This window comes from Sus scrofa, chromosome 4 (assembly GCF_054392235.1).
Source record: "Sus scrofa isolate SSC_HxYL_T2T_F1_AM1 chromosome 4, Sscrofa_HxYL_maternal_Yorkshire_Landrace_v2.0, whole genome shotgun sequence".
NCBI lineage: Eukaryota > Metazoa > Chordata > Mammalia > Artiodactyla > Suidae > Sus > Sus scrofa.
This window is the reverse complement of record NC_139386.1, coordinates 94,994,804-95,136,901: the sequence shown is the minus strand read 5'-3', so window position 1 is coordinate 95,136,901 and position 142,098 is coordinate 94,994,804. Positions and strand designations below refer to the sequence as shown.

The window sequence follows — 142,098 nt, the reverse complement described above, 5'->3', positions numbered from 1 at the left end:
CGACTCCCCATCCACAGATGAGGGGGTTCTGAGAGCAATGACACACACAGGCTCTCCTTCATTCTGCTTGTAAATTCCCGGGGCATCTCCTCTCCCTCACGCTGCCTCCGATCTCCTGATTCCTGTCCCAGGGGCGCCTCCATGGACCCATGGCAGGGAGAGTTCCACCTGACATGTGGGGTGCCCTTACCACTGGCCTTGACCCAGTCGATTTCTGCAGCCCTGGGTGGACCATGTCCTGATCATGCTGTTCCACCCTGAGGCTTGCCCCCCTGCTTTTCTGCTTCTGGGCTTCCCCTGCCATGGGGGAAAGGCGTCAGTCCAGGCGCCGTGCAGACAGAAAGTACAGGGAGTGTATGGACAGACCCCAGAGGCGAGCCCAGCTAATGGAGCGAGGTGTTGGCAGATAAATGCCGCCATGGCCCCCTGCCACCCCACCATGCGACAATCCTGGGGCTTGTTCTCCAGGGTTCTTTAGCAAATTGAGCCCCAGTTACCAGTCACAAACAGCACAGCAGTTACCAATCACAAACCCACCTTTTAGGGCTTTTTTCTCTTCCCCATCTCAGGTTCCTCATTCTTTCATGTTGGCTTCCTGGCTCATCTCCCAGAAAGACCACCTCCCCACAAGTTCTTGTCAAAGGCCCTGCTTTGGGAGGAAATAGATTAAGATACTATTGCTGGTCCTCCTCTGATGAAAGGATGGGGGCATAGTAAGGGTCAGAAGTTTCATCAGACTTTCTCTTTCAGCTTCTTTTTTTTTTTTTCCTGTCTTTTTAGGGCTGCACGTGTGGCATATGGAGGTTCCCATGCTAGGGGTCGAATTGGAGCTGCAGCCACCAGCCAACATCACAGCCACAGCAACACAGGATCTGAGCCACGTCTGTAACCTACACCACAGCTCACGACAATGCTGGATGCTTAACCCACTGATCAAGGCCAGGGATCAAACCCACGTCCTCGTGGATACTAGTCAAGTTTGTTACTGCTGACCCACAATGGAAATTCCCCAACTTCTTAGATAAGTTCCAAATTAGTCACCTTCCTCCCACAGCAAAGCATGACAGCAAAGCACAATGAGACCTGCCTATGTCTTTTATTCCATCAAGAGGGCTGCGTGTGTGCTTGATAAATGGTTTGTCCTCATCTTGTCTTTTTCATTTATTTATTTATTTTGACCACACCCACAGTATGTGGAAGTTCCCAGGTCCAGGATCAAACCTGTGCCGCAGTTTCAACATGTGCCACAGCACAGCCACAGCTGCAGCAACGCTGGATCCCTAACCCTCTGTACCACAAGGGAACTTCCTTCTTTTTCTTTTTTAAATGTCAAGGTTAAAAGAGAAATCTCTATAAACTGGAAGAAAAGTTATTTGCTGAAACTGAAGGATTGTGTGTGTGTGTGTGTGTGTGTGTGTGTGTGTGTGTGTGTGTGCGCGCATCAAAGGCGATACTTCAGGGGAATGGACAACATTTAATACAGATGTAGTAACACATCGTCCAGGTTTCTAGGGACAGTCCAAGTTTAAGTCTGTTGTTGGCCTAATTATTAATTTTGCCCCTTTTCACTCTTAGAAGGTATCCTGGTTTGTAGGGTAAATTACGCGATTACCCTAGAACAGGAGCAAAAATCTCAGAAAAGGAATCACAGTGAGATAGCAAAGCTTGAAGAGTTCAAGGCTACCCTTAACGTCTCTGGTCAAGAAACTGCCCCAAAGATCTGAGGAAGGTATTGGGGTGGGCAGGGGAAATGAGCACCCATCTGGAACAAACTGCTCCGTTTGGAACCTTCACCTGCAGAATGGGATGATCACAACATCTGCTTTGCAGGGTGGTTGTGAAAAGGAAATGAGATGATGCCTCTAAGGCACTCAGCACAGAGCGTCACACAGCGAGGGCAGCAGGCATGTGGGTCATGGTTTTTACTGAAGGTTAGTTAAGCGTCGAGATCATGGGCGTGGGGGTCGTGAAGACCTGGGGCCCCTTCGTTCTTGGCCAGAGCCTGCAGTTATTGAAGAGAATGCGCAAGAAGTCTCCAACAGAGGACACGTGCGTCGGTTGAGTGGAGACAGTTCACTGGCAGCACCCATCAGCCCCTGGTCTGAGGACACAGTGAGCATTGTCGCTGGCACTCAGCCCAGCTCAGTGTTTTCCAGGCCACCTGCCTGCTCACCAGATTGGCCTGTTATATACGTAGCATGCTTGGCTGAGACCCTTGAGAACATATGGCCTGACAGCTCATTCCTTGCCTTCTGGGCCTCCAAATCCCAGAGGGCTTCCTCTACACACACACACACACACACACACACACACACACACACACACCCTTCCCTCAACTCTCCCTTTAAGTACAATTTGTCACAACTTCTTAGCTAAAACCGACTCACTGCCAGATGCTCTGCTTGCCCTCCTGCTTACTATTCTCAAAACGCAGGTTTTGTAACCTCAGCATTAGAATCACACGGAGGGCGGATTACAATGCTGAGTCCTTGGGCATTGTAAACCCAGGGGACCAGGATAGGGGAAGAGGGTGCCTACGAATCCCCCTGCTCATCCAGATCCCCCCAAGGGAGGGATTCCACTATACACTAAAGTTTGAGAATGGGAGTTCCCACTGTGGCTCAGTGGTATTGAATCCAGCAAGTGTCCATGAGGATGTGGGTTCAATCCCTGGCCTCACTCAGTGGGTTAGGGATCCAGCATTGCCGTGAGCTGTGGTGTAGGTCACAGATGTAGATGGGATCCCATGTTGCTGTGGCTGTGGTGTAGTCTGGCAGCAGAAGCTCCAATTTGACCCCTAGCCTGGGAACTTCCATATGACATAGGTGCAGCCCTAAAAATAAATAAATAAATAAATAAAGATTGAGATACTGGACACATACTTCCTGCTCTTTGTTCTGCTGAACCAGAGAGGAAGTTCCCCCGCTAGAGATGCCTTTGTCTCAGATCACAAAAGCTTTCTTTCCCCCTGAGTGGAGCTCTGAAACTCGGCCTTCTAGGGCTGGGCTTCCTAGGACAGGAGTGGGGCTCTGGGGGCTTTGCCTCTAGGGCTTGGAGAGCATTCTGTCCTGGACTATGGGCCAGAACTTCATCCCAAGACCTCCCCTCATGTTTATTCCTCAACAGGTGGGGTTGGTGATGCAGCACTTGTTTGCAAACAGGTTTCTGTCACTAAAAGAAAAAAAAAAGTTTAGCATCTACTAATCTTGTCCAACCCCTTATTTTACAAATTAAAAGCACAGGAGTTTCCCGTGTGGCTCAGCGGTAATGAACCCAACTAGTATCCATGAGGATGTGGGTTCGATCCCTGGCCTTGCTCAGTGGGTTAAGGATCCGGCGTTGCTGTGAGCTGTGGTGTAAGTCACAGACTCGGCTTGGATCTGGTGTTGCTATAGCAACTTCCCTAAGCTGTGGGTTCGGCCCTAAAAAGACAAAAAAAAAAAAAAAAATTACAAGCACAAAGAGCTGTGTAGCCCACAGCTGGACACTGCCTGGCCCTTCCCTGAGGTCCATTTAGTGAAGGGACTTCGAGACCGTAGGGTTGAGGCCCAAACCCAGGTCTCCTGGAGTCTTACAGGCAGAACTTTTGATGAACCTAATTTGGGATGTTAACAGAACTCTATCTGGCAATGTCCCAACACAGAAAGCCCTCAGTAAATATTAGTATTGTGGGTGTCACTATTAATTTGTATCTGTATTTGTTTTTATTGTTAATTTGTATTTGAGACCGGAGGCACTCAAAGAGAGCCTGAGGGGAACAGAGGGGGCAGCCTGAGGGAAGCCTGCTGGCCACCCAGACAGCTCCGAACAGAATAAGACTTTTCTCAGCACTTTCAGCACTGCTCAGGCTCTAGCCCACCACACCACAGACTCAAAACTCCAGCTCACTGGGAGTTCCCGTTGTGGTTCAGCGATAATGAACCTGACTAGTATCCATGAGGATGTGTGTTTAACCCCAGTCTTGCTCAGAGGGTCAAGGATCCAGCATTGCTGCGAGCTGTCGTGTAGGTCGCAGACGCGGCTCAGATCCTGCGTTGCTGTGGCTCTGGTGTAGGGGGGCAGCTGCAGCTCTTATTTGACCCCTAGCCTGGGAACCTCCCTATGAGGCCGGTGCAGCCCTCAAAAGACAAAGCAAACAAACAAACCACCAAACCCTCCAGCTCATTAATGTCAGAGGTGATCAGAGTTTGAGTGACTGATTCATCTGATCAGAGCTGTGGTTGACTGATGTATAGAATTAGCCACTCATCCTGCACATTTAGGAAGTTCCAGTGAAGGGCCAGGCAGCGTCCAGCTGTAGGAAACATGGTTTTTTTACATTCCAGTTAGGGTCAGGGCTGGGGGAGGTAAGCCGTGCACAACAAACAAATGAGCAGCATCAAGTGATAAAGTACCGAAAGGGGAAACAAAATGGGATGAAGGGGTGCAGAAGGAGGGAGGCAAGAAGCCTACCTTATTGAGAGTGTAAAGTACATGATCAGTCTGGGGAGGTGTCAACAGAAGCCTGCCCCGGAGCATGGTATTAGCGGAAGGGAAATGACCATGATGCAACCATCTGGTGACAAATGCATATGTCAAATGCATATGATACTAACTCATATGATGTTCGTATCATTTGTTAGCAGAAGCTGGATGAAACTCTACAAGCATTCTGTAACCCTGTAGCTCTAAAAGTATCTCAAAATAAGAAGGTTCTAAACATGGAAAAATAAAAATAAAATATCGGCATATGCACAATGTGGTAAATGGAATGACTGGCCAACAGGGACCTGCTGTATAGCACAGGGAACTTCACCAGCATTCTGTGATGGACAATGTGGGAAAAGAATCTGAAAAAGAGTGGATGTGTGTCCATGTATAATGGAATCACTTTGTTGTACTGCAGAAATTATCACAATATTATAAATCAACTATACTGCAATGAAACTTAAAGATGAAAATAAAATAAAAGGTCGGGTAACAATCTATTACATCCATCTCTGTCGTGCACTCCTTCCACCAGGATGCCAGGACACTGCGGTTTGGCTCACAGGCTCCTGGCAGAACCCAGGTGGCACCGTCAGGGTTTGCTTCCATGATTCTCCCTTCAATGAGTCTACACCACCCATCTCTTTTTTTCGCTTTTTTAGGGCTGCACCTGCAGCATATGGAGGTTCCCAAGCTAGGGGTCTGATTGGAGCTGCAGCCGCAGGCCTACACCACAGCCACAGCAACATCAGATCCAAGTAGTATCTGTGACCTACACCACCAGCTCATGGCAATGCTGGATCCTTAACCCACTGGTCGAGGCCAGGGATCAAACCTGCAACCTCATGGTTCCTAGTCGGATTCGTTTTTGCTGCACCGCAAAGGAAACTCCCGTCTCATTTTTCTAAGAAATTAAATACCTTCATTTGGGGAGTTCCCGTCGTGGCGCAGTGGTTAATGAATCTGACTAGGAACCATGAGGTTGCGGGTTCGGTCCCTGCCCTTGCTCAGTGGGTTAACGATCCGGCGTTGCCGTGAGCTGTGGTGTAGGTTGCAGACGCGGCTCGGATCCCGCGTTGCTGTGGCTCTGGCGTAGGCCGGTGGCTACAGCTCCGATTCGACCCCTAGCCTGGGAACCTCCATATGCCGCGGGAGCGGCCCAAGAAATAGCAACAACAACAACAACAACAACAAAAATTAAAAATTAAAAAAAAAAAATAAAAAAAAAATAAATACCTTCATTTGGTCATTTGTTTCTTTAAATAATTTGCATATCTCATCTCTGACCCACAAAGGACTGACTTATACTTTGGCACCAAAAGGCAGTCTCGTTTTCTCCTTTTCAAAGGCTACCAATGACCGCCCTCCCCTGCCACTCACATTTTAAATACTTTTCTTTCTTCGTTTTTTTTTTTTTTTTTTTTTTTGGTTTGGGGGGCAGAATTTTTTTGTTTTCTTTTTTTATCATCCAATTTTATTTATTTCTTATTCTTTTTATTTTATTTTATTTTATTGTCTTTTTGCCATTTCTTTGGCTGTTCCTGTGGCATATGGAGGTTTCCCAGGTTAGGAGTCCAATCGGAGCTGCAGCCGCCGGCCTACACCAGAGCCACAGCAACGCGGGATCCAAGCCTCGTCTGCAACCTACACCACAGCTCACGGGCAACGCCGGATCCTTAACCCACTGAGCAAGGCCAGGGATCAAACCCGCAACCTCATGGTTCCTAGTCGGATTCGTTAACCACTGAGCCACGATGGGAACTCCTTTATTTCCTATTCTTATACAGTTTGGGAAGGGGGGCATGCTTATAGCATGTGGAAGTTCCCAGGCCAGGGATCAAATCCACACCATGGGAGTGACCCGAGCAGGAGCAGTGACAATGGAAAAACCTTAACCTGCTGAGCTCTAGGGAACGCTTATTTTTATGCAGTTTTAAAAGGTTACCCTCCATTTATAGTTATTACAAAATACTGGCTATATCCCCATGTTATACAATACATCCTTGAGTCTACCTTACACAATTGTTTATACTTCCCACAACCCACCCCTATATCACTCCTCCCCCTCCCCACTGTGACCACTAGTTTGTTCTATCTGTGGGCCTGCTTCTTTTTTTATTGTTGTCCTTACATTCACCAGCTTATTATTTTTTTTTTTAATTGTCTTTTGTCTTTTTTACGGCCGTACCCAGGCACATGGAGGTTCCCAGGCTAGGGGTCAAAGCGGAGCTGTAGCCACCGGCCTACACCACAGCCACAGCAATGTGGGATCCAAGTCATGTCTGTGACCTACACCACAGTTGACGGCAACGCTGGATCCTTAACCCACTGATCGAGGCCAGGGATCAAACCTGCAACCTCATGGTTCCTAGTTGGATTTGTTTCTGTTGTGCCACAATGGGAACTCCTCTTATTTTTTTCTGATCCCACATATAAGTGATACTAAACAGTATTTGTCTTTGTCTGACTTGCTTCACTTAGCATAATGCCCTCCAAGTCTATCCATGTTGTTGCAAATGGCAAAATTTTGTGCTTTTTTATACCTGAGTAGTAAATAGCTTTCTTGACAAAGGCTGTGGCGCTTCCATTATCAGACTGAAAATGTTCTCAACAGAGAAAACTCCTTTTTGCTTGTCAAGTTCCCCTAGAGATCATCTTTCCTATAATGGTTTCCTGACACCCCCTGGCATTTATTTTTTCTTGGCCACCTCTCAACCTGGGTGGGAGTTCCTGGGCCAGGAATCAGACCTGAGCCACAGTTGCAACCTGTGTCTCAGTTGCGGCAACAGTAGATCCTTTAACCCACTGTGCTGAGCCGGGGATTGAACCTGCCTCCCAGGGCTCCAAAGACACTGTCAGTCCCATTGCGCCACAGTGGGAACTCCTGCCTGGAGTCTTGACCTCAGAGCACTGAAGGTGACTTGGATTTTGGCCATGGGATTGTGCAACAGGATCTCCTTGCTCCAGGAGGGTTCCCTTCTCTGAGGGGAGAGCAGCCTGGTGACAGAGCACCAACAATGGAGACATTTTCTTCCAATCTATGGAAATGGTTGAGGAGTGGGGGAAGGCCTCGGGACTCCCCTCATCTGCTGGAAGAGGAAATGGGAGCAGAGAAGGGGAAGTGGAGAACTAAGAGCAGTCATACAACCACCCCGGGTGAGGGGATTCTCCTAGGATTGACCGGCCCTGGCACTGGGATGGCTGGTCTGGCTGACAGTGAAATAGCTGCAGCAGGGGCGAGGCGGGGCGTGGCGGGGGGAGGCAGGAGGGGACAAGGGTTACTGCCCCTGCTCTTTATTTTTCAAAAGCTCATCTGATGAGGTGTCACCTAAAGGCTCGGCTGGCCAGCCCTTCTTTTGGAATCATGGTTTCTGAACTTTAGGAAATATCCACACAACCGTTTCCTCAAAGGAAATATTACAAGAAACCCAATATGTGAAACAAATAAAAGTGGACTATTCTGGTAGAAGCCCTGGAGCCCCTCTCAGTTTAAGCCCCAAGGCGTCTCCTTGGAACACTAAAGCTTCTGAGGTTTTCCTCTGCTCAGGGGTTGCAAATAGGCAAAGAAATGGACCAGTGCAAACAGGTGGAATTCCAGGAGTTCTACCCTGTTTCAAATCAGATGGTTTGCATTTCACCTACTTACATATTGAACTTATGAAAAGATATTCTGGGGGGCAACCCTTTCCTTAAAACCCTTTAAAATAGCACTTATCACCCATTTTGGAGCCTTCAAACCACAAATAATATTATATACTCCTATCCATAAGCATGGCTTGGAGTTCCCATTGTGGCTCAGCAGTAATGAACCTGACTAGGATCCATGAGGGTGTGGGTTTGATCCCTGGCTTCACTCAGTGGGTTAAGGATCCAGCATTGCTGTGAGCTGTGGTGTAGCTTGCAGATGCCGCTCAGATTGGACCTCTAGCCTGGGAACTTCCATGTGCCACGGGTGCAGCCCTCAAATGACGGCACAAAAAAAAAAAAAAAAAAAAAGCATGACTCCCTCTGGCAGAGGTCCTCAAAGTTAGGGTGAAGGGAGATTGCCACCAATGAGAATCAATAACCTCAGTTAGCAGGTTGATCAGAAAGCCGAAACCCAAGCCACACCATATAAGGACCACCGAAGTGCTTTACTGCTATGCCTGTAGCCTGCGTGGAAGGAAGTAAAGGAGGAGTATTCAGTGGGGTGATGGAAAACAGTAGCATCACACTGTATCTTCCCGAGAAAAAATGCCTCCCCGTGTGGAAAGCATCGGGACCGTCTCCCTGAGCGGTCCTGTGACTGCAGAGCTGACCTCACAGCCCCCTCAGAGTTGCTGCTGTTGAGTAGAGACCCACGTGGATGGCCACCCCTAGCCAGGATAGAACACTAAAGCATGCAATTTGGATACCGACCTTGTTCTTTGTTCCAGCTCATCTCCCTACCCTGCTTTCTTCTGATCTCATCTTCCCAGCTGATTGGTGTCTTATCTTGCCACTTTGTACACTTTTTGTAAAACACGCAGGAGAATTTAGCCAAGTACACTGTCAAAGAGAATACAGTCCACAGAGGACCACCCTTATTTTTGACACCAATTGCAAGTTGCAGGGGTTCCCCCAAACTACCCTCAGGTTCGATGATTTGCTAAAAGGAATCAGGACACACTGAAAGCTGTCATACTCGCGAGTTAAAATCAGCCCAGAGAAGAAGTGCAGAGGCCCAGGAAACATACCTAACACATCCCCTCCCTGTGGACTCCTGACACCAGATCCTCCTGGCATCAGTGTGTGACAGTACACACAGAGAAGCTCACCCAAGCCTTGGTGCCAATTTTGTTGAGCCTTGATGACATACGGCCCCCATGGCTCACCTTTAGTTTCTAACCCCTTCCAAAGGTAGGGCTGACACCTTTAGCCCCCCATCCCTCTGGGGGGAAGGGGGTGAAATGATACTGTACGGCCCAAAGCTCTCATCATAAATCACACTGTTAGATGGTCTTGCGGCCAAGGTCCCCATGTAAACGACAATACCCCATCAGACATGACATTCCAAAGGTCTAAAGATCACTTCCCAGTAGCCAATGACAAAAGCCAGACCTCACTTTGGGAAAGTTGTTTCTTTAACACAACATGTTAAATCCATTTTTTCCAGCAAGGTGAAAAGGAAAGAAGGAATGAACCAACCAATCAAATCTAATCAGTCCAGACATGAAACTCTTGACTCTAATGGGCAATAATGCCATGGGGGACAGATCAAGGTGAGGGACCCCAAGGGGGACACTCGGCGTCCAAAGCCTGAGCCCCACTATGGGCTGGTTGTGCCGCTCCTGGTACCCCGTGTTGGGTGTTGGGGGGCCAGGGGTACTGCTGGGCCCTGAGTGAGGAGAGGTGAGACATCTGGCAGTGCGTGCCTTCCAAGGCCGGGAAGGTTTGGACATGCTGATGAGATTGAGGTGGATTTGGACTCACTACATCTTCACACGTTACTAGGGAAGGGATTCCAGGCAGAGTAGGTTAAGATGGGCACATGCCCAGCAGAAGATGAGGGTCCTGGCAGCTTTGCAGAACTGTTTGGGAAGGATGTTGAGTCAAGGTCAGAGTGGGCACCCAGGGTCCAGAGCTTCGGAGCCTCTCTCACAAGCCTTCAGCTCACCCCTGGACAAAGCAGCTGCCATTTCTCCCCTGGTGCTCTGGGGAGTCCTGGGAAGAAGAGGCCTGCGGTTCCTGAAATACCTCCAGGCTGTGAGGTTGCAGAGCCCCCTCTGCAGAGAAGCCCGCAGACCCTGTGACAGCTCAATAAGGGAGGGGAAGGCGAAGCTCTGGGGAGAGGGCATTAGACCTCTCCCAGACCCAGGGGAGAAAGTGGAGGCTGTGGAGCTCCCCTCAAAGCCCACCTGCACCTAGAACTCCAGCTCCTGCCTCTCTGTTCTTGTCCTGTGTGTTGGGCTCTCCCCTTCTCTGCTCTCCCTCTAAAAAACACTGGCAGTTCAGGCTCCAGTAGCAAAATGCCACAGGCTGGAAGGCTTCAACAACAGAAATATAGGAGTTCTCACTGTGGCTCAGTGGTAACGAACCCAGCTATTATCCATGAGGATGCAGGTTTGATCCCAGGCCTCGCTCAGTGGGTTAAGGATCCGATGCTGCCGTGAGCTGTGGTGTAGGTCACAGACGCAGCTCGGATCCTGCATTGCTGTGGCTGTGGCTCTGGTTTGACCCCTAGCCTGGGAACCTCCATATGCCACAGGTGCAGCCCTAAAAAGCAAAAAAAAAAAAAAAAAAAAAAAATACAAAATGTAATTTCTCACTGTCCTGGAGACTAGAAGTCCAAGATCAGGGTGCCAGCAAGGTAGGTTTCATTCTGAGGCCTCTTCTCTTGGCTTGTAGGTGGCTGTGATCTACCTGTGTGTTCACAGGAAGTTTCCTTTTTGCAAGCCTGAAGGGGGAGGGAGAGAGAAAGGAGAGATGGAGGGAGGAGGCTCTCTGGCCTCTTTTCTTACAAAGGCATTGATCACATCATGATCTTATGATCTCATCTAACTCCAAATACCTTCCAAAGGCCCCATCTCCAAGTATCACCATATTAGGGATTAGGCCTCCAGCCTACCAAGGTGAGGGTTACACGAGCATTCAATCTATAACACACACGCCATGGCCTGTACACAGGAGACAAGTTGCCTGTGCCTCAGGCCAAAATCCAAATGGCTCTGGTTGAGGGACCTCCCAGGAAAGCGGTTCTCTAGAAGGTCCACAGCATCTGTGACTGTAAAAAGAGGGCCCATCTGGAGTTCCCGTTGTGGCTCAGCAGTTAGTGAAACCGACTGGCATCCATGGGGACTCGGCTTCCATCCCTGGCCTCACTCAATGGGTTAAGGATCCGGCATTGTCTTGAGCTGCAGTGTAGGTCACAGACATGGCTTGGATCCCATATGGCTGTGGCTGTGGTGTAGGCCAGTGGCTACAGCTCCGATTGGACCCCTAGCCTGGGAACCTCCATATGCTTCGAGTGCGGCCCTAAAAAGACAAAAAAAAGAGGGCCCGTCTACATGCTTATTTTCCTGTAACCTGTGATTCCTCTCCCTCTACCTCTCCCTCCTCCAAGTTCCTCAAGCTCTGTGTGTGCCCAGTGTGGCTGGAGGAACACAGAGGAGTGAGGTCTGGCCCCGGCAGCTTTGGGGCCCAGGGCCCGGTTGGGAACAAGACTTACCGTCCAAGGAGAGCCCCCCAGGTTTGCTTGTCTCTTTGGAGACACTGTTCTCAGCCTCACAGGAGTAGTTCCCAGCATCCCGCTCTGACGTCACCCGGAAGAGGAGGGAGGCGGCTCTTCCACAGGGAGCCACGCGGTTCCCCAGCTTCTTCCCGTTGAGGTAGAAGGAGTACAGGACCGGAGGGGAGCCGCTCTGGGCCTCACAGAGGAGCTCCGCCACGTCCCCCACAGCGAGGCCGGTGGGTCTCAGGGTGAGTAGCGGTTGGGACACGGGAGCTGCGGCAGCACTTGGTCCAGCTGGAGCACCCAGCTCCTCCCTTCGGGACCCCTCCCTGCACTCCCGGGGCCCACTGCCCTCTTTCCAGGCTCCTGGGGGGTGTCTCCTCAAGTATTAGGATTGGGAAACAATATTCACTGTCTCCATTCTTTTAAAGAAAATTTCCTTCTTTTATTTATTTATTTGTTTGTTTATTTATTTATTTATTTACTTTTTTTAGGGCTGCTCCTGAGGCATATGGAGGTTCCCAGGCTGGGGGTCTAATCAGAGCTACAGCTGTGGGCCTGCACCACAGCCACAGCAATGCAGGATCCCAGCCTTGTCTGCGACCTACACCACAGCTCACGGCAACGCCGGATTCTTAACCCACTGAGCGAGGTCAGGGATCAAACCTGCTTCCTCATGGATGCTAGTCGGGTTCATTAACTGCTGCACCACAACGGGAACTCCGGCTCTCTCTTCCTGTAGGAAGGGGCACCTCTCCCACTCCAAGCCATCTTTTCCCATTCTGACCCTGAAAAATACTTCATTTGACTCTGTGGAAACAGAGATTGCTTTTGGTTTTGAGGGACAGAACATTCACTCACGCTTATTTATCATGAGCCTTGTCACTAAATGCGTGTCATCATTGCTGTTGGTATGGTTTCCTTTTAACTTCTCTTTGATCGTGTTTGGTTTTCCAAGCTTGTGGCTCACTGAGTGTGGCTATGAGTAGAAATCCTTGCAAAATTGGGATGGGTAGGAGGACATTGTAATATTGGTTACAAATCGGAAGTAGAAAGCGACCTAGGTGATGAAGTTTGAGTTGTTACAAAGAAGCCCCTCTCAATCACATCTCCCTCAAGCCCCCAACCCCCACTGAAGCCCCACCCCAGCCCCTCCTCACAGTAACTCCACTGATCCCCATTTGATCGTCACCGCCTTCTCCAGTTCTTCTTTAATATGCAAATACTGCCAGGAAGATAAGAGGAAACCACAACATATCTCTGTTTTAAAACTCTCCTAATATGTTTGTAAATGTTCAGGAAAATAAAATGTAAATCTCCTTGGGTAAGCAGGCTTAGATGAAGCTATGAGCTCATTTTGGCAAATGTGCAAGCTTAAGCATTTAAAGCAAGGAGCTTGAAATCAATCTAAGCTTCCAGGGCCAGGAGTTAAGCGTCAAAGTAAGGTAGCCAAAAAATATGTTATTGACTGGAAGAGACTCTCGTGGGACTCTTTACCACGAATGACCTAGAGAAAATAACATAAGGCGATCTTTTTCTACTTCCATTTAACTCAACAAAGATCTTTTTTGGAGTTTTGTCGTGGCTCAGTGGTTAACGAACCTGACTAGCATCCATGAGGATGCAGGTTCGATTCCTGGCCTCACTCAGCAGGTTAAGGATTCAGCATTGCCATGAGCTGTGGTGTAGGTCGAAGATGTGGCTCAGATCCTGCGATGTTGTGGCTGTGATGTAGGCCGGTGGCTGCAGCTCCAACTCAGCTCCTAGCCTGGGACCTCCATATGCCATGGTCGCGGCCCTAAAAAAACAAAAGACAAACAAAACAAAAACAAAAAGAATAAATTGTATGTGAAGGAACTGGCATAAACAGGGCACAGGGAAGGGAAATCACAGCATATTTTAGGAAATACCAGTTGGACAGGTCTGGATGGAGCATGAGGTAGGAGAGGGAAGTTAGTGAAAAATGAAGATGGGAGAGATGATTACGAACCTTTTGAGCAAGACCAAGGCAAAGGAAGCTTAGGGCCAGACTGCAGTATGGGTCTTCTGTTCTTTCCCATTTCTTCTGCTTCTGAGGGCTCATCCCAAACCACCCACTAGCACTGTGATTCCCAGGCATACTTCCAGGATGGGCTTCTGGGGGACGGACATCATTCCACGATGAGCTGAGTCTTTGGTTCTATGCTTAGAAAGACTCACCTTCTCACATGTCTCAGTGGTCTTCCTCCGGCCACTCTTTCCAGCCTCTTCCTATTTGCCATATCCCTAACCCCTCCACCGGCCTTGGTATCGCTCATCCTCTAATCCTTTCAGCCACAGCTACCTTTGCTGTCTCTTGAAAGTGACTAGGAATGGAATGGTACCCAACCATATTGCCCAAGTGCCGCTTCCTCCTTAGATGGGCAACAGAGCCTCCTGGGGGTTAAGAGCTAATTGGAGAGCTCAGCTCTGTTTAATATGCTTACTGCTCACTCTCCAACTCTTCTCACTTTTTTCTCCAAAGCTCTGTCTGTGTCCATGTCTAACTGAATCCATCTGGTTTTCCTTTTCCTCATCAGATGGCAGAAGCAGGAATCACAAGAAGGAGCAGCAACACATACATCAAACAACTAGAGCCTTGTGATGTGTGAGAGGGTTACAGAGGTAGGATACTGCGTACCCTCTGCTGAATTGTGCCCATGTTTCCCCCCATTCATATGTTGAATGAATAACCCTAATCCTAACCCCCGGTACTTCAGAATGTGACTGTGTTTGGAGACAGGGACTTTAAAGGGGTGACTAAGTTAAAATGAGGTCATTAGGGTGGGCTTTAATCCAACAAGATAGATGTGCTTTTTTTTTTTTTGTCTTTTTTTTGTCTTTTTTGCCACCCTCGGCATATGGGGGTTCCCAGGCTAGGGGTCTAATCGGAGCTGTAGCCTCCGGCCTATGCCAGAGCCACAGCAATGCCAGATCAGAGCTATGTCTGCAACCTATACCACAGCTCACAGCAACGACAGATCCTTAACCCACATAGCAAGGCCAGGGATAGAACTCGCAACCTCATAGTTCCTAGTTGGATTGGTTTTCACTGCGCCACAACGGGAACTCCAAGATAGATGTTCTTATAAGAAGAGATTAGGACACAGGCACAGACATGGAGGAAAGACCCCGTGAGGATAGAATGAGAAGGCAGCTGTCCACAAGGCAAGGAGAGAGGCCTCAGAAGAAACCACCCTCCGACACTTTGATCTTGGTCTTCTACACTTCAGAACTTGAGAGAACACATTTCTGTTCTTTAAGCCCCTCGGTCTGGTGTTTGTCATGGCAGCTCGAGGTGGTACATCTACTGAGGCTGCAGTGCGCTCAGGAGGAAGAGGAAGCCTTCCAGCATGAACTGGAAAGGGGGAGGGGACAGCAAGCACACCTCCAGGAGAGAACAGCCTAAGCCCTGCCAGGAGGCTGGCAGAAAACAGCCTGCCCAGACCAGGGGTGCTAATCAAGTCGACTCCTCTTTCATGTCTCTTTCCCATCCTCCAAGACTGGGCTGCCAGTCTTCTCTCTACAGGGGGAAGTGGGCTCAAGTCTTCCTTCAAGAGAACCTGATGAAGGAGTTCCCATCTTGGCTCAGTGGTTAACAAACCCGACCAGTATCCACGAGGCTGCAGGTTCAATCCCTGGCCTTGCTCAGTGGATTAAGGATCCGGCGTTGCAGTGAGCTGTGGTGTAGGTCACAGATGCGGCTTGGATCCCCAGTTTCTGTGGCTGTGGTGTAGTCTGGCAGCTACAGCTCAGATTAGACCTCTAGCCTGGGAACCTCCATATGCTGCGGTTCGGCCCTGAAAAGACCAAAATAAATAAATAAATAAATAAGAGAGAGGGAGAGAGAGAGAGAACCTGATGGGAGGAGAAGAATAGATGGCCAGTAGCCTCAAGCTGCTGCATCTCAGGCATTCACACTGAGGCCACGCCCCTCCCCCTCCCAGGTAGCTCCCAGCCAGTGATGAGCACAGTAGGGTGCCAGAGACAGGCTACTTGTGCCTGGTGTAGGAATTATTAATGGGCATTCCATCAGCCTGGCTGAGATTTTCTCAGAGCAGCATTATGGACTGAAGCTTCCCCTACCCAATACTCCCCACTTCCCCCACCTCCTTTCACAGGTGTCACACCTGCAGTAGGATCTGAAGGCTTCCCCACCTTCTCTGCTCCTTCATCCTTATATCCATCAGAGGTGTGGTGTTTCTTCCAGCCACTCCCTTGCAGGTCGACTTTTGTCTTTCTCTGCTTCGCTTAACTGATCTCACTGTCCCCGGGTCTCCCTTCCTTCCATCCATCCTCCACACTGCTAGAGTCCTCCTTTTCAGATTCAACTCTTGCCACACTCTCAGTCTTTTCAAGATACCTGGACACGAACAAGATGAAATTAATAGATTTTAGTCTTTCCAGAGTCAGCCCTTGTTGGACTGTCCTTTCTCATACCCCAACCCCCCTCCTGACAGCCACATGGAACTACATGCACTTTTCTAAACGCCAGTGTCATTTCCTATCAAGGTCATTGGCCATATAATTCCTTCCTCCTGGAACATTCTTCTCCATTCCCAGCACACCACCACCACCACCACAGACACACACACACTCACCACCTAGTGATCTTTGAATTCCTATTAAGACCCATTTCAGGAGTTCCCTGGTGGCTCAGCAGGTTAAGGATACAGTGTTGTCACTGCTGTGGCCCAGGAACTTCTGCATGTCGTAGGCATGGCCAACAAAAAAAGATGTACTTCAAATGTCCTGGACACAGCCAAGCAGAGGAAATCATGCCTCTTCTACTATTCCTATACCCAAAACTAACACCACTTATGGCACTTATCAAACCGCCCTGCAATTCCTTGTCTCTTAGGGAAAACTTTAGGGTAGGAATAAAATCATCTCTGCGCTGTCAACACCAGCATAATACCTAACACAGAGTAGGTGCCCAAACTTGGTGCAATGTTGAGTATATTTGCGCATATACAGACATACACAAAATATTTACTGTAACACATGGAAGCAAAGGTCTTGGTCAGCCCTCAGCACACTGGCCAGGTTCCTCTCATCAAATCACCCTCCCACCCAGGGTCTGCTTTCCAGGCCATTGCAGGTCTGTGAGCCTTCATCTCTTGGATGGAGTGCGGTGCCTACGGGTGTTTGAGGAGCCATGGACTGAAGCACCACAATCACTGAATAAATGTTGGAGTCAGAGACAGAAGGGAAATTTTCCCTTTCCTAAGGAAGGAGTCCTCAGGTGGCCAAGCGGCAAGAGAGCAGATCTTCCCAAGGAGAGACTGTCCAGACACTTTTTCTTTTGTGCATAAGTTCATTCAAGTCAGTTTCTATTATTTGCAAATAAAGACCTTTAATGAATTCACTTGAGAGAGCATTGTTAGGAAGGAAATGACTTGCTTGAGAGGTTGAGTTTAGGTGGAGAGTCAAGCTCATGGAGCAAGCAGGGTGGTGGCAGGGCAGGGAGGGTGGCCAGGCTAGATGAGTTTCAGGTTCCTTGGAAGAGGACAGAAGCACCGCCTCTGTTAGTGATTCTGGCCCGTCTCCTCCTTCCTCTCACCCGAAATGGGAAGCAAAAGGCAGGAAGCTCACAGACGGATCGCCAGCTCCCTCAGAGGCAGAGACACATGTCAGTCCCAGCAGAGTTATTCACAACAGCAACTGACCAGGAGCAGGGCCAGGACAGGATGCCAGGAGAAGCACGGCCTCACTTCTCCCAGCAGCAGCCGGTGCCTCAGATCTGATGGAGCAAAGGAGATGGTCTCATCTAGGAGCCGGTGAGCTGACCACACAGATGCTGAGGAGGGGAAGTGGAAGGACTGTGGTCTCAGAGCAATGTTTTCCTTATATGATTATTATGAAAACAAAGTCCCCTCTCTGTGGGCTGCATACTGTTCCCCTAAGAGGTCCACACCCTAATCTTGGAGCCTGTGGGTATTATATAACATCACAAAAGAGACTCTGTAGATATAATTAAGTTAAGAATCTTCAGATGCCTGGCTGCCTGGGTGGGCCTGATGTAATCATGGGGATCCTTGGAAAAGGGACTCCGAAGTCAGCTACGGAAGACGGCCACAAGGTCACATGGGACCCAAGCCTCGTCTGTGAGCTACACTGAAGCTCACGGCAATCTGCATCCTTAATCAGGACAGGGATCGAACCCGTGTCCTGCTCTGATTGGATCTCTAGCCTGGGAACTTCTGTATGCTGCAGATTTGGCCCTAAAAAGCCAAAGAAAGAAGAAGAAGAAGATGGAGAAGGAGGAGAAGGAGAAGGAGAAGACAACAAGGGCCAAGTGGTGATGGAAGCAGAATCAGATGAAAGATGCTATAGCACCAGCTTTTTAAAGATGAAGGAAATGGGCCACCAACCAAGGAATACACCTGTATTCCTTGTAGATAGCAACTACCTCGGAATACTGCGATGAGGATTAAATGATTCAATACACATAATAGTAGTTGTAAAATACACGCTCAATATTATAAATATCCTTGGTTCTCTTGGAGCTGAACTATTCCAATATGGTAGTGGTAGGGATGGAGTAGGACAGTTACACAGGTAGCTGTAGAAGGTCCCAATAAGGGGCCATAGATAGAGAGGCAACCTAGGGAACTTTGGGAGACCCCTGTAAGTTAATAATTGCTCGAGAAAGCCATCAGAACGAAGCGGGCTTACTTAACTATAAAACCATAAACAGGAGCTCCTGCTGTGGCTCAAAATTAACAAACCCTACTAGTATCCACGTGGATACGGGTTTGATACCTGGCCTCGCTCAGTGGATTAAGGATCCGGCGTTGCTGTGAACTGTGGTGTAGGTTGCAGATGCGGCTCAGATCCCACGTCGCTGTGGCTGTGGGGTAGGCCGGCAGCTACAGCTCTGATTGGGAGACTCCATATGCCGCAGGTGAGGCCCTAAAAAGCAAATAAATAAAGCAATAAAAGTAAACGATGCCTCGGGTCATTAAGTGAAAGATAAAAGGAGACCTGTATTCAAGTTCAGCAAGATAATGATCCTTAGGCCCAAGGACAGGAATTTAAGGCAAACATGACATTCCAAAGTAGGAAAATATGAGATCTTCATTATCCAGAAACCTGAGATGGTTCAACATATTTTAGCCTCTGTTACCACCCTTCTGCTGATTTGAATAAGTGCCATGACAGTCCTGGTTTGACCTCATAGAGTCAAATACTCTCTCACTAGATACAAAGGAGGAGCTAATAAAGTAAGCCTGATGTCTGCTTGTCTACACAAAAAAGGGAAAGAGGGAGTCTTCTCCCATCCCCACTCCCCTTGGATTCTAAAACTGTAGCCCACCTCATTCTAGGGGCAAAGCCTCCTTGCCGGCCCGTTTGCATCTCTCACAAGCATCCTATCTTAATAAATCTATTTCTTGCCTGTCACTTTGTCTCTCGCTGAATTCCTTCTGTGCTGAGGGACAAAGAACCTGAACCTCGGTAAATCCAGACACCAGATGAGTGATTCTAATTAAAACAAACAAACAAACAAACAAACAAAAAAAAAAAAACCAAAAAAACCCACCATGGGTTTAAGTCCCAATCTGGCTTATGGCTGGGTTCAAGTCATAAATGTTGTTGGTTTCACTAGCCGCAAGCCACATGTGACAACTGAGCACTTGGCATGTGACCGGTCTGAACTGAGGTATGCCCCAAGGATAAAATACATTCAACTTTCAAAGACATAGAACCGGAAAAAAAAAAGTACTTAAAACATAATAATTTTGATATTGATTACAGGTAGAAATGATAATATTTTGGATATAGTGGATAACTGAAATGTATGATTAAAATTAATTTCACTTGCTTCCTTTCCCCTTTACATTACCTCTCTATCAAAGTGGCTCTTAGAAGATTTAAATTTCTCTGTGTGGCTCGCATTATGTTTCTACCAGACACAGCTATTTGAGTCTCTGAGCCTTAGTGAATGGAACACACAAAGGCAAGCCCTGAGCATTCAGGGGAAGCAGTAAGACATCCTGACCTCTTTACAAATGCCCCTGGCATTCATCTGCTTCCTCTTTTTTTTGTGTGTCTTTGTGATGCTGCCCAAGAGACAATCCTGGGTGCACTCTTTAATTCTCGAATGCCAGGTACGACGAAACCAAGAGAGTAAGTTCTGTTGGCCTCAGACCTGGTTCAGTCCCTGCCCTAGGGCAGAAGGAGGTAGCCGTCACTTTCTCTTTGAGACAACCTGAAGCTCAGAGTACCGCCCTCCCTCTTGGCTTAGCAGAAGCCTGTTCCCTCCATCCATACACTATTTTTTTTAGGGCCATACATGCGGCATATGGAGGTTCCCAGGCTTGGGCTGGAATTGGAGGTACAGCTGCCGGCCTACACCACAGTCGCAGCAACACCAGATCTGAGCCACTTCTGTGACTTACACCACAGCTCACGGCAACGCCTGATCCTTAACCCACTGAGCGGGGTCAGGGATTGAACCCGCATCCTCATGGATCCTACTCGGGTTTGTTTCCTGCTAAGCCACAAGGGGAACCTCCATACACTATTTTTTAATCCCTCCCCTTTGCTCCAAAATTTTTACCCAATAGTCTGCCCCTGTGGTTGACATGCCACCATTTGGGTGACTATTTTGAACAGAAAATTTAATTCTGTCCAGAAATTAAATTAATTTAATTCTGTGCATAGGTCTTAGAACTGTTAAACCTCAGCAACCACCAGGAATTCAGCTTGTTTTCTTTTCTTCTCCCCACTGCCCACCCTCCCTCACCCCAAGAGTAGCCCTAGCCCTCCCAGCTCCCTTCTCTAGTTGTCCCCAAAGACACATACCCTGCTGATCCCCACATTAAAGGCTCTACGGCCAATCATTACAGCGATACTGACAGCAAAGGACAGCAAAAACAACAAAGCGTGGCAAGCTGCAAGGGCTCCAGAACCTTACCCAGGTCCCAGGGCCAGTCCCCTGGTGATGGGAAGTGAAGTGAAGGGTGGCGCTCACCACCCCATGCCGAAGGAGCAGCAGGGGCAGACCTGCAGATCAAGTAGGCAGTTTGCACCCAAAAAGCCTCCAGACTGGGTGATGTGCCCTTCACATCTGCCTGTGCCCCTGAACACGCCTCACCATCTCTATCAGTTCAAATGACCATGGATCTAGCCATTCTATTTCTGGGTATATACCCAAAAGAACTGAGAGAAAGGATTCAAACAGATTTTTTTTTTTTTTTTTTAGGGCCATGCTCTCGGCATAAGGAGGTTCCCAGGCTATGGGTCCAAGTGGAGCTACAGCTGCCAGCCTATGCCAGAGCCACAGCAACGCCAGATCTGAGTCATGTCTGTGACCTACACCACAGTTCACAGCAACGCCAGATCCTTAACCGACTGATGGATGACAGGGATCGAATCCACAACCTCATGGTTCCTAGTCAGATTCATTTCTGCTGTGCCATGACGGGAACACCCTCCAACAGATATTTGTTAACTTATATTTAGGGCCTAAGCTATAATTCTGACACATGCCACAACATGAATGAACCTTGAGGATATTGTGCTAAGTGAAAAAAGCCAGTTGTAAAAGGACAGTGAGGAAGCACAAGCTGCAGCTGCAGTATGGGTTCAATCCCTGGCCTGGGAAGTTCCATATGCCACAGGGTGCAGCCACATAATAATAATAACAACTGTAAAAAAAAAAATCAAAGGATAGTGATTGCATGATTCCACTTACATGACTAGAGTAGTCAGTTTCAGAGACCGAGAATAGAATACAGGTTTCCAGGGGAAAGGGGAGGGGGTAATCAGAGCTTCCTGTTTAATGGGTACAGAATCTTTTTTTTTTTTTTTCTTTTCTCTTTTAGGCCTCACCCACGGCATATAGCTCGCAGACTAGGGATCCAATCTGAGCTACAGCTGCCAGCCTACACATCTGCAATCTACACCACAACTCATGGCAACACTGGATACTTAACGTACAAAGTGAGGCCAGGAATCAAACCTGTATCCTCATGGATGCTAGTTGGATTCATTTCCGCTGCGCCACAACAGGAGCTCCTAAGCTCCTAGAGTGAATTTGGGAAGGTGGAAGAGACCTGGAGATGGATGGTGGTGATGGCTGCACAACCATAGGAATGTCGTTAATGCCACCGAATTGTACGCAAAACATTTTACTACAAAAACATTTTGCTACAGTGTGTGCACCTGGCAATCTGTTATGTGGCCATAGAAAACTAATACCATGTCTGCAAACTTTGTATGAGGCGAATTAAACATAGTATTAAAATTACCCATGACAAGCCTTTAGGAAAGCTAAAATGGACAGCTAGGGTTTTTTTCTTCTACATTGGAACTTATGGTACCAGTTGAAGTAGGTGGCTTTCATTTAGGGGTCATGTGGTTCCAAAATATATGTGTTTTGTTAAACATTAGAATCACACTCAGCCTACTAAGACACTCATGTGAGAAAACTGAGACTTAGGAAAATGAAAGCCAGTTTGTGTCTCCCGCTCTTCCTCATTCTGTGGTATATAGTCATTGAATGAAATAGCAGGCGGAGGAGTTCCCACTGTGGCTCGGTGGGTTGAGAACCCAACATAGTGTCCGTGAGGATGCGGGTTTGATCCCTGGCCTGGCTCAGTGGGTTAAGGATCCAGCATTGGCACAAGGTGCTGCGTAGCTCCAAGATGAGGATCGGATCCAGCATTGCTGTGGCTGTGGTGTAGGCCAGCCCCTGCAACTCCATTGGACCCCTAGCCTGGGAGTTTCCATATGATGCAGGTGTGGCTGTAAAAAGAAAAAGAATTAAAATAAGAAATAAAGAAAGAAATAGCAGGGGGAAATCCCCTTACTAGGTAAAGGGTTCTCTTGCTCAGAATATAGTTGGATTTACTTCAGTTCCACGAGGACATATGGAATTCTCCTTTGAGTTTTTGTGCTGGCGTTTTTAAATTGATAAGACATTGTGTTACATTTTGGAGAAGCTTCTTTTATAATTTAAGGCCCCTAGTTTAGCCAAGACTATATTGAGTCTGCCAATAATCCATTAATATGAGAAATAAAGACCCTCTCCCAGGAGGTAGCTGCAATAGAACAAGAACTACTTCTTTTGATCGTCGGTGTAAGATGGCAACATAAGGACGGAGGACAGACCCTCCCCCTCTACCCGGTCCAGAAACAATGAGGCATAAAAGGTGAAAATCAGTGTGTCTGTCACAAAAATGATCTGTATCTTGGAACAAGGCAAAAGAGATTTTCTCTCTCTTTTTTTTTTTTTTTTTGTCATTTTAGGGCTGCACCTGTGACATATGGAAGTTCCCAGGGGTCGAATTGGAGTTGCAGGTGCCAAGCCGGGTCTGCAACCTACACCACACTGAGCAAGGCCAGGGATCGAACCCAAGTCCTCATGGAACCTAGTTAGGTTCATTACGACTAGCCACGACAGGAACTCCCGCAAAAGAGATTTTTAGGTGTTCTTTCAGTGCAGTGCTGGGGGGGGGGGTTGCATTAATTAGATTATTTTACAATACTAAAGTTAATTGTAGCTTTTTGTCCACTAAAAATGTGAATAATTTATTGTCAAATGGAACAGATAACCCCAAAGGTTATATAGTTTGTTGCCCTGCAACACTTTAAAAGATTTTGTTTTAACCAGTTTTAACAGCCCACTGGTTCCCACATTAATTCGTGAGTTAGTTGACTAAAGTTTTTGATACGATTCATTTCACATTTGCAAGAAAGTTAGGCTTTTTTTTTTTTTTTTTTTTTTTTTTTCCCCTCAGCCGAGCCCAAGGCACACAGAATTTCCCAGGCCAGGAACTGAACTGGTGCCACAGCAGTGACTTGAGCCACAGCAGTGACAATGCCAGATCCTCAACTGCTAGGCCACCAAGGAACTCCTGAGAATTAGGCTTTTATCATTTTGAAAATCACATTTTAACTGGTGTCCAAAGAAGAATGCCACCCACGTGCCAGAAACATCAGTGCATTTACAGCAGATGAAGTTCAGGTGGGACTAGGACTGAAGAAAAACTTCAGAGTGATTTTCACCTCTCTTCTCTAGAGAACTTCTACCATCTCCTAGCTCTGCAACAAGAGAAGAGAAAATCTTGAGACACCCCCAATTTGAAAGGCAAAGGCTAGAGACAAGGGCAGGTCCTGGGACAATCCAAAAGAAGCCAGATGGAGTCCCTTTGGGCTTTGTCACTTCCTGAGAAAACCAGGCAGAAAGGTCCAGGAATGAGCAGCTACTACGAACAAAAAGCAGCAATGGCAACAAAGAGCCTTGTGCCAAAGCAGCCTGAATTCTGCCCGATTTCCAGGTAGCATCGCCATCAGCAAGCGTGGTTGAAAGGGGCTCATTATGATAAAGGAAAGATGCTCTGATCAGTCCTATCCCTTGGGGAGTTCCGGGGGGATAGGATCACTGGGCCAGGAACCCGGGACCAAGATCAAGTAGGTTTTCTCATTATATCTCACCAAGGGATCCAGACAAATTCATCAGAAAGTCAGACATGTTAGTTGTGACATGATATATCTAAAGAAGTTACATTTCCCTTTGATGTGATACAGTTTCTTATATTTGATCCAAACATATACTGTCCACTAGAGGCACATCCAAAACAAAGTGGCTCGGTATGTTTAAAAATAAAAAGACGGGGAGCTCCTATCATGGCTCAGCAGTTAACAAATCCGACTAGTATCCACGAGGACATGGGTTTGATCCCTGGCCTCGCTCAGTGGGTTAAGGATACGGAGTTGCCATGAACTGTGATGTAGGTCACAGAAGCGGCGGCTCAGATCGCTTATTGCTGTGGCCAGGGCATAGGCCTGTGGCTACAACTCCGATGGGACCCCTAGCCTTGGAATCTCCATGCCGCTGGTGTGGCCCTAAAAAGACAAAAAATAAAAAGACAGGGGAAAGATATAGTTAGCAAAAGAAAAGCAAAGTTCCTAAACTATTAAACAAAATGAAGAATAATGAATGAAAATCAAAATCTGCAATGAAAATGTTTGTCATAAACCTTTCGTTTCTGAATAATAAGAGGAAAACGACCAGAAAACAACCGCTATGGAGACTTTGTCATTTCTTAACTGATCAAGTAAGCAAACACAAGATGTAGAACCTCTGGCAAATGTCATTGCTGGGATACATTTAGCAAATATGAAAATAAAAAGAATACACTTTTTCAGTGCCAACAGAATATTTTAAAAAACTGATTGCATATTAAGGCACCAAAAACCTCTACAAAATTCCAAACCCAGAAATTACACGATTACTTTCTCCATACATCAATAATACAATAAAACTAGAAATTGGAAAAACATATAAACCGAAAATGTCCAACTACTTGGCATGAAAACACTCTTCAAAATATTCCTTGAATCAAAGAGAAAACGCAAACCACAATTTAAAGAACACTTGGAAAATAATGATAGTGATAATATCACATATCAACACCAAGAGGCAATACCACCAAGACAGTATCACATATCAACCAAATCTATAATCAGAGGCAACGTCAAAGTGATCAATAAAAAGAGTAATTAACATTCACTGAGCACTTACTATGTGACAGACACAGCACCAAGCACTTTTACATGTAATTTCTCGATTATTCCCCATAACCAATCTGAAGCGCTTTTCTTATCAAATAAGACAGTAAATTGGGAGTTTCCGTCATGGCGCAGCGGAAATGAATCCAACTAGGAACCATGAGGTTGCAGGTTTGATCCCTGGCCTCGCTCAGTAGGTTAAGGATCTGGCGTTGCTGTGGCTGTGGCTGTGGCATAGGCCGGCAGCTGTCGCTCTGATTGGACCCCTAGCCTGGGAACTTCCATATGCCATGGGTGTGGCCCTAAAAAGCAAAAAAAAAAAAAGAAAAGTAAATTGACACAACACTGTAAATCAACTATACTCTAATTTTAAACAAAGAAAAAAGAGAAGTGATTTGCAAAGCCACACACACACACAAAAAAGAAAGTAAAAATATATGGGAGGTGGAGTTCCCCTTGTGGTTGCAAAAATTAATCTGACTAGCATCCATGAGGATGCAGGTTCAATCCCTGACCTTGCTCAGTGGGTTAAGGATCCGGCATTGCTGTGAGCTGCGGTGTAGGTCACAGACACGACTTGGATCTCGCATTGCTGTGGCTGTAGTGTAGGCCAGCAGCTGCAGCTCTGATTAGACCCCTAGCCTGGGAACCTCCACATGCCACAGGTGCAGCCCTAAAAAGGCAAAAGACAAATATATATATATATATATGGTGAGAATTCTACCATTGAACCACCAACACTTCAAAAATAAAAATATATGAAGTAAGCACATAGCAAGAAGTTAAATGGAGGAACATTAAAGTTTAAAAGACAGAAGAGGTAAATTAATAATGCCGAAAGATGAAATTCATTAGAAACCTATGAAAGAGCAGAACTGATAAATAAGCCCCAGACGTATAGAGCAGAACTGATAAATAAGCCCCAGATGATGCACTGCCTGTCCCAGTACCTGGGGCATCATCACCTGTGTGTCTTCCAAAGGAATTCCAGTGTCAGTATCTGCATCCCTTTGCCTGCCAGATTTTCTGAGACCATGGGAGACCTTTCTGCTTATGCTCAAGACAGGTTTAAGTGCCAAGAATGAACACCCTGATACCCACGACCCCACCTTTCTACACACACTATCCCTCGCCTGTAACCATCAGGAGTTGTAAGTAACTCCACTCTACCACCTCTCTGGTGGGAACCTCCGAGGCATGCCTTTCCTCCCCTGAGTTCCCCAGGACCACTTCCAGCCCCCAGAGGCATCTGGCTGAACAACTAATTCATCCTTTATTGGCTGCCTTCCTTCCCCTGGGTCAACCTGCGCCCCTCCAGTGCTTTCCTGCATCAACCAAGTAAACTACTTGAACTCAAATCCTTATCTCGGGGGAAACCCGAACTGTACATTGAATAAATAGCCAAAACATACAAAAGTCTTTTCCCCATAGAGGAAGGAAAAAAAACACACTAAATTAAAAATGATATTTCACAGCCACAGATTAAAACTAAAGATTATAATCACGCATACAGAGAGTAATTTTTTTGAAAAAAAAATCCATGTAGAACTTCATGTCAATTTATTTGAAAATCTTAGCAAAAAAGGTACATTTATGGGGAAAAGAAAAATTATCAAAATTGGCTCAAGGGAATGTAGATGGTCTGAAAAAACTAACAAACATCAAATAAATTGGAAATCATTGCCAAATCATTTAGACCTCCAAATATGGTAAGTCTAGGTGTAATCCCTTAATGTGACAAAAAAACATATATTTCAAACCAATAGCCAGTTGGTAATGCCAACAAAAAACTACAATATTAATAGTAGATGAAACAGATTTCAAGTCAAAAATCTGACTAAAATAGCACTAAAAAGAGAAAATTACAGGCTAACTTATGAATATAGATGCAAAAATCCTGAATAAAATATTAGCCAATTAAATGCAGCAGTGTGTTAAAAGAATAATGAACTGTGATCAAGAAGGTTTATTTTTAAAAGAATACAAGGGCTAAAATTAGAATATCTATTAATATGTTATTACCCATAGGAGAAAAATTAAAAGATTAACTCAATAGAAATCATTTTCTGATATTAAAAAGGAAAAACCTAAATAAACTGGAGATGAAAATATACTTATTTAGTAGGGGAAGGAATACCCATTTCAAACCATTAGGCAATATCGCATTTAAAGCCAAAACTTTAGAGACTGTCCCAATAAAGTAAGAAGTAAGATAACTATGGTTGCTATTGCCCATATTACGTAACTTCGTTGTCGTAGTTTCAATTCCGTGCAATAGGAGAGAAAAAAGACATAAATGGTTAGCTGTCAGAAAGGAGGAAGTCTTAGTTGCAGTTCTCATAGTTGCCTACCTGTAAAATCCAGGAATATTGTAGAAATAAACAAAGACCACTCAGATGAAAACAAATGGAGGCTATTTTTTCCCTAGCTTGCTGTAGGAAGGAAGACAGACACATCCACAGGGGTTTGGTGGAATTCAAACACAAGCAGGGAAGCTGTAAGTGAAGAAAAGGGAGGAGTTTTCAAGATGCTCTGATAGGAGGTTGTTGGGGGAACACTGGGGACAGTCTAACTAGAGGCATCCTCTGTAACTGGTTCGGGGAGCATATTTGGCTTCCTCTGGTTAGCCCTAAGGTGGAATCAAGTGCAAAAATTTAGGGAAGTGACCTCCACTGACCAAGTCCTGACTTTTCTGGTCTGATTGCTGCAAGGGTCTGGTTTGACTACCAAGGTTACAGGTCAGAGTGCTAATGATTATATATGGTCTGACCATTTTCCATTTGCATATTTAGTCTCTCTCTCTCACTCTTTTTTTTTTTTTTTTTTCCTTTTTAGGGCCACACCCTTTACATATGGAAATTCCCAGGCTGGGGTCCAATAGGAGCTGCAGCTGCTGGCCTATGCCACAGCCACAGCAACACCGGATCTGAGCTATGCATGAGACCCACATCACGGTTCATGGCAATGCCAGAGCCTTAACCCACTGAGCCAGGCCAGGGATTGAACCCACGTCCTCATGGATACTAGTCGGATTCTTTACTGCTGAGCCACAACGGGAACTCCTATTTAGTCTCTTAATATTGACCAAAAAATAAATGAAAACTAACCACAAAATAAAGTAATGTAGTGTAGTCGTAACATAGATTTCTGCCACCGGAGTATCTAAATCTCATTCAGGCTTCTTGGATTACCTTTCTCTACAATTCAAACAAAACATTTGATTTTCCATCTCATGTGGGAAACCCAGTGTCCTTCGAATTAAATAATCTTCTCAGGGGACTTTGTATTTCCCCTGGTTACCTCTTGCTATGACACCCAGACCTCACCCGGTTCTTAGCCTTTGCTCTTAACTCACCTCTCACAGCAATTTTATTCTTCCATCATCTCTTAGCCCCACACTGGACACTCCCACTCTTCCTTCACTCAGCCAAACACTGCTAAGGCAAGCCTGTTATATAGAGCAGGCTTTTTATTGAAGCAAGTGAGAAAATAAAGAAGTTGATTTATTGCAGAACAGCGTAGGCGACATATTGAATATCCCATCATTGTCCTGAAAATGCATTTTCCATTCAATATGGGGATGATCCCACTGGCCCTATTCCTCCTCAGGTGCTGGTCTACACCTGTGTTTCCACCTCTTTCTCTCCAATCCTTCTCCTACTCCCTCTCTAGACATTCCTTGCACTTCTCTCACCTTTCTATGCTTGGCCCCTCAACCCCTCTTCTAGTCTCCCCACAGACAACTGAAAATTCTTTTCACTTTATAATAATGTCATTCAAGCCTCTTTGAATCTCTCCAAATCAAATATCGGATTGTGACTTTCTCAACCAAAAATGCCCCTGGAGGCATTTCCTTAAGACCTACAACCGTGAACCCAAAATGTGTCATGACATTCCCTTGGGAAGCAGAAGTAGCAGAGGTTTTTTAAAATCTATTTTTTCTACTCTCTGAAAATATAAGTTTGCAAAAAATCAACTATTTTTTATTTTTTTGCTTTTTAGGGCTGCACCCATGGCATATGTAAGTTCCCAGGCTAAGGGTTGAATCGGAGTGTAGCTGCTGGCCTACACCACAGCCACAGCAATGTGGGATCCAAGCCATGTCTGCGACCCACACCACAGCTCATGGCAACACCAGATCCCTGACCCACTGAGCAAGGCCAGGGATTGAACCCGCATCCTCATGAATACTAGTCAGATTTGTTTCTGGGAACTCCCCCAACTATATTTTAGAATAATCATTCATGGGGAGAAATTCCATTTGCAGTATAAATAGTAAAAAAAAAAAAAAAGATGCTCAATGATAAGTATAAACTATATGGAACTGACATAAGGAAAAACTATAAACCTCTACTGAGGAATAAAAAAAAAGTTTTGAGAGACCTATCATATTCCTAGATAATAAAATTCAATATTGTAAAAACGTTAGTGATTTTATATTAACTCACAAATTTAATGCAATTTCAATAAAAATCCCAAAGGAGTATTTTGTTTGCAAATTGACTTTTATCATAAAATGTACCAAGAAGAATATCAGAGGAGAATAATTAACAAAGTGTTTAAAAAGAGGAGAGGTATCCGAATCGTCACACATTTGAATATGTTATGATGTTAACATCTAATTTCATAGCCTTGTTAGGTGAATTTGCAGATACTGGTGGAAGCTAATGGAAAATCCCATCAGTTAGAATTAGGTTCAACTGTAATGACCAATAAAACAATGTAACAATGATTTAAACAAGACAGGAGTTTATTTCTCTCATTTATAGAGGTCTAAAGGTAAGCAATCCACAGCTGATAGAAAGTCATCAAAAACTTCTTGGGCACTAAGATTTTTCTATTTTTCTATAATGCTCAACAAGTAACTTCTACTCATGGGCCTAAATGGCTGCCAGAGTGCTTGTCAGCACACTTACATTACAGTTGTCAGAAAGAAGGACATGACAAAAAAGAGCATGGGGAGTGCCCGTCGTGGCTCACCGGTTAACGAATCTGACTAGGAACCATGAGGTTGTGGGTTCGATCCCTGGCCTCTCTCAGTGGGTTAAGGATTCAGTGTTGCTGTGAGCTGTGGTATAAGTCGCAGACACGGCTTGGGTCCCACGTTGCTGTGGCTCCAGCATAGGCCAGCAGCTACAGCTCTGATTAAACCCCTAGCCTGGGAACCAACATATGCCACAGGAGCGGCCCTAGAAAAAGACAAAAAAAAAAGCGTGGCCATTCTAACTCAGGACATGTCCTGAATTTTATAAACAGCCTTCTTGTATCTCATTGGTCAGAACATAGCCATGTGACCATACTGTCAGCAAAGGAGACTGGGAAATGTAGTTTTAATTTGGGGGAATTGTGTGCCCTAGCAAAATGAGAAAGCTCTATTACTAAATATAAAGAGGTAAAGGGATATTGGGATGTCTCTGGCAGCAAAGCACAGACCAACATACCCACGAGAATTTAGAATAAACTAGTATGTATGTAGCAGTTACAACCAGTGGAGAAAGATAGATTATTCAATAAAGGGTGCTGAGATATTTGGCTAGCCTTTAGGAGAAAAGTTAAACTAAATGTCCACCTCATTCCATGTATCAAAATAAATTCGAAATGAAATAAAGAGTTAAACATTTTAAAAATGAAATCATGGAGTTCGTTCAAGGCTCACCAGTTAACAAACCCAACCAGGATCCATGAGGGAGGACGTGGGTTCTATCCCTGGTCTTGTTCAGTGGGTTAAGGATCCCGAGTTTCTGTGAGCTGTCGTGTAGGTCCCAGACGCAGCTTGTATCTGATGTTGCTGTGGCTGTGGTGTAGGCGGCAGCTGTGGCTCCAATTCAACCCCTAGCCTGGGAACCTCCATATGCCGTGCCTGAGGCCCTAAAAAAAGAAACCATAAAAGGATGAGACAAAAACCTATAATCTTGGGTTTGGAAAAGGCTTTTAAACTATAACACCAAATATAGAATCTATAAAAGAAAAGATGGACAAATTTGACTGCATGAAAATTTAAAATATCTCTTGGTCCCCAAACACCAAAGCTAAGTTAAGTGAAAGCAAGTGACAAATTAGGACAAAATGTCTGCAGTATATGAACCAACAAAGAATTAATATTCTTATTTTATGAGATCACAAAAATCCTTAAGAAGAAGATGTGCACCCTAATAGGAAAAACAGGCAAAGGATAGAAACATTAAAAAAGAAACATGCAGAGGGCAGAAAAATGTTCAACCTCACAAGTAGTGATTAAAGAATGAAAATGAAAAAAAAAAAAAAAAAAAAAAGGAGTTCCCATTGTAGCGCAGTGGAAATGAATCCGACTAGGAACCATGAGGTGGCAGGTTCGATCCCTGGCCTTGCTCAGTGGTTAAGGATCCAGCGTTGCCCTGAGCTGTGGTGTGGGTCGCAGACGTGGCTCAGAACCGGAGTTGCTCTGGCTGTGGCTGTGGTGTAGGCTGGCAGCTACCGCGCTGATTAGCCGCCTAGCCTGGGAACCTCCACCTGCCACTAGTTTTGTTTTTGTTTTTCGTTTTTGTTTTTTTTTTTGTCTTTTTGCCTTTTCTTGGGCCACTTCCATGGCATATGGAGGTTCCCAGGCTAGGGGTTGAATTGGAGCTGTAGCTGCCGATCTACACCAGAGCCACAGCAACATGGGGATCCGAGCTGAGTCTGCAACCTACACCACAGCTCACCTCAACACTGGATCCTTAACCCACTGAGCAAGGCCAGGGATCAAACCCACAACCTCGTGGTTCCTAGTCGGATTCGTTAACCACTGAGCCACGACGGGAACTCCTCAGTCCTCCTTGAAGTCTGCTTCTAGCCTCTGTTTCCAGCTCCTCTGTGCCCTTGCCACCCCCACTTTACTCCAGGCTTCATTTCAGCCAAAGCAACAAAACCCGAGAGTGTTGTTCATCGCATCTTTTTACTGAAGGGTTGAGTCACGGGGTACAATTACCACATAGGGCAAGAAACCACTTTGCTTCTAATATCAGACATTCCCTGACGCAGGGAATTCCTCGCTGGCTGTGTTCCTCCACAGAATCTACCCTTCTCTCTGCTTCCAGGTGTCCTCCTCAGCTCGCCTTCTCACATCCAACCCCTTCCCCGCCCCGTGTCTCTTGCGCTGCCAGCTGCAAATTTCCTCTTATTCTTGCGGGGAGGAATTTATTACACTCGCCCTGGAAGGGAGTAGGGTTGAGAGGTGTCCACCATGCACTCTTTATACAGACCATTAGGAAAGCTTCTAAATGAAAATAAATCTTCTTTGAGATGAATTCTACTATCCTCCTAAAAGCAGAAGCCCCTACAATCCTGGGAGTGTGTGTGTGTGTATAAATAACATCTCCTCTTCTAGACACATCATATTTACACGAGCATAGGGTTAGATGAAAAGTCTGAAGAGCATATACTCCAAAATGTTCACAATGGCTAATTCTGATTGTTGGGATTATAAGAGCATTTTTCTCTTCATATCGATATGTTTTTCCAAGTCTTCTGCCATGTATGTGTGTGTACATATATATATATATATATATATTATATTTATAAACCTTGTGTTTTTATGTGATCAAATGTAACAACAAAAATATTCCTTTATTACAAAATTTTGCTCTTCAAGTGTGACTACCTTCCACTTCGTCTTGGCTTCTTTTACCCCCAATGCTCACCAATACATTTAAGGGGAAAGCAGGTTTATAAACAGCTATCATCACTGTATAAAATATGTATTTCAAAGATGTAGACAGGCAAAGGTAAGATAAAAAGCAACCATTAACTAATGTGCAACATTGATCTCTAGGTTCAAACTGTGGATAAAGACTGTCCTGGATTTACACCTCGTATTTCCTGGATTTATACCATATGTCGCCTCTCAGCAGTATTCCATCAACTTGGAGACATTTGGCCAGATTCATGGCCCATGAATTTTAAGCAGAGGTAAAATTTGACAAAATCTATCAATCTTGATGTTTAGTTTTTCAAAAATATTTATGTCAGCCATTTGTCTACATAAAGTACAAGAGGAACAATAGACTATTAGGCTGAGATCAAATATGCAGATGATGTCATAGCCTGGTGGGGGGGAACAGTGGGTTGAATAATGTCCCCCCCCAATTCACACCAACCTGGAATCTCAAAATGTGCAGATGTAATTATTAAGTCCTCCACTTATTGTAAATTGAAAGGAGAACAAGTACAAGACAAAAGGAGCAGTTAATTAGCACGAAAGACTACACTAAGGGAGTTCCCGTCATGGTGCAGCAGAAACAATCCAACTAAGAACCGTGAGGTTGCGGGTTTGATCCCTGGCCTCGATCAGTGGGTTAAGGATCCTGCATTGCTGTGGCTGTGGTGTAGGCCAGCAGCTGCCCCTCTGACTGGACCCCTAGCCTGGCCCTTAAAAGCAAAAACAAAGAAAAAGCTACACACGAGTTCCCATCGTGGCGCAGCGGTTAACGAATCCGACTAGGAACCATGAGGTTGCGGGTTCGGTCCCTGCCCTTGCTCAGTGGGTTAATGATCCGGCGTTGCTGTGAGCTGTGGTGTAGGTTGCAGACGCGGCTCGGATCCCGCGTTGCTGTGGCTCTGGCGTAGGCCGGTGGCTACAGCTCCGATTCAACCCCTAGCCTGGGAACCTCCATGTGCCGCGGGAGTGGCCCAAGAAATAGCAACAACAACAACAACAACAACAGACAAAAGACAAAAGACAAAAAAAAAAAAAAAAAAAAAAAAAAGCTACACAGACACAGGAAGTCCTCACGGGGCTGTCCTCATCACTAAAGAGGGAGGTGCTGTGAATATCACTGAACTGGAGGAATTCACTCTTAGGCCTGGACCTGGGAGCCACTTAACCCCAAACAACACGACTTTTCCTTAAAGAAGTGAGCAAAAGGGTCCAACTGCCCTGCCTTGGCTACCCTGGCTGGCTGGATGCAATGGGTGGAAGCCTCAGGGATCAGGATGGTCAGGATGGGCAGCCACTGAAGATCCAGGCTCCCATCACAGAGGAGAGAGCCGAAGAACAGAAAGGAGGCTGGAAGGTGTGTGGGTGATGGGAGAGGTGTGTGGATACTGCACCAGTCTAAGCATTGGGCTCACCGGCTTCAGAGTCCAGCCACTGCACGATCGGCATGGTGTGCACCAACCTGAAACAAAGACCAAAGGTGCAGGAATCTGGCCCATCTGTCTCACCACCCACCTTGCCTGTCGCTGTAAAAAAAGATTGTGAATAAATCAGGGTCAGACACTGTTTTTATATTCAGTACCTGCTGCATGGAAAGTATTCTGTCCATAAAGGATAACAATGCAAAACTTTCCCATGGGGGAAGGGGAAGGGGAAGGAGTGGGATGGCCTGGGAATCTGGGGTTAATAGATGCAAACTATTGCCTTTGGAATGGATTAGCAATGAGATCCTGCTGTATAGCAATGGGAACTATATCTAGTCACTTATGATGGAGGATAATATGAGAAAAAGAATGTATATACATATGTGTGACTGGGTCACTTTGCTGTACAGTAGAAAATTGACATAACACTGTAAACCAACTATAATGAAAAAAATAAATATCATTAAAAAAAAAAAGTTCCCACCTTTATTGGAAGCCAAAGTCAGTGGCTGCAGGACTAGGCCAACTGGGTGCTCAAAATTGTTGATAACGCTCGGCCTGGAAGAGATTTTACACCAGGTTTCTAGATTCAGGGAAGTTACCTGATTAAGATGGTTCCAAGCAAGTCTCAATCAGTTCCAATTAATGATGTGAATTATTCCCTTTGCAGCTCATGAAAAGTTTTTTCCCCCTTTTTTAAATTCTAGGCAGGCTTTCCCCTATCATTCCAGCAGAACATTTGTGAAACAATGCTTGTGTTCAAGGAACCCAAAGGAATTTAATTAGTAGCTAAGGAAAAATATAATACAAGAAGGTAAAGAAAAAAATCTGCTAGGAAGAAAAGATCTATCTGCTAAGAAGAAGAAATGGAAATAGAGTGTAATAGTTAAAAATGATCATAAGATCACTTTGTTTTGTGTTTTTGTTTTTTTTTTGTCTTTTGGGGGCCACACCCATGGCATATGGAGGTTCCCAGGCTAGGGGTCCAATCAGAGCTGTAGCTGCCAGCCTACACCACAGCCATCGCAACTCAGAATCCAAGCCATGTCTGAGACTTACACCACAGTTCACGGCAACACTGGATCCTTAACCCACTGAGTGAGGCCAAACCTGCAAACTCATGGATACTAGTCAGGTTCATTACCTCTGAGCCTCAACAGAAACTCCCTCAATCTCTTCTTCTTATCAACCCCTGGGGGAGCAAATACAAACCCCCCAGAGCCCTCAAAAGTGCCAGGACAAACAGCCTCTTCATCACAATTGCCCACCTCACCAAGTATGAAAGAGGGGAAGAGAAAGTGGTTTCTGAGCCTGGAACCAAAGGGGTAGGAGAACACCCCTCACATAAGAAAACCTGGAGTTCCCAGTGTGGCTCGGTGGGTTAAGAACCTGACATAGTCTCCTTGAGGATGCAGGTTTGATCCCTGGCCTCGCTCAGTGGGTTAAGGATCCGGCCATTGCCACAAGCTGCAGCTGGTCACAGATGAAGCTTGATCCCTGTATGCCACGGGTGTAGCCTTACAAAGAAAACACATACATACATACATAAATACATACATAAAACTAAGTGCACCATGGACACAAAAGCGAGAGGGGCATGGCCAGAGCCTCAGAAATGATGATGGGGCTCACTCTGAAGACTACTTCACTGTTTCACAGAATACAGGTGCTTGAGGGGGGCCTTGGGGTTCCATTTCTTTTTCCAACTCCTTCACCATAGAGAGGAGAAAAGCAGTTCTTCAAGAAGTGAATGGATTCATCCAAGGCCACTCAGCAGAGAATAGAGGCAGGACCATCCCCAGACCCCTCGGCCCCTGGTTTGAGGTGCACCCCCGCCCACCACCAACTCCCCGAGAGATCGGAGTTAGGAGAACAAGGTCCCAGAGCTGACATTTACCGCCATCCTCTGGAGCCCTCCTGGGGGCCGAGGACCATTAGTGAGGGGCAGGCTAGTCCTCATCAGAAAAATCGAGAGACAGGCGCTGAGTGGCGATTCAGGTGATTAGCACTCTAACCAAATACAGGCCACACGGAACAAAGGACACAGGCACATGGGTGCCTGGCTGTGCCGACCACCCACCCATCACAGCCCCCAGCCCCTGAGCCTTGGCAGCCTCCATACAAGAGTGTCCCCGCCCTTCCTGGGAGCTTGCACACCTGAGTCCTGTCCCTTGGAGGTTTGCTGTTCTCTGCTGCTGGCCTCCAGAGCAAGCTGATGCCACACCCCTGCCCTCTTTAGCACCTTAGTCCATCCCTTGCTGGGGGCCAGGGAAGGGGGCCTGCGAGTGGCTCCATAGCCCCACCCCTCACCTGTCCCACCACCCACCTCACCTTCCCACCTTCCCAACCCCACTGGGAAGTCCGTTATTTGCATTTTCCTGGGAGAGGAACAGGAGCAATTTGAAGACGAGGTAGGGTCCCAGTGTGCTTGTAACCAGACTACAGATGATGGGCAATCAGAAAAAAGAGAGAAGGATGGGTGGGTGCAGAGGGGGCAGAGATTTCCTTCCAGAAAAGCTGGCCTTGGAGATCCCTTAGTGGCACAGTAGAATCGAATCCAATTAGGAACCATGAGGTTGTGGGTTCCATCCCTGGCCTTTCTCAGTGGGTTAAGGATCCAGCATTGCCATGAGTTGTGGTGTAGGTCCCAGACGCAGCTCAGACTGGCGTTGCTGTGGCTGTGGCTGTGTCTGTGGCCGGCAGCTAAGCTCTGATTAAACTCCTAGCCTGGGAACCTCCATATGCCACAGGTGTGGCCCTAAAAAGACAAAAGACAAAAGAAACAAACAGAAAAGCTGGCCTTGTGGAGAGGGTGTTGCGGGGGAGAGGCAAAGGATGACTTAAAGACATCAGCTGTGGTGAATTATGCGTGTCACTTAGTAACCCTCCAGGCCACTATTTCTTTTCATCTACAAATTCTCTAGTGGTCGCAGATGTGGCTCGGATCCAGCGCTGCTATGGCTGTGGTGTAAGCCAGCGGCTACAGCTCTCATTTGACCCCTAGTCTGGGAACTTCCATATGCCACGGGTGCAGCCCTAAAAAGACCAAAAAAAAATAAAAAATAAAAAATAAAAAAAATAAAAGAAAAACACAATTAACGTTAGTCTTTTGATTGACCTATAATAGAATAGCTTTGACTTCAACCTCAAGGAGAAGCTTGAGCCTCTTTTTTAACAAATCAAGAAAAATGGGGCATAGGATTTGAATGTTTCTTGCTCCTAAATGCCCTTCCTAAGGAGATAGAACAGGTTCTATAAAATGTATTAAACGAATGAGGCTGTGGGGAGGCTCACGCCTTCTCATCTCTACCTCAGGATTTAGTTTTTAGACTCAGAGCAAATCACACTTTCCAGGTTTCCAGCTCGCAGGCTTCTCAGAGCCAACTCCTATAATAAATATCTCCATGGCCATATAACAACTGTTGGTCCTGTTTCTCTGGAGAACACTGACTAACATGGATCAGTTTAACTGCTTCGGAGAGGAGGCCTGGAGTAGGATGAAGGAAAGGGCCTGCGGTCAAGGCAGCCAGGAAGTGATTTAATTTAATGTAACGTCACTGAAATGGCTTGAAACGAACCTGTATTTAAATGAACCTAGAATCTTCCCAATTGGTTCTGGCTCAGAAACAAGACAGTGATGCTGGAGCTGGGCCCTAGAAGCTGCAAGAGGAAGGCTAACTGCCTCCAGACACATGCTGCATGGGCCTGGGAGCCAAAGCACCCACCCTCCCAGAGAGCCGCCCTTGGCCAAGGGTGGCCCAAGCGTACAGGTTAGAAATGCAAATTCCTTACCCTGCTGAGTCAGAAACCCTGGGGAGTGACTGCTGAACAGCTTGGGCTCCTGCTGTGGTGCAATAGGATCCTCAGCATCTCTGGAGTGCTGGGACACAGGTTCAATCCCTCTCTTCCTACCCCCAACCCTGAGCAGTGGGTTAAGGCTCCGGCGTTGCTGCAACAGCAGCTGCAGCATAGGTTGCAACTGTGGCTTGATTCTGATCCCTGGCCCACCTGGGAACTCTTTATGCCCGGTGGGGGGGGGAGGCAAAAAAAGAAAAAGAAAAAGAAAAAAAAATAAGGAAACCACCCTCAGGTGACCTAATCACACCACAGTTGGAAAGGCAGTTGGTAAGTCTCTGCTGGGCATTGACCGACACCAGTGCCCTTGACAATGATGTCCTCATGTCCTCTCGGCCATGACAGACAGGTGCAATTTCCCAGATTTCTTCATAGCCCTATCACAGGGGTCAGAAGACACCCAGGGAAAGGTCTCGAAAAACTGTGGGAAGGACACCCTGGCAGGGAGACAGCTCCCCACCACTACCACCACGTTGACGGGCCCTGCATGAGAAGCATCTGGAACAACCAGGCCTCTGGTGCCCTATACACCGCAGGCTTGAGGGGATGTGGCCCTGGGGGGCAGGGAAGTACCCTCAGCCTCCATGTTTATGGCCTGAGGTGGTGAGTTGCTCCGCCTGGGGAGCCCCAGTGGCCTCAGCTAGCCCCTCAGGGAGCTGCCTTTCCCGGTTGCACAGCAGCAACTGCTGAGGCTGGACCCGGAGAACATCCAGCATTTCCAGGAAGAAGTGCTCTGCCCCCTCCCTCCAAAGCTCTGGTTTCCTAGGACGGCGTCCTTCCATTGACAAGAGAGTCAACAGCCTCCTCATTCCTCCCATTGGTGGCTGCTGAGACAACGGGAAGAGCACCCTGTCACTCCCGCAGCTCTATCAGCTTCCTCCGCCCGCTGTGTTCTCGTCTCTCTCAGGCCCCTGACTTGGGGAAGCACTGGGTCAACCCCCTTCCCTGCCTTCTGCTCTTCTTCTTCTGTTTCCTTAATGCCACTGCCCCCTCTTTATTCCCCCAGTTTATCAGTCTCTCTTAGGCCCTCTGCCCCATCCTCACCCACTGGCCCCAACCAGATCCCAACAGCAGTACCACCTAGAGCAAGATCTAGTCCAGCCCACTCAGCTCCTAGGGGCGGAGAAGGAGGAGGAGGGTTCGGGAAGCCCCGCCCACCCAGGAAGCCCCACCCACCCTCCCCTCTCCTCAGGGAAGCTGGGAGCTCCAAGCCTGGAACTGCACAGCCTCCAGGCCTCAGGTGCCTGGGAAGCAGAAAGCAGGGAGCTTCTAGTCTAATATCTCAGCTTATCATTTTCTACTTGTCATCTCCTCCTAACAGGCTTCCCTGCCTCCAGGGGCCGTCTCCTCACCTCTCCAGGACTCAGTGTTTGTATAATTCAAATCTGATTGTGTCTCTCCCTTGGGGAATCTTGGGTAACTCCCCCACCTGTTAGCAGGTGGGCACAACCCGAAGCCCCGCCTCTCTCCATGCTTATTTTTCCTCAATCTCCACCCTCTCCCCTAAGCTCAACCTCTCCAAACCCCTGGCAGGCCCCAGCACTTGGTTTTATGGCACCAGGGCCTCACAGGCCCTTCCCTGCCTCCTCACTCGACTGTCTCCTGCTCTGTGTGCCCTTCAAGTGTCACCTTCCCTGTGCACCTGCCTTGCTCTGCCCTGCACACCCTGCACAGTTACCACTGGCACGCTGGGCAGACTTCGAGCCCAGCATTTGTCAGTGTGCTAATGGTCTATTTGCTTTTTTCCCCCACCTTTGAGCTGCTTGAAGGCAGGGACCATATATTACTCATCTGTGTACCCAAGCCTGGCTCCATAAAGGCTGAAAGACAAAACCATAAATGAACATAGGAATGAACGTGGTAATGACACTTCCTCTGCCTCCCACCAGAGCCAGTCTATGAAGGGTCCACGGAGAGGACAGAGGGTGAGTGACCCCAGGGGTCAAATAACCATCACCTAATCCTGGGATCCCGATGTGATGAACGGAGCCTGTTCGTTCTCCACACCTCATGAGGCTCACAGTGTTTCCTGGGATGGGAGGGGCTTCAGGGCCTGCCCATGTCGCTTGGTGGGCAGAATCTCCACTGCCTTCCCCACCCTGCAGCCCAGCAAGCCTCCCCTCCCCTCTCCCACCTCCACCCCTGCCCCACTCCCCTCCTTCCTGGAGGAAGACCCTGAAAGGCTCCAGCTTCAAGTTGGCCCCGCAGAGGGTATAGGCGCTGTCCCCAGGAGGCCAGGCAATAATAGGGCCTTGGGGTGGGGGTGGAGGTGAGACCACAGCATCACTGTCTGGAGAGAGATCAGATGTCAGACTTTCCCCTCCTGCCTGATGCAAGAGTTCCTTTGAGTTAATGGGAGAGGGGGATAGGGGGAGAGGGGTTTCTGTGTCCCCTGAGGTCCAGGTAGAAACACCTGCTTGGGAACCCCTGAGCTCCTCCAACAGTAATTTCCCAGGGAGGAAAGTTGATCCAAGCAACTAGTTTGCCTGAAACACGGTTCTCCTCGCCCCCCATCACCTCCCCCCCAGAGGAAACATCCAGCTCCCCACCCTGTCCACCAGTGCAGGTGTGCCATGTTATTTAGATGGCAAGACATTTTGGAGGCAGAGCAAGGGAGTAAAATATCCATTTAGGAAGAGCTGGGAGGCAGGTCAGAGGCTAGCAGCTCGTGGCTGTGAGGTCAGGTCTTGGCCCCACTAGCTTTGTCGTTTAAAATAATACATAGATGCCCACATCACCTCCTTTATAGCCAGTCTGCTCCCAGATGGGCTATGACTTCTTCACCCAACGTCACTTTGGGCCCCAGGACAGCATTTGCCTTCAGGACAGGGAGTCTCTTCTCCCTCTTCCCCAGCAGTAAATTTAGGACTTGGAATTTTCAAGTATAGCTCAAGGTTGCCTTATGACTTTTATATTTTTTTGCTTTTTTGACTGCACCTGTGGCATATGGAAGATCCCAGGCTAGGGGTTGAATCAGAGCAGCAGCTGCCAGCCTGCAGCACACAGGATCCGAGCTGCATCTGTGACTTAAGCTGGATCCTTAACCCACTGAGCGAGGCCAGAGATAGAACCGGCGTCCTCATGGATACTAGCCTGATTGGTATCCGCTGCGCCACAACAGAAACTTCTGCATTACAACTTTCATGGGCCCTAGGCAATTGGCCTTCGTCAGCCTTTTCCTCCATAAAAAAATTTTAATTAAATTTCACCACCGTTAGTATAAAAACAAATGTAATCTAGACTGGATTCGTTATTATATATTCATTGTTGTATTTATTTTATACTTTGATTTCAAAAGAAATTTTTTTTCCTTTTTTTTGTCTTTTTGCCTTTTCTAGGGCTGCTCCCTCAGCATACGGAAGTTCCCAGGCTAGGGGTCTAATCGGAGCTGTAGCCACCATCCTACGCCAGAGCCACAGCAACGCGGTATCCGAGCTGCGTCTTCGACCTACACCACAGCTCATGGCAACACAGGATCCTTAACCCACTGAGCAAGGCTAGGAATCAAACCCCTAGCCTCGTGGCTCCTAGTCGGATTCGTTAACCACTGTGCCACGATGGGAACTCCTCAAAAGAAATTAAATCGAAAACATTTTCATGAGCCCCCCCCCAATATCATGGCCCCTAGACACTGATTCCCCAGCTTTGTGGGCAAGTCGCGCCTCCCACGACTGAAGCCTGCACCGCACAGGTGCGCAAACCGGCCTCTTCACCTGGGCGCCGACAGCAGCGCCCTCTGTTGGCAGCAACTGCTGCAGCGATCCCAGCAGACAACTGGGAAGCCCAAGTTGCCTTTTTTATCTTTTATTTTTTTTAAGGGACCAGTGACCATGATTCAAATGGCCTCTCTGCTTCAACCTGAGCACCACGGGGAATCTTCAAAGCAGTCATGAGTCTAATCAAACCAGTCCTTGAACTGTTGGTTCCTTGATCCAGAGGGTTCTCTGCCTCTAGGCATTGGAGCACATGGAGTGGCAATGGGATTCTATCATAATAAAATTGCATTTCCTTAAAAATAGCTACTTGAAATCTTAGGAATTCTGAAAAACAGAAGTTAAGTGTTGTATAAGGTGGATTTCCATAGCAAAGTGTAACACAATTTGCATTACGCATGAGGATAGAGCCACAACTTTTCGAATTAATAATTATCGAAGCTGGACTGGAGGCATGGCTCACAACATAACTACTCGGCGTTGCTTCTACAGTGGCTCGACCCCTGGCACAGGAACTTCCATATGCTGTGGGTGTGGCCGCTTGATTTTTTGTTAGTTTTTTTTTGTTTTGTTTTAAATAATAATTATCAAAGCAACCAATACCATAAGGCCATGGATCCATGAATTCCCATTTCACTAAAGCCTCCACTTGGCAGCCTATATAGCTATTCACTGAATATGAATGTTCCCAACCAAAATACTGCCAAAGCAATTAAATCAAAGCATTAAATCTGTGGCTGAAAACTTACGGGAAAGCATTTATATTTATTTATCAGATGATGTGTTCCTGCATTGACAGCATCATTAGTTAAGCACATCGTTTGTTGAAACCTGTTCTGGATTACTTTTGAAAGCAGAACAAATAAAATAAAAATAAATTTGAAAATAAACTGAACTATTTGGCATGTTCAATCATTAGGTGAAGAATTGTTTTGTAGTTTATCAGTTTTGTAAATTCACATGGTGACATATCAAGTTTCCCCAAGCAGGGAGGGATACACCTGTAAAAGATTAGAACCCACAGGTCTTGTTTTACATAAATAATTGTATTGTGTTATGACATTGTGAAACAATCAGAGAACTCCTTAGCCTCTTCCGACCTAGTTCCCACATTTTTAAAACAAAAACTTGGGCTTGTCTGTAGTTCTCAAATGATTTTAGCTATGAAAACACTTTTCATCAGGTGAAATAATCATAGCTAACAATGACAGTTAATCTTTGTGTTTTCACATTTCATCTTCACGGCAGCATATGATCAGTGTTGTTATACCGCAGTTGAAGAAACTGAGGGCAGAAGAAGTTAAGTAACATGCTCTAGATCACACAGCTAACCACAGAGCCAGAATTCAACCCCAGTCATGTCAACTTCAAGCCTCGTGCACTTTAATCATTTGAAACCCTCCCTGTGAAGCAAAGAGGAGGACTTTGCTGATTGAAGAGAAAGTGGGGGTTCCCCAGATGGGATGAGTTGGATTCTACTTCTCATCCTAGGAGTTCAGTTTAGGAAACGCCTGTTTTTTTCCTTAAAAAAATAAAATAAAAAATAAAAAGGGTTTCAACTAAGAGTTTTGCCCTTTATATCTAGTCAAATAACTTTTTAAAAAAATCATCATGATTAAAACAGATTTTAAAATTATCATAGCTCTCTCTTCGGTCATCCCATCTCATCTCATCCCCAAACCCCCTACCCCCCAACCCCCGCCCCCGAATCACTCCAACTCCCTGCGGCCTCCTTCAACCCTCCAACTCCCGGCGGCCTCCATCAAAAGATTCCCAGCAGTCTGCTGACCCGGAATTAAGAAAATCAAGTAAAATTCAGCTGAAGACCATATGCACAATAAAATGGCATATAGTGACATCTACTGGTACATTTTGGCATTGCAGCCAATTCCTTTTACAGGCAAAAAAGGGAACCGGTGGCTAAACCCTACGAAGTTGCAGGTATAAATTAAATAGGAGAAATTCCTGTCATATGGAAAAAGCAGTGAGGGAGTCCTTGGAATTTTCCAGTACAGTTAAAAGCCTGAATTATGGTTCTGTCTTTTCCATCATTAGCTGTGCAGATTTGGTGATGTCACTTGGTGTCTTCGCCTCAGGACTCTCACGCGGGCTTTATCATTGCGTCTTCAAATCACTAAGGGGCCACGTCAGAGAGGCAGGGCCAAGAGAGGGTGGCTCCTCTCCTCCCCTCTAATTCTGGCACTTTTTATCTCTTCATATGCTAATTTTTAAAAATCTTATTCTATTTTCAAAAAGAATTCCACAGCTCTTTTCAAAAGTTTCTCAAAATTCTCTTTCTACTGTAAAGACCTGGCCAACCTATGTCAGCATTTACTGTGCCTACCACATTTTAAGGTCCTGTACCAACTCTTTAGGAGCTACAGCAAGGGAGTCCCAGCCCCCTTCTCTTGAAGAACTTACAATGTGATCGTGGAATAAAACCAGCACGTCATCTACTCCTCCCTTAACTAAGCATTTTTGTCAAGCCAGCTGGGATGTTTTTTCTCTGTGATCATATCTCTGATTTTATAACACAAGTCAACGGGAGAGAGACTTCTTTTTATAGTCAATCTTGCTGGAAGGCATCTTTGCTATAAAAACGAGTGTTTCAGGAGACTCTTGGGAAGAAGTAGTGATGGAGTTGAGATCCACTGTCATCACTATGTAACAGTGTTCCTTCTCATGGGAAGTGTATTAGATTAAGAGACCTCATGAGCATTATCTGCGATTCTTTTTTTTTTTTTTTAATCTATCTTTTTTTTCAGTTGTTGTCTTTTTGCTATTTCTTGGGCCACTCCCGCGGCATAGGGAGGTTCCCAGGCTAGGGGTCGAATCGGAGCTGTAGCCACAGGCCTACGCCAGAGCCACAGCAACTCGGGATCGTTAACCCATTGAGCAAGGGCAGGGACCGAACCCGCAACCTCATGGTTCCTAGTCGGATTCGTTAACCACTGCGCCACGACGGGAACTCCTATCTGCGATTCTTGAGCAAAGTACATAAGGTTCTGAGGGGCTCGACCCAGAAAACCGGCTATATATCTGCAACAAGGGAAGACACATAAGAGAGCTTCAAATTTCCCATTAAAAGTTCATCTTCATTTAGAAATCAAGATGTTTGCGTTTTAAACATTTTTATTAAAGAATGGAGAGTTGGAGTTCCCTTACAGCCTAGCAGTTAAGGACTCCGCCATGTCACTGCTGTGGCTCGGGTTGCTGCAGCAGTGTAGGGTCACTCCCTGGCCCGGGAACTTCCGCATAGAGCAGGTGCCGCCAGAAAAGGTGGGTATTCAGACTAGCTCCATTGGTTATTCTCAGAGGCCTTGCTGTGGGCCCCCTGCTGCACTCAGCTCCAGTATTATTTAGACAAATGAAGAATCCTACCTTCCGCACAGGCCCAGCAGTGGCACAGGCAGTGCCTGAAAATTGCTTAGCATTGAGTTGCAAAAGGAAAAAGCCATTTAAAAAGAAAGAAATCAAGTTATTTGGGCACATCTCTGTCTCTTAGCATCCTGTACAAATCTAGGTTTGACAAATGTAATCCTCCTTTAGATTAGACAAAGGAGGATCACCTAATCATTCTTGGGTGGGGCTCCCTTGGATGGTGCTAAAGGCAAAGAGATGAGAGTTTCACAACTAACAGGTGTTTTTAAAAAAAGGGTTACTGGGGAGTTCCCATTATGGCACAGCAGAAACGAATCCGACTAGGAACCATGAGGTTGCAGGTTCGATCCCTGGCCTTGCTCAGTGGGTTAAGGATCTGGCGTTGCTGTGCACTGTGGTGTAGGTCACAGATGCGACTCAGATCCTGGGTTCCTGTGGCTCTGGCGTAGGCCTGCAGCTGTAGCTCTGATTGGACCCCTAGCCTGGGAACCTCCATATGCCGTAGGTGCAGCCCTAAAAAGCAAAAAAAAAAAAAAAAAAAAAGATTGCTTCACTCCCCTTTTTCCTCTATTCAAGAAAATCCAAGAAGCACTTGATTAGAATAGGTATCTTTTCCAGATCTGGGCTGAAGATGAAGCTTTCTTTTCACATATCTGAGAACTCTAAAATAAGGCCACCTTCTCTACGCTACCCTACCCCTGGCCCTGCAAGGAAGGAAACCCCAGACCACAGCCAAGCCCTGAGGGCACGAAGGAATAAGTCTCAAAGAGAAGTGTTCTCGCCTTTTCATTTTCTTCCCAACAGCAGAAACGATCCACCAAAGACTCCCAGTCATAACTCACTGACATCTTAGACCAGCTGAATAGACAGGTCTGCTCTGATAGATAGATTATGCACCAAGCAAAGAACAAAGACACCCTTCCCACGGTAATGTCATCATCACAATGGGTTTTCATCCCTTCTTGTAATATGTATAATTTATCTTCTCTTGGAAAGGCGCATATAAATTTTAATGCAACTTGCCGAAGAACAATAAACAAAGTCACAGTTGGCAACTCCTGTTTGTTTCCCAGGAGAAGGGGGGAAATCTGAACAGCATGCTGAGTATTAGGGGGACTTCAGGCCCATCCAGGGGAATTTAACTAGTGAGCCTCCCAAAGGGAAGGCATCTCCGATTAGTTCAGGCCTTAAGACAATAAAAAATATCTGTGTGATCACCAAACAGCCCCATCCTTCACACACAAGCCTTAGGGGACCTTGAATAAGGAGGCAGGTATCTCAGGATTTCAGGGTTAGGGAGATGGATCCCCTTTAATAGCAGAAGAAAACACAGACACAGAATTTCTGGAAACAAAGAGCATTCGGAACGTTGTCCAACCTCCCATCCAGTGAATTTCTCCTGTCTGCAACATCCTTGGCATATGGTCAGCGCCCTCTTTGGTGGTCCAGAAGCTAAGAGGAAAAGGCAATCTAATTCAACACTAGGGACAAATGCTTATCTCTCGGCTGACAGTAAATCCCAGGCAGCCTTCAGGCTGTGACCTGCTGAATAGGCTCTGATTTTCTCAAAGTGTGGACGGGAAAACAGAAGCTGGCCTATCCATCTCTGCCTCCGAGCCAGGTTCTGAGAGAGCTCCCAGACGCACAGCAGGCCCACTTTTCCCTCTGAGAGTCAATGCAAGTGAAACAGATTGTGTTTCCAGTCCAAAATGATAATCTGGGTCCCTATATCGACACCGTCCCTTCATCATTCCCAGATGAAGTCACCTCTGGGGCAGAAGAGGACAAACACCCCACACCTCTGGGTGACACGGACCAGAGATGAGTGAGCCTTGTAAGACTGGTATTTTGTGGAGGGTGGTGCCAGATTCGAACCCCACCACCGCCCTGAGGAGGGGACGGGCTGGAGTTCTCGGCTAAAGGCGCACCCAAGGCTTGTTCATGGCACAGAGAGTGTGAGAATGGGCTGAGGTGCTGAGGAGGTCCGCTCTTGGCCTGGGCCACCATGCTGGTTGGAGGGACATGGTGCCCCATCAGCTTCAGCAGCCACAGAGTCCTTGAGTAAGAGGTGAGATTGGCTGCACTGGGCTACCTCTCTCTCTTACCCTCAGACATCGTGAAATTTCTACGGTGATTAAAGTCAAGAAAATATAAACTTATTTCCTTTGCAGAGACTGAAAGACCTCAATAAGGGCACCTCATTTCTAACAAAACATCTATCATTTCTAGGCCGGACAAGCACAGATCTTCCTCTGTAAGGATGGGAACATGGAGAAAAATTAGAATAAAGGATGCTGTAGTGGCTCAGTGGTAATGAACCTGACTAGCATCCATGAGGACTGGAGTTTGATCCCCGGCCTCGCTCAGTGGGTTAAGTATCCAGCATTGCCATGAGCTGTGGTATAGGTCACAGACACAGCTTCTGGTTGGTGTTGCTGTGACCATGGTGTAGGCCGGCAGCTACAGCTCTGATTCGACCTCTAGCCTGGGAACCTCCATATGCTGCTGGTGCAGCCCTAAAAAGACAAATAAATAAATAAATAAATAAAGGGACCAAGTTGAGGTGCCAAGCAAATTCAATAAAAGAAGTTTCATGTAACAGAACAAAGGGTAGGGGAAAAAATGTAATTGTAATGTATACATGTAAGGATAACCTGACCCCCTTGCTGTACAGTGGGAAAATAAAAAAATTAAAAAAAAAAAAAGAAGTTTCATGTAGATATAATCTAGCAAAGATTGAATGTCAGAGATAAAGAAAAAAGGCTTATGAGGTTCCTATTGTGGCTCAGTGGTAACAAACAGACTAGAATCCATGAGGACGCAGGTTCGATCCCCGGCCTTGTTCAGTTGGTTAAGGATCCGGTGTTGCCATGAGCTACAGTGTAGGTCACAGATGTGGCTTGGATCCTCCATTGCTATGGCATTGCTGTCGCTGTGGCATAAGCTGACAGCTGCAGCTCTGATTCAACCCCTAGCCTGGGAACTTCCATATGCCATGGGTATGGCCCTAAAAAGACAAAAAAAAAAAAAAAAAAAAAAAAAGACTTGTAGCCATCCAGCTGAAAGCAAAACCAACAACCAACAGGCTGTTTGTACTGAGAAGCAGAAGATTTCTCCTTTGGAAACTTAAATGCAAAACTATCTTTTGATAACAGCAGCACAGATACTTCATTTGTGTAACAGAAAATGAAAGAGCAGGAAAAATGAGTGTTTCACTGATACCCTTCAGCACGGAGGAGTCGCACACTCATTATATGGGGCAAAGAAGTGTCATAAAAATACAGTACGATTCTGGAGTTCCCATCATGGCTCAGCGGAAACGAATCTGACTAGCATCCATGAGGATACAGGTTCGATCCCTGGCCTCGATCAGTGGGTTAAGGATCCAGCATTGCTGTGAGCTGTGGCGTAGGTAGCAGACGAGGCTCAGATCCTGCATTGCTGTGTCTGTGGTGTAGGCCAGCAGCTGCAGCTCCGACTCAACCCCTAACCTGGGAACCTCCGCATGCCTCAGGTATGGCCCTAAAAAGACAACAACCACAACAAAAATACAATACGATTCTGTATATGTGAAAAGACCAAAAACTTTCTAAGCCATGTATTATTCAAAGATACATATCTAAGAGGTAAAACTACAAACAAAAAAAGTGAGATGACATGAACTCAGAATTCAGGAGAGTGGTTTCATCTGGGACAGAAGTGGAGAGATGCCATTGGAAACTTCTGGGTGTTGGTGAGGCTCTATCTCTTAGGCCAGTGGTGGCTATGTGGGTGTCTGTTTTACTATTATCTTTTAAATTGTACAAACACATGTTATACGCTACTCTGTGTGTATAATATGTTTCGAATAAAAAGATAAAAAGGAGTTCCCATCGTGGTGCAGTGGTTAACGAATCCGACTAAGAACCATGAGGTTGTGGGTTCGATCCCTGTCCTTGGTCAGTGGGTTAAGGATCCTGCGTTGCCGTGAGCTGTGGTGTAGGTTGCAGACGTGGCTCGGATCCTGCATTGCTGTGGTTGTGTAGGCCAGCGGTTACAGCTCTGATTAGACCCCTAGCCTGGGAACCTCCATATGCTGTGGAAGCGGCCCTAGAAAAGACAAAAAGACAAAAAAAAAAAATAAATTAAATAAATAAATAAATAAATAAAAAGATAAAAGAAAAATAGACATCTCAAGTAGAAAATAAAGAAAATACGTAAACAAAAAAATTAACTTTTTAAAGATTTAAAGAATGTCGCAGTTAATACAATTTTAAAAAATTAAGCATGCCCAGCAGCAGGAATATTACATAAAGCATATTCTTAAAAATCTGACAAAGCACCAAAAAGAGAAAGGAAGATTATAATGGATGAATCTTATTTATGAAAACAGATGCAAAATTCCTAAACGTTCTTTAGGACATTAGACTAAGAGGAATATCATTAAGACTTATCAGGTATTGTTAAAAATTGATAAAATTTAAAATAAAAATATGCCTATGGCTTGACATTAGAAAATTTCTTATATTAAATTCAGAGAAAAGTCTCAAGATAATACCAGTAGATGCCAGGAAGTTCCCTGGTGGCCTAGCGGTTATGACCCAGCATTATCACTGCTGTGGCGTGCGTGGGTTCCGTCCCTGGCCTAGAAACTTCCACATGCCCCAGGCATGGCCAAAACCTCCCTCCAAAACAAAGACACTCATGAGTGGAAAGAAGTTACCTTAAAAATCTTAATACCAGAAGGTGCTGAAAAGTCATTCAATGAAATACATTTTACTTACAGTAATAAAAAATCAAAACATCAAGAACTATAGAAGTAAAATACCTCTTTGGCAGAATAAAAAATGTTTTCCCCCTACTTAAAAGTCAAACATGAAGGGCATTCTTATTAAAATCTGATATATTGTAAAGAAAATTAACTGAAAAAAAAATGGTACTAAAAAGAGAGTTCTTGTGTCCAATTGCAAGAAAAATATACAAAACTCTCGGTGATCACAGCCTCAGACACCTTCAGGGAGACAACAGAATGAACGATAGACTGGTGAGGACTTTCTGTAACTACAGGAGGCAACAGTTTCCCAGCTCCTGTACATTTTTGTCAAGAGAGAAAGTGAGCCCAGAGTTGCTAGGTATTCTGATTTTTTAAGAGAATTTGTAAAATTTTATTTTTGTATAAAATTTTCTGGATTTATATATAAATAACTAATCCAAAAATAGGTATTCCCATTGTGGCTCAGTGGTTAATGAATCCGACTAGGAACCAGGAGGTTGTGGGTTCAATTCCTGGCCTTGCTCAGTGGGTTAAGGATCCAGCATTGCTATAAGCTGTGGTGTAGGTTGCAGACGGAGCCCCGATCCAGCGTTGCTGTGGCTGTGGCGTAGGCAAGCCGCTACAGCTCTGTTTAGACCCCTAGCCTGGGAACTTCCCTATACAGGTACGGCCCTAAAAAGACAAAAGACAAAAACAACAACGAAAACAACAAAAAACCCACACACAAAAAAAGTAAAAAATAAAAAAAATAATAATAAAACACAAATGGATCAACATCCCTTATAAAGAGAGATGGGTCTTACACATGAATAACAAGCACCTTCAGAAAACATCAAGCACTAGATGTGGAAAAGCAAGTCGCAGAACAAGAAACGCCAGCAATATGTGGTAACCAATGAGTACATTGTAAACAGCCCACGTCACCGTTAATCAACGAAATGCAAGTAAAACCAATGACGCAAATAGAACCAATGACACCAATTTTCCCTATTGACTTGACAAAGATTTTTTCAGTTGTTTTTGAGGTCCAGGGTTGACAAAGATATTTATTGTTGGTATATGTCTCTTTGACTACAACTTGCAGAACGATTTGGCACTATGTGTCAGAATGCCTTAACACAGCAAAGTCCATAGTTGGAAGTTTATTTTTGTCTAAGGAAATAAGATTATACCCAAGGATTTAGTTGCAAGAATGTTTATTGATATAATAGAGAACACGAAAACAAAAAAGAACAATGCAAACACTAACTGAGAAATTAGCTCAGTGAGTACATTTACACTGTGAAATTCTCGGCAGTCAATTTAAAGTCTGAAAAAGTCTTGAAAAGTTTTTTGTTTGTTTGTTTGTTTTGTCTTTTTTAGGGCTGCATCCGTGGCATGTGAAGGTTTCCAGGCTAGGGGTGGAACAGGAGCTGTGGCCGCTGGCTTCTGCCACAGCCACAGCAATGCTGGATCCAAGCTATGTCTTCGACCTGTACCACAGCTCAGGGCAACGCCGGATCCCCAACCCACTGAGCAAGACCAGGGACTGAACCCACGTCCCCATGGATACTAGTCAGGTTCGTTAACTGCTGAGCTAAGACGGGAACCCCACAAGTTTACCTTGTGGTGTAGATTGCAGACATGGCTCAGCTGCTTATGTTTTGCTTGGATCACTTTTTAAAATAAAGTCATTTGCTAAATGGTGGTAAAGAGAGCCAGCAAAGAAATAAGCAAAACACCAGAAGGAAGGATTCGATTTCACACTCTGAAAAATTAAAATTTTACTGCAAATAATCCACAAAGTGGATTTTCTGCATGCGGTTTATTGGAGTTGCCTCTAAGTACCTGGTTTATCCACAGTTAACTTAACCGACCTTATACAAATATTTACAGGCCCAGAGAGAGCTTTATGGGCAGACTTGGCCTTCCTGCCAGGCCTAGTTAACAGCGAATTCCTGCCAGCACCTCAAACACACATGAAGAAGCTAGAAAGATTTTGCCAATGATTTAGGCAAGGAAATGTGTGGAGCTGTGACAGGTCTGACGTTTCCTAGAGGCATCTGGAGTGTGTTCATAAACAATGCTGGTGTCCAAAGTCAACCCAGCAGTGCAGGCAGAACCTGCAAATTAAAAGCCCACACTTCAACATCAAAATGGCATTTCTCTGACCTCACCGGCCACACCCTGTCTCCCTAGCCCCTTGCTGCCCAGCCAGACTTTTTGTTTGTTTGTTCTGGTTTTTTTTTTTTTTTTTTTTTTTTGCCATTTCTTGGGCCGCTCCCGTGGCATATGGAGGTTCCCAGACTAGGGGTTGAATCGGAGCTGTAGCCGCCAGCCAACACCACAGCCACAGCAAGGCGGGATCTGAGCTGCATCTGCAACTTACACCACAGCTCATGGCAACACCAGATCCTTAACCCACTGAGCAAGGCCAGGGATAGAACCTGCAACCTCATGGTTCCTAGTCGGATTCGTTAACCACTGAGCCACGACGGGAACTCCAGCCAGACTTTCTAATGTGACAGAACACACAGCCAGATCCTAGGCTCCTCCCAAGGGACCTCCCCCTGCCCCATGTTTTAAGTGACGTCTATAATCGGATGACTCCAGACATACATTCAGCAGCCCGTGTGCATCCCCACTAAGGCATGGGACACTTTATGTCAGGACTTAACACGAGATCGACTGGCCCCAAACTCCATCTTCCTCCCTGAATTTGCTTCTTCTCTTAGTCTCCAATGCTCCATAAAGAGCATTACTGTCCTCTCAGTGGCTCAAACCCAAAGCATAGGATTCCATTCAAATTTCCCTTTTCTTCTCCCTGACATCAATTCCATCAGCAAGTCCTGTTGATTTTCTGTCTGAAACGCAAAAATACCTGCTGAATCCATCTGCTTTGCACCATCTCCAGTACAACCTCTCCCTCCGTTTTTTTTTTTTTTTTTTTTTTGTTTTGTTTTTGTCTTTTGTCTTTTTTGTTGTTGTTGTTGCTATTTCTTGGGCCGCTCCCACGGCATATGGAGGTTCCCAGGCTAGGGGTTGAATCGGAGCTGTAGCCACCGGCCCACGCCAGAGCCACAGCAACTCGGGATCCCAGCCGCGTCTGCAACCTACACCACAGCTCACGGCAATGCCAGATCATTAACCCACTGAGCAGGGGCAGGGACCGAACCCACAACCTCATGGTTCCTAGTCGGATTCATTAACCACTGCGCCACGACGGGAACTCCTTTTTTTTTTTTTTTTTTTTTTTTTTTTTTTTTTTGCAGGCGTTCCCAGGGCCAGGGCTCAAGCTTGCTCCACAGCAGTGACAACACCAGATCCTTAAGTGCTCAGCCACCACGGAGCTCCCATCCAATTCAAGCCACCATCTCCTCTCATCTGGATTATGGCAATAACCTCCGAGTTGCTCTTCCTAGAAGCCATTCTCCATCACCAAACTGATTTTTTTTATTATTATTTTTTAATAGTTATCTCCCCCATACAATTTTTTTCTACTGTACAGCATGGTGACCCAGTTACACATACATGTACACATTCTATTTTCACACATTGTCATGCTCCATCATAAGTGACTAGACATAGTTCCCAGGGCTACACAGCACCAAACTGATTTTTAAATGTAATTTATATGCTTGTAAATCCCTCCAGTGACTTTCTGCTGCTCTAGGAAGAAAACACCCGAACTTCCCACCACAGCCCACGAGTTCTGCTGTCCTCACCACTTCTTGCAACTTATTCTCCAGCTGCAAGAGCCTTCTTTCTATTTCTAGGATTCCAAGTTCATGCTACCCGAGGGTCCCGGCATGTGTTGTCTCCTTTGCCTCAAAGTTCCAGAATTCTCCTACCCAACTCCGCCCTACTCCCATTAATTAGTTTTTTAGTTTTTTTGTTGTTGTTGTTGTCTTTTGTCTTTTTTTTTAGGGCCATACCCTTGGCATATGGAGGTTCCCAGGCTAGGGATCTAATCGGAGCTGTAGCCACTGGCCTACATCACAGCCACAGCAATGCCAGATCTGAGCCACGTCTGTGACCTACACCACAGCTCATGGCAATGCTGGATCCTTAACCCACTGATCGAGGTCAGGGATCGAACTCCCAACCTCATGGTTCCTAGTCAGATTTGTTTCCGCTGAGCCAGGACGGGAACTTCCCCATTAATTAGTTTTTAGAACAGTAAGAAACTAAGAATATGCACCGAGAGCACACAGTGTGTAAGCAGCAATCAGAAGACCTGGGTACTTGCGTCCCACTCTTTCTAAGATATGTCACCTGCTCCAAACCAAGAGCGATCATGACTACAGTCAGCAACCGCTGAGATGCCTTGGCTCATGGGTTCCTCTTCTCTAGGACCTGTCCCAGCAGTTAACTAATCTCTTGGAAATTAAAACCATGACACAGAGATTTGGAGATGGAGGTCACTGGCGCTGGTCACTGGCTGTGGAAATCCCCAAACTTCCCAATTTCTTATGTTCTTGGATTTCCCTGTTCAGCTCTTTCCTTGGAATTTATCAACCATCCAGTAGACTTCAAATAAGTCCCTTGCTAATGTTTTGTTTTTGTAACTTAGAACTGAAATGAACTTTGACTAAAGCAATGAAGGACTCCATCTTTTTTTTTTTTTTTTTTCTTTTTAGGGCCACACCCGCAGCATATGGAAGTCCCCAGGCTAGGGGTCGAATTGGAGCTGCAGCTACAAGCTTACACCACAGCCAGAGCAATGCCAGTTCCGAGCAGTGTCTGTGACCTACCCCACAGCTTACAGCAACTCTGAATTCTTAACCCACTGAGGGGGGCCAGGGATCGAACCCAAATCCTCATGGATACTAGTCAGATTTGTTACTGCTGAGCCATGATGGGAAGGAACTCCAGAAGGACTCCATCTTAATTGCCTCGTCGGGTGCCTAAAACTCAAAATCCTTCGTTTACAGGCGACTAGTGGCTAACCCAGTGCATCCTTGGAACCCCAAATCAGCACTGATGTTGGTATACTTGCAAAATTTAATATTCACCCTCTCCCCTCTGATACACACAAGCATGCCCATGCACTCCTGCGTGCGCACGCACGCGCACACACACACACACACACACACCCGAATTCTCTCCAAGTCCCCTCATCTTTGTGACCTTTCTCCAGCATCCTTGAGGATGGACCCTGTTCTGCCTGGATGTTGCTCGCTGCTCATCTCTCCGCTATGTGCTTGTGCATGTCCATGAAGGGGCCTCACGCAAGTACAGCCGCATATCTGAATTCTGAGAAGGAAAGCTCTCTCTTCTAGGAGGAACTCACTTCCTCTGCCTCCCCTGGGTTATCTTCTTTCTATTTCATTTCCCCCAGGAGTTCTATTTTCATTGCCAGGGCAGTGGGCTTCACTTTTTTGGAGATCAGATACCCCTTGGATGAAGGCTATAGACATTGTCCACAAATATAATGCATACCTCAGACACCTCCCCAAAACACACACACACAATTTTGTGCACAACAGAAGTTCTTGGATTCCTGATTAAGAGTTACTTCACTAAGGAATAGTACTTCCATGACCTCCCAGGACCACATACACACACATCGCCACTAATTCCCACCCTTCTCTGCCAGTGACTCATCTATGCCTCTGCTGCCAGAGAGACTGATAAATTAAACGTGGTTCCTCCTTTCTAGAGTTTATTCTGCGGGAAGGAAAAAAAAAAAAACATGCAAATCATCCTTAGCAATTATAGGCAGTTAAACTTATGAGTCATCAGAACTTCCTCTATTAGAACTCTTCCCCAGGACAAACATTTAAACATTTCCTAGATTACAGTTTATCTCACACAGAGTTATATTCTAAATACCTTCCTTCATGGGGAGTCACTCTTGGACCCTGACTGAGATTAGGGACAGCAAAATCTTATCAGCAGTACACTTATCAAGAATTTCTTAGGTGGGTTATTTCCTGGGAAGATTATCACAGTAATTAATCTCATCCACTTTTTTGGTTGTCAATTTCAGAAGGTGACATTTTTGGCCTTCTTCCCAGATGCTAGAGATGTTGTCAGTTTGAAACTTGTAGCTTCTTAAATACTGACTCTACCTTCTAATTAGAAAAGACATCTAAAAACATTGGAGTTTTCTGGGTTGCCTTCTCCAAACTAAATTAGAGTCTGCTGAGGAAAAGAAAAAGTGGAGAAGAGAAGAAAAATGGGCAGTTCCTGCTGTGGCACAGTGGGTTAAAAATCCAGCTGCAGTGGCTTAGGTCACCTTGGAGGCATGGGTTCAACCCCCAGCCAGTGCAGGGGGGTAAAGGATCTGGCATTGCTGGAACTGCAGCTTGGATTCCATCTCTGGCCCAGACACTTCCATATGTGGCCAAAGAAAGAAAGAAGGAAGGAAGGAGGAAAGAAAGGGAGAAGGAAAGAAAGGGTGAAGAAAGGAAAGAAGGAAAGACTGAGTGGATATAGTAGAGAAAGAGTCATAAAACTGGAGGCAGATCAGGGTCTGGGCAGAAGAGACTTTTTTTCCTTACCAAAGCAAGTGGTTCAAGACTGGCTTTAAACCCCCAAAGCATCTCTTCAGCCCAGTGAGTCTCTATTAAATGCATTTACTTTGTCTGATTACTTGCTTTTCAACAAAGTCAACATGCTCTAGAGTTTGGTTTCCCAGACTCAGCTCTATTGATATCTGGGGCCAGAAAAGTCTTTGTTGCTGGGCTGTCCTGTGCATTGGAGGATATTTAGCAACATTCCTGGCCTGTACCCACTAGATGCCAAAAACATCTCTAAATTGTGACCAGCAAAATTGTCCCCAGATTGGGAGGGGCGGGGCGTGCATAAAATTGCCCTTGGCTGAGAATCACTCAATAGAGGAAAGTTGGAGAGTCAGATTTAGGTTCTAATTCTAGCTCCATCCCTTACAAGCCTATGACACTTAAAAAATTATGTGTATATTTACTCATATATACCTGAGTCTTATCAGCAAATAATACTTATCTCAAAAAGTTGTTTTCAGAGTGAAATGAAGTGTGTGCAAAGCGTATGTGTTCCCAACAGGTGCTCAGTAAGCATTTGCTCCCTCCCCATTCCAGACTGATTTATTTAACAAATATTTATTGAGTCTTTATGCTGCATGCTAAGGGTACAAGCAGAAAACAATTCTTGTCCTCTGGGAGGTAACCAGCTCCAAGAGGAGACAGATATGCAAATAATGGTAATTAGACCCAGTGCATTAATAAAGTTTCCCCAATCTTACAAACCTGACCCTCTTTTTCATTCTTTTCTTAAGAGTTAATGACTCTCCACAAGCTCATCTGGCCTACCTCCTGAGAGAGGAAGGGGCCGGTGAATTGGGGCCTGAAAATGAGCGGCAGGTCATTTTGAGCCGAAAGGACAGGAGGACGCTCGGCTGAGAAACAGCACAGGCGAAGGCTTAACAGCGTGGTGATTGCAGGAAACCACGCGTTGCGGGAGGCTGTGCAGGAGAAACGGGCGAAAGATGGAGGATGCTAAGGAATTTAGACTTTCTCTTGCAGGTCACGGAGCCCACTAGGAGGCTTTTATCAGGCGGGTGACAGGATCAGTCTGCTTCGGAAAGCACACTGTGGCAGGAGTGGGGAGGATAAATGAGAGACGCAGTGAAGGGCAGGAGGGGTGGGGCACGGAGACCGGGCAGGAGCCATCGATTCCAGATAACAGATAATGAGGGCCTGAACCTCGGGAGGCGACAATGACAATGGCAAGATGCCAGGAGGCTCCTGGGACGTTAAAAGGGAGAGCTGACAGGATTTCGTGACTGATTCAGTGGCAGGGCAGGTAGTAAGTGAAGAAGAAGGAATAGGAGGTGATTATAACATTCTGGCTTAGAAAATTAGGTGGATATGGATGGCACTTAGAAATGACAGGCACCCAGAAACTGCTCCCTTTCTCTTTCACAGCTGCCACTGTTGACACTGTGCAAAGAAGCTCATTGTCCCCAGCTCTCACTTGACAGATTCGGGTACAACTCAATTCAACGAACCGAGGAAAGTATGTGGCACATCCAACAGCTCCATGATAGGGATTACTCCTGTTTTGTCTTTGCTTGGTTCTGGGAAAACCCAAGGAAAATAATATCAATGAGTAAGAAATAATAACTGTCCCTAGGGAGCGCACAGTCTAGATGGTGCAGACACACAAAGGAGGAATTACTCTACAATGCGATCTGCATTGTATAATAGAGGTGCTCAATCAGAGAATGTGTCATGAAGGTCATCATTAAGCTGAACAGGAGACAGGGAAAGAGACGAGAGGTTGAGAAGGAACATTTCAGCCAAGGAAACAGCAGGTGCAAGGGCATGAGAGGTGGTGTGATCCAGTATGACTGTAGGGTGGGGTGAGGTAGAGGATGACACTGGAGATGTAGGCCAGAGCCCCATTGTGAAAGATCTGCTGAGCTAAGCCAAGGATGATCAAAAGTGCAATTAATCACACAGTGATTTAAGCAAGGGTGTTTCCAAGAAAGTCCCCAATGGTTACCCAGTATTAAAGGACCACAGGTAAGGTAACAAACATCTCAATACCTGGTATTAAAAGATAAACTGAGGAGTTCCCATCGTGGCTCAGTGGAAACGAATCCAACTAGCATCCATGAGGTTGCAGGTTCGATTCCTGGCCTTGCTCAGTGGGTTAAGGATCCAGTGTTGCCATGAGCTGTGGTGTAGGTCACAGATGTGGCTCAGATCTGGCGTTGCTGGGGGCTGTGGTGTAGGCCAGTGGCTACAGCTCTGATTCAACCCCTAGCCTGGGAACCTCCATAGGCTGCAGGTGTGGCGCCCCCCCCCCAAAAAAAAGGAAAAATAAATAAATAAACTGAAGTATAGTCAACATTTTATTTGCACAAATACTGGTTGGAATTGGGCAGCATCAAACTGGAGCACTCTACTGACAGGAGCTAAGGGAAAAACTTTTCTAGAGAAGAGGTGGAAGCCAAGCAAGGAAATAATTTGACTGGCTATAGCTTAAGCTGTTGTATTATTTGAAAAAGGCTACTTAGTTGTGTGTGAGTAGCGGTCCTCAAGTTTTTATTTCTTTGAGGCATTTACGGGCTTAAGTTTTGGGCTTGCTTATGCAGGCTGCTGAGGTATTAGAACCAACTCAGTCTAAGGGCCTCCTTGTTTAACTAACTTAACACCATGTTCTGTGCTAGCTTTGTCCAACTGATGGATGGGTGAAGTGCTCCCAAGCACTTTATTTATTTAGCTTTTTTAGGGCCGCACTCGCTGCATATGGAAGTTCTCAGACTAGGGGTAGAATTGGAACGGCAGCTGCCAGCCTACACCACAGCCACAGCAACACCTATACCACAGCTCATGGCAACGCTGGATCCCTGACCCCCTGAGTGAGAGCAAGGAGGGTTGTGGCTTCGTTTCCACTGAGCCACAACGGGAACTCGTCCCAAGCACTTTGTATGTGTTTTGTGCTAGCAATTGTTAGACTGAATTCTAATCCCCTTCCCTCCGGTGTCCTCTACTAGGGCACTGTGAGTTCCTTAAAGCAAGCCTAGCCGAACGCCTAGGACAAGGCAAGCTCTCAGGAAGTGTTTACTAAACAAATGGGTGAATGAATGATCTGTTGGACCACTTTTCCCCGAAATTTTGTACCTTCTACCCTGGAGGGTCCATATTTAAAGGATAAGGGTAGTACAGAGAGAGGAGGAGTAAACGTGGCTCTGGAAGATAAGGGCTCTTGTCCTGTCTCATGTACTACTTCTGACCTTGGGCAGAATGCATATATATTCTGAGCCTTCTGGTCCTCATCTGTGAAAACAGATTTAAGACAATCTTCACATCTCGAGATAACATATGGAAATACTTTGTAACACTGCTCAAATTAGCTATTTATATATATATATATATTTCATCTTCCTTACAAATTAACATGTGCTCAAGTCAAGAAAAAGAGGTTGGGAGTTCCCATGTGGCGCAGTGGTTAATGAATCTGACTAGAAACCATGAGGTTGTGGGTTCGATCCCTGGCCTTTCTCAGTGGGTTGAGGATCTGGCGTTGCCGCGAGCTGTGGTGTAGGTTGCAGACGCGGCTTGGATTCCGTGTTGCTGTGGCTCTGGTATAGGCCGGTAGCTACAGCTCCGATTGGATCCCTAGCCTGGGAACCTTCATGTGCCGAGGGAGCAGCCCTAGAAAAAGCAAAAAGGCAAAAAGGCAAAAAAAAAAGAAAAAGAAAAAGAGGTTGAAGTCAAAGTTATTCCACTATAGGTCAATAAAAAGACTAATGTTAATTGCATTTTTCTCTCTCGGTCTTTTTTTTTTTTTTTTTTTTTTTTTTTTTTTTTGTCTTTTGGGCTGAACCCGCAGCATATGGAAGTTCCCAAGGTAGGGGTTGAATCAGAGCTGTAGGTGCCAGCCTATGTCACAGCCACAGCAATGCAGGATCTGAGCCGTGTCTTCGACCTACACCACAGCTCACGGCAATGCTGGATCCTTAACTCACTGAGCAAGGCCAGGGGTCGCACCTTCATCCTCATGGATACTAGTCAGATTCCTTACTGCTGAACCACAATGGGAACTCCAATTGTATTTTTCAACTAACATTCGTATTCTACTGGTTACTGTGAATTAGGTTCTGGTTGCTCCTTGCTCACCCCAATTGTTTATATCCCCCTTCCTGCCGAGCTCTTTCCTATCTCAGGCCCTTTGCACTGCTTTCCACTCAGCAAGATATGCTCTTCCCCAGAACATGAATGTCATGTCTTTGCTTCCTTCAGGTGTCTGCTCAAATGCCACCTCAACATGCTGTCCCCAACTGCTTTAGCTACAACGGCACCCACCCCTCTCCTCCTGCCATCACTCTCTACTTCCATAGTTTGCCTTATTTTTCTATGACAATTGCCACAATCATATACTTGGCTTATTCTTTGCCTCCCATGAAGATGTAAGCTCCATGAAGACAGTCTTTGCCACACTCAGAGCTGTATCCACAAGGCCTAGAACAGTGTCTGGCATATAGAAGATACTCAGGGCCTTTGGTTTAATGAATGACATTTGGTAAATAATTGAAGTTTTTCACTGTACTCCTCTGTCATCATATGCATGAAGGACCTGCAAAATATGCAATTTGAACCAGAAGACCTACTCTTTTTATTAACAAGCTCTTTGACCTTGGAAACTCACTTGCTTCTGAGCCTCTATTTTCTTATCTGTAAAATGGGAATAGTAATACTGTCTACTGCCTCATTTTACAAATCACAGAATTATTGTGGAACTTAACGGGGACTCATATAGCATTTTATTCTCAGGGCACATGTTTCTATCTTTACTGTTAACTCTTCAAGAGCATGGACCTTGTCTTATTCATCCATTATATGACTTGGCATAGGCCTAGATCTAAAAATAACCGCCAAAAGAATGGAAAGCAAAGACGGTTAAAAATTCCCTGTGTGAAATCATTGAGCTTCAAATATTCATGCTCCAAATTATCTTTAAATAGTCACTATATGTGTCATTTCACTTTATATAGCAGATGGGACAAGTAGAAAAGTGTCTGAGCAGCTAGAAATATTCTCATTTAGTCTGGTTTTTGTTTTGGATAATGAATAGGAAAGCTTGTTGTGGCTAAATGAATGGTCCTCCTGGATCGGTGCTGAATAAATGCTTGTGCTGTTTTGATGATTCCGATCCAGGCAGAGGACATGTGCTTCCATCAACAGAGCACCAACCCTTGAATGACCTCCTCAACACAATGGAGAAAAGAAGTGCTGTGTAACTTAGGGGCAAGAGCCAAAACTCCACAGCATAGAGTCAGCCAATGTACGTTAGGAATTCACAAATACAAAACTGTCAGGCCAGAATCAGACATCTGGAAAAATCCATGCATGCGGTTTACGTGTAACTTCTAACTACTACTAACTACTACTAACCAGCTCAAAATCAGAAGGAATAAAGTTTATATTAACAGGTCATTAAAACAATTATTTAGTTAAAAAAAAAAAAATCAGGTCCTTTTCCTATATCTTAGGAAATTGGGAAGAAAAGGCTTAAGTATAGATTCTAAAAGGAGCTTCTTCTTTAAAGGACTGTAGGAGTTAACATTGTGGCTCAGTAGTAACAAACCCGACTAGTATCCATGAGGACGAGGGTTTGATCCCTGGCCTTGCTCAGTGGGTGAAAGGATCCAGTGCTGCCATGAGCTGTGATGTAGGTTATAGAATTGGCTCAGATCCGGCATTGTTGTGGCTGTGACAGCTCCAATTCCACCCCTAGCCTGGGAATTTCCATGTGCTGCACCTGCAGCCCTAAAATAAATAAATAAATACATACATAAATAAATAACTGTAAACAGATGTTAAAGCTGGGGAGGCGATAGGAAATGGCTTGTCCTGTGCTGGTGTAAGCACTGGACACTCATTTGATTCTTACAATATTATCATATGATCCTCATTTCACAGGTGGAAAACTAATTTATCTACATAAAAGAATTTTGCCCAAGGTTACACACTGAGATTTGAACCTAAACTATATGAATCTGCGCTCTCTTAAGCTATTCTATCCATCTAGGACACAAATTTTAATGGTATGAATGCACACTGCAGAATGTACACTGTGGAGCAAGTGAAATTTAATCATCATTTACCATTTGGAAGTCATGGTCACGTAATTTCCAGAGCTTGATTTACAAATAGATGGGCTAGGGAGTTTCTATCACGGCTCAGTGGAAATGAATCTGACTAGCATCCATGAGGATACAGGTTCAATCCTGGCCTCAATCAGTGGGCTAAGGACCTGGTGTTGCCATGAGTTGTGGTGTAGGTCAAAGACGAAGCTCAGATCTGGTGTTGCTGTGGCTGTGGCATAGGCTGGTGACTGCGGTTATGATTCAACCCGTAGCCTGGGAACTTCCAGATGCCATGGGTGAGGCCCTAAAAAAGCCAAAACAAACAAACAAATGGGCTAAAGTGGTTTAGCAAATCAACCTCTTAGACCAGGCTATGGAAGGAAAGGGCATTATGAAGTCAGCAGTAGCAAAGAAATTATACAATTTGGTGAGAGGGTATGGTTACAGAAGGGGATAATTAAAGATCTGGAATTATTAAAAGTTTGTGGATGACAGAACTTTTGCACAACTGCAAAGGTAAGTGCCTACAAGATTAAGGACAAATTGACGGGTAAGATATTTGTCAGAGTCAGTGTTGAGTCCCATTTATTTGGCAGCAATCTTCATCTGCTGCATCTGGACACTGGAAAAATCCAAAACATAGTGGACATTTAGTCAGGCGAAATTCACTTCAAATTCTAGCCCTTACTCATAAGTCATTTAATCTTTGAGTCTCTTTGTTCACCTGAAAGATGAAAGTACCCATACAAATTCTCAAGTGTTGCTGTGAAAGTTAAAAGAAATGGCAGAAAGGGACTCCAAATCATTTAATCATGAAAAGCCAGAACTTATCCTCAAGATATAAAATCAGTCAATCATTTGTTATTGGGGAAAGGGGTAGATAGTGTATAATCTTTTATTTGGAAAACTTTTTTTTTTTTTTCTGTCTTTTTGCCATTTCTTGGGCAGCTCCGTGGCATATGGAGGTTCCCAGGCTAGGGGTAGAATCAGAGCTGTAGCCGCCAGCCTACAGCACAGCCACAGCAACGCTGGATCTGAGCCTCGTCTGCAACCTACACCACAGCTCACGGCAATGCCAGATCCTTAACCCACTGAGCAAGGCCAGGGATCGAACCCGAAACCTCATGGTTTCTAGTCAAATTCGTTAACCACCGAACCACCATGGGAACTCCTGGAAAACTTCTTAAGGATGATGACTACCCTGTTTTCTTAGAAAGAAGACAGATTTGCACAAAAGAATTGTTCATTCAACTTTGATGGCTAGTAAATCTCTTTAGCTCTCTGTTTAGAGGCTAGGGAAAGATCCAAACTCCTTCATTATGGATTATTTATCATCTCTCTCTTTCAGGGAATATTTGAGATCCATGAATGTCTGTTCTTCAAAACCAAACACAAAATAACTGGAGAAATCTGAAAATGGACAGGATGTTAAACTATATTAGGTAACAACATTATAGTTTTGTAAGAAAAGACTATCTTTAGGAGATGCATGCTGACCCATTTTGTGAAGTTCAGCAATGTTTGCAATTTTGAAGGGTTCAGAAAAAAAAAGTGTAAATAAAAATTATATAAATAAAGCAAACATAGCAAAATGTTAATTGTCGAATTCAGATGGTAGGTATATGGGTAATGTTTAAAACTGCTCATAATAAAGCACTGGGAAAACAAACAAGAGGTGGCATTTAGGGACTGTCCCACGTGAAATTTTCCATCTTTTCCTTTCCATTCCCTGTAGATGATTGAGGTGGGGGTGGAAGAACAGAAAACAGCCAGAGAGGAGTTCCCCTTGTGGCTAGGCAGAAACTAATCTAACTAGCATCCACGAAGACATCAGGTTTGATTCCTGGCTTCACTCAGTGGGCTAAGGATCCAGCACTGCCATGAGCTTCAGTGTAGGTCACAGATGTGGTTCGGATCCTGTGTGGCTGTGGCTGTGGCACAGGCCTGCAGCTACAGCTCCAATTCCACCCCTGGCCTGGGAACCTCCACATGCTATGGGTGCAGCCCCCCAAAGACACACACACACAAAACAGCTAGAGAAATAACTGTATACCCAGCCACAAGGTAACTAACTAAAAGACAAGTTCTATAAAACTTTTGAAACAATGTTATATCACTTACAGATTCATTCAACCAGATGGTGAGAAGTCAGTAACTGAAATACATAGTTTTAAGAAAGATACTCCTTTGTGTGGGGGACAAGGAGGCATATTAGCCTTTCCAGTGGACCTAACCAAGGGAATTTATCCTGGGATATTTAGGGACCCCAATTCAAGGACATTAAATCAACTACAGAAGAAAATAAGTTATACAGTCCCTCTGTTTAGAACACAAACCATCTTGAGGACTATCCTTCATATGCTACTAATTAATACTTATCTGTAAGTGGGTATATTGATCCTAAGAGGTGGCATAAGAACAAAAAGAACCATATAGGAAATAAGCCAAAATGCTATACAATTTTTAAAGTGTTATTAAAGGATTAATAAGCCAAAGGATTGCAAGTGAAAAGAAGACAAAAAGAGACTTTACAAAACTGGAAAACAAAAATGAATTAAAAAAACAAAACAAAAGAGACCAAATAAAATCGCTTCTTGAGTTAATTTACTAAATGTATTGCAGCATATAAGAGGCAAAATACACTCTGCATCTTTTAAGAAATGCCTGCAATTCTTTGGTAGAGATTTTCTTGCACAGCAGGATCTGGAATTGAAGTTCCCTCCAAAGATCCCAACAGAACTCCACTGACTTCTAAGACTGTTAAGAGAATGATCTAAAATGCGGAAAATGTTTAGTCTTATTTAGAATATTAAAAATTAGAAGCAGTATTGGAGTTTCTGTTATGGCGCAGCAGAAACAATCCAACTAGGAACTCTGAGGTTGCAGGTTCAATCCCTCGCTAAGTGGGTTGAGGATCCAGCCTTGCCATGAGCTGTGGTGTAAGTTGCAGACATGGCTCGGATCTGGTGTGGCTGTGACTGTAGCTGTGGCCAGCAGCTGTAGCTACAATTCAACCCCTAGCCTGGGAACCTCCTTATGCCACTGGGTGGCCCTAAAAAGACAAAAGACAAAAGACAAAAAAAAAAAAAAAAAAAAAATTACAAGTAGTCTTAAAGGTCTAAAAGAGGAAGAATGATGCATTTACAGTGTGAACTTCCATTGATGGAATATTACTCAGCAATTTCAGTGTAAGTAGGAAGAATAAGGCAAAGTTTTTAAAGAAAGAAATGAATAATAAATACACTTATGATTATTAAAAAATTAGGGAGTTCCTGTCATGTCTCAGTGGGTTACAAACCTAAATAATATCCATGAGAACACAGGTTCGATCCCTGGCCTCAATCAGTGGGTTATTAAAGGATCCAATGTTGCCATGAGCTATGGTGTAAGTTGCAGACACGGTTTGAATCTGGAGTTGCTGTGCTGTGGTGTAGGTTGGCAGCTACAGTTCCGAATCCACCTCTACCTGGGAACCTCCAAATGCGGCAAATGCCGCCCTAAAAAAGAAAAAAATTAGTGAGGAATGTCAAAAAGACAAGTATATTGGAATGTTGGAATTCTATTTGTTTCCTACCCCTTTCTCCACCAGTTCTACCAGAAAAAGAAATAATAATTATCATTACAAAAGAATGAGGAAAAAAAAGAACACCGTGGCTGCAAGGCCACTAGTGAATAGTCACATACGAAGATAATATTTAATATGGGATATGAGACTTCGATGTTATAAGAAAGGTCACTGTCCCAACAATTAATTGTCTCTGCTATTTTCACCCAAACAGCAAACCACACAAAGTCATTCTTCCCTTCTAATGGTGGGCCCTAAAAGATGTCCGTCTAAGACGTGCTATCAGTAGTAGCATCCTTATTTAGGGCCTGTCTAAGCCTATTCTCAGAGGCTTTTTAGGCCTGAACTAACATGAAATATATTATTTCTCTGGAGTTTTTTTTTTTTTTTTAACTATGAAAGAACAGTTGTTAACTACTCATCTTTTAAAATCAAAACCATAAAATCAAACTCATACATTGCTACTGCATTTCAGAGTGTTAGGGAGTCCCCAGACTAAGTGGGCTACTTTTTTTTTTTTTAAGTGTTTTTTAGGTTGCTTGTTTGAAACTCAGAAAGCATTTTTTTCCTAAAAATATCATAGTAATAAGGTAAAGGGATATGGCCACTAAAGCCTCATTTCCACAATCTCTTCCTCAATTTCCACATCAAAGAGGCAAGTGGCTTGGCTTTTCGGATGATTCTTGTGTTTTCCAGGAAGCTCTCATGCAGGCTTCCATTTCTATTATGGAATTTTCACAAGCTGGGAAATACTTCACTAACAATTTAATTTTTTATCACTTAAAATCTACTAATACTCATTTTACAACACAGATTACATGTGATTAACTTAAACTCCAGATAAAAAATACTTTCTATCAATCAGAAAATTAAAACCAAAGAGTTAAGAGTTCCATGGTGGCCTAGTGGTTAAGGATTCAGCCTTGTCACTGCTGTAGCCTAGGTTCCATCCCTGGCCTGGGAACTTCCACATGCTGTGGGCATGGCCAAAATGAATGAACCCTCCAAAGGGGGATAAGAGAGTACTAGAGTACTAAATGTTCTAATAGGCTGTCACCTCAAACATCAAAAGCAAGATCCCATTTTAAAATATGTTAAAAAGCTTAAAGACGGACGAGTTTCAATTTAATCCTTTTTGCGTAAAACTAAACAGTAGTCTAATACCACTGGGACTAAGTGCTGAAAAATGAAGTTATAAAACAAACATATGAAACATGATTACAATTTAAATTATTTGGATTCTTTATCTTTCAAGCCCCCACTTTTAATAAAAAATAACTTTCCCCAACTTAAGCAAGTTATATTATTTAACACTTTATAGCTAAAAGCTGTACTTTAGGAACATTTTATAAGTCATCAGGAAAGCTTTAGAAAGAAAAAGTGGGGGTTAAAAGACAAGACAGCTTCAGATAGCACCAGAGTATAATGAAACAAATACTGGCTTAGATTTGAGTATATTCCTCTATTTTTCTACAAAAAACCCTTGACCATCTGATAATTTCATCAGCCTTTCCATTTCCAAACTACTAGCTTTTCCTTCCCATCATGTTCCAGATAAATGAGCCCTGAGATTTCCTAAAAGGTGGACCTCAATTGAGTCCCTTTTATAGCTAAGGCAAGCATTCATTTAAATTTGTTGGAATAGTATTTTATACTCCACACTGAACTTTCACTAGAGAGCTTAGAATGCTCAAATGTTTTCTGTGGTTTTTTTTGTTTTTGTTTTTGTTTTTTTCTTTCTCAAAAGCTCTCTCTGGTCCATTCAGAACAATCAGAATATAATAGATCCAAGTCGCAGAAGAACTGGAGCATCTCTATCAGTCATATTTGGTTGTGTCTGTCCAGGGTTTCTTCTGGTAATGGGAAATAATTTGAATTAGAATATAACAGTTGATAAGGAGGAAGAACAAACCAGCTAACCAGATGAAAACAAAGGTGTTCTTTCCTTGAAACTCTAGAACATAAGCAGGAGCCAGCCATAAGGCCTGCCCTATGAACCATAACATTAGAAGGACCACAGCTCTTCTCCAAGACATCCTCACTAGTGGCATCACAAGGGGCAATAGGCAGAGGTACCAAAGAAAGTACTGGGAGGTGCAGACTTTGTTAAATGTCACAAAAATGGACGTATGTAGAAAACAACAAAAGACAAGGTCTCTGTAATACGCGAAAGACACTGCTAAAAGCAAGATTAACTGTGGCAGGAATGCAGCGATTCCCAGGGGAAAACTCCACTTGCTCTCTGCAGTCAAATACAGCATGTAGAAGTATGGAGAGAAGTTGTGGCGGATATCCCGTCTGGTCAGGTGATACAGGTAGGTGTGCTCCAAAAACTCCCAACCATATTTGTAGTAAAAACCGAAGCTCAGGGCAAAAAATGTAAGTCCAGCAACCGCTGCGAAGAGCAGCACAGCCCGATTACACAGCCTCTTCAGGAATTCGAACAAGCGAACGTGGAAAGAATACCGGGATTGACGGAGGTCTTCTTCACGGTCGCGTTCCGGGAGTAAGTGGAGGGCTATGGGAAGGATATAGGTCACTGGATACATCTTCAAATGCACTGCGAAACCATAGAATACAGCGGCACGCGCGACGAATTTTTTTTCTATTAGGTACAAGGCCATAAGCACCAGGGAGGCGACGATCGAGTCCGCATTGCCTCGGCTGGACACCGCCATAGGTAGGGGGTTAAGAAGCCAAAAGACACAGTAACCGCAAGCCTGACGTTGGCCCAGCCCCTTAAGCAGCAGCAGACGGTATAAGAGGAAGGCGGTGAGGAGGTCGAAGCTGATGAAGAGAAACTTTCCAAAGAGTTCACTAACATAGATGTTGGGAGTGAGAAGCCACCCCAGCAGCGGTGTGTAACGGTAGGTCGCCCTCAGGTAAGGGGAGCGCCCTTCCGTCACGAAGCGCGCGGCGTCCGTGAAGACCTGGTAGTCGATGTCTGTGTACTTCACGAGCAGGGTCCGGTCCTGGAAGACCCCATAGAAAACCAGGGCCACTCGCGCAAGGAAGGCCACACCAAATACCCCGGAGGGGGACACCCGCAGGTTCAGGAACCACTCTCCCCAGTGCGTGGCCGAGCCCATGGTCTGACTGCACCACAGCAGCGCAGCCCCAAATCCAAACTGCCTTCAAAGGGACGTCTGACTCTGGCTTCCGTTCCTTGTCTCACACTATTCGTACATCTCCTACTAGGCTGCTGAAACATCTCCTACAATCTCTTACCGAAACATCTGCCTAGCGACCACTTCCGACAGGAAGGCCCGCCCCCGTTTTGCTTCCGGTCGCACGGCGGGCGGTGGGTTTTCAGTGGCCTAGCGGGAGAATTACCTTCCTCTGGATTGGCTGTCTCCCTTCCGCTCGTCCTCCAGCGGGGGAGGGATTTCCGGTCCTTGAGAAAGACGACTTCCGCTTGCCGGGAGGGCAGGCGGGGGGTGGTGTTTTTACGGAGTTCCGCGAGCGTTATTTGTGAATGTTCCCTGCCCCTCACGCCTACTTCCTCAGCCCCAACTCCGTTTACAGACTGACCCCTGAAGCGGAGCGAGCTTCTAGCTGCATACCTCAGGCCTGGGCCGGAGACCCACGGGTGAAAAAACATGAGTGAAGAAAAAAAAAACCTGTTTGGTGTCTCATGCTTTACCTAGCCCTCTCTAGGGTAATCCTGGGGGGTGCGGGGAGGCGAGTTGTGGGCTATGAGGGGGCTGGGATAGGATGAATGGAAGGGGGTCCGGAGTGTATGCAATGTAGGGGACATACTTATAGATTGAAAATATTAGTTTTTTAATCTAAATTTGAATTCAGTTGGGCAGCCTGTATTTTAACCGGCTGCCCTTGGTGGAAGGGTGAGAAGGGAGAACAGGAATTTTCATAGAGTTCTTAAACTGCCATACCCTCAAGCCTCAGGGTCATTCTATTTGCTTTTCCTTCTGTAATCCTTGCCTTCCCCTCCCCTGTCGCTCCTTCAGGCCTCAACTGTTGACTCCTAAAAGCATAGCCTGCTCTCAGCTCACTTTTTCATCACGCACTCAGATGCCATTCCTCCCCACTAACTGGGGGTAAACGGAAGAAGGTGGAGAGGCTGTCAGCTCACTCACGCAGACACCCCTGCCCAGTATATGTGGAGTCCTGTCCAGTGCCTGCTCTCCCACAGCTCCAAAATTCTCTTTGGGAATGAACATTCCTATATTATAATTTGTTACTGATAACTGATTTTTTTTGTTTCACTTTCCCAGTTTTCCATCAGGAGACGTTGAGTTCTTTGAGAGCAGAGATTATCTTGTTCTTTTCTGTACTTCAGGATGTAACACATGATCAGACTTGTAGTAGGCACTCAGCAAAACCTGAATTGATATTTCGATTTTCCTCTTACCAGAATACCTCTGGAGTGGCATCCTTGGGGTGTTCCCAACTTTTCTCTTTCAAATATCCTTTATCTATCTCAAGTTCTGCCCTCTTCTCCAGTCCCCCTACTTCCATGAGTTTCTCACCAAGGACCTTAACCCATTAGCTCTTTCCCTTCTGTGGGCATTTATTCCATTTATAGTCTGCATTGCAGAATTGCTGTGTTTACTTAAGATTGTATTTGTAACCCTTTAAATAAGATTGTAAGGGTTTTGAGGTTAGGGATTATAGTTACCCTTAATTTTAGTTACTCATAACTGAATGTGCAGTGTTAGGCACATGGTAAATGTTCAATAAATACTGGCTGACTGACTTACTTGATTTTACACATTGATCCTTCTTCCTAGGGGAAGTCTTGTAGACTAGCATAAGGAGAGTAGATGACTCCATCCAGTTTGTACATTTAGCTCCCAGGACTACTTTCCATTTGTTATATAATTTACGTTTATCTTTTGGATGAACCATGTTAAGCTCACACACTGCATATTCATATTCTGATATCTCTTTGTCTTTATATGTGCTTTTGTATAATTATATGCCTTATGTTGATCATTACTTTTTTTTTTTTTTTTTTTGCTTTTTAGGGCTGCGCCTGTGGCATATGGAGGTTCCCAGGCTAGGGGTCAAATCGGAGCTGTAGCCGCCAGCTTATGCCACTGCCACAGTGACATCAGATCGGAGCCGTGTCTGCGACCTAGATCACAGCTCACAGCAATGCCAGATCCTTAACCCAGTGAACGAGGCCGGGTATCCAACATGCAACCTCATGGTTACTAGTTGAATTTGTTTCCGCTGAGCCATGACAGGAACTCCAATAATTACACTTTTTTAATGATTTTTTTTTTTTTTTTTTGGCAGTACAGTAGCCATATATACAATGGTGGCACATCACCATTCAAATAATGATGATGATGTTGATTTCTGATACCCAGCTTTGTTGAGAACTTATTTACAGTGTGTCAGTCATTGTGCTAAATACTTATCATGTAAGGTAGATATTCCCTCTTTCACAAACGAAGAAATCAAGGCTTAGGGAGATTAAGTAGTTTTCCTAAGTAACATGGTCAACTAGTGGCAGAGCTGGGACTCTGGCCCAGAATATTCTTAACTACTATGTGGCTAATCTGCAAATAAAATGTTGATGATGAATTCTAATTTTCCCTCTCTGCCTCCTCTTGATTTCTTGCTTGAGTCTTTCTGATACTCTCTCACTATGATCCTACCTCTGATTTATTCTTTTCCTCTGCCAGTGATAGATAAGTGAGGGTTAGTCCCAGAAGGTAGAGGATATGGGAAGTAGATGTCTGGGGATTAATTTAGTAAAGTTTCCTCTGTCTGGATTGATCTAGGTAGTATAGCAGAAGGGTCTCAGCCAATTTGTCCCTATAGAGCTTATCTAGTAAATAGGAGAGAGGCACCAAATTTAGGCAGATAAGGAAACAGTAAACAATGAGTCAAAAGAAACTAAGCTTAGATAAAAATGAGATGTAGATAGTGTTTGTGGGCCTGAAAAAAGGACTGGAGTCCAGTAAAATAAAGTGGGCAGGGACGGCCAACTTTTGTTACTATTTCTAGGCAAGACAGAAGAATCACAGTGTCCCAAGACCTCATGTTGAGCTTTTTGCATTGGGCTTAGTGGTTCTATCTTCTCTCTGAAAGAACTACATTTTCTTCAGTTGCTCAGCTGTGCATTATCTCCTGAACTAGCACTTAAAATCCTTCCTAATTCTCCCTTTCACTATCTGCCTCTAGGTTTCTATTCTTTTAAAGCCAGTGGCTAGGGATACACACACATGCATACTTTACCCCCAGCATCCTTAGCTAGGACCTTGGCCTTGGTTGCCATGCTCTGTATCTCATTAGCTTTTTAGATCACCCTCCATCTTTTCTGCTGTCTTTTGTGCAACATCACACAGTCTCCCTTGCCCTCTGACTTCTTATTAGAAAAGGCACTAGCAGATCTTTGGCAGTGATTGGGTTCCTCTACGTACGGCTAAGCCTCCTGCTGAAGCTAGCCCTCTCCCTAGGCCACAACTCTCACCAGGTTTCAATGACGGTCCCATCAGGTTTGAAACTGGTAAAGGCTTCCTACTGTTGCAGCTCCCTGGATGCTTCATCAGCCCTTGTTGGCTTATTGACCCTGCCTACACCTTTGAAAATAATCCTCTCGTTAAATCCTGCCCAGTTAGCTCTTTAAGTGTCCCCTCTGCTTCCTCCTGGAACCCTCACTAAGTCAGTCACTTTTTTCCCTAGGTTTTGTTTATATTTCCCACTTTGTAATTTCTTTTGAATCTATCCCTATTTCTTTTTGTGCTCAGCATCCTGCACCTCGGTCCAGACTTCAACAACTCAATTTGGTAATAGCATTGACACCTTTATTTGATTAGGATCCCCCCACGCATCTTTTCCAAGTCTCTTAGAGGTTTAGTTCATCTAAATCTCAATTCTCTCTCTCAATTCTACTGCCAGATTGATATTCATAAACCTTGGGACAATGCCCAGGTTCCAAAGCAACTTGTCTTTCTTAGATTAAGCTGAGCCAATTTTCAGATTCCTAGGTCTAAACTTTTTTTTGTAATCATTTAAAAACTGAGTTTGAAAGGTATTTGCCAGAGGATCCTAAAGTTAATGAGAGTAGGTGGAGTTCCCTTTGTGGCACAGTGGAAACGAATCCAACTAGGAACCTTGAGGTTGCGGGTTCAATCCCTGGCCTTTCTCAGTGGGTTAAGGATCCAGTGTTGCCATGAGCTGTGGTGTAGGCTGGCAGCTCCAGCTCCAATTAGACCCCTAGCCTGGGAATCTCCATATGCCTCCAGTGTGGCCCTTAAAAGACAAAAAATTAAAAAAAATTTTTTTTTATTTTTAAAATAAAGTTAATGAGGGGAGGTGTGGAAAAGGAGCTGGGGGAATGGATGATAGCAATAAAGGTGAAGGGCCTGGCTACATGATTAGAAGTTTTTCCAACACAACCTGATTTCCACCTCTTTTCCCAGAGGTAGGCCAGGAAGTTCAGGCCTTATTAATAGAATTGGTGTCCATTTCTAAAAGAAGCTAGAGTGCAGAGCAGAGGTTTAGCCATTTTATTTAGTAACTTGTTCTGAACAGACAAAAATACCCCCCCCCCGCCCCAAATCTCACATGTCTTTTCTCCTAGGTCTTTCCTCCTAGGTACATTAGTCTTAAATGCAGTGAATGAGAAAACCATCTCTAGAAACTTGTGCTGCAGTAGAATTGGCCATGACCAAGCCTGGAGCCCAGGCTAACTTTACAGCAAAGGTGATGTGTTATTTTACAAATGAACTAGGTTAACTAGCAAGAGTAAAGGGCCAGGGTAGCAGCCTTGGGAGGGGCAGTGTCCCTGGCTTGCAGCAGTAGTATAACTCTTCTGTTCTCTGTGCAGGCCTCAGAGAGCAATCCCTGAATGTCTTCCTAGCTGACAGAGGTTGGGCTGGGGGTGTTGGCAGGAAACGAAGTGAAGCACAAAGTAGGGATTTTGGTAGCCTCTCCCCATCCCCTAGGGCAGCTGGTACCCCCGCTCCTCATTTTCATACAGCAGTATCAAAGCTAAAGCACCACGCCCTCCCCCATACCCAAATGCTAGGATTGGGACTTCTCTAGCATAGAGGGCATTCTCTTTGGGCTGCTTGCAACCATATAGAAAGCTGGGCCTCTCCCTTGGAACTGTCTTGGGCCCAACAGCTCTTTAGTCTTGGCATTTAGATTCTAGGGTTGAGGCTTTCCTTGAGTGCCTCCCACACACCCAAGTGTTTAGCCTCTCATTTAATAGCCATCACCGCCAAGGGCTGGAGCTGCAGTTGGTCCACCCCTGCGGAGGAAGGGGAATTCCAGTGTACTTTAAGAGAGGACACAGGGTTGTTGGTTTTTTTTTAAGTGCTACAGTGACAGGACCGTGCTGGGAATGGGAGCACCTAGCCTAAATAGTAGACGCTCCAAGATTTCCATGGATGAGCGTCTCCCTCCTTATGTTGCTCTTAACTCCCTTCTTCCTGGTCCAATCAGCAGCACAAGAGTTTATCAGAAGCCTCAGTGGATGCTTCTAAAGAGCAGCTTACACCCCTCCCTCTCCCGTCATCAAACCCAAAAGCCTTCATCACATCTCTCACGTCCATGTTGAAACCAGGATCGCTGGTTGTAAGTCTGGGAATCTGGGGAGTACTCCCCTCAAACCAGAGTAAGATGTCTGCCCCCATGCTAACCTCTCTAAGTACTTTCTCTCTGTACATTCAGTATATTTGGTCCTATGTACATCTATTTACATCTCTCTACATATATATATTATCTCTGTTTCTCCTTCTTAGATAAACCTTTCATATATATATATATATATATATATATATATATATATCATAGCTTAATGCCCCAAACCTCCACCTTCATCTTGTCTGCTGGCCCAAGAAGACTCAAGGGTTGTTGATTTCACTAGGTCCCCCAGCACTGCCCTTTCTCATACTCACACCTGAGTCTCCTCCCCCATTGGTTGTTCTGCCCATCCTCTGAAATCCCCCCCACTTAAGATCTGTGCCCAGTGCTCTCCCAACTTCCCAAGTCCATGGTTGGTGCAGTTAGGGATCTGTTTCTCACCAGACCTGGCTGCTTCTAAAGCTTGCCTGATAGCCTGAAAGATGATTTCAACTCAGGAGATGGAGCTATAGTCCAAAGAACCATTGGCGGGTGGGGACACTGTTCTCTGAACAGGGCTTAGGGGAGAATAAGCCAGGTTGTATTAAAAGGAGACTGATTTAAAGTGCAATTTAGAGCTATGTCTGGGATCATGGAAGAGAATCAAAAAGGGTAAGTCAAAAAGCATTCTCTTCTCATTTTGTTATCCAAGAATCTGAGTAGTCTGGAGGCTTAGAATAGACAGCAGGGGAGTAGGAAGAGTTCATTTCCCTCAGGAGGGAAGCAGCTCCGTGCAGAAGAAACTAGATGGAGGATAACTTGCTAATAGATAAGAACACACACACACACACACACACACACACACACACACACACACACACTGCAGTGCTTTTTGCCCTTACATGTTGAAAGAAATCAGTTGACTATAACACTGAAAGTCGAGAGCCCAGAAGCTGGCTCTTTGCCTTCTGTTCTCTGCCTCAGATTTTCAAGTTGTTCTGGTTCTTGTTTTCTTGAGAGCTAAGGAGTAATGGTGGGGGTTACATTAAGTGAAGAATGAAGGATCTTCATTTTCAAGATATAGTTAATTAGTTGAGGTCAAGGAGAGATCAATGTAAGAGGATCTTGTGCAGCTGTAGTAAATGGTGACCCTGGGTCCAGCCTCCGGAGTTGCTGGGTTTCTCTGAAAGGCTCTGCACACAGATGCATGTACACATTCTGTGTAAGTGTGTGGCTTTTGACAACTGGCTGGTCCACATGGAATAAACTGCCACTTGATTCATACAGGGATTCCATGCCAAACCATTTGGGATGAGGGAAAGTGTTCCTTGGTACCTAAATGAGACCAGGAAGCACTCTTGGGATGTGGGGCTTTGGAGAAATTTCTGGTGCCCATACAGCCTTCCTGACCAACCCTACCACAGTCCCCTTCAGGGAACAAGGAATAGCCTGAGTCTGATCTCTTAAAGTATTCCTTTTAACTTGCTGGAAACTGGCTTCCTGGCAGAGGAGAGATAAGACTCATTTTCATTTTATACGAAGTCTCAGGAATGGCTGAAGGAGACCATGGATATCTGATCAGGAGGTATAATTTCCTTCCCTCCCAGTACTGCCTGACAAAATAGCTGGCACTTTTCAGAAGGGCACTGGAGGGGGGTGGGTAACAGGGCAAGTAGTGTCTGCCAGCCACAGAGTTCTGCCTCTGCCCAAACCTTAACAAAGCATCACCAATTCCCAGAGGCTCAATAGGCAGTCCGGAAATCTGAGAATGTACTCATCTCATTTGGTGCATTGGTTTAACTTCCCCGGGGACTCTGTGCCCTGTGAGTCTAGTTTTAGTCAAACATCAGTGTTAAGAGAGGAAGGCCCTTGCATTTTCCCTCCCTTCCTCCAAAGTGGGGGTTAAGGGGAGAGTGGGATGGGCAGGAAAGAAACAGACAAGCCAAGAACCGTGTAGTCTGGAAATCTACTTCCAGACTTTTCTATGGGGCCCAGGCGCTGGACTTTTTTCAGGGGAACATATGGGTGTGGATCATCCCATTCAGAGGATACAGAGAAACAACCTCCCAGGGATGCCTGGTGAACAGGTTCAAGGTTTTAGATGATAGCTCTGCATTAGTCACTCCTCATATGGAGAGTTCAGTATCCAGGTTGGGTAGAGGTGTGGTGGCTGTGCCTGTATGCTTCATATTTCCCGGGGTCAACCCCAATTCTCTGGGAGCAGAAGCACCTGTGTGAGTACTGGGTATCCTAAGAGAGGGTCCACTTGAAAACCCGGAAAGAGGAGAACAGTGGTGACCGAGGTCCTAGGTTATAGGCGTTAACAACAGAAATTAAGGCCACCATGAAAAACCCTGGCTTCTTTCAACAGGGCTTGGTAGAGACTCCGGGATAAATTGATTCCAGATTCCTGTATTTCTGAGGGCACAGACCCCAAAGGGGCCATCAGAGAGAGAGTCTTGCCTCAGGGCCCTTGCTAAGTGGAAAGATAGAGAGGGAGGGGCTCCAGCCTCAAGGCACTGAACTTTCTGGTGGTGGTGGGAGGTAGGGGGGAGTCTGTCCTTCCAGCTGCGTGGTCCTCCTAATGTGAGTCTCCAAGCATGGCTGAGGCCTTCTAAGCCACTTCAGCCTAATCTTCCCTCTCCTTCCCCCATCCTGGCTTAAGGGGGGTGTGTTCTTTGGGGTGGACTTGGGGTGAGGTGAAGGGAACCATGGGAGGAAAATTGAGACTCCAGTTGGCCTCCACTACCCACAGGCCATGGGTTAAAGAAGAGGGAGTGGAGAATGGGTGCTTCTGGGGCTTTCCAGTAAGCCTGGGTAATACCTCGCACCCAGGGTGCCCAGGGAGGAAGAGAGACTGGCGGGATGGGGAGGCGGGAAACCAAGCCATCAGACGTTGCTGATGCGCACACTGAGGGCGCCGCCCTCCTTCTCAGCTTGCTCCCTTAACGACTCCTCCAACTTGAGCTTTTCGGGGTCTCCGTAGCGGACAGTGCTGTCACGGAGGCCACTAGGAGAAGCCACTTTCACCACCTGGTCAAAAAGGCTGAAGTCTGCTATGTACTTGCCACTGGCTGACAAAGAGATGGCAGGTGTGAACTCGTAGCCCCAAAGGATCTCCTCCGGCAGGTAGGAAGTGCGCACCTGGCAGGTGGCGCTGGTGGATTCCACTGTCCCACTGAGGATCAGCACCAGCTCAAAGTCACCTTCACCACTGCGCAGGGGGAGGTCTTTCAAGGGACTGGTCTCATCTACCACGTGGTAGAAGGTAAGGGGCAGAATGAGGAAGGGGCTGTCAGAGGCTGTGTCCACTTGGAAGGTCACATTGACCTGGTTGAGCCGGATGTTCTCACCCTCCTTGGTCTGGTGGGTCTGAAGCAATTTGCCTGTCACCTGGCAGCCAATGAGGAGGCTCTTACGCATGTTGGCAACCCGGATCATAAGGCAGGGCTTCCCATTGTGGGCAGCCACGACCGCATGCTGGCTGAAACGGATGGTCTCCGCTCTCTTCTTGGGCCGGGCAATCTTTGCCAGGAAGGTACCCGTGATGAAGATTTCCAGGATGGTGGTGAGCACCAGCTGGGCAATAAGAAGCACGATGGCCAAGGGGCACTCCTCGCTGATGTAGCGGAAGCCGTAGCCAATGGTGGTCTGGGATTCAAGGGAGAAGAGGAAGGCCCCCGTGAGCGTGTGCACCTGTACCACACAGGGCGTATGGTTGGCCGGGGGGTCCAGCTCCAGCAGGTCCCCATGGGCCACAGCTACCAGATACCACACGACGCCGAAGAGGAACCAGGTGCCTGCAAAGGTTGCAGAGAAGAGCAGAAGCTTGTACCGCCACTGCATGTCAATGAAGGTTGTCCACAGGTCCTTGAGGTAGAGGAAGCGCTTGTCAGCAATGTGCTCCATTCTCACGTTGCTGCGACCATCTTTTGTCAGGACCCTCCTCCGTCGTATCCCTGGGCCCATTAGGGGCCGGCTTTCTGTCTGAGTGGTCTGGCTGTAATACACCTTGGCAACCGATGTCATCTGGAGAGAGCAAGACAGCAGAGTAAGCGTTAGTGCAGAAATCCAGCCCCTAGCCACCACCCAGTGGGAAGGAGAATGAAACATTTATTTCTGTGCCACTGGTTTGTTCTCTTAGTAGCAAATATTTACTGAGCCCTTGCTATATGCCAGGCACTGTAGAGCAAGATGCTGGTAAGTCAGAAATGAATCTGACATCATCCTTGCTCTCCCAGGAACTCACAGCCTAGTGAGAAAGACACATGTTCAGTAAACAAACAATTGCTATACAGGCTGATATTTGTAATTCTTAGAAGAGGCAGAGAAGTTGAGGGTGGGCGTGAAACGAAAGAGGGCTCTGCAGGACTCCATTCACCACAAAAACCAGTTCTGTGAAGATCTCCAATTCTGAAACAGGATCCCTCCTCCCACCCCCACTCCCACCCATGAATGGCATCAGCAAGAAAAACTATCCTTTTGAGATCCTTCCAGGCCAGTCCCCCTTAACACACACATGCCCTTAATTTCTCTGTTCTCTCCCCTGCCTCCACGTCAGTTCTGACTGGTGATCCTAAGATACTTGACTCAGAAGATAGCAGAAACTCCCCGTTCTTCTGCCCCTCTAGATATTCTCTAAGCACCCAGCCCATTTCACAGCTTTTATCATCATCATCATCATATCACTTATCTGGGGAAATTCAGTCTGATTAGGGTCTGGGGGGCTTGAAAGTGCAGAGACAGAACCAAGCAAAAATAGACAAGCAATGATGGTGGGAAAACGTCATACTGAAGCTTCCTGGCAGCCCTGGACCATGTTCCCAAGGGCTGGGAGAAATGCCAGGTTGCAGGTGGCAAAACTGTCTTGACTGAGTGAAGCAGGAGAGGTAGGCGTGTATATTAGTTTGTGGCTATGGCTGCTAAAGTTCAAGTTCAGGATTGCTATTTGTCTTGATAGTAGAAAGTGGGACAAAGCTCTGAAATAGGAGACAACTCACCTAGTACAAAGTGCCTGGCACTCCTGCCCAAGGAGCAACTTGTACTTTTCCAGCAGAGAAAGAATCGTAATCACTTGAGCCCTTGGACTTCGGACCTGATGGCCAGACCTGGGAAGGAGCAGGTAATCCCTGGGGAGTTGGGATCTTCTTGGAGACCACAGAGAAGCTTATCACATTCTCCATCCCAAGAAGTCTGTACCGTGGCAATTTGTTACCCTCCTCACGCTGTTTCCAATCCTGTATTCCCCATGGCCTTATCCCTGGGAAACTAAATTGTTTGGGTTCATTCATATATCCACCAAAGTAGACATTAAATTGGAAAGCACCAACAGACGAGAATCCCAGAATATTCAGAGGCTACCAGGAGCCCATTTTAACCACCCACTTAGAACTTCCATCCACATGAGACTCCTCAGCCAGACCTGGATGCCACCTGCATCCCAATATCCTTGGCTACTTTGGAGCAGGTGGGAAGCTCTGTAATTCTGAAGTTGGAAAATTCCTTATTTAGAGCCCAAGTAAAGCCCCAACCAGTACTTAGTAGGATTAATATTAGTAAAAGAAACAGGAGTTCCCACTGTGGCACAGTGGGTTAAGAGTCTGACTGCAATAGTTTGGGTTGCTATGGAGGCGTGGGTTTGATCCCTAGGCCGGCACAGTGGGTTAAAGGATCTATCATAAGGTTGTAGCTGCAGCTCAGATCCAGTCCCTGGCCTGGGAATTTCCACACGCCATGAGTGGGGCCAGAAAACATAAATAGAATAAAAAAATAATTAAAAAAATGAAATGGCCACTACAAAGTTTGCACTGTATACCATTTAAAGTTTACATGTTAGCATACCTTCTCGTTTAACCCTCATACTCTTGAAAAGAAATGAAACCTATAGGAGATTTTGAGGAACAAGGAATCCTAAAGTAGATTCTAGAGAACAGAGGAAGTGCTAGAAATTTGTGGATAAGTGAGAATGGCTTTAATTATCAAAAATAAAAGGGAAATACATTTCACAAACTACAGACAAACAAGTAAGATATCAACCATAGGTAAGCTTCTTGGAGTTCCCATCGTGGCTCAGTGTTTAAAAAACCTGACTAGTATCCATGAGAACGTGGGTTCGATCCCTGGCCTTGCTCAGTGGGTTAAGGATCATGGCATTGTCGTGAGCTGTGGTATAGGTTGCAGATGCGGCTCAGATCCTGCCTTGCTGTGGCTCTGGCATAGGTTGGCAGCTGTAGCTCCAATTTGACCCCTTGCCTGGGAACCTCCATATGCCGCAGGTACAGCCCCAAATAGACAAAAGACAAAAAACAAACAAACACAAAAAAACCATAGGTAAGCTTCTAGAATGGAACTTGGGCAGGGTTCAGGAAAGGCAGTTACCAGTAGACCCAGCATAGGGTTACTAAGAACAGGTCACATAAAGCCAACATAACTTCCTTCTATAACAAGGTTACTAAATTGACAAATCAGAGAAATGCAATAGAGAAAGTGCATCTAAGCAAGATTTTTGACAAGATCTCTCATTATGCCCTTGGGAATAGGATGGAGAAAAATGAACAGAATGCTTCTCTAATTAGATGGCTTAAAAAAAAAAATCAGTGTTAGTGGTGAGTGGATCACGATAGCCTGGAATCAGTTTTCTAATGATGTACCAGAGAGCTTTCTCTTTGGCCTTGCCCTAGTCGATGCTCTTAACGCTAATTTTATTCAAAAATATAGAACACATGGCCATCAATTATGCAGATGACACAGAGCTGGGACGGATTGCAAATGCAAGGTCTGGGACAGAATTAGGATCCAGAAGGAGCCAGATGAGTGGGCCAAATCTAACAAAAAGGATAAATGTTGGGTTACGTATTTGGTTCCAAAAATTACCTGAGCAGATTCTGCATTGGAAAGATGTAATGCAGTAAGCAGAACCCTGAAAATAAATTTAAGCATTTCAGCAGAAAGCAATCCAGTGTGAGTTATCTCTGTGTTTTGGTTGCCAAAAAAGCAATGCAGTCTTCAGCTGCTTCTGTTGAATTAAAGTATCCAGAATAAGGACTCAGTTAATTCTGCCCAGTTCATCTCACACCTTCAATCTTGCGTCTCAAGGAAAAATCAGGACATGAGAGGATTCAGAACCAAATCATGAGAAGTGGTTGAAGAAAATGGGAAGTATCCTTAGGAGAAGAGACCGTCGGAGGGATATCATGGCTATGGGAGAATATTTGGTGTGAAGGGCTGTGCTGCCCTGTGAACAAGGGTTTGGACTTGTTCTTTGAGCTCCAACAGGAACAACCAGGACCAGTGAGTTCAAACCACGGAGAAAGAGAATCTACATTGAAGGAAGAACAAATGTCAAAAGACCTTCTTAAAAGACAGAGAGCAGGGAATACCAGATGTGGCACAGTGGGTTAGGAATCCAACTGCAGGGGTGCAGGTTCGATCCCTGAACAGTGGGTTAAGGACCTGGCACAGCTGTGGCATAAGTCACAGCTGCAGGTCCGATTCAATCTCTGGCCTGGGAACTTCCGTATGCTGTGGGTGTGGCCATTAAAAAATAAAAATAAAAAGGTAGAGGGTGCCCTGTCCCCGGATGTATTCAAGGAAGGTTGGACAAACACTTTACAGAGATTCTATAGAGAAGATTAAAGCTTTGGATGGGAGGTTGAAAAATTGCCTTCAAGTTTCCAACCACATTCTTGGGGGAACAAGATGCCTCCTTCTTCCCCATCTATACGTCCTCACTTTCTGTGATGACAGCCAGGGACCCTGCATCATAGTCCTAGCTTTGTTTGTTCTGGGGAGAGACTTTGCATATCTAGGGGATTGGATACTCTTGGGGCCCAAGGAAAGCCTTGCTTATCATTCCCAAGATAATTGTCTATGATTATATATCATTTTACAGTTTATAAAACATGTAATTTGACCCCCACACAATGAGGTAAGTAGGAAAGGCATCATTAGGAACTTAAGGTTCAGAGAGATTTGCTCCAAGTAGATTTGGAACCAGAACCCAGCTCTTCTGGCTTCTGGTCCAGACCTTTTATTTTCTATTTTTTTATTTGTTTGTCTTTTTACATTTTCTAGAGCCGTTCCTACGGCATATGGAGGTTCCCAGGCTAGAAGTCTAATTGGAGCTGTAGCCACCAGCATACGCCAGAGCCACAGCAATGCCAGATCTGAGCCGAGTCTATGACCTACACCACAGCTCATGGCAACGCTGGATCCTTAACTCACTGAGCGAGGCCAGGGATCAAACCTGCAACCTCATGGTTCCCAGTCGGATTCGTTAACCACCGAGCCGTGACGGGAATTCCTATTTTCTGTTTTTTAAAAAAATGTTTTTTTGTCCTCACCCATGGCATGTAGAAGTTCCTGGGCCAGGGATTGAACCCACACCACAGCAGTGACCTGAACCACAGCAGTGACGATGCTGAAGCTTTAACCCACTGAGCCACCAGGGAACTCCCAGATCTTTTAAATTGTAGCAACTGCTTCTATGTATCCCAGGTTCATTGTTATGGTCTCAAGCCCTCAGGAGGCACCTCAGTGGTCCCCTGTATAGAGGATCACAGCTGAGACAGAGAAGACAGAGCCTGGAGCTTCTAGAGCACAGTGTTAAGGCTGCTGATTCACGGGGAACTGGCGATTTTTGGCTGCTTGCTGGACCTCTTTGTTGTGATTGCCGCCTCCAGCTGTATGCCTGCCGTTGCCAGCCTTTGTATCTGCCTCCTCCAGCTGTTATCTGCTGCTCCCAGCTGTTGTGCTACCTCCCACAGCCAGGCAGCTTTGTTCTCCATGGTAGTGAGAGTCAGAAGCCTATAAGCAATCGGCTGCACTCCACACCCATAGCTGGTGGGACCCCTGGGAAGGCAGCAGGCCCAAGTTCTTGGAATGGTTTGTGTCCCTACCTGAAGCATACATCTCTTTCCTCTAGAGGGCGCTGTTTCCCCCAAAACAGTCCCAGCTAGATACCAGGACAGTAGCTGAAGAATTCTAAAAACAAAACCAGCCTCGGAGTGGTCAAAAGAGACAGAAACAGAGACAATTGCCTTCTGGCTCATCTAAAAATTAAACTAAAGAGTTTTTTCCTAAAACAAAGGCCAGTCATACCTACAGTGATGTCCAGCATGTTCCCTCAGTAAACATCTCTCCCCCTATTGCTTCATGCCTGCAGATTGCTGAGAGCTTGCTGTCTTTACCTGAGAGTTCATCAGTCTTTGGTTCTCCGGAATGCATGGATTTGTTGGAACCTTTTTTGAGTATAAGACTGCTCTGCAGTAAGGACACCACTCTTGTGACTGAAGCTGATCCCTGGCTCTCCTTGGCTCTGAGCACGGCCTTCAAAGCCCTTCATGATTTGGTCTCTGCCCCCTTGGCTTTGGTGTTGCCACTCCTCTGCATGTAGCCTAGACTCCAGCTCCATAAGATGCCTCACTGTCCCATCCCTTCCACCTCTGGGCCTGCTTTTGCACTGTCCCACTCCGTGTCCACCTCCAGCTTATCTTTCAAAACTCATTCAAGTGTTACTTACTCTCTTTGAAGCCTCCCTGACCCTCAAAGAAATAGCTTCTCTCCCTCCCTGCCCCCAGCATGGGTTTACCAAGCCTGGTTTGTACACATTTCTATTTTCAAACATCATAGTGCTTTGCAATGGTTTGTTTACCATTGTTTGCCATCTGTGAGTTCTCAATTGAAGGCCACAGACTGCGAATGTCACCTGTTTCCCCAGTACCGAGTGCAATTTGCTATGAAAGACCGAGTAAAGGGACGACTACTGAAAGCCCGACTTGGACAGACAGAGGCCTGAGTGAGGGCTGCAGCCTTGGTCTGCCTCACAGAGACTGGGTTTACACAGGCTCTGCGCATGCTGCAGATGTTTACAAATTCTTTCTTTCAGAAGTGGGGAGAGGGCAAGCCCCCGAGGCGCCCTTCCCAGCTCCCTTCTGGATCCGTTGTTCCTTTTGCAGGAGGAGGGAGGGAGAGAACATGCCTTGTAAATAGCTGTGGGCACTGGAGCAGACTCTGCCAAATTGCGCGACCAGAAAGGATGGGAGGGATGCTTCAGCTCCCTCCCAGGGTTCAAGCTATGTGGCTTCGCTGAAAACCCATCAGGTTGCGGGGCGGGTGGGGAGGTGGGGGGGGGGTGTCAGGGAAGCAGCCCTGAGTGAAGAGCTTTATCTGTTCTCTCTGTGGCAAGAGCAGCAAGGAGCTCTGGGTTACGAATCCTAAATGCATTCTTTTCCACATGTGAGTGAGTCCTCTTTCTTCTCCTGCCTCTGCCCCGCTTTCTTTTCCTAAATAGTCAACACTGCCCTCATCCTCTGAGGTACCGCGTTGAAAATCTTGGGATCATCTCAAACTCCCCTCCTCCCTCATGTCAATATTCATCAGATGCCGTGGGCCTTGGATTTGTTACTTGTGTCTCTTCCCCTTCATTTCATTGTCTCCTTCAGGTCCTTGATATCTCTGGGCTGACTCATCAGCCTCCTACTCAACTCCCATCTCCATTCTGTCTCTGCTCAAATCCTTCCCACACTGCTACTGGATCACTGGTCCTTGGTTACACCTCTGATCTCGCATCAGTGCACATGTATCCATGACTTCACAGAGCACAGTCACAATTTATTCTCGTGGCGCATTCCTATGAGGTATTCAGGTCATAATCCTTATTTTTTGAATGAGAAAACAAGCTCACAGAGATGATGTGACTCAGTGCATTGAGGTCTTCAGCTTCCCAAACCTCTCTGCCTCAAAACTCTACATGTCATTATCCTGTAACTTTCAAATCCTTTCTCAGCTCAATCCCTTCTACCTTTGGGTTTAGGTTTGACAAATAATGTGTCCACTAACTACAAAGAGAGGCCAAACTCCGTCTGGCACATACAGTGCATGGTCGGCTTCTATACCTCTTTTCTGGCCTTTCGGTCTTAGTTCCTGCCTTTTCTCTCCCATGGCAAACTTCAGGCAAACCAACTCTTCCCTGCTTCCTGCTGTACCATGCCCTTTCCCTGCCTCTACTTGACTGTTCATGCTCTTCCCCCTTCCTGGCCTCCCCCTTTCTCCCCGTCTCTACATAGCCAAGGTACCTGTCAGAGCCCAGGTCAAATGATTCCTCTTCCATGAAGCCTTCTCTGATTCTTCACAGCCTTAAGCAAGATCCATCTATATCTTTTATGGCCCATCTACTTGGTATAGCATGTGTTCTCTACTACAAAGAAGCTCATTGAAATAGGGATTCAGACATAACATGTTTTGATTAGCCTGGTGTGTGACTAGCACAAGGTATGTCACATAGCAGATGCTTAAGAAACAGTCTGTGAGTGCATAAACAAGCAGGAGGGGGCTCCCAAATCACTCCAGCCATAGGGGCCAATCTAAGAGAACTGGGAGCGGACTCCATCCTCCAGGAGGACTAAGAAGGTGTGGAAGCCCTTGGCCCGGGTACCAGAGATGGAACTTCAAATTTTGGTCCAGGGCCTTGCTCGCTCTGGGGTCTTCTCATTCCTCTTTCTTGCTTATGTCTTTTCTTGATTTGTCTTATTATGTTTCTCTTTTTCCTTGTATCCATGGCACCGAAATACATATGAACACTAATAGATACGCAAACAAACCAAAGTCCTCCTCTGTAATCATGCTGCCCACCACAGAGGAAGATCTGCAGGGTCTCAGTTGTGTCTTCATGCATTTATACAATAAGCATGTTGCCAGATTCTAAGCAAAGCCCTAGAACTATGGGGGTGAATTAGGTGTAGATTCTGGCTAGAGGACCTTATACTCTAATAAGGGAGGGAACCACAAAACAGAGAAGAAGTGATAAGTGCCCTGGGGGAGGGGCCCATGAGGTGCTGGGAGAATGTGCAGAGGGAAAGGTGACATCTAGCTCAGGAGGCAGAGCTGGGAAGGTAACTCTCATGCACTGACTGAACACCTACTGCTAGACACTGGCCTCGGTTGTTGGGGATTTTTTTAATGGTAGCTCATATAATTCCCCCAAATAACCCTGTAGGGATGATATTATCCCCATTTGTTACCAGGAAATGTAACCAGTAAGTAACAACCAAGAGTTGAGTTTTTTCCCTCCATACCTGACTGTCTCACTCATGGGAGACTTTATAGAGAGAAAAAGTGGCTTTGGGACCGAGCCTGAAGGATAGGCAAGATTTGGACCTTTGGAGACTTGGGTTTAGGGGAGGTCAAAGAGAAGGCATCTCCAGGGAAGGGAGCAGTACAGGCAGAAGGTACAGCATTGAGGAGATCCAGGGCCAATGGGGGAATCGAGCCAGTCATTTTGGTTGGAGTGTTGGAAGCACATGAAAGACTTGATGGGAGAACTGGGAAAACAGCAATGTGCTCTGATCGCACAAAACCTTCCTGCTTCGCAGCCAGCTTCCTGGGTTTAAAGGTTGGGCGGCTGGAAGGAGGGGCAGCGGCCACGCAGCGTGGGTGTGGAGCAGATGCAGGGGCTGGGCCTCCTCCCCGTGGCGCGCTACATCCCCATCCTTTGACAAGGGCCACTGGGGAGTTTGCTCTCTTGGCCACGGAGGACTTCCTCTTCCTGACGCTGGGTTCAGGGAAATGGAAGGAGAGGGAGAGGAACTATCCTTTACTGAATGCCTCCTTTAGACCAGCACTTCACATGTCCTCTTGGCAACAAATCTGGGAAGAGAGTATTTATCTTCACAGTTACCTATGAAACAGGTTCAGAGAGCTCAGGCGGATAAGTAGCAGAGCTGAGATTAGTACCTTGTTCTGGCTGCACTACAAAGTCCTTTCCACCAAGAGCTGCGGGTTAATACGCTTATGAATTTGCTTTCGTGGAGCAGATTCAACACTCAACAAGCAGAGATGACACTCAGAGCATATGATGGGGCTAGTAGGAGATGGGTGAAGCATTCACCAGCAGGGACGCCCAGGGTGCCTCTGACGGGTCCATGATGGTGTTTTTTGTGTGTGTGTGTGATTGCTCCACTCCAGGGCTCCTTCTCCTAGGTTTGCAGGGCAGGTCTCTATCCTCTCCGCTTCCTTCCCTAGGGCCCTGCTCCAACTCTCTTCTCATCTCCTCTATCATTGGCAGCGCTGCCCTGCTTGGCCCTCTCGTATTTCATGCTGGCTGTTACTGAAAGCATCTCCCTGATTCTGTCCTCCTTTTCATCTTCCTATTTGTCTTTTCTCTCCCTCCACTTCTGTCTGATTCATCCCTGCTTCTCCTCAGGGTTTCTTCAGCCTCCGGTATCACATCCCAGAGATCTGACTTTGGAAGATGGTGGAATGGAGAAGAATTATCCATCAAATCACAGCTTCAACTTTTAAATCCTGTATCACACTGTATCCCCATCATACCCCCAAGGCCCAGGTGCCCACATTAGAAGGGGCATTCTAAGCCCTACAACCTCCTACTCTCCCTGCTTCTTCCTCCAGGAAAGGGCTTCTTGATTTAGGGGTTTGGAAATGAGATCAGAAAGGGAGGCCGTTCCTAGGAGGATCAGAGATGTTCTCATGATAGCTGTGAACAAATCCAATTATTTTAGGCTGGAAGGCACCAGCATACCTGAAGCAATCCCTTCAGGGTAGAGATAAAAGAATGGGCGGATAGAAATAGGAAGTCTAGTACCAGCTCAAACTCTGTCCCAGGAACTGCTGGCCATGTTTAGGTACCACATGCTGGGAGAACCCTGTGCACAAACAGAGCGGTTGTGAGCATGATCAGCCTCAGAGCCTGAGGCCAGGCTGGTTTCTCAGCCCACCCTCATGTTAGGCAGCTGAGCTAGATATATGTCTGAGCCTAGTGTCCTGGAGATGGAGTGAGGGTATCAGACGTGAGGATGTTTTAAGACGCTATGGGAACCAGAGGCAGCATCACCTGGTGGAAAGCAGGCTGGACTGGGAAGCAAGAGACAGGTATCAGCCTCAACTCTGCCTCTGATTAACAGCGACCTTGAGGAATTGTCTAAACCTCTTCAGCCATTATTTCCTTAATGGTGGGGAAAGGGTGTCCCATCAGCTCCACCTTTCTCAAGCTAGTGTGCCGGGAGGCTCTCAAAGCCTTAAGATCAAATTCGATGTATTTTCTTTCTTTTTTTTTTTCGATGTATTTTCTTGAGATAGCAATTTTACTCAAAGACTCTGAGGTAAAAAATTTATTTTAATATTAAGCAAATGATGTGTGATGGAGTAGAATGAAAAAGTTACTTACGTTAAAAGACAAAACAGATTTCAGGGATACCCAGTGTGCAGGAGCTTATGGCTCATCCCTGTATCCCCTGCAGTAAAATTCCCTCTGCTTTTCAGGATGTGTTGCTGTGCCAGTTTGGGACGCACTGAGTTCAAGGAGTATCAAGGTCATGTCCTACTTTAAAACTGCACGTCCAGGAGTTCCCATCGTGGCTCAGTGGCTAATGAACCCAACTAGTATCCATGAGGACTGCGGGTTCCATCCCTGGCCTTGCTCAGTGGGTTAAGAATCCCGTGTTGCTGTGAGCTGTGGTGTAGGTCACAGACACAGCTCGGATCCTGCATTGCTGTGGCTGTGGTGCAGGCTGGCAGCTGGAGCTCCAATTCTACCCCTCACCTGGGAACCTCCATATGCTACAGGTGTGGCCCTAAAAAGGCAAAAAATAAAAATAAAACTCAACATCCAGCCTGAGTCCCTCCCAATTCAGATGGGTCCCATCCCTCCCACTGGCCTCGATGGAGAGCAAAAGCAGCTCCTCAGCCTCCTCTCACCAGCATATTATCTCTGTTTTGGATACCAACTCCAACTTGAATAGCGACCTTGGAGGCCTCTAAAAGATCAGCTGCACTGGGGCCTGAAAAGAAGCATTTCTGGGCTTCCAAGTGTTCTTAATGAGAGGGTGGGGGGAGACGGGCGTCAAGGAAGGCCTGGAAGAAAAGCACTGCGGGATTATGTAACGCCAAGGTTGGGAGAAGAATGGAGTTGGGTTTGGGGTTCTTTTTAAACTTCATGTCTTTGTTCATTAATCTCCCTCCTGTCCTGCCCCAAAGAAAATAAATAGAAATGGAGCCAGATGCACACAAATCTTGAGGTGGGGGAAAAAAAGAGCCGTGTGTGTATCCACGGCCGGCCTTGCCAGCTGAGTCACTGTTGCCTCGGTCCCCCACCCTCCAGCCTCCTTCCCTTTCCCTCCCATCCTCTAGCCTCAGCCCGACACATGGCCCTGGCCCAAGGAAGAATAGGCTTTTCTTCCCTTGTGTCAACGTTTGGAAAGTTCTCATCGTCTGATCAAAAGAAAGGATAAAAGCCTTCAAAGCATTTCCTGGGAGCCTGTGGCCTCCGTCTGGCCCTTCTGACCCCATGTGTGTTTTCCGGTCAAGAGAGGGAGGAATATAAAGATGGGGCCAGGTCAGATGTTCTCCTCTGTCCAGACACCACCCCTGCCTGTCAGTGTGGGCCGATCAGAACCACTGCCCCTTCCTCCACCCCAATCCCCAGGCAGCACCTGCTGTCCCCTGCATAAGGCAACAGTGTTCCTGCAGAGAAGTGCCCAGAGCAAGGTACCTCGGGGACCACCCCCCACCCCAGGGTGGAGAGGGAGGATGACTTCCTGGCACACACAGCATATGGGGGACCACCTCTTTGATGCACCTGCCTCCCCACCCTCCACCGCACCCCCCGCACACTCCCTCTCTGAGTCACCACCAGGCCACAGTGTCTGGGTCTACCCATTGTGTGGGGCCGCAAGGCTGCACATCCTGGTCCTGTGTGAGGAGCTTGGCACTGTGCAGAGTTCAGCTGAGGACAAATGATGCACCACTGCCTCCTCAGTCCCAGCTCCAGCAATCCCCAGAGCCTCGTGGCCTGGCCCCTTCTGGGTCCTCATCTCAGAAGAACATCTCCTTGGAGATGTTAACCCATCCCTCCTCGCCTCAGCCGAAGAGCCAGAAAAAATCAGTCCAGGTACTAAGCTATAGCTGGAAGCAATGGCATTCATACAAATAACTTCTGTTGTCATTGTTATTCTATTGTTATCCGTAAGACCTGAGATATCAAGTAGGTTCCCAAGGACACTGGGAGAGATTTCAGAGGGGCTGGGCTGGTGATGACCAAGGGGTCTGTTCAAGACCTGGTCCTCATGTGTCAGCCCGTCCTGACTAATCAGTTCCATGTGGCCTGGGCTCCTAAAATGCTCCCCAGGGGGAGACCCCAACAGATCCCCAAAGATGTTGGTTGAGGGCATGGCCCTAGTTTAGAGATTAGAGATATTCTTCCAGACAGATCCCCCTCGGGGGCATTCACCCCCAAGCCCAGCTGCACTTACAGGAGAGGGTGCTGGCTAGACTACAAGGCTGGAGGGAAGTGGAGGAGATAAGGGAACCCCTGCAACTTCAAGCTTCCCCAGGTGAAGAGGACCTCCCCACCACCAGGGGGCAGGGCTCCCCAGCCCCATGGGACTGCCCTTGCTCCCACAGCTTGCTTTTTCCCACCCTCCCAGGCCCTACCCCCACCCCAGCCCACTTCTTTTACTGTATGGTTGAACTGTGTGAAATTACCAATAAAAAAAGGGGGGGGGGCTGTCAGTAATATCAAGTGGTTCTATCTACTAATATTTAACAATAAAAAGAGCAAAAGCCCCCCTCGGACTGTGAAGCTCTGCATTCTACAAAGCTCATTAGAAGCAATTCTGCTTGACCTGCACAGCTATGCCGGGCAGCAGTTAGAGCTGCGAGAAGCTCTCTCCAAGGTCACAGCTGACCTCCCAGTCATCACATCCAAGGGTGTTTTCTCAGTCCTTGACCCCAGCAGGCTCTTTGCATCATGTGAGGCTGATGACCAGCCTGGCCATTCTGGACACACTCTCCTTTGGCTCTTATTGCCGCATGGTGAGGACCAGCTGATTTTGGAGACCTTGATCAGCTCTTCAGTGGCCCTGCCTCTTCTAGGCTTTGGGATTTGGGGCAAATCACTTAAACTCTTTGAGTTTCCTTTCCCTGTATTTGGTGGGGGGGGCGGGGGAGCCTAATCCTGGGAGTTCCCATAGTGGCTCAGCAGAAATGAATCCAACTATTATCCATGAGGATGTGGGTTCAATCCCTGGCCTCGCTCCATGGGTGAAGAATCCAGGGTTGCTCTGAGCTGCAGTGTAGATCTGTCATGGCTCGAAACTGGTGTTGCTGTGGCTGTGGTGTAGGCTGGTAGCTGTAGCTCCAATTCAACCCCTATCCTGGGAGCTTCCATATGCCGCAGGTGCAGCCCTTAAAAACAAACAAAACAAAAAAAAACAACAACAAAAAAACCTCATCCTACTACCTACCACACCAGAGCGTGGGGAGAATTAGATGACCACACACACTTAAGAGCACTTCTGGGTCAGCACTGTGGACTCTCCCGGTCACTTTCTGACTGGGTCCCCCAGGCTCTCTCCTCCTGCCCCTTTACTTTGGGTCCATCTCTCTTGCTGTGGTCTCTCACCGGGCCTGAATTATTGCTGTTTCTTAGGGGTCCCGCCTTGGCCTTCATCTCTAACCATTCCACTCTCCCTTCCTCGGCTGTCTCAGCCACTCCCATGAGCCCCCCTCACCTCTGCCCTGTGTGTCCAACGCTGACAGGCTCCCTCTAACTGGAGGTTCCAGTTTTAACACGTTAAGACCCCGTTCTGGAGTTCCCGTCGTGGTGAAGCAGAAACGAATCCAACTAGGCACCATGAGGTTGTAGGTTCAATCCCTGGCCTCGCTCAGTGGGTTAAGGATCTGGCGTTGCTGTGAGCTGTGGTGTAGGTTGCAGATGTGGCTTGAATTTGGCGTTGCTGTGGCTGTGACATAGGCTGGAGGATATAGCTCCGATTAGACCCTTAGCCTGGAAACCTCCATATGCCATTGGTGAGGCCCTAAAAAAAGACCCCTTCTCTCTCCTCAAAAGGGTGTCTCTTCTGTGCTTCCCTGCCTGTTCACAAAATCACCATCCATTCAGCACCCAAACTGGAAACCTTAACATTGCCCTGGGTTTCTTTCCTGCCCCTCATCCAGCAGGTCACTGGGGTCTTATCAATTCTACTTCTGTGAGCTTCTCTCCATCTCCTTTGAGGCTGCCCTAGTTCTCTTCCACCTGAAATGCTGCAATGATCTCCCGGTTCCCCCCCTCCAACCCCTCAGCTGCCACAGTGCCTTTCAACGACACAATTATATCTCATCACTCTGCCTTTCAATCCTTCAGTGGGTACCACAGCTTCTGTAATAAAACCCAAACTTCCAGGCCTAGCATTCAGAACTCTTCACCATCTGATGCATGCTGATTTTCATAGCCTCTCCTTTTGGTACTTTTCCCCAGGTACCCTAGCTTCCAGCCATATAGAACTGCCGTTGGCTCTTCAGATGTGCCCTGCACTCCACTTGCATATGTCCCCATGCTTTTGCCCAAGCAGGTCCCTCTGCCTGGAATGCCCTCTGGGATATTTGCTCTCCCTCTGCGTTCCTGGGACATTTTGCCGCATCATCCATAGAGCACTCCTCTGTCCTCAAGAGATTGTGAGCTCTTGGAAGGCAGAGACTATATCTTAGTTACCTTTTTAAGCTGGTGGCCATTGAAATTAACCAACTGTTTAGTATAGAGGAACAACTTAGATGTGAAATCCCTGGTCTGATCCTGGGCTAGAGTCACCAACCATACTATACTCGGGCCGTCACTTACCCCGCCCCCCACCCAGAACAGATATCACTAATTCATCACAGTACTTTTTTTCTCACTGAGCCTCAGAAGCTTTCTCAACATGGTTTTATGGAGAGCCATTTCCAACCCAATGTGGTTAGCCTTACAAATGAAACCTATTTGTTACCCAGACAGGACTGGGTCACAGCAACAGGTCCCCATCTATTCTTCTTTCCCACTATTTGCCATCCTGGTCTGCGCCACGTACCCACTCTGGGAACTTCAGTCAGTCTCTTCATCTCTCTAGGGCTCCATTTCCTCACCTAAGGAGGCAATAACACCTTCCATTGTGTGGTTGGGATTATGTGACATATAGTACGTGAGATCCGCAGGGCCCTTATGCCCATGTAAGACTATTATTAGCCTACTTTGCAGGTGAAAGAAAAACGTCTACAGAATTAGGGAAACGAAGGCTCTCGGAGAGGTAAAATAACTTGCTTGGTGTTTCCAAGTCTCGAGGACCTTTACTCAGCCCACTCCAGTGGCTTGACGATGCTCAAGCCTTATTCCTCCTTCGTCTAGGGTGATAGTGATGCACGGGGTAGGACTTAACTACAGTCCTGGTATTGGAAGAGGCTTCCAACCCACCTCCTTCATCCTACTTCCCTGCAATTCCCAAGATAAGTCTCCCTCCAAAACCTGTTCAACCTGCCAAGAGGTAGAAAAGATGTTCAATGAGGGATGCCACACAGGACCCAGTTCCTCCAGCATGCCCTTTGGCCCCCAGCCCTTCTGTTTCCCCCAGTCTCGGGGGCTCCAGGCACCCACTTAAAGCCCAGGATAAGAGAGAAAGCATGGAGCCATTTGGGACCGCCGCTCTGGGGAGAGAGGGCACTGGAGTTCAGTTAACTCCTTAGGTCTTCCCCGAAATTGCTTCCCTCTCATGGGGGCAAGAGAAAGTACAAGGCTCTATATAAAATCTATAAAATCAGAGGTCTCGTTGTGGCTCAGCAGTCAATGAACCCAACTAGGAACCATGAGGTTGCGGGTTCAATCCCTTACCTCTCTCAGTGGGTTAAGGATCCAGTGTTGCCATGAGCTGTGGTGTAGATTGCAGACTCGGCTCAGACGCCGTGTTGCTGTGGCTGTGGCTTAGGTGGGCAGCTGCAGCTCTGATTCTACCCCTAGCCTGGGAACCTCCATATGCTGCAGATGCAGCCCTAAAAAAAAAAAAAAAAAAAAAAAATCTATAGGGACTGCAACCTATGGCCGGCCAGGGGTGTGCTTCGGATTGGAGAGAAACGGGAACTGGGCACCTTCCTAGTGTGCATCCCGCAGGAAGTTGCTAAGAAGGGTATGGAGACCCCTTGCTATTGGCCAGGGGATGAGTGAGGCCTCAAAGCTACCCCCATCAAGTGTGGAGTGCCTCTGGAAATAAGGCATGGATGTTTGGGTCCTCCAGGCTGAGCAGGCATAGAAGGATGATAATGGCTTGGTTACCCAAGGTGTCAAGGTGAAAGGGGTTGTTCATTCCACCTACTGATAGAGGCTTAAGAGAATAAATCCCTAAGCAAAGATAAAAATTTTTTTTAATGTTTAAAGGTCCAGGATGGCCGGGGCCAAGAGATAAGGCTTTGGGGGTAGAGGCCAGTGAGCTACCGAGCTGTCATCAGATCTGCCACCAAAATCTGAGAAACCAGACAGGGGCCAAGCTAATGGGACCAGCTCCTTAGGGCCTGGGACTGGTGGGGCTCCCTGCCTGAGAGAAGGACTATCTCCCAGCTGAAACTCCCTTCTCTAAACCCATTCCTGTCTGTGATCTTAGAAGTTGTGTGACTGGTGATGAGGGAGGCCCTGGACCCAGTTGGTGGAGGGTCTGAGAGGCAACGTAGGCGGCGGGGAGGCAGGAGACACCCCACTGTGGAAGCACCCTCAGGGGCAGCCGCCAGAGGGGGCATCTTATCTGCCCCACTCCTTCCAGGAAGGACCATGCCCACCTTCCCAATCAGGAGAATCATGTCTTAACTGATTCCTAACCTGTGTTTTGTTCATCTTTGGGATCTCCTCGGTGCCTGGTACAGAGCTTTGGCTAAGTATTTCCTGGCCTAAAAGAGCCCGGGAGTTCCCACTGTGGCTCAGCAGTAACGAACCCAACAAGTAACCATGAGGATTAGGGTCGAATCCCTGGCCCCACTCAGTGGGTTGAGGATATGTGGCTCAGATCTCGCAGACACAGCTCAGATCGCACGTTGCTGTGCTGTGATGTAGGCCGGCAGCTGTAGCTCCGATTAGACTTCTAGCCTGGGAACTTCCATATGCTGCAGGCGCATCCCTAAAAAGAAAAAAAAAAAAAAAAAAAAAAAAAAAGAGCCTGTAGGATTGATATTATTCATTTCTTTTCCCTTTCTTGGGCTTCATGTTTGGTGTGTGATATGCTTGATCCTTGGGAAGTCCTTCCTCGGAGCTTCCCATTAAAATGTCACCCTTCAAACAGCTGGGGACACGGACTCAGTCTCCCCACCCGCCTTTCCTCCAGGTTGAAGAGCGGTCTTCTGTCTAGTTTCCTCAATGCTCATGCCACGATGTCCTCACCCCCCACCTCCATCAACACTCGCCTGTCTCTCTACAGTAAGGGGAAGCCGAGGTTCACCGTGGGTGCACAGTGCTTAGTAGGGAGCCTCCGTGCCAGAAATCCAGAGTCTTCTGCGGGAGGCAGTGCTCTCTTTTCTGGGAAAGGAGAGAGGCAGAAAATTCCAGACACACCTGGACTCCACACCAGTCCAGGATAGGACAACTGGGGACAAGAATTTCTCCCCAGACCAACCAGGTCCTCCTGGGGAGCGCGGTGCATCCTTGTGCCCACGTGACCAAAGACGAGAAGACTGAGCTTAGGAGAAAGGGAGAAAGAAAAATAGGAAAAGGAAGATGGAGGAGCAGTGGAGGGACTCCGATGCACAAGCCCCTGGAATGACAGGTGGGACAAAGTACGTAAAAAGCTGGCCCCCGCTGCCCACTCCAGCATCAGCCTTCTCCATCCTCCTGCCCCACCTCACGCATGGCCTCAGTCCTCCAGCCACACTCAGCTTTCCTCGGCACTCGAAAGGGCCAGGCTTTCTCTTACCCGCAGTCTCTGCAAACAACAGGGCCTCTTCCATGAAGCACTATTCCCCTCCCCATTCCACTCGGTCCCCCTCTATTCCTCCCTCACCTTGGCTTAGACATCACTGTCTCCAGGAAGCCCTCCAGACACCCAAATCCCCAGTGTGAGTTGCTGCCCCTCCTCTGTGTGCCCACGTGACTGGCCCTTCCAATGACCCAGGCCCTGTGCAGGGTGTTCGCACCCCACCTCATCCTACCCTCCCTGGGAGCTGGACAGCGCCACTCTCCTCATATTAATGGTGTGGAAGCCAGACCCGGAAAGGTTAGCTGAGGAGTTCCCACTGTGGTGCAGTGGGTTAAGAATCCGATTGCCATGGCTTGGGTCACTGTGGAGGTGAGGGTTTGATCCCCAGCCCAGTGCAGTGGGTTAAAGGATCTGGCATTGCCACAGCTGGGCATAGGTCGAGGCTGTGGTTTGGATCAATCGCTGGCCACAAAAAAAAAAAAAAAAAAGGCTGACTTGCCCTGGAGGAGTGCTAGGAAGGAAGGGGTGACCACAAATCAAACCCAGGCCTGCTGAAACCAAGGTCTGTGCTTTTCATCTGGCCACTGAACCATCATGGCATGTCAGCACTGGGCGGCCCCCATGGTCATTCTGTTCAATCCCCTTATTTCGCTGAAGAGGGAGCCAAGGCCTAGGAAAGTTGAGTGACTTTCCTACAAACACACAGCTGGCTCGTAGGTTGTGTGATCTTATCTCAGAATCAGAGCAATAACTTTGGATTCTTCATCCCAGTGTCTGTCTTCCTACAAGAGCCTTTTTTGACCCCAGGAGCATTATCTACTGAGCTCTTCCCCATCCAACCACAGCCACAGCCCAGAAGGGTCCAGTGTGGCCCTCCCATCCACAGGCCATAGGAATCTCCCTAACCCTCCACAGTGGCTGCCCCAGAAATACGCCAACAAGAACAGCTGGAAAGGAACAGCCCCTTGGTAGGGGACAGATTCAGTAATGCTCTCTGCCTACACCACAGCCACAGCAACACCAGATCCGAGCCACATCTGTGACCTACACCACAGCTCACAGCAACACCAGATCCTTAACCCACTGAGAGAGGCCAGGGATCGAACCCACATCTTCATGGATACTAGTAGGGTTCATTACCACTGAGCCACAACGGGAACGCCGCAATTTATTTATTTTTACCCTTAGTGGCGATGGAGACCCACAGGCCCTCCTGTGCTTCTGATACATATTCAGGGAACTAAGCCACCAGCCTTGTCAGGTGTCCTTGCCACTCCCGTTCCCTCTCAGTTTCCAGGTATGAAGAGAAACCTCTGACCCTCACACAAAGAAGCCTAAGGGGCTCCAGCAGGAGGGAATCTCTTACCCCCTCCCCATCTTCCCCATCTTCCCATTTATTACTCATCCATATTCCTCATTTGAGGAGAAGGAAGGGCATAAAGACACTGATTAGATGCAAGACTAGATTCAGAGGTGGCTCTCTCACTGTCCCCCATCTGAGTCTGAGTGCAGTTGGAGGGGCTGAAGTTGTACTTGGGGCAGGCCTCTTTCTCCAAAAGGGGACTTTTGAAGGGGACTTGGAGACAGAAGAAGCACACCAGAGAATAAGGGCTGGGGGAGGTCTGTTCCTCCATGGAGGCAAACACATGGATGAGGCAGCTGGAGCTGAATCTGGCACCAGCCAGAGAGCATTCCAGGTGAGCAGTGGGGTTAAGGAACAGAAAGGTCCTGCAAGCATCTTTGCAATTCTTTTTTTTTTTTTTTTTTTTTTTTTTGGTCACACCTGTAGCACGTGGAATTCCTGGGGTCAGGGATCGAACCCACAACCACAGCAGAGACCCAAGCCCCTGCAGTGACAATGCCGGATCCTTAACCCCCTGCACCACAAGGGAATTCCGTATCTTTGCAATTCTGATGTCAGGGAAACATCGTGGAGATCGGCATTCAGTAATATTTGCAGAGAAGCTAACAAATATCAGCTGGGTTCTCCAGCTAATGGAATTTTGGCAACCGTGACCCCCTCTACCACCCCAGGTCCCAGTACCATCATGCAGGCAGCCCTCAAATCCTTGGGGTCCTGGTGGGCCCTCCATCTCTTCCCTTTTTAGGGTACCTGCTCTAGGCTTTCAGAAGATGCCCCAGATCAGAATTGTAGGAGAGGCATAGATATGCCCTTTAGATCCTTATACAGAAAAAGGATTTTACCAGGGAAGGTCAGAGCCAGGTCAATAGAGATCTCAAATTGTAAGAAGGCCATTGGGTTTCCCTCTCCAGCGATTGGATCACCAGCGGGGGTGGGGCCCATGGGAAGGCAGGAAATAAAAGGAGGTAAGCTCACCCTGCCTCCAGGCAGTCAAGGGTCAAGGTGACTTTTGACGTTCTTTCTAGACCCAGAATCCCACTTAAGATCCCTGTATGTGTTGTTTTCCCACCCAAACCCGTACACGCTCCTGCTCTCCCTAAGGAAGGTGGGCAAGAGATAGCTCTGTTAAAATTCCATATGGGGAAGAGGCCATCTGAAAGAGGCCAAGAGGAAGATACTGACCCCCCTAGAAATAAATCACCTAGCAGCAGGAGACCTCCATTCCAGAACAGAGTCCCAGGCTTGACACCTGGACACATGATGTCACCTGTTAAGAGCCTTACTATAAAATGGGGGAGATGATATTGGCGCCATCTACCTCGCATGAGCTGTGAAAGCCTGCGACCCCCGAGTGCACTGGTCAGAGGCAAGGGATAGTCGCCCTGGGCCTGTGTTGGGGCAGGGGTGGGGGGCATCTACACCACACCCCACCCAGTGTGTTTAACTCAGCTCTAGCGCGGGATCGTGGCCCACCAAACCTCTCTGAAGTCCGTGGAGTGGGTGAGGGGCATGCTGAGAGTTCGGCGGAGGCTGTGTCCATGGTTAACATATAAGCAGGTGCAGTCTGGGGCAGTGGGACATTCCCCGCCCCAGGGCCACATTCTTGAGGTCACGACAAGTGCAAACTTGTTATAACCTGTGTTGGAGCAGCAGGGGGCAGGAGGGCATGATGGGGGGATGGTGCTGAGCCCCGGGAGGCTGGCTGGCGAGGCTGGCAGCAGCGGTGCAAAGGGAAGGGGGTGGAGGGCGGGTGTGCAGGTGCATATGCAAGTGGTGGGTGCGGGTCTGTGATCTGCGCGCCTGAGCGGGCCTGCTGGGTCTGGGCACATCCGCTCCGTTGCGCGTATGGGAGCCGTGTGTGGGGCCGCATAGTGAGCGTGTGCCTGTGTGTCTCTGCATATATGAGCTGCGTGGTGGGAGGAGGAGGAGGCGGGCAGCCCTGAGCCGCGGCGGCCGGGCATGTGGAGCGGAGGAGTGGGCAGGCTGCGAGTGCCCCTTCCCCTTCGCAGGCCTCACGAAACCTGCATTCCAAGGCCATCCACAGGCTGCCCCCTCCCCCTGTGAGCCAGGGCCTGTCCCCGCCCGTGCCCACCTCCCCGGTCTACCCAGGGAGAGGAGGTCGCCTCCCCCCATTCCCCCCTGGCCCTGGGCCCACTCCCCCGCGCTCGCCCGGCCCTCTGGACACTGCGGCGGGTGGGGGGAGGCTCTGAAAGCAGGTGACTGTTTGGGGGAACTCAGGGACAGAGCCCCCATTGTGCCCGCCCCGGAGCCGCCTCAATGGAGCTCTCGGGCACAAAGGGGCTTTGACAATGGGCAGGACATTAGTATGCAGAGCCAGCCCCTCGGCCCTCTCCCTGTCCTACAGCCCAGGGGCGGAGGGTGGGGGGATGCTGGCCTCGCGCGCCGGGTGGAGGTAGGGGGTGGGGCAGGGCTGAGGCTGAAGAGATCTTAGCCCACAGGGGCTCCCCTGGGGGCACTGCCCAGGAAACAGGGGAGGGAGACTAGACCAAGGCCCCCAAACCTGCCACTCGCCAGAAAGGACTTTCCAAGTGGAAAAAGCCACCGGGGCACCGGGAGGGCTGGGGGAGGGGCTGGGGGAGGCCAGGCTCCTCCGTCCCAGGCTGGACTCTGGAAAGAAGCACGTGGGCAGCCTGAGCCCCACCCACTTTGGGCCTCAGTTTTCCCATCTACTCAAAGAACTATGTGGGCAGGAGAGGAAAAAACGGAGCAATAGAGAACAAGGTCTCAAAACTAAGCCCGGCTTGTCTCAGAGAGGTCAGGCTTGAGGTCCGACCCTCCAGAACGCTTCTGCTCAGGGTGTGTGCTTTGGGTTTGGGGTATTTGGGCTTCTGACAGTGTGGTGCCTGCAGCCTAGCCCAAGGAGATTTGACCGACAGACCAAAGAGCCGGGACCAGCTCCTCCCCAGTGTGTGTGTCCCTCCGTCCCATCTGTGAAGGGGCCCATCAGCCCCTCCCCCACAGCCACTGGCACCTTCAGCACCACCAGCTGCTTTTCCCAAGGTGCATGTACTGCCCTGTGGCACCACAGCACAAGGGGTAGGTTCAGAGCCGCCAGGAGAGGGACCAGGGGTCCGGAGTGCTGGGGGAGCTGAGAGGAGGTGACATCTGGGAAGGGGCCCGCGGGCAATGAGAGGGAAGGGGCACCACAGGAGAAGCAGCATTGCCCAATCACAGACTTCCTCTGCCCTGGGCCAGGAACCCTTTGGAGAGAGGGCTGTGGCCACTTTACAGAACTGCTCCCCACCGAGCAAGACAGAAAACCCTTCTGGGCTTAGGAATGTCTTCTCCTGGTTTTCAGTTGCTGTTGTGTCAGGAAGTCCTCCGGCTGCCTGCCCTCAACTCAAGACTTCCTGCTTGACTCTGTTGGCCCTGGAGGGCACACTTGGGATTGCTGGGGGAAAGGTAAGGTCTGCTCCACCCCACCCCAGGTCTTTGGGTTCCCCCCAACCCCCACTGCACCTCCCCCCACCACACACACTGAAAGTCAGGTGGGGAGAGGGTAAGGCTAGGAGTTAGAATTCCTGGGTTCAGGACCCCACAACCCTGTTAACTTTTCCTGGGATCGTGCACAAGTTACTTTTCCTCTCTGGTTCAGGAAGTCCCCTTCTGCAATGTGGAAAGGGTCACTGCTGCATAGACCTGCCTTCTGGGCCCATGAGCAGTGGATTCAGGGGCAAGGCTCTGGAATTTAATAAGAGCTCACATTATTTAGAGCTATGCTAGGGCCTTTTCTAGTATTACATCATCCAATTCTTAACAATTCTAAAACGTAGGGACCATTTTAAAGCTCCATTTTATAGATGAGACAACCGAAGCACAGAGATGCTACTAATTTGCCCAAGGCCACACAGCAAGTCAATGATAGGACTGAGATGCAAGCTCAGTAGATGGTCTATCTCCAGAACCCACATGATTAATCACTATCACATGCTGCCTCCTTGGTAAAAACATTCCCAAGACTATGGGCAGCTGAAGGAGGTCAACCGGGATATTCAGATCACACAGGGTCTTTTTGAAACTGTTTTCTGAGGTCCCTCTAGATTAGCAATTCTTAAAGTGTGGTCCAGGGAGCCTGGGGGCTCCTGAGACCCTTCCAGAGGCTCTATGAGTTCAAAACTATCTTCATAATAATACTAATGCGTTATTTGCTTTTTTCTCTTTGATTCTTTCGTGAGTGTTCAGTAGAGTTTTCCAGAAGCTACACTGCAATATGATATTACAACCTATTGTATACAGAAGCAGTTATGCAATACCAACTGTCTTCTGTTAAGCCAGATATTAAAAATATTTGTGAAAAGTTGAGACAATGCCACTTACTAAACGTTTGTCTATTTTGAAGTATAGCTATTTTTCATTAAAAATGTCATTTAAGTTGACATGCAAAATGGGTTTTTTGTTGTTATTTTTATTTTTATTTTTTTGTCTTTTTTTTTTTTTGGCATTTCTTGGGCCGCTCCTGAGGCATATGGAGGTTCACAGGCTAGGGGTCTAATCGGAGCTGTAGCCACCGGCCTATGCCAGAGGCACAGCAATGAAGTATCCGAGCCGCGTCTGCAACCTACACCACATCTCACGGCAACGCCGGATCGTTAACCCACTGAGCAAGGGCAGGGATCGAACCCGCAACCTCATGGTTCCTAGTCGGATTCGTTAACCACTGCGCCACGACGGGAACTCCTGTTGTTATTTTTAAATGAATTAATTTTGCCAATTTTAAGTTTCCTCCCATTTCTAACCTATCAATAGATATAACCCACATTAACAAAAGCTTTTTGGAGTCTTCAATAATTTTTAAGATGTGAGGGGTCCTGGAGTTCCCATTGTGTCTCACTGGTAACAAACCCGACTAGGATCCATAAGGACACAGTTTTGAACCCTAGTCTTGGTCAGTGGGGTACAGATCCAGTGTTGCTGTGAGCTGTGGTGTAGGTCACAGACGTGGCTTGGATCTGGCATTGCTGTGGCTGCAGTGCAAGCTGGCAGCTGCAGCTCTGATTAGACCCTAGCTGGGAACTTCCATATGCTGTGGGTGCAGCCCTAAAAAAAAAATTTTTTTTAATAAATTTTTTAAAAAGCTGTGAGGTACAAAAAAAAAAAAAAAAAAAAAAAGGGAGTTCCCGTCGTGGCGCAGTGGTTAACGAATCCGACTAGGAACCATGAGGTTGCGGGTTCGGTCCCTGCCCTTGCTCAGTGGGTTAACGATCCGGCGTTGCCGTGAGCTGTGGTGTAGGTTGCAGACGCGGCTCGGATCCCGCGTTGCTGTGGCTCTGGCGTAGGCCAGTGGCTACAGCTCCGATTCAACCCCTAGCCTGGGAACCTCCATATGCCGTGGGAGCGGCCCAAGAAATAGCAACAACAACAAAAGACAACAACAACAACAACAACAACAAAAGACAAAAGACAAAAAAAAAAAAAAAAAAAAAAAAAAAAAAAGCTGTGAGGGGTCCGGAGATCAATAAATTCGAGAACCACTGCCCTACACTCAGACATCCTCACCCATTCCTCTTGCCAGTCACCCATGTCTTTTTCATCAGGGAGTCAACCAGGGAGATTTTGACTTGTGGAGAAGGTGTGTGCCCAGGTCTTGCTGTTGGGAGCAGGGTCAGGGGTGGAGCTGAGGGGACGGTCCCAGGGAGGGCATAATGCTAAGAGGTCAGGCTTACACACCACTTGAGAGCTACCCCCATGTGTATCCCAGCATGCAACCCCCCCCCGCCCCCCAGAGGTTTGCTCAAGACAACAGGGCTGTCCCAGACTGAACTCTGACCTCTACTCCTTTCCCACCCCAGAACCCCTTTTGACAAGCCCATCATCTGTCCGGAGAGAAAGGTTCTATGCACAGCCACATGGATTTTTGTATTGGGGCCAGCAGTGCTTAATCTGCTGCTTATAATCTTAGGGTGAAACTGTCTCCAGAGGGCGGGGAGTTTGGTGGTAGGAGAGGAGTTTCTCTGGGGGCTCCTTAGAGAGTTGGACAATAGGGTCTGACATTCACCATAGTCTAGAACACACCTAAGCCTCTAAAGTCAGAGCTCTCCCCCAGAATTAGCGACCAGAAAGGTCTCCTACCTAAAGTGAAGTTAGTCAGTAGGCACTCTGTGCCCTGAGAACAGAGGGGTCCAGGGAGGGAAGACTCCCTGTGCTTCAGGGAGTCCGCAACCTGCAGAGGTGTCGGCCCCACCCTAGAGGAGCCCCCCGCCAATGACGGAGACAGGATGTCCCCTCCAACATTACTGCTTCGGTGGCCATCCTGGGCAAGTCATGGACACAAAGGACAAGGGACAGGCGGGATGGTGTGGAGAAGGGGTACAAGATGACAGAGCAGATAGAAACAGGAGGATGGGATTTGCAGGAGGGGTGGGCCTGTGTGAGGGCCCAGGGCTGAGGGGTGTGACTCAGGGATGGCCTTGGGGTATGCTTCCCTGGAAAAAGGGCAGAATAGATGGGGGTCCCAAAAGATGGGAGTGCTGAGGGGGTGGGGGAAAGACTGATATAAAGAATCTTGAAGAATGATTGGGAGTTTTCACTGAAAACCACCAGAGATGTCTGGATAGAAAAAAGGCAAAGGTTTAAATGGATGCTTCATGATTACAATTTCAGTGATAATTCCACGTGGAGTAGAGGGAGGAAATCAAGGGGAAAGAGGGGTGTGGTCAGGGAGGTCACTAAGGAGGCTGCTGGGCAGCCAGGCTGAAGGGATGGATTGGTGGGAGGGGGGGGGCAGGAGGAGCAGGTGCACACACCTGAGAGAAGAGCCAAAGATGCCAGCCTCTCTCTACTCCGTATCCCACCCCTACCCCTCCATGGGCAGAGAGGGGGACAGGCAGGACCATGGAGGGGCAGGGGCGGGATATGGGGTAGAGAGAGGCTGGCATCTTTGTCTGAAAGAGACAAGATGCTCAGGATGGAGAAAGAGACTGTTAGGGAAGCTCAACACCTCTGTGACATTTATCAAATCTGAGCTGAAGGCGGGACATCTGCTTGGTGAAGACACAGGGAAAGAAGGGACCAGGGGCGTGGAGACCCAGGCTCAGGTGATGACCAGCCTGTTGGAATGAAGTCAGGAACCTCATCTTTAATGAAAATTCTCCCACATTCCCAAACTCCAGAAGCGAGGAGGGGTAGACACTTTGGACAGACCTCAGACAAGACGCGAGGAAAGGCTGGGGGCAGGCCCAGGAGCCAGGCAAGATGAAGGAGTAGAAAGAGTCACAGAGGTAGGAGAACTGAAACAGCCAACAACTGCACTTTTCAATTTTAACAAGTTGACCACCATTCCAAGCCCTTTAAAAATAGACTCTTTTTTGGGGCTGGGGGGAGGGGCAGTCCCCACACAAGGCATACAGAAGTTCCCAGGGTAGGGGATGAATTGGAGCTGCAGCTGCCAGCCTACGCCACGGCCACAGCAACAGAGGATCTGAGCTGTGTCTGCGACCTACACCACAGCTCACTGCAATGCCAGATCCTTAACCCACCATGCGAGGCCAAGGATCGAACCCGCACCTTCATGGTTCCTAGTCAGGTTCGTAACCTGATGAGCCACAACAGGACGTCCAAATATGGACTCTTTTAATCCACAACTACAGTGAGCCCCGTTACAAGGATGAGGAGACATGTGTAGCTACTTCCAGGATTTTCAACCCAGGAAGTCTGACTCCAAGGCTGTGAACTTAACCACTGGGACAGCGCCATACAGCTGAACCTTCCCTCCAAAAGAGGCCTCTTGACCACTGTTTCAAGAATCCCTGTCCTGGAGTTCCCGACGTGGTGCAGTGGTTAACGAATCCAATTAGGAACCATGAGGTTGCAAGTTCAATCCCCGGCCTCACTCAGCAGGTTAAGGATCTGGCCTTGCTGTGGCTGTGGCGTAGGCCAGCAGCTACAGCTCTGATTGGACCTCTAGCCTGGGAACCTACCTCCATGTGCCATGGGTGCAGCCCTAGAGGTAAAAAAAGAATCCCTGTCCTTCTCTGAACTTCGCAACTCCCCTCAGAAGCCTTAATAATGGGCTTTTTTGGTTTGGGGGTTGGGGTTTTATTTGGGTCCAGAAGGTGGTCTCCCTCTTTTGTTTCAGACATCTTTCTTCATATGGGACCTGCTTCCTGAAGTCTAGCCTAAGTCCTTCCAGCGGCAGCCTCAACCCTTCCCCCAGGTCTCCTGCCATTGGAAGGGGAGCAGAAGGGCCAAACCCACTCCTTCTGTGCTCCGCCTTTTTCGGGGCCTGGGGTGCCTGTCAGTCTTCTCAAGGCCCTGCTTCTCCAGCCTCTTTCTCCAGGCTACGCAGTTCACTTCTTACTCCTTTTCTGCATTCCAGAGGCAGCCCACCCTTCTCCCCACCACCTCAAATCCAGCTCCCAGCTGGCAGACACCCACGGGAGAGTTCTTCCCATAATCCTACTCTCTTTGCCCTTTCAAGTTTCTGATGGGGGAAGGGGATGAAGAGGGGCACTCAGATGCATTGTCCCCATGAACATGGTGACAGCCTGGAAAGCAAATTGGACGAAGGGAGAAAAGTATTGAACTCAGCCTGTGGGAGAGACAGGGTGATGTGGTAAATGCTGAAAGCTCTGATTCCCAGGAGCCGCCCCTGCCAATCACCCTTCCTTGGGTGCTTAAACATTTGGATTCCATATCTCCCATCTCCCTAACCTTTCTGCAGTTTCCTCTTAACAGTGCCTTGGACTATCCCTTCTCTCTGCCCCTTCCAGGGCCTCACTACCATCCTGGACAACTTGGCCTCAGCCTGGACAGTAGCACTGACCAGTCAGGCAAGAGAAGAATCTAGGCCGGGGGCAGGGGAGGGAGAGTGGAGGGTTTTTTTTCCTTCCGTCCCAAATAACCCTTGGCAGGAAAGTTGAGGGGCTCCATTGCCCAATGTCTCTTTCCCTCCCCTCAGACGCCAGAGAATTCGGCCTATCTTCCATCTTGTGTGCAGAAACCAAGCATTTTGCTAAAAGGCGTAGCAGGCATTTTCTCCTTTGGAGAAGTGGGTTTTTCTATATGACTCACCAGCTCCCCCATCCCTAAAACCCTTGTTCCACCAATCCCACCTTTTTTTTCTTCTTCTTCTGTCTTTGTAGGGCTGCACCCACTGCATATAGAGGTTTCCAGGCTAGGGGTCCAATCGGAGCTACAGCTGCCAGCCTACACCACAGCCACAGCAACGCAGGATTCGACCGAACTACACCACAGCTCATAGCAACACTGGATCCTTAACCCACTGAGCGAGGCCAGAGGTCGAACCCCCGTCCTCATGGTTACTGGTCGGGTTCATTACCACTGAGCCCTGACGGGAACTCCCCACCAATCCCACCTTGACCCCAGAGGACTTCATCTAAGCCCACCTAGATCCCAGTGTCCCAGCCTCTCTGGTCCCTAGGGAGGTCGGGAGAAGGTGGCACCAGGCCCTCCCCTTCTCACCCAAGCCAACCAAGCTGGAGCTACAAAGGAGCAAAGGTGCAAGTGCAGGGATGGGGCAAGTTCAGGAGATGGGGGATGCCAGTGGGCATGGGCGTCCATAGATAGATGTGGGGCAGATGTTGGGGAGACTTTTTTTTTTCCCTCAGTGTAGGGGGCAGCACTGGGATTCTGCATTAGAACCACAGAAGGATGGGACCATAACCCTGCCCCCCCCCGACCCCCTCCACTCAGTGGAGTCATTGCCATTTGATATCCACTGAGACAAGTTGGCTGCTCAGCTCCGGGTGGGGGGGTGGGGATGGCTCAGAAAACAGCAGCTCCTTTCAGGACCCAGGTTGGCAAGGGCTTTGGGAGGCTGGACTGGCCCAGATCACCCCCCAACACCCCCTCTCTCCCTCCCTCGCCACCACCACCAAAGGACTGGAGGGCGGGGAAAAGGAGTTGGCACTGCCTGGGCCATGCCTATTGCCTCCGCAGACCAGCCCTGGCCCCTCTCCCTGGCATGATGCCTTCCTTCCCCCTCCTCCCTCGTTTCCTCCTCCCTGATGAACTAGCTCTAAGCCAGGACACCTGGTTCCTTCCGTACTTGGTCCCCCCATACCCAGTCGATACCACAAGAAATTAACAATCCCTGGCCATCAGCACTGGATGATGCCCATCGTCAGGCCAGGAATATGTAACAGAATAGAAATCCTGGGAGATAGGGAGAGGGTTTCAAGAGGAAACTAAGTGGAACTCAGTGGTGCCTGCAGGGGGCTGGTTTTCTGATCCTCACTCCAGGACCTCCTCACCCCTAAACAAGTATCACTCCTCAGAGAAGGGCACCAGATCTCCCACATCATCTCCCTCCCACCCGGAAATACCTAAAGCAGTCCTGGAGGGTGGCGGGGCCGGGGGGGGGGGGGGGGGGGGGGGGGAAGAGGCGCGAGGGGCAGTTGTCAGAATTCAAGCACCACAGCCAAGGCAGACAAGTCCAAAATGTTTAACCAAAATTTATATCGATAAGCAACTGGATCAGGTTTTAAGCCTAGGTCCCCTTTGGCGTCCAAATTTGTACTGGCTTCTTCATATCCCCACTTCCCCATCTGCCTCACTCTGCCTTCATTAACAAGAATGAGATCTTAAGATATTCTAGAGGCCGTAATCCCACTTTTCCCCAGTTTGGTCCTTCTATCCATCCCAGGGCTCAGCTCTCTTCCCTCAAATCAGGAAGTTCCAACCTTCATCTCTTTCCTAACACAGGTGTCCTTGGCAACTTCCTGGTGGGGAGGAGGGGGTGGGGAAGGGGCAGCTCATCTGGAGGGTGGATGTTATGGAAGCCAATTTGCCCTTCTTATTCTAGCAGAAGTGGCCCGGCTGTTCACCTCTTGGGGATCTCAGTGTGAAACAGCTCTGTGTGTGTGTGTGCGTGTGTGTGTGTGTGTGTGTGCGTGTGTTGGGGAGTGCATGTAGTCATGGGGAGGGGTGCCTTGAAGTTTGAATGGAGGGAAGAAACTGCACGGGCAGGGGTCCCGGTCACACCAGGCTGCTCCATCTCCCTAATCTGAGCTGTAGGTGTTTTCCTCCCATGTGTGAACAAGTGATCAGTGGGTGTCACTATATGAGTGTCACAGTGTGGGGAGGGGGAAAGGGGCTGGGCATGGGAGTGGGAGTACCCTGACGATCCTGGGAAGAGGGGGCGCTGTCTGGAGTGCCTGCGGGGGTGCATGGTTATATGTGGTGGTCACTGTATTTGTCGGAGGGCTGTGATGTAACTGCAGGTCTGGGCAGTGGGGAGAGAGGGGCATTAGGAAAGCCCCTTCCTTCGCCTAAAGTGCTGAGGTGACCAGCTTGGGTAAAGTTCTCTTCTTGAAGAGCCCGTCCCAGAAGGGTCCGTTTGGGGCCGCCCATGGCGGGAGGCTGGGGAATAAGACTGCACCGCTGAGGCCAGCCAGGGTAGGGGCTGAGGGGCTGGGAACCCAGCTATCTCTGGAAAATGAGGTGACAGGACCCCGGCCGGGGCGGCAGTACTCCTTCATCAGAGCCAGGGTCTTACCTTGGACCTGGGGTGGAGCGGCCCCTCGGTTGGGCAGCGGGACAGACGGACGGACGAGGCGGGCAGGCGTGAGGAACGGAGCTGTGCGACGGGCAGGGCCGGGACTCTTAAACCCGGAGCTGGGATCAGATAAGGGCTGGTCCGGGGGCCGGGGCCGGGGTCGGGCCGGCCGGGGGCAGAGCTGGGCCGGGCCGGGCCGCCCCCTCCCTCCGCAGCGCAGAGCCAAACTTTGCGTGAATGGAGGGACTTGGAGGGGGGCCGGGCGGACGCCAATGGGAATGTGGAGCGCCAGGCCTGAGCTGCTGGGATTGGAGGGGCTTGGGCAGGGGGCGGGGCGGAGGGACAACGAAGTGGAGCCCAGACAGCTGGGGGAGCAGGGCAGAAAGCAACACCCAAAGACAGAGACCCAGACAGACTCAGGGAGAAAAGAGATGGAAGACGATAGGCGAAAGCGATAGAAGCCGAGCTGGCAAGATGACAGGAGAAAAGAAAAGGAAGAAAAAGGAAGCCGTCTTGTCGGGGATGGGGAACGAGAGCGGGAGCCGGCAGGGGCGGGCCTGGGGTCGAGTTAATGAGGTGGAAATGAATTCAGGGCCGGCCCAGTGGCCCTACTGGCAGCGCCAAAGGGGCAGGCTCCTGGGGGCTACGGGGTTATAGCCTTCGGCACGATATCCATGCAGGTTTCTAAACGCTGGGTGCAGTCCTGGATGAAAATGCCCAGAACTTCGCCCCCACCTGCAGTGGTTTGATCTTGAAAGGGCACAACAAGCAGCGCTAGAGCTCAGAAAGTGCTGGAGGCTGCAGAAAGGGAAAGATCACTGCTTTTAGGGGGTCCTGGCAGATGTAGGAGAACAGACGTGAAGTCTGATAAGGCCCCTACAGAATGCAGAGTATTCGGGTACTGGGAGATGGTGGGGAGGGCATTTAAGGCAGAGGGAACCACAGTCACAAAGTTCTGGGAGGACATGAAACTGCAACAAAGTGGTCTGTTGGACTAGAATCCCGGGTGGTGGTTCCTAACCTTTTCATCACGAAAGATGTCTTTCATTATCTGACTCCAAGTTTTGAGAGATTATCCACAATCACCCACTCTTAGCATGTATTAAGGAAGAAAATAATAATTATTTTCCCCTACCTTTTTTCTTCTTTGTATGGCTGCACCTGCAGCATATGGAAGTTCCTGGGCCAGGGGTTGAATCAGAGCTGCAGCTGCAGCCTACACCACAGCCATGGCGACATCAGATCCCAGCTGCATCTGCAACCTACTCCACAGCTTGTGGCAAAGCCGGATCCTTAACCCACTGAGCCAGGCCAGGGATCAAACTGACATCCTCACAGAGACAACATCAGGTTCTTAACCTGATGAGCCACAACGAGAACACCATTATTTTCCCATTTTTGTTCATCATAGATATTTAACTACTAATCAGTACCCAGCATTAGCATATTGAGGTGATATACATCTTGACCAAAAAAAAAAAAAAAAAAAAAGGGAAAGAAACTTGAAATCTTAGTTTAGTTCAGCCTCTAAACGGCATATGATGGATGAGTAAAGGTCCATTTCAAATAGCCCCCAGGGGTGGAGGGGACCAGCTAAAGATGAGCACCACAGGCACAGAGTTTGTGGTTGGGGAGTAGATATAGAGCTCTGGCCTTTCATGGTCAGCTCTGAAGGCCATGGGGAACAAGTGAAGCTTTCTTGAGCAGGGGCAAAGACAAAGCCATAGCAGAATTTTAGGAAGATTAATCTGAAGGTGAGCAAAATGGTTTGACTCAAGGGGAAACATGGCGGCAATCCTAGACTCTTCATTCTTCCTCACGTCATCCCTCTTATCTAATCAATGCATCTACCTTTTTTTTTTTTTTTTTTTTTTGGTTTTTTTAGGTCCACACCTGTGGCATATGGAGGTTCCCAGGCTAGGGGTCTAATCAGAGCTGTAGCCACAGGCCTATACCACAGCCACAGCACTACCAGATCCAAGCCACATCTGCGACTTACACCATGGCTCAGGGCAACACCAGATCCTTAACCCACTGAGTGAGGCCAGGGATCGAACCTGCATCCTCATGAATGCTACTCAGATTCGTTTCTGCTGAGCCATGACAGGAATTCCAATGCATCTACTTTCTAAATTACCTAAGTCCTGCTCCCTTCCTCTCTATCTCATCAATATGCCAGTGGTCCAGGACCCCATCACCTCTCACCAGCATCACCACAGCATCCTTCTAATGCCTACCCCTGGTCTTTCTCCACTAACCCTAATTTAATCATTCAGCTCATGAAATCTTTCATGTAAGAAGAAACCCCAGTCTTTCTGAAACACAATGTCACTTCCCAATTTAAGCTTTCAATGACTGCCCACTGTCTATAAATAAAGTCCCAATTCCTCCCCGTAGGATAGAAGGCCTCTTTGAACCTAGACCTGGTGACATTCTTGCCTCATCTTCTTCCACTACCCCTACACATCCCAAGCTTCAGCCGCTTCCTTCTCTAATACCCAAGGTTCAGTCTTATGTTCTTTTTCTGTGCCCTGCCCCTGGCGACTTCATCACTTAACATGGCCCCAACCATCATCCCGAGTTATACCCTAACCTCTATCTTCGGCCTCAGGCTCTCTTTAGAACATTCCCTCCATGTTTCAGTTGCTTGCAGGGGATTTCCACTGCAACTGGTCAGGCCCCAAACTGAACTCGCCTTCCTCCTCCCCAAGGCTGGGAGTTCTCATGACTTTCTTCCTTATTTCTGTTTCTCCCGGTCAATCACATTAAAAAACTCAAAGTGATCTTCACTCTTCACCCCCTACCTTATGCTCTATCCATTGACATGTCAACCTAACCACCAAATTCTGTCAAGTCTCCCTTCATTCTAGGATGTTCTTTTCCATTTCATGGCACTACCAGGTTCAGGAAGATCACCAGCAGCCCAGGTCCTTGAACCACTCTTCACCCTTCTCTCTAGTCTCAAAGGAAGAAGCAACCTGTATTCCTCTGTGAATACAGAGATCCTGTGCCCTTGGATCAAAATCCCAAATTGCTGGCCCTTGCTTACAGGTCACAGTCCCAACCCCTATGCTCAACACTTGGGGTATTTTTTTTAAGAGGGGAGAGAAAAAAGAATCAAAAGGAAGAAGCAGAAAGAGACATGTTGTGTGTGGTGAAGGAGAAGTGTCTGGAGAGGTTCATTCCAATGGATCTTTTATGTAGAGCAGAAAAGTCACATAGAAAACTCAGGGCAGTAGCAGGACTGGGCAAAGTATTTAGAAGTTCTAGAACAGCAGGTATGCAGAGATTGGGGGAAAGTACACAGATAGCTTGAATGGCACTATAATTTTCTAATTTTATTTTATTTTATTTTATTTTATTTTATTTTTATGGCTGTACCCATGACATATGGAAATTCCCAGGCTAAGGTAGAACCACAGCTGCAGCTGCTGGCCTAAGACACAGTTATAGCAACACCAGATCCTTAACCCACTGAGCAAGTCCAGGGATTGAACCCACATTCTCATGGATATTTGTTGGGTTCTTAACACGCTGTGCCACAACGGAACTCCGTAATTTTCTAATTTTAAAAGAGTGAATTAAATAGAGGTCTTATCCTTTCTTTTTTTTTTTTTTTTTTTTTTTTTTTTTTTTTTGTCTTTTTTAGGGCCGCCCTCAAGGCATATGGAGCATACAGAAGTTCCCAGGCTAGGGATCGAATCGCAGCTGTAGCCGCCAGCCTACACCACAGCCACAGCAACGCAGGATTCAAGCCGCATCTGCAACCTATACCACAGCTCACGGCAATGCCAGATCTGTAACCCACTGAGCAAGGCCAGGGATTGAACCCACAATAGAGGTCTTATTCTTAAATATGTTTTGTAATGTCTGTACAGATATCCATCATATACATTCCTTTGTAATATCAAATGTCAGTTTTTGATTTTTAGGTCTTTTTGCAAAAGAGAAGTCCCTGAATAGTCACTAGGAGCTCAATAGGGAATCAACAATAAAGAGCATAGGAGGAGTTCCTGGCTCAGTGGTTAACAAACCTGATTAATATCCATGAGGACGCAGGTTCGATCCCTGGATTTGATCAGTGGGTTAAGGATCCAGCGTTGCCACGAGCTGTGGTCTAGGTCGCAGACCGGCTCAGATCCCACATTGCTGTGGCTATGGTGTAGGCTGGCAGCTACAGATACAATTCAACCCATAGCCTGGGAACCTCCATATACCACAGGTGTAGCCCTAAAAAGACAAAAGGTGAAAAAAAAAAAAGAGAAGAAAGAGCATAAGAAATTCAGATTTATGAGTGTCTACTATGCAAAATAAACCTATTACTTGAGATGGGGAAACTGAGGTTCAGAGACGTTCAGTGGCTCACCTCTGATAACATAGCTAGAAAGTATTAGATTTGGAGTATGAATCCACGTATGCTGGGCCCTAGAGACTGTCTCAAGGTAACACTAGTGTGAATTTGCATGGGTAAAACATAATCTTAATTGTCAAGATGAGCACATATTGCTATGAAAAATTTGCCAGGGTGTTAGTTACGTTGTTTGTAATGGGGCAAGGGCTCCCTTGGGGCACAAAGGACGACAGTCGGGGTGAGGAACATATTTGAGAAGAAGAATCCACGGGCGGGCAGCCGTAAGGGAGGGGGGCGGCTTCTGCTGGGAAAAGTCAGTGCGGACAGAAGGGATGAAGGAGGCTTGGGGTCAGGAGGCATGAGGGAGGCTCAAAACAGGCAACACGTAAGAGTCAGAGGTATTAGCTGCAAATGGTAGCGTCACTGACAATGGTCTCCATAGAATTCCCCGAAGGGTATTTTAGTGTCTTGTCCCCTCAAGGCCGAACAATTTCCATTAGCAGTAGGGCAACTAGTAGCTGGATAATTCAAACCACAGAGGAGAAATCCAAGAGAGGGACTGAGCCACATCCCCCCAGTCACTGATGGATTTTTATTTAGATGCACCACCCCCTTTCCGTGAATGCAATATACACAGACGCACATTTATAAGACACAAGTTAGGGGATGCTTAATCACATTTCCATAGGGTTGTGGTATTTCTTTAACTAGGTGGTTCCTAGTTAATTTCTTTAACTAAGTGGTTCCTCTAGTACCTTTCTAACTGGGTCCAATGGATAGAAATTCCCTTAACACCCAATACCCTGGGGTAAGAGGGAGGCAACAGGGAATAGAGAAACCACCAGGGACCAGAAGCCAGGAGGACTGGATCTTAGTCCTGTCTGTGCTCTTGGGATCCATCCCTTTCCTGTAAAGTGTTTGGGACCCAGTCCTCACATGTAAAGTGAGGACTCATTCTGAACTATGTTTAAAAGTCATGACTTTTTAAAAAAATCTATTATAATTGATTTGCAATGTTCTGTCAATTTCTGCTGTATAGCAAAGTGACCCAGTTGTATGTACTGTATAGCAAAGTGACCCAGTGTACCCAGTTGTACATTCCTTTTCTCACAGTATCTTCCATCATGTTTGGAAATAGTACCCTGTGCTATACAGCAGGACCTCATTGCTTATCCACTCCAAATACCATAGTCTATAAATGCCATGACTTTTAAATCCTAGTCTATTTCTACCCAATCCTATAAAGCAAGCTAGACCGGTGTGTGAGGAGGCATTGATCCTCTTGCTCTGCTGAACACAGCCAGGAGACAAGCAGGGCCCTCAGCCTCAGGAGCCCAGTGGGGCTCCCTCTGTCCTGGACCTGGCTTGGCTTTTCCCCATTTCACTCTAATCTCCAGCCACATTCACACTTGCAAACCTATGCTTCCTCTGCTCTGAGTTTTCTAGGTCCCCATCTCCCTTGAATTTAGAATTCAGAATAAAGAAATTTTTAAAATCTACCCGATTGGCCTCCCTGCTCCATTGAGCTCACATCCTGAACCATCCTCTGTGTTCCCCACATGCTTCCTCTCCCACCTCCAACCTCGTAGCCAAGAGGTCTCATGATACTGCTCCAGGAAACCTTCTCAGATTCATCTCAGGGCTACCACATACAGTTGTACAGTTTGTGGACTGCACAAAAGCCACTTGGAGGGACTGAGGACTGAACTGCATTCAGTTTGCCAGTCTTTGCATTGTGGCTCAATACAGTGTCTACTGGAGGGATTTCACCCTTTTTTTTTTTTTTTTCTTTTTAGAGCTGAACCCTTGGCATATGGAAGTTCCCAGGCTAGGGGTTGGTTGGATTTGTTTCCACTGAGCCACAATGGGAAGTCCCAGGATTTCCCCTTTTTATTTATTTATTTTAATTCTGAAGTACCAATAGTTACATGCGATAAGGAATGTAACTACCTAGAGAGGGTTCCTTTTTTCTAATCTGCAGCAAGTTTCTTTATATACCAGCAACATGGCCCCAGCTATGCCTCTCCTGCCCTCAACATTCTCCAGTTTCAGGAGTTCCTGTCGTGTCTTTTTAAACAAACAAAAAAAACAAAACTCTTCGGTTCCAAACTGATCTCTCATCATCACAATTGTATTAATTTTTTTTTTTTTTGGTCTTTTGTCTTTTGAGGGCCGCACCCACAACGTATGGAGGTTCCCAGGCTAGGGGTATAATCGGAGCTGTTGCTGCCACCCTACTCCACAGCCACAGAGATGCCAGATCCAAGCCGCGTCTGTGACCAACACCACAGCTAATGGCAACACCAGATCCTTAACCCACTGAGTGAGGCCGGGAATTGAACCTGCAACCTCATGGTTCCTAGTTGGATTCGTTTCCACTGCACCATGACGGAAACTCCTGTACTGACATATTTTATTGATTCCTTGTAAAGTTGCTTTCTTTATCTCATAATACCTGAAAGTTGGAATCTTGCCTTTTTCTCTATGTCCTGGTACCTAAGACAACTTTTTTTCTCTCGCTCAGTTTGATGATAAACAAGGAATTGAGGTTAGATACCAGATTAAAGTTCAGGACCTGCAGGATGTATAAATCAGAGGAGTGGGTGGTAATCTCCTTCCTTCAGCAAGGCTACACTTAAGGCAGCCTGGACCGAGGCAGGCGGCCGGCTGATACATCTTCTGCAGGTCTGCCAGCCCTGTGATTTCCCCCTTCAGGAAATGGGGACAGTTCTATGCAAATGCGTTCTTGCCCAGGAGTTTGGTTTCTTCTCTCTGAGCTCCTGGCACAGTGGAACCAACGTGAGTGGCCGCTTGGCAGGACAGAGAAGGGCAGACTAGCAGTCCCAAGGCTCAGGTGACAGGGCCAGGCCCAGGAGACAGGGATGTTGACTGGGCTTTAACAGCCTTCCTGATGCCAATCTCAGGCTGAAAACTTGGTATTTCCACCTGGAATAAGAAACACAGGCGAGAGGGCTGGGGAGAAGAGGGCAGTGTACCAGGAGTGCCCCCTGCAGGTCTCATGGGGTGGTGCCAGAAGAGAGGAAGGAGGCACAGGGCGGCTGTGGCTTTCAGGAGATGCCTGGAATGAGAAGGGGGGGGGGGAGGAGTAGAGGGAAGAAAGGGGGAAGGGGGAGAGGAGGGGGAGGGGGAGAGATTATAGTTAGTATCTACTAAGTACTTAACTGTAATCCTCATGACAACCCCCCAAGAGATGGATAATACAGTTGTTCTCAGTTCTTAGGCGAAGAAACTGCTCAGAGAAGTTAAGTAACTTGCTCAAAGTCACCCAGCTAATAGCGGACAGAGTGGGGATTTGAACCCAGGTTACTGCCTCCTGAGATTACATTGCTCAGTATCACCTTTGCCACCTTGCCAGGTCATTCCAGGAACTTCTAACCCTCCGGTATCCATTGCTACATCTTCCTGCTCCTCTAGCTCATAGCTTCCTGTTCCAATTTTAACGCATCTGGAGAAGAATCAAGCAGGACCTTGGGTATAATAATACTGATAATAACAGCACCTGGCATTTGTCTACCACTCTCTGTATGAACACTGAAGTGTTTCCATGTCTTTAATTAAAAAAAGAATTTTATCAGTGCTCCTACAGCTATTTCTACATGGTTAGAGTCAATGTGTATGAATACTTATATGTTCTGAGGCTTTTTTTTTTTTTACTTTTTTTTTTGGTCTTTTTTTTTAGGGCTGCACCTGCAGTATATGGAAGTTCCCAGGCTAGGGGTCGAATGGGAACTGCAGCTGCCGGCCTATGCCACAGCCACAGCAGTGCCAGGTCTGAGCCTCGTCTGCCACTTACACCACAGCTCATGGCAAAGCCAGATCCTTAACCCACGGAGCGAGGCCAGGGATCCAACCTGTGTCCTCATGGATACCAGTCAGATTCGTTACCCCTGAGCCACAAAAGGAACTCCCTATGTTCTGGTTTTTATGTAACAGTGTCCCTGTGCACATTGACATATAGGAATGTAGTAGCCAATTAAATTGCTTTACCACAGACATTGCATGACTGAGGCAGTATGACTTTGTGAGAAGAGCACGGGGGCGTGTGACACAGCTGTGTGAGTGTGACTACTATCTCTGCCAATATCCAACTCTGTGACATTCTGTAAGTCGCCTAACCTCTTATTTTCAGTTTTCTCATCTATAGAGAAAAGCACACCTATCCCACAGGGTAGGTCTCAAGGTTGTTAACTGAGGCGTGGGTCTAGTGCAGCATGGATGCTCAATGAATTCTTAGCCATAGTGTTAGTATTCTGTGTTTGTGTGTCTTTCTCCACTGCCATGAGCTCCCCATGGGCAGGGACTTACTCATTTTTGTAACCACCCCAACCTAGCACATTGCCTGGCACTTGGGTTCTACAGAAGTGTTTTTTTTTAATTTTGGGTTTTTGTTTTTTGTTTTTTTTTGTCTTTTAAGGGCCACACCCATGGCATATGGAGGTTTCCAGTCTAGGGGTCAAATCAGAGCTGTAGTCGCTGGCCTACACCACAGCCACAGCAACACCAGATCCAAGCCTCGTCTGCCACCTATACCACAGCTCACGGCAACACCAGATCCTTAACCCACTGATCGAGGCCAGGGATCGAACCCGAGTCCTCATGGATGCTAGTCAGAATTGTTTCAGCTAAGCCATGACGGGAACTCCACAAAAGTTTCTTAAACGAAGAGTTAGTTAGTGGGCCCTAGCTTAGCCTTTTCTCTCTGTTGGTCATTTAGATGGTTTCTAGACCTTTTGCTATTAACAAACTGCACTTCAAAGCCTGTCTATTTATATTGCCTCGTTTGATCTCCACACCCTGTGAAGTGGGTGGAAAGAGGCTATTTACACATATCAGTATCCTGTGAAAAATGGAGCAGAGCGACTGTGGCTGAGGGAAGTGGAGTGTCTCCTATGGACCACTGCAAATCCGTGACAGAGATTAGAAGCCCTGACCCTGTCTCCCTTCTTTGAGTAGATCGCTTTTCCCTCCAGCTACCTCCTTCGGGATCAGGGTGGCCTCTCCAAAAATGGAGACTTTGATGGTGGGCCTGACCTGAGAGCAGCATGTGCCCCCAGAGGTCCCCCTGGAGGTGAATCCCCACGACACCAAATGCCTTATTCCCAAACACATCAGGACCCGTATTTTCCCAGAGCGAGGAGCTTCTTAGGAAAGAGCCAGCATGCCAGCTTTTCTTTCGTTTTTTTTTTTTTTTTTTTCCTGAGGGGGTGAGGAGGCGAGCTCTGAGTTGTCCAGGAGGAGGGACTTTGGCTAAAAATAGCTATGGCGTGTGGATCAGCCTCTAGTGGTACCCAGGACTGGGAAGGGGAGGGGAGGGGGATGCTCTAGAGCTGTCGCCAGACTGGTTGCTGTGGAAACCAGAAAGGAGCAGGGGAGCCTGGGAAGTGGGGATGACACAGATAGCAAGTCCTAGTCAGAGCTGCCGCTACATTTAGGAGAAACAGCGGTGCCTGCGGCTCCCACTCTCCAAGGGGGCTGGGGGGGGGCAGTGTCAGGGGCATGGACGCTACCCCCCAGGGGTCTCTGCTGCCGGCTGCTCTCCTCTCCACACGCTGTGAGTTGAGTTGCGGGGGACTTGGGTTTGGGCCCCTTTTTCCAAGGCAAATGGGGGTTTGGGAAGAGCTGGTTCCTCAGGGTGTTTTCACCAGATCCCCTTCCCAAAAATAAGTCCCCTTGCTGGCCAGCACTCTCAAGTGGGAAAAAGGGAGATCCAAGAGAAAGAGGCACTGGGGTCTTCTAGAAAGGGGTCAAAGCATGTACACGAAAGGAGGAGGAATAGGCTGGAGGAACAGGAATCTTTGGAGGGAAGGTGTAAAATCAAGTCTTTGCTCTCAGGATAGAGGCAGGAATTTCACACCTTTCCTCCCCTACTGAGAAAAATGCCGCCCCTACCCTGGAAGACAAGAGATGGGACACAATCAAAGTCAGGCTCACTTAGCTCCCCAGGGCAACGGAGAGTGAGAGAGTTCTGGGCACCATCAGACTCTGGGGTTTCTTCCCCACACCTGGGCAGAGAGCTCTGTCTAGGCAGGCAGATTGGGGGGTGAGATTACCTAAGACCCCAAGAGACCATCTGGAAGCCCACCTGGACTGAGGCTGGAATCCAAGTGCGCCCAGGTACCGTTCTGCATGACCCGTGATCTCTAAGCCAATCAACGCTTAGAGCTGACTCCTCTCGAGGACATCCTGGGCTGCAGGGAGGGAAAGGGAAACTCATCGTTGCAGGAGGGGAAGACCCCAATCTGCCATTGCATTGGGGCTCCAGGACCCTGTATCCCCTGATTCCTCCTGGAAAATAAATGTAGGAGGTACCCCTAAACCTCAAGCCATCTCATTCTGGTTTCTCCTCCTGGTTTCGCCCTCTACCTCAACGCACGCGCGCGCACACACACACACACACACACACACACATACACACTCTCCTCCAAAGGTCTGGCTGCAGAGCACCTTGCTCCAGAACTTAAATTCAAGAGTGCTGGGTTTGGACTTACATATCCAGCTTGTTTCTCCCCAGGACCTGGTCAAACATCCAGGCCATCTGTGGTCCTTATGTCACACTCTCCCCCTCCACCACCCCACCCCAGCCAACCCAGGTTTCCTTGGAATGGGGGAAGAGGATGATTCCCAGGAAGGAGGAAAGGCTAAAAAACCTTCAATCCTTTTTCTTATCCTTTGCTCGTATGAACCATACCTTCCTCGGTGCCTAGGGAAGGGCTCTGGGTCTCTCTCTCAGGGCTGACTGCAGCGCAGAGAGTTCCCTAAGTGGAACATTTTAAAGCAAAATCAAGTAGGCTTCCCTTGAACGTGAGATTCGGGGCATACGGAGGGGGGCTGTTATGAGGATAGTCAATAGAGGTAGGAGGCTGTAGGGGGAGAACTGATGGGAGGAGGAGGTAAAGCAGGTGCTTTGTGCTGCACTTATCTGCTCGATGGCTCCTGAAGAATAGGATAGCAGAGGGCTACAAGCCTAATCTTGATGAACTTTGTGCTCCTTTACCCTGGCTGTCTGGGTTGATCTCATATCCTCCAGCCCTCTTGCCCTTTTTCAGGCTGTCTCCACTGTGGAAAGAAGCCAGGGGAAATGGGGCTGACACTACAGCCGCCATGGTCATGGTTAGTCCGCAGGCAGGTTGCTCAGTGGGATTTCCCAAGATGGGAAGAGTCAACCCTTACCCACTGGAGATTTTCTACTTACTCTCCACCACTTCCATTTCTCCTTGGTAAGCTTGTTGAGAGGAAGCAGATGTGGGAGGAGGCAGAGTAAGTGAGATCTGGGGGAGGGAGGAATGGGAAAGACTTTCTATGTCAGCCTTGGGATGAACTTCAAAAGAGCCTGGTTGGATGGCAGGTTGAATGGCTGAGAGCAAGAATTAGTGGGCTGCCCTGACAATAGCCGGGGCGGGGTGGGGGCGGCCATGGGGCAGAGAGGGCTCTGCCCAGAAGCGGCAGATTAACCGCCTGCCTCCAAGAAGCCCACAGTCTAAAGATTTCAGGATAGTCCCTGCCTGGACCTCTAGCCTAGGGGTGCCTGTGAGGTGCTGCACAGCCCAGTTAGAGGCAGGGGACCAAGATCTCTGGTCCCCGTTCCCCTGAAAATAAAGAGTCTCGCAGAGTGCGATCAGTTCATATACACGATCCCCTGTGATAACTCCCGATGCTGGGAACTGGGGGTGGGGGCAGCTAGGGTCGGTTGTGTATATCCATCCCATCCTACTGATGCGGAAGTTGAGGTTGAAAGCCACCCGACCCTCAGCGCAGGCCACGGTCTTGGCCTCTCCCACCGATCGGCTAACTGGGCCCACCTCTCAGCCCCTCCAGGCCCCGCGCCGCCGCCGCCCGGGCCGTGACCTCCCCGCCGCGGCCACGGCCATGGCGCAGGAGAACGCCGCCTTCTCGCCGGGGCCGGAGGAGCCTCCGCGGCGCCGCGGTCGCCAACGCTATGTGGAGAAGGACGGCCGCTGCAACGTGCAGCAGGGCAACGTGCGCGAGACGTACCGCTACCTGACGGACCTGTTCACCACGCTCGTGGACCTGCAGTGGCGCCTGAGCCTGCTCTTCTTTGTGCTGGCCTATGCGCTCACCTGGCTCTTCTTCGGCGCCATCTGGTGGCTGATCGCCTACGGCCGCGGCGACCTGGAGCACCTGGAGGACACGGCGTGGACGCCTTGCGTCAACAACCTCAACGGCTTTGTGGCTGCCTTCCTCTTCTCCATCGAGACGGAGACCACCATCGGTTACGGGCACCGCGTCATCACCGACCAATGCCCCGAGGGCATCGTGCTGCTGCTGCTGCAGGCCATCCTGGGCTCCATGGTGAACGCCTTCATGGTGGGCTGCATGTTCGTCAAGATCTCGCAGCCCAACAAGCGCGCCGCCACGCTCGTCTTCTCCTCGAACGCCGTGGTGTCGCTGCGCGACGGGCGCCTCTGCCTCATGTTCCGCGTGGGCGACCTGCGCTCGTCGCACATCGTCGAGGCCTCCATCCGCGCCAAGCTCATCCGCTCGCGCCAGACGCTCGAGGGCGAGTTCATCCCGCTGCACCAGACCGACCTCAGCGTGGGCTTCGACACCGGCGACGACCGCCTCTTCCTCGTCTCGCCGCTCGTCATCAGCCACGAGATCGACGCCGCCAGCCCCTTCTGGGAGGCGTCGCGCCGCGCCCTCGAGAGGGATGACTTCGAGATCGTTGTCATCCTCGAGGGCATGGTGGAAGCCACGGGTGCGGGAGGGGCCCAGGGGGAGGAGGGGAGCAGAGTGGGCGGGGAATTGGGCTTTGAGGGGCCGGGCCAGAGGGTGGGCAGGGCCGAGGAAGGCAGAGTGGAGGGATGGAGAAGCTGGTGGAAGATGAGAGGTTGAGGTGAGATGGGGACCCTGGGTTGGGGTGTGTGTGAACAGAGTGATCCCCCAGAGAGCCGAGAGAAAGCTGGGAGGAATCCTTGGAAGTGGCCCTGGCCTGGAGCCCTGGGCTGAGAGGTCTGTGTCACTAGGAATAGGGGAGAGTCAAAATAATAGCTAACACCCAGTGCTTTCTCTGTGCCCTGCATGGTTCCAAAGCACTTGACACCTCTGAGCTCATTTAATCTGAACCCCACGAAGAACCCCCATAAAGGTAACTTCTTGGTATTGTGCTCATTTTTCAGAGAGGAGATTGCTCCAATGAAAAGTTAAGTTGACCACAGTCAAAGGCTAAATAAGTAGTCACATCTGGATTTGACACAGGCAGTCTGGCTTTAGCTTTTACGGTGCAGAGTAGGAAGGAGGGGTTAGATTCCTAGTTTTTCTCATTGCTAAGAGGTGCAGGCCCCTGGATTTTTTTTTTTTTTTTTTTTTTTTCCTTTTATGGCTGCGCCTGGGGCATATGGAAGTTCCTGGTCTAGGAGTCAAATCAGAGCTGCAGCTGCTGGCCTATACCATAGCCACAGCAGCGCCAGATTTGAGATGCTTCTGCAAACTACACCACAGTTCACAGCAATGCTGGATCAAGGCCAGGGGTGGGACCTGCATCCTCATAGATACTAGTCAGGTTCTTAACCCGCTGAGCTACAATGGGAACTCCCAGGCCCCTGGAATTTGATGATGAAGATTTTCCATGGCCTGAGTTATTCCTAGGCTAGAACTTAGGGAGAGGTTGATAGCTGTTCTCACTTCTGCCTCAGTTTCCCCATCCATCAAAAGGAAAATAGATGATATGAACATTTCGAGCCCCAAGAAAGAACTAGCAGTGTGCTTGTAATGTCAGAACCTCCAATGCAGGCTTACACCAGTGAAAGGTTTGGGAACAGATAGGACAAGACCAGTGCAGGGGCAGCTAATGGGCCCTTTGGGACTTGAGACCTAAAAGTAGAAGAAGGAGTTTCCATCATGGCACAGTGGTTAATGAATCTGACTAGGAACCAGTGTTCGATCCCTGGCATTGCTCAGTGGGTTAAGAATCTGGTGTTGCCAGGAGCTATGGTGTAGGTCGCAGACACGGCTCAGGTCCCGCATTTCTGTGGCTGTGGTGGAGGCCAGCGGCTGCAGCTCCGATTAGACCCCTAGCCTGGGAACCTCCATATGCCACAGGAAGCGGCCTTAGAAAAGGCAAAAAATAAATTAATTAATTAAATTAAACTAAATAATAAAATAAAAGTAGAAGAAAACCGCAAGTGAATAACTGAAGGCCCACCAGGGGTCCCTGCAGCTCCTGCCACTGTTGCTGGTGTTGCCCTCTGCTGGCTTCTCTCAGATCCATGCCTTCAAACCCCTTTCCTGACCCTTCAGGCTGAGCCTCTACTTCACCACTTCCTGCCTCAGTGTTCCCCATCCCCTCTTCCCCCAGAGCTCCCTCTAGCCCCCCTCCCTTTCCCGGTCACTGTGCTTCCTCTCACCCCATCAGCTGGCACTGTTTTGCCAGCACCTGAGAAGTCTCTGCCCACCAAACCCTCTTCTCCCTTTGTTCCCCCAGCCTCTCCCTTGCTTCCTCTCAGCCCTTCTCTCCCCAGTGTCATTTTTGCCTCTTATTCCCCTCCTCTGCTGGATGTTTCCTATTCCAGCCTTCACCAAAGGAACAAAGAATATCAATGTCCCCAAGTTGGCTCAGGGCAGGGCTTTCAGTGTTGAGAGCCAGTCTCTGGTTAGCTAATGTTCACTCTTCTTTCCACCCCCTTGTACAGAGGTGGACATGAGCTGAGGGGGATATAAGAGACCCCGGGGTAGAAGAAGCACTTGCCCCAGTGGGTGTGCCCAGCCCACAGAGGACATAGGATGAAGGCCCACAGCAAGGAGGACGGGGGCAGTTGGGGGTGGAAGAGATAGGGATGGAAGCTTATTGGATTTTTCTAGAGAGACAAAGCTGGAAAGGATGGTAATATTTTGGGTGAGAGAGTCAGTATCCAAAATGCTTCTGAAAAGCAAGGATAATGAGCCAAAACCCAACAAGATGACATTTAAAAGGAATAAATATAAAGTTCTACATTTAGGCTTTAAAAAAAAAAATCACTTATGTAAGCACAGCATGGAAGAGCTCTGGTGAAAAAAGAACTGGGGGTTTTAGTTGGCCACAGGCAATATGCTACAGCTTCCAAAAATGTTTATGTAATGTAATCTTGGGGCCTGTTAGCTAAAGCATCATGGCCAGAAGAGAGAGGTAGTAAGCCGCCTCTTAGGCATGCATCAGGCCACATCTGGGGTATTTATCACATTCAAAGTGCTTAAAGGATCTTCCTGGGCCATTCTGGTTTTCAGTCAAGAAAGTAAAATTTTTAGAAGCCAGGACACATCAACAGTGATGGAGAGAGATGGGGCTATTCAGCCTGAAGAAGACATGATAGAACCTAAGATTCCTGCTTTTAGATACTTGAAGGTGTGTCATATGGCAGGGAACTGAAATTAATGAAGGCAGGTTTTTGTTCTGTATAAAGAACAACCTAGGAGTTCCTGTTGTGGCTCAGTGGATTAAGAACCCAACTAGAATCCATGGAGTTCAATCCCTGACTTCTTCCAGCGGGTTAAGGATCTGGTGTTGCCACAAGCTCTGGCATAGGTTGCAGATATGGTTCAAATTTCATGTTGCTGTGGCCATGGCCTAGGCCAGCAGCCGCATCTCCAATTTGACCCCTAGCCTCGGAACTTCCATACGCTGCAAGTGTGGCCCTAAAAAGAAAAAAAAAAATCATCAGATATTAGAACGATCACACAGAACGGTGGGCTCCTTGTGAGGTGGTGAGCTCTCAATTCGGGGAGGTAATCAAGTATAAGCTAGATGCCCAGTATTAGGAATGCTTCAGTGGGAAGCACTGTATGGAGAGGGAAGTTGGATTAGATGATCCCTAAGGTCAGTTTCAAGGTTCAGCTTCTCTGATTGGTATCCCCAGTGGAAAGGAGGGGAGAATATGTGCTGGAGGTTAAGAGGAGTTGAGGCAAATGGTGAGGAGGAGGGGGAGCTAGGCAAATACAAGGGTTGGTGAAGTGGAGAAAGTGGGTTGGACCAAAATGGGGGCTGGGGGGGCTTGGGAAGGGATTCAGGGAGGGGTTCTGGAAATAGACTTGTGAAGCGAGGCAGGAGAGGGAAGGCTGGGGTCCCCCCTGACCTGTGTGCTTCCCCCCAGGAATGACATGCCAAGCTCGGAGCTCCTACCTGGTGGACGAGGTGCTGTGGGGCCACCGCTTCACATCCGTGCTGACCCTGGAGGATGGCTTCTACGAGGTGGACTATGCCAGCTTCCACGAGACCTTTGAGGTGCCCACACCCTCGTGCAGCGCCCGGGAGCTGGCTGAGGCTGCAGCCCGCCTTGATGCCCATCTCTACTGGTCCATCCCCAGCCGGCTGGATGAGAAGGTGGAGGAGGAAGGGGCGGGGGAGGGGGCGGGCGAAGGGGCGGGGGCTGACAAAGAGCAGAACGGCTGCCTGCCACCCCCAGAGAGTGAGTCCAAGGTGTGACCAGTTTCCTCCAGACCCCTGTGGCAGGGCCAGACGCAGGTACCTGGGGATCTGGAGAGCAGAGGTAGAGAAGGAAGCAGGTAAGGTCCCTGAGACTGCACTAAAGCTGGAGCAGCCCCTCAGAATCTCAGCTCTAGGATCCAACACGGAAGGGAAGGAGCCTGATGGCAGGAGAACGGAGGGTGGGATGGATGAACTTACCAGCCTATCTCTGTTTGACCTTCACATCTGTTCACCGGTGGATGGATGGACAGAGGGATGGACCTCTGCAGCTCCAGTGGGAAGGTGGAAGCAGACAGAGACAGCTGGTGGGTGGAGAAATGGGCCGACAGACAGATGGTACCCTCAGGGCTGCCCCAACTCACAGAGCATCTTTGTGCAAATTCTCAAAAGGCACCCTTTTCTTCCAGACGACACCCCCTCCCCCAAACCAGGGTTTGTGGCTTGGGGAGTGGAGTGTGGGCTGAATCTTAGGCTCCGCTCACCTCCTCGTCCAACCTCCCTGAGTACGGGGCACCCGTCTCACTGGACACAGTAGCCCAAGCTGACCCAGAGGAGAGAAAGCTGGATGGAAGCGGCCAGAGATGAGGAAGATGCCCCCCCACCTCCACCCCCACCATTGTGACAGGCTGAGAGGGAGGGTGAAAGGTGAAGAGGCAGCTGCACAGGACGGGAACAACCTTGTCCGTGAATACAGGGAAACAGGCTGTGGGGGAGATGCTAGAGCTGGGGCCTGGGAAAGACGAACCAGGGATGGCGATTTTCTGACAGTGGCGTGAGGTCTCAGAAGTACCACTGCAGAGGCAGGAGGGAAGGGAGAGGTTCTGTGGAGGCAGAAGGGCCAGGGGAGAGATGGAGAAAGTAAGTCCACTGGAGCTGGGAAACAGGGCTCTCAGCAAAGCAGAATGGGTCTTTGGGCACAGAAAGACGGAGTCATTCAGAGAGTTCGCTGGGTGCCCATTGGAGACAGAGGGCTGTGACCTGGGCATGTGTAGGAGGTCAGTCAGAGACCACATGCCTGTTCTGGGAATACAGTGCACGTGGGAAAAACAGAGAAATATGTTTGTGGCAATTGTTTCAAACTGAGAACCTGGGTGATGGCTCTGAGCAGGGGGTGGGAGGCCTTGGGAATTGGAAAGATAGGAATTGGGTCAGGCCTAGAGCACTGACCTGAGCCAGCAGTCACGAACTTGGATGGGCCTCAGGCTCACCTGGAGGGTTTGGGAGCACAGATGGCTGAGCCCCACTCCCAGAGTTTCTGATTCCGTAGGTCTGCAAAAACTTTGCATTTCTTTTGTCTTTTTAGGGCACACCTGCGGCATACGGAAGTTCCCAGGTTAGGGGTCCAATTGAAGCTGGAGCTGGCAACCTACACCACAGCCACAGCAATGCCAGATCCTTAACCCATTGGGTGAGGCCAGGAATCAAACCGCATCCTTGTCGATACTCATCAGGTTCATGACCACTGAGGCCATGATGGGAACTCCCAAAACTTTGTGGTTCTGACAAGTCCCAGGTCATGCTGACACGGCTGGAAGAGGCGCCTTGAGAAGCCCCACTCTAAACAGACTTGGAGGTCCTGCCAAGAGGTGGGGCATCAAGCTGAGGAGCAGATGAGGCTCCTCGTGGGTGGCGAACTGTGGCAGCGGGAGGGGACCGCGAAACCCAGGCTGAAGAGTTGATCTCTGGTCCCGGGGACTCGCCCATCAGTGGAAATAGGGTGCTGACAAGTTTGCAACAGTATCTGGGGAAGATAAGTAGGCAAGACAGATATGAGAGAGAAGTCGGGAGGCCTTGTGGGGGGAGGCGGGGGTGCTGGAGCAGGAAGGGCATCAGAGGCCAAAGATGGAATCGCTCATAGGACCTAAGAGGCAGGTTGCAGTGTGGCAGGAATCATGTGAGAGAGGAGCCAGGAGACCAAACATCCTGCTGTGGCTGCAGCCTGCTGTCTACCCAACTTGGACAGAAGTCCCTGGAGAAGTATTCCCTCCCTGTGGTCACCCCAGTCACCAGGGACACCCTCCCCCCACCCCCCACCCCCAAGAATGGTGAAGGGCAAGTTGAGAAGGGGCAGAGGTAGAGGGACCCTCGGCCGGGAGAGAAGTATATGCACGCGCAGGCACATCCTTCCACAGCGCTGGCCCAGCAGTGACCTCTGGTCCTTGGTCTTGGCTACACCCCACTCCTGTCCATGATTTTTTCGTTTTTGTCTTTTTTTTTTTTTTTTGTCTTTTGAGGGCCAGACAGTGGCATATGGTGGTTCCCAGGCTAGGGGTCTAATCAGAGCTGTTGCTGCCGGCTTACGCCACAGCCACAGCAATGCCAGATCTGAGCCACATCTGCGACCTACACCACAGCTCACGACAATGCCAGATCCTTAACCCACTGAGCAGGGCCAGGGATCAAACACACAACCTCATGGTTCCTAGTCAGATTCGTTTCCACTGCGCCACGACAGGAACTCCTTATCCATGGTTTTTTTAAATGTAATTTTATTTTAATTTTTAAATTTTTTTTGTCTTTTTAGGGCCGCACCTGTGGCATATGGAGGTTCCCAGGCTGGGGGTCCAATCAGAGCTACAGCTGCCAGCCTACACCACAGCCACAGCCATAGCAACTCAGATCCGAGCGACCTACACCACAGCTCACAGCAACGAAGGATCCTTAACCCACTGAGCGGGGCCAGGGGTCAAACCCAAGTCCTCACAGATACTAGTCGGCTTCATTATTGCTGAGCCACAACGGGAACTCCCCCAACTCCTGTCCTCTAATAAAAGTCTGAGTCCCTTGGGAGAAAGCACCCCAGTGTGCTCCATTCCAGGCTGGGAAGCTGGGATCCTGCAGGACACCAGCTTGGGTCCACTCAGAGAGGACATCTTTGCCTCGGGTCACAAGGTCACTTGGGTCACTATCAGTCAAAAATGAGGTCCCTGAATCCTGGCACCGGCTGTTCCCAAAAGAACAAATGTTGGCTTACAGGATAAGGAGCGATTTGGGTTTAATTTGGTGAAACAGCCAGACTCTGGACAGGAGGGAATGGGCTGTTGCTATCAACACTCGCTCACACGGTAGTTCACCCATTGCAAGTGAACCCCCTGCAGAGGAACTGAGCCTGGATGGAAGGCACCAAGACCCCACCACACCACTCCTCGTCACTCAGCCACCGCTCAGGACACCACTGTGTACAGAGCCAGGAGTCTGGAGACTTGGGTTCTAATCCTGACATTGTCCCTAATTAGTTCTTGGACTCTGGGCAAGTTACATCACTTCTCTGGGTCTCAGTTTCCCCATCTGTAAAAACAACGCTTAGCAAACTAGTAATGTTCAATAAATGTTTAAATAACTGAATTGAAAGAGGTAGACTGAGTGCCTCTTGAGATGCAGTGCTGCTGAGAAGTCTAGGATCAAGGAATCCTTAGGCAGCAGCAAATGCAGGGAGCCCCAAGGCCCTGGGGGCGGGGGTGAAGCGGGGGTGGGGGTGCATGCAGGCTGTGGAGGCGGAGTCCCTGGGGCTCCTCTGACTGCTGTCACATTCTAAGGCTTCCATTCTGCTGCAGTCAGACAGAATAAATGAAGATCAGAAAGAAAAAAGGTGGAGGCCCCAGGGGCCGGAGGGAGGAGTCAGGCCCAAGATTAGCCTGACCTAGAGGATGAGACTGCACAGTGTGGGAACTGGGCAAAAAAGGGCCCTGGATCCTGGATGCCGCCGCCTTGCAACCTAGAAGTGTAGGGGTGAAGGCCATGCTCCGCTGGAACTCACCCCCCCTTTCTCTTCTCCCCTCCCCGAGCAGGAGTCCCTATAGGAATTGGCTCAGCACTGACAGCTCAGACAGCAGATGGGACCCAGGTGTCCCCTCCTGGGGTGGGTGGCATGGCCCACAGAGGCCAGATGGTGTTTGTGGGAGGAAGTGAGGCCCAGGTCACTCAGAGGAGGTTGTCAGCTGCCAACAGCCTCCCTGCCCCACACTCCCGCCTTATACAGCCTCACGGCAGGAAAGACACAGACAGCCCTGGGTTTTATAAAACAAGTTTATTCACATTTTAGAAAAACTCATCCTGGGACAGGGAATGGCCTCCTTTTGGGGCTCGGTGTGGGATCGAGAATGGAAGGCCAGACAGAGGGAGGAGGTGGGGAAGGAAGGAGTGGGGAAGGGGGGCCATGTCCCCCACTCTGGTGGGGAGTGAGTCAAATAAATTAAAGGCAATGCAGGCAGAGGGAGAGGGTCTCCAGGTACCAGAGGTGGGCTGGCAGCTGGGCTGGAAGACGGTCACACCTGCAAAAGGGGAGAGCACGCCGAGGGGGCTAAGGAGTGTGGCTCCCTCCCGGCCCTCACCATTCCTGGGGCCCTCACAGAGCTGAGAGGGGCTGCTCCTTCTCCAGCTGGGGCCAGGAGGGAGCCACTCATCTCAGGACCTGGGGAGACGGGGCTGGGGATTCGGGGTTCTCGCCCCTCACCTGGGGAACGGGGGATCACCGTTTCCGCAGCCTCTTCATGAAGCAGCAAGTGATAGTGCCAAGGATGGTGGCGCCGATGACTAGGGCAACCCCTGCACCCACCAGCAGGGGCACAAACAGGGTGTCCAAGGCTGGGCAAGAGAGGATGGCTACGTTCAGCCTAGAGTGGTCACTGCCCTCCACTCGTGGTCCCAACCAATGTGCCAGCACCATCTCTGTTGAGCAGTCTGAACCACCTCCTCCTACTCACAGAGCCTTCCCTGACCCGCTCCCTGGCCCCTCTGTATTCAAGCCAGTCCCCACCACCAGGACCCTGGGCAGAGGGGCACTGAAAGGCTGAAAGCTGAACTTTCAAGACTCTCTGTGTGAAAAAATGAGGACCATTCCTCTGGAGGAAGAACAAGGGACCATTAGCAGGGGATCTGATGCAAAGGGAAGAACGAGGGCAAAGGCGAGAACGAGTGGGGGGGCTGGAGGAACGGGTGAGTGAGGAGAGGAGGGGAGGGCGGGCATCACTCACCGTGTGTGTAGGGGTAGACTGTGACAGGCCCCGAGCGGGCGCTGCCCGCCTGGTACCAGCTGTAGTCCGCGTGCTGCACCCAGGCGCTGGGGGCACAGTGGTACACGCCTTCGTCCTCAGGCTCCAAGCTGTGCAGTCTCAACCGATGGCTTCGGGGCCCCAGCAGCTCCACGCTGACAGGTCCTCCCCCAGGCCGGACACCCAGCTCTGCCACACCGTCCTTGCCCACGCCACCCACCAGCTGAGCGTGGCCAGAGCTCAGTTCCCCCTCCTCTGGCCGCTCCACCCACCAGCTGGCAGCCAACCGCAGCCCGGGGGGGCCGCCCCGCACAGAGATGTTGCAGAGTAAGGAGGCTGTCTCCCCGCGGTACACTGTGCCTCCTGCCAGCCAGGCCACAGCCTCCAGCACCACACCTGCAGGACAAAGGTCAGAAGGTGAAAAGTCAGGGGGCACGGGGTTAGGACTGCTGTCCAAGCAGTAGCCCAGAAACTTGAGGTGTTTCCCCAGTCTTAGAAGAGGCCGAGGCATGGAGGCAGTGATGGTGAGAGAGAGGCATAGAAACAAAGGAAAAGGTTCAGGATGTAACAGGATCAGAGGCATCTTGGGAGCGCTAGAACACAGGTTCAATCCCTGGCCCAGCAGAGCAGGTTGAGGATCGGGCGTTGCCGCAGTGGCAGCTTGGGTCATATCTACCCCTCTACCCCTCGGATCTGATCCCTGGCCCAGGAACTCTGTATGCCACGGGGCAGCCCCCTCCACACCCCCCCCAAAAGAGGATATTTAAAAAAAAAAAGGGAAAGGTTCTACAGACCCCCAACACTAACCAGGGCCCAACCCGCCTCCTCTCACCTTCCTCTCGCACGTGCACAGGGAGGGGTCTGGAGCGGGCACTGGCTGCTTCACGAAGCCGGGCCCCAGACCCACGGACATAGGCCTTGGCAAGGCAGCGGTAGGTGCCCGCATCCCCTGGCCGGGCAGCCTCCAGCCGTAGCCGATAGGTTCTCGAAGCCACCTTCTCCATGGCAATGTGCCGGCCCTCGTAGCCAGGGCCCAGGCTGCCCACGCCCTCTGTGTCCAGCTGGGCAACCAGGCGGCCAGGCCCAGGTGCCCCTGCAGGTGCCATTTCCCAACCCACGGAGTAAGCGGCATGCTGGCCTGGTGGGGGCAGGGCCCCTGACACGTTGCACAGCAGCTCCAAGGGCTCCCCTGGGCCAATCCGACGTTCACCAGGCCCCACTGTCACTGCCAGCTGGCTGGCTGAAACACCGGAGGGGAAGAGGTGTCAAGGAGGCAGGAGAGGGCACAGAACACCTGACTCCCCAGCCATAGTTCCTTCCTAGACAGGAGCAACTTCCAGGCCACGCATCTCCCAGATGCAGGTGCCTGACGCCCCCCTCATCTCATCTCCACCATGGCCCTCCCATCTCCCACCAGGTTCTGAACAGAGAAAGTCCATCCTGGGTACAGATGCTAACAGGGATTGATGCTAATGGGATCATTCACTGGAGGGAAGGGGAGCTCCCTGGAGTTGGATGATGGCCATCAAGTGCCCCTAGGGCCATTGCCCCTACTGAGATACCACGGCTCCCAGCAGGCACCATGGGACGTGTGGCACTCACACAGTGTCTGCACATCCACGTGGGCCAGGACAGCCCTCTTCTCCGCGATCTGGGCCCAGCTGCCATCGGGATCCTGAATCCACTCGGTGGCAGTGCAGTGGTAGGTGCCTGCGTCCTCCGCCTGGGCACCCCCCACCACCATGCGGTACCGCTCAGTCCCCTCCTTGCCCAGCCGCAGCTCCCCTGCAGCCAGCCGCTCGGCATAGGGAGCTCCGGCCTCCACAGCCAGGTCAGGCCGGAGTCCCACCACTTCCTGCAGGGTCGCTCGCCCCACCGGCACCTCGGGCACCACTCGCCCAAAGGACACAGCCAGGTGTGTGTGCTTCTGCGTGCTCGTCCGCGCCAGGCAGCCCAGGGCCAGCTCCTGCCCCTCGTGCACCGTCAGGCGAGGGGGTGAAACCGGGGCCTGGCGGCCTCGGGGCCCTGGGGGGGTAGCAGACACCTGCAGCAGATCTGGAAGAACTGGAGAGAACAGCTGGAGTGAGGAGGGCTGGGAGCTGTCAACTTCTGTGACTTTTCTATCTGCAACCTCTTTCACTAAATAGACTGTGAGCTCCTAGAAGGCAGAGACTTCGTGTTGTACCATTTCTTCTGTAACCCAGTGGTGCCAAGTACAGTGCTGGGCACACAACAGGCACTCAGTAAATATTTGTTTTGTTTTGTTTTTTTAGGGCCACAGCTATGGCACTGGGAAGTTCCCAGACTAGAGATTGAATAGGAGCTGCAGCCGCCGGGCTACGCCACATCCACAGCAACGACAGATTCGAGCCGCGTCTGCGACCTACACCACAGCTCATGGCAACACCAGACCCTTAACCCACTGAGCGAGGCGAGGGATTGAACCTGAATCCTCATGGATACTAGTTGGGTTCGTTAACCGCTGAGCCACAACGAGAACTCCAATAAATACTTGTTGAATTTCATTAAAGCCAGCCCATCGCCTACTCACCCTTATGTCTGAGACTGACCCCTGTTTGAAATACTCAGAAAAGTGGCTCTCTCTTCCTTTTTGGAAGACAAAGAGACTTAAGAGGGCAAGAACATCACATGGTCTCACTTCTCCCCCGGATCTGGATCCTAGAATCTCCAGGAATGGAGTCTGTTCACTCCATCTGGTTCCCCTGCCCTGTCAGGGAATGGAAAGGGGACTGGATGGCCTAAGGACACTTTTCCCTCTGCCAGGAAGCAGCCCGATAGAATAAAAGCAGTGGCCTGGAATGAAGGGACCTGGGATAGAGTTTGAGACAGGCGGCTAATTTTTTCAGTGACTTGCGTGAAGTCACTTAACCTGGTTGGGCCTCAGATTCCTCTTAGGTCCCTCCCGGACTGACTTTCTGCCTTTTGGGAGGATGCGGCCCCACCCCCATCCCAGGGCCCAATACCTCTCAGTTCCACTTTGCCGCTGTAGCTGCCCAGGTAGCGGGCATCAGTGGAGGGTGTGTAGCACTCGTAAATGCCAGCATCCTGGGCCTGCAGGCGGGCAATCTTGAGCAACACGGCATCACCCTGCAGACGCTGCACATGCACCTCACCAGCTGCCACTCGGGGCCCAAAGACAGCGTAGGAGAACCCGGCGTCCCGGGTACTGACAATGCCCAGGGCAGCCTCTGGGGCTTCGGGCCTGTACAGGAACCACTCGAAATCCTGCTGGGCAGGACCGTCATAGCCACTGACATTGCAGGGGATGGAGATGGCTGTGCCAGCCACGCGGTACAGGGGCCCCTCAGGGACCAGCACCTCCCGGGCACAGCACCCGACTCCTGTAGGGAAGGATGGGAGAGGTCAGAGATGTCTGGGTACCCACTGCTTCCCCACACCACCTGTGTCATTTTTGGCCTCTGCTTGCAACAGGAAAAGAAACCTACAGCTTGGGCCCTGTTCTGAGAATGGGGAAAGGATGCTGGGAGGTAAGACACGTGGGTCTTCAGGTGGTGGTACAGAGCCAGATTTGCCTCAAAACCCAGAAACATCCCATTCCTGGGAGGCCAGAAGCAGATAGGGGTGGAAAGGAGTGTATCTGCTTCCTGATTTAACCTTCCTTGGTTCCAGCTATACCTTGATTCCCTCCTCTTGTTTCCCACTCGCATGTCTGCGAGGCCCAGCCAGTGCCGCCTTCTAGCTAAAGGATCCTAAGACCACATGTCCCGCTCCTTTGTTTGAAGGGAGCTGGCAAAACCTTGCTCAGAAGGGCTAGTTGGCTCAGCTGTGTCACCTGGGCCAAGGGACTCCAGACAATGGAGCCAGCAGCCCAGCAGGACAGGGCACAGACCCAGTCAGTTCTCACCACACAATCCCTCCCCCCTCCAGCTGGGCCATGAGCTCACTGCTTCTCCTCCCCACAGGGCTGGCGAGGCAGCTGAGGCTCAAGGGGCAAGAACCAGCCTCTGCCCTGGCCTCTGGGGGCAGAAGATCCCCTCCTCCACCAGTGCCTGCCAATCCTCCCCACAGGCCCAGCTGACACACAACCCTCCCCCCCACAGCTCCCTAAACAAAAGCCTCCATTTGCATGTGGTGTTCATTCATTTACATACTGCTCCCTTTGGGTAGGGAAGCTCGGAAACCCCTAGCTGCCTCTTTCGGTCTTTCTCTCCTCAGAGGCCAAAATTCTCTTCTTTGCCCCACCCCCCAGGCCCTACCCTGCCCCCTCAGATACTCCTGGTGGCCTTGGAGGGCTCAGCTTCTTCCTTCTCTCCTTCCTTCCTCTCACAGCCCCAGATCACAGAAGCCCAGAATGTGAGGGGGGCTGGGTCAGCCCTCTGCCTTCATCTTCAGCATGAGAAAGGTAAGGCATGAGAAGTATACAGTCTTGGCCAAGTTCCTACTATCCTTGGCTGGCTTCCACATGCCCCTGCAGAGGAACAAGCCAGGGAGGTGATGGGGAACTCCGGGGATGGGTAGGGGAGGGAACTGAGGACACTGACCTCACCAACTAGAGTGGCACTCCCAGGGGCTTACCCACAGGGGCTGGCGGAAAACAGCAAGGCTAGTCAAATTCGGGCCCTCCAGCTGCCCCAGAAACATCCCCCTTAACTTTCCCACCTGAGCCCGCTCTTAACCACCCCTTTCTTCCTGCGGCTGAGTCACGTCATGGGGAGAACTTGGGGTCTGAACATCTGTACAGGAAACTTGTGTTTGCTTGGTTAGAGCTCAGGCTGCAAATTTGGAGGTCGGATTCCAGCCCCAGCCCCAGCCCCAGCCCCAGCGATCTGGTTTGGACCAGCCCCTCCCAATCCCAAGCCTCAGTTTCTACACTGGAGGAGAGCTAAGAGCTTCCATTCAGAGGGTGAGAGAGCCTGTGACTCAGGAAGGCTCTGCCTGAGGGTGTTTCATAACCAGAGTGATGGCGGACACAGCCAGCTGACACCTTCCCTGGCCTCGGGGCAGACACCGCTCAGGAGGGCCCCTCCCATCTCCCTGGCTCCACGACTGCTGATGCTTGGAGATCCCCATGGGAAAGTCACCCCCACAGCCTTAGGACACCAGCTGCCAGGCAGCTCTCTCCCCAGCTGGGGCCCCTCTGTGTCAGCAGAAGAGGGAAAGAAGAACAGGGTCTTGCTTTGGAGTCAGATGGATGGGGGTCAAATCTGAGCCTCAACATTCATCACATGGGTTGTCTGGGGAAAGTTACTTCATTTTCCTCATCTTCAAAATGAAAGTAAGCGCCCGTGTGTGCAGTGGGTATTCAGCAGGCTCTTCTATCTCCGCATCACACTTCCCCTGGGCTCCTCTCTGCTCCACACTGCCCACTGGGGAAAACGGGCTGAGTGCTAGGCAACCAGGCTGTGCAGCTCCTTCCTCTGTACCTCCTCCTGCCTCCCCCAAGGAGAGGACTCATTCTAGTCCCATAGGACCCAGGGACCTATGTCGTACAGGGAGGCTGCTCGGCACTGTGATAGAGCTCTGATCTAGAAACAAGTGGCTGGGGCTACGTCAGCCTCTGCGGTAACTATGGCAGCTCCGAATCCTGGCACCAAAGCCACCCCCCCAACCCCGTGCTCTTATTTCAAGGGTCTCAGTTTCCTGAACATCTGTACAAGCAGTCTCACGGTACTCCTCCCCAGACTGCCCCTACAGGGAGCCTCCTCCAGTTCAGGCCCAAAACATTTCCACCGGCACTGCCTGCATACATCTGTGCAGCAATGGCCCAGGACACCCCACCGAGAACACGCACAACAGCCACAAGGGCGCTTGGAGATCTCAGCATCAGTCTCCACAGAGCCTGCTTTCTCCAGAGGCAGAGAAGCTGGGACTAAGAGGGTGTGACAACCAGTGGGAGGCTACAGACCCAAGGGCCATCTAGGAGAGGAAAAGAGGGGCAAAGGGAGACCTGGTCCAGGATAGAGATGGAACTGCCCTCAACTTTTGATGAAGTTGAGGTGGGGGATGCAATTAGGGGAGACTTCCTTCAAAGAGCGTGGGCAGAACCCGCCCCTGGGCCTCCAGCCAACTCAGGCAATTACGGAGATGGGCAGGCACTGCCTACGCAGGCGAGCTTCAGGCTGGGCCTGGAGCTGAGTGTGAGGCGGTGGAGTCGCAGCATTTGGGCGCAGCGACCCCAAGACCTGAGCATGCCAGCTAAGAAGTGGGACCTGCTCCTCTGAGGCCAGGAGGTCCCTGGGGGTGGCACCTCTTTGGGTCCTCACTGTGCCCCAGCCCAGGGCCTAGAACTGGGGGAGCCTTCAATCCCCGCCTGCCACCCCACTCGCCGCCCGCCCCAAGACTGGCTCGGCCGGCGGCCTCACAGGGCAGCTAAGCGCCAGGCCCGGCGAGGCTGATGGAGAGGCGGGTGCGAGGGGCTCCGAAGTGCTGGGGAGTCGGGCAGGATTGGACACCAGGTAGCAGGCACCTGCCGGGCGGGGCTGGGAGCCGGGCTTACCCAGCATTAGCAGCAGCAGCGGCGGCGGCGGCGGCTTGGGACCGAGGGCGCCCATCCTGCGCAACGAGCTCTGGGGAGGCTCTGGGGGGCGGCTCGGGTTCTGGGTGGCCGGGGGCTCAGGGGGCGCATGCCCGGGTGAGGGGCACCAAGCGGAGCAGCGAGGCGTGGGTGCGCGGAGCTGAGCGGAGCGGAGCGGGAGCAGCCTAGGCCCCTCCTTTTTCCCTCCTCCCCCTGCCCTTCCTCCTCCTACTGCTGTGCCTCCAGCCTCTGCAACTGGAAAGACCATTCCCGCCCGGCCTTACCCAGGCTCCGCCCCGACCTCGGCTCCCGCCCCCGCCTAGCCCCGCCCGGGTCCCCAATCCCGCCCCGACCCCTCCAGACCCTGGCCCCGCTCAGATCCCTGGGTGTGTCTGGACCCTAGTCCTGGACCTCCGCCCGGACTCCGCCCGCCCCCGTTCAGGCTCCGCCCCGCTATCCAGCTCCTCCCTGACCCCGATCCAGGCCCGCCCCCCTGGGTCCTGGCTCCGCCCCGACCCCAGCCCACGGAAGCCGGCTGCACCTGGGTTTAGCCACATCCACGTCAGCTTGGCAGGTTGTACTCGTACCCTGCACTTTTCGGCTTTTCCCTGAGGATTTGGGTGCAGGGGCCCCTGGGGTCAATGAGGTGACTGCGGCTGCACACTTAGAATCAAGCTCTTTTCCCGGAGCCTCTACGCCTCGCGGCCAACCCTGCCGAAATGGGGAAGGGCGGGACCTTGGAGTTATGGAACTAGGAGGATCTGGGCTCAAGGACGCTCCATGGCTTCGCAAGGTCACTGGAGACCTGTTTGCCACCCCCTCGGGGCAGAACCAGAGGAAGTGAGTTAGAAGGGTTGGCCGGCTGGGTTCCGTCACTTCCTGGTTGGCGATCCTAGTCAAGTTGCTCAACCTCCTCCAGCCTGTTTTCATGTTGGCAAATTGAAGTGGATGACGTCCACCCCAAAGGATTTTTGTGACGTTAATTGAGATAATGTACCAAGGTGCTTGGCACAGGATAACACTAAATAGGAGATGGGGGGGTTGAATTATTTAAACTGTTGCTGTGAGGTTTAGTTCAGACCGAAAGAGAGGGTGAGCTTGGGGTTTAAGCGAAGGAGCCCCTAGGTCCAGTGAAGAGAAATGGACAGCACTCTGCACTGGGAGGAGTGGGGCCTGCCCCAAAGGTGGGAGGTTGGAAAAGACTTCTTTCCTGGGAACTCTGTCTCTTCCTCAACTATAAAAAAGTGGGGGAGTTCCTGTTGTGGTGCAGTGGAAACGAATCCGACTAGGAGCCATGAGGCTGTGGGTTCGATCCCTGGCCTCTCTCAGTGGGTTGAGGATCTGGCATTGCCATGAGCTGTGGTGTAGGTCGAAGATGCGGCTTGGATCTGATGTTGCTGTGGCTGTGGTATAGGCCAGCAGCTGTAGCTCGGATTGGACCCCTAGCCTGGGAACCTCCATATGCTGTGGGTGCAACCCTAAAAAGCTAAAAAAAAAAAAGGGATGTGGGGAGGATCTGGAAGGGTGGGGTCAGAAAGGGGAAAGGGACAGCCAGGATGTCCAAGTGGCCATCCACAGGGACTAACCCCAGAGCTTTCATCCTCAAACTTCCATCTGTCCCCACTCATCCCCCAACCCTTTCACTCACTCCGATTTACAGAAGAGGAAACAGGCCCCGAGAGAGGAAGTGGCCCAAGGCAGACCAGATCTTCCTTGACTTTCTCTTCCCTGATCCTGGCACAGTACCCGATGAGATGAGGTGCTCAGTTGAAGCCATATTCAAGAATCCTGGAGAGGAGTTCCCATTATGGCTTGGTGGTTAACAAATCCGACTATGAACCATGAGGTTGTGGGTTCGATCCCTGGCCCTGCTCAGTGGGTTAAGGATCCGGCATTGCCATAAGCTGTGGTGTAGGTTGCAGACGTGGCTCCTATCCCGCGTTGCTGTGGCTCTGGCGTGGGCTTGGCAGCTACAGCTCCAGTTAGACCCCTAGCCTGGGAACCTCCATATGCCGCTGATGCAGCCCTAGAAAAGGCAAAAAGACAAAAAAAAAAAAAAGAATCCTGGAGAGACCAGAGAAATTCTGAATCAAAATGCTGTCAACCCTTGAGGGAATCAGAGGTCCCCCCTCCCCTCTCAATACTTCTAGGAATGGCCTAGGAACAGGACTCCAGGGTCTCTTTTTCCTCCTATTTTGGCATACCTGCAGCCTGATTTCTCCAGATTCATTTCTTTTAAGCTCATCCACAGGCCATATTGAGCTGTGTGAAAGCCGAAAAGTGTAGGGAAGCGTTTGGAGGAAAGTCACTCTCCCTTTATTTAGGGGTGGAGTGGACATAATGCCTTCGTGATGCTTGAGAGATGAGAGATGTTGCCCATCTTCATCATCATCATAGATGCCACTTATGGGACATGCTGATCTTAAAAATAAAATAACAAGCTCTTGGAGTTCCCATCGTGGTTCAGTGGTTAACGAATCCAACTAGGAACCATGAGATTGTGGGTTCGATCGCTGGCCCTGCTCAGTGGGTTAAGGATCTGGCGTTGCTGTGAGCTGTGGTGTAGGTTGCAGATGTGGCTCGGATCCCGCGTTGCTGTGAATCCCGTGGCTGCAGCTCTGATTGGACCCCTAGCCTGGGAACCTCCATATGCCGCGGGAGTGGCCCTAGAAATGGCAAAAAGACAAAAAATAAAATAAATAAATAAAATAAAATAATAAGCTCTTAAGCTAGCCAAAATGAGTTTGTTCAGGAACAGCAGATAAATTGCAATTTGAGAGGAACAGACTGTAGTGAACCATAGGCAAGACAGAAAAGACCAAGGGAAGGTCAGCTTTTGTTGGATTAGGAGGAACCTGGGGAGGGCTGTGGCAGTTTTCTTTTTCGTTGACTTCAAGGGATGAGCAACTTGTTGCTCAGAAGGAACTTTTCTTTCTTCCTGCTGGGATCTGTAAGCTGTGGTGAGTGACATATGCATGAGAGTCCTCCCTTCATGGGTTCCTGACTCCGTTTTGACATAGTTTTCCTTTTGTTCATTTTCACATTTCCCTCTTTTAATCATAACCTTTCCTTGAAAGTGTCACTGATCAAGAATCAAGGTTACCCAATTTCAGGGAGTTCCCATCTTGGCTCAGCGGTTAACGAATCCGACTAGAAACCATGAGGTTGCAGGTTCGATCCCTGGCCTTGCTCAGTGTGTTAAGGATCCGGCGAGGTGAGCTGTGTTGTAGGTTGCAGACGTGGCTCGGATCCCCTGGGAACCTCCATATGCCGTGGGAGCGGCCCAAGAAAAGGCAAAAAAAAGACAAAAAAAAAAAAAAAAAAGAGTCAGATTACCCAGTTTCAGCAGAATTATCTTTTGTCCCTTGGTGAACCTCTCCTGGATGTCATATCCCACATCAGAGGGATAGTGCCTGACAAAACCATCAGAGGACATATCTGAGTAATAAGGGAAGTAGAAAAAAGGAACTCTCAGGCCTTTTCCCTCTTAAGATCCTTTCAAAATGTCAAGTCAACATTCTGTTTGTTTCACCATTTCTTCAGAGGCTGGACAGGCAATGGGTGCAAAATTTTTTAATTAGGAAAGCAGAATTAAAAGTATCATGACAGGAATTCCTGCTGTGGCTCAGTGGAAATGAATCTGACAGCATATGTAAGGACGCAGGTTTGATCCCTGGCCTCCCTCAGTGGGTTAAGGAGCTGGTGTTGCCGTGAGCTGTGGTCTAGTTCACAGATGTGGCTCGGATCCCACGTTGCTGTGGCTGTGGTGTAGGCCAGTGGCTACATCTCTGATTTGATCCCTAGCCTGGGAACTTCCATGTGATATGAGTGCAGCCCTAAAATTAAAAAAAAAAAAAAAAAAGAAGAAGAAGAAGAAGAAGAAGAAGAAAGCTAACATGACAAATCCAGTTTGTAGGATGGTTTTAAATCATGACCCTAGGATAGTCAACTGAACAAACAGCAAATGCACTTGTTCCCTGATCTTGTATAATTGAGTTTCTACTTCTCTGGAGGCATTTACCCATGTGCAACAGCTGGTATTTGCTAATGCCACCTTGTTCACAATCAAGGCTATTGATTGCTGACAGCTACTTTAGCCAAGGAGTCAAATGATCATTGTTGGACTGCAGAATCAGCCAGCTCTTCTAATGTTAGGAGGGGATTTATGCTCATTAGCACTATGTCCCAATGGGAATAGGCTCTTGCTATGGAGGCAAGCCCAGAGTCATGTATGGATCCAGGTAGTTCCCATTTAGGATGCTTATGAATGTTTAACGAGAAAGATCAGTGGGAAGCTTCTGATTTATTATAGATGTTAACAGGGATGGTTAAATATCCCAGTAAACATTGGTCTTCCATTCACCAGCTGCCCAAACATTCATAGGCCCACTGAGAGTTTCATTTGCCACAAACAAGGCTAAAGCCAGGCGGTACATATTGGACTATTATTAATAGTGCCATTAACTGGAATTTATCAACTGGTCTTTTTGAGCCAAGAGTTAGTGGTGTTCAGGGAGTATTTGGGGAGAAGCAATTCTGTTCTGTGGATTTTGTCCCAAAAGGCTGCAAAGAGAGGGATGATTTTATCATAGCAAGCAGACAATA

General features: G+C 48.4%; 4 protein-coding genes and 1 pseudogene across 12 annotated transcripts; 2 read left to right on the top strand and 3 right to left on the bottom strand.

Moving 5' to 3' along the window:
* Window positions 1-65,142: 65,142 nt before the first annotated feature.
* Window positions 65,143-69,394, bottom strand: PIGM (phosphatidylinositol glycan anchor biosynthesis class M). Its single transcript, XM_003355104.5, has one exon. It carries the CDS (start codon window positions 69,207-69,209, stop codon window positions 67,938-67,940), a length of 1,272 nt encoding a protein of 423 aa, XP_003355152.2. The 5' UTR covers window positions 69,210-69,394; the 3' UTR covers window positions 65,143-67,937.
* Window positions 69,395-73,589: 4,195 nt separating this feature from the next.
* On the bottom strand, window positions 73,590-109,447 carry KCNJ10 (potassium inwardly rectifying channel subfamily J member 10). Of its 2 annotated transcripts, XM_085022605.1 has the most exons (3): window positions 109,217-109,447; window positions 79,665-79,772; window positions 73,590-78,693 (listed from the first exon to the last, which is right to left on the bottom strand). In XM_085022605.1, the coding sequence occupies exon 3, from the start codon at window positions 78,691-78,693 to the stop codon at window positions 77,554-77,556; it is 1,140 nt and encodes a 379-aa protein (XP_084878731.1). In that variant the 5' UTR covers window positions 79,665-79,772; window positions 109,217-109,447; the 3' UTR covers window positions 73,590-77,553. The 2 variants fall into 2 exon arrangements, with proteins under 2 accessions (XP_084878731.1, XP_005663265.1); XM_005663208.4 differs by lacking the exon at window positions 79,665-79,772.
* On the top strand, window positions 91,438-94,796 carry LOC146404034 (mth938 domain-containing protein pseudogene; annotated as a pseudogene).
* Window positions 100,457-133,549, top strand: KCNJ9 (potassium inwardly rectifying channel subfamily J member 9). 8 transcript variants are annotated; one of them, XM_085022601.1, is made up of 4 exons: window positions 100,457-100,557; window positions 101,060-101,163; window positions 121,395-122,304; window positions 125,672-129,351. In XM_085022601.1, the coding sequence occupies exons 3-4, from the start codon at window positions 121,455-121,457 to the stop codon at window positions 126,001-126,003; spliced, it is 1,182 nt and encodes a 393-aa protein (XP_084878727.1). In that variant the 5' UTR covers window positions 100,457-100,557; window positions 101,060-101,163; window positions 121,395-121,454; the 3' UTR covers window positions 126,004-129,351. The 8 variants fall into 8 exon arrangements, 6 of the variants coding, with proteins under 6 accessions (XP_084878727.1, XP_084878730.1, XP_084878728.1 ...); XR_014843982.1 differs by lacking the exons at window positions 100,457-100,557; window positions 101,060-101,163 and adding an exon at window positions 118,959-119,139 and having other exon boundaries at window positions 125,672-128,270; window positions 128,562-129,351; XR_014843983.1 differs by lacking the exons at window positions 100,457-100,557; window positions 101,060-101,163 and adding an exon at window positions 118,959-119,702 and having other exon boundaries at window positions 125,672-128,270; window positions 128,562-129,351.
* Window positions 130,019-137,667, bottom strand: IGSF8 (immunoglobulin superfamily member 8). Its single transcript, XM_003481424.5, has 7 exons — window positions 137,476-137,667; window positions 133,982-134,359; window positions 132,600-133,061; window positions 131,830-132,237; window positions 130,980-131,393; window positions 130,460-130,590; window positions 130,019-130,277 (listed from the first exon to the last, which is right to left on the bottom strand). Exons 1-6 carry the CDS (start codon window positions 137,528-137,530, stop codon window positions 130,475-130,477), a joined length of 1,833 nt encoding a protein of 610 aa, XP_003481472.3. The 5' UTR covers window positions 137,531-137,667; the 3' UTR covers window positions 130,019-130,277; window positions 130,460-130,474.
* Window positions 137,668-142,098: the final 4,431 nt, after the last annotated feature.

What these genes read in the sequence shown, in the direction of transcription:
- PIGM (XM_003355104.5), bottom strand. Translation starts at nt 69,209, where the DNA reads ATGGGCTCGGCCACGCACTGGGGAGAGTGGTTCCTGAACCTGCGGGTG.
- KCNJ10 (XM_085022605.1), bottom strand. Translation starts at nt 78,693, where the DNA reads ATGACATCGGTTGCCAAGGTGTATTACAGCCAGACCACTCAGACAGAA.
- KCNJ9 (XM_085022601.1), top strand. Translation starts at nt 121,455, where the DNA reads ATGGCGCAGGAGAACGCCGCCTTCTCGCCGGGGCCGGAGGAGCCTCCG. An exon ending in GGGCATGGTGGAAGCCACGG is followed by an intron (nt 122,305 to 125,671) that starts GTGCGGGAGGGG and finishes GCTTCCCCCCAG; the next exon opens with GAATGACATGCCAAGCTCGG.
- IGSF8 (XM_003481424.5), bottom strand. Translation starts at nt 137,530, where the DNA reads ATGGGCGCCCTCGGTCCCAAGCCGCCGCCGCCGCCGCTGCTGCTGCTA. An exon ending in CGGCAAAGTGGAACTGAGAG is followed by an intron (nt 133,062 to 133,981) that starts GTATTGGGCCCT and finishes TGTTCTCTCCAG; the next exon opens with TTCTTCCAGATCTGCTGCAG. An exon ending in AGTCTACCCCTACACACACG is followed by an intron (nt 130,591 to 130,979) that starts GTGAGTGATGCC and finishes TCTCTTGCCCAG; the next exon opens with CCTTGGACACCCTGTTTGTG.